The sequence below is a fragment of the Parasteatoda tepidariorum genome, chromosome 11 (genome assembly GCF_982258835.1).
Source record: "Parasteatoda tepidariorum strain Cologne lab strain chromosome 11, Ptep-v5.0, whole genome shotgun sequence".
Lineage (NCBI taxonomy): Eukaryota > Metazoa > Arthropoda > Arachnida > Araneae > Theridiidae > Parasteatoda > Parasteatoda tepidariorum.
This window is the reverse complement of record NC_141765.1, coordinates 68,997,707-69,141,885: the sequence shown is the minus strand read 5'-3', so window position 1 is coordinate 69,141,885 and position 144,179 is coordinate 68,997,707. Positions and strand designations below refer to the sequence as shown.

At 28.5% G+C, this 144,179-nt stretch overlaps 5 protein-coding genes across 10 annotated transcripts; 1 reads left to right on the top strand and 4 right to left on the bottom strand.

The window, feature by feature from the left end:
* Window positions 1-4,404: 4,404 nt before the first annotated feature.
* On the bottom strand, window positions 4,405-6,432 carry LOC139427021 (uncharacterized). The gene has a single exon (XM_071187334.2). It carries the CDS (start codon window positions 6,053-6,055, stop codon window positions 4,649-4,651), a length of 1,407 nt encoding a protein of 468 aa, XP_071043435.2. The 5' UTR covers window positions 6,056-6,432; the 3' UTR covers window positions 4,405-4,648.
* Window positions 6,433-24,367: 17,935 nt separating this feature from the next.
* On the bottom strand, window positions 24,368-78,436 carry LOC107456901 (GTP-binding protein 8). Of its 3 annotated transcripts, none has more exons than XM_016074875.5 (8): window positions 78,296-78,436; window positions 75,723-75,804; window positions 70,830-71,108; window positions 62,958-63,056; window positions 52,569-52,699; window positions 39,561-39,660; window positions 39,359-39,480; window positions 24,368-25,798 (listed from the first exon to the last, which is right to left on the bottom strand). In XM_016074875.5, exons 3-8 carry the CDS (start codon window positions 71,103-71,105, stop codon window positions 25,717-25,719), a joined length of 810 nt encoding a protein of 269 aa, XP_015930361.1. In that variant the 5' UTR covers window positions 71,106-71,108; window positions 75,723-75,804; window positions 78,296-78,436; the 3' UTR covers window positions 24,368-25,716. The 3 variants fall into 3 exon arrangements, with proteins under 3 accessions (XP_015930361.1, XP_015930363.1, XP_042896003.1); XM_016074877.5 differs by having other exon boundaries at window positions 25,643-25,798; window positions 78,290-78,422; XM_043040069.3 differs by lacking the exon at window positions 62,958-63,056 and having other exon boundaries at window positions 25,643-25,798; window positions 78,296-78,433.
* A 269-nt stretch (window positions 78,437-78,705) lies between these two features.
* Window positions 78,706-87,990, top strand: LOC107456900 (uncharacterized). Of its 2 annotated transcripts, none has more exons than XM_016074874.4 (2): window positions 78,706-79,193; window positions 85,274-87,990. In XM_016074874.4, the coding sequence occupies exons 1-2, from the start codon at window positions 78,988-78,990 to the stop codon at window positions 86,838-86,840; spliced, it is 1,773 nt and encodes a 590-aa protein (XP_015930360.1). In that variant the 5' UTR covers window positions 78,706-78,987; the 3' UTR covers window positions 86,841-87,990. The 2 variants fall into 2 exon arrangements, with proteins under 2 accessions (XP_015930360.1, XP_042896002.1); XM_043040068.3 differs by lacking the exon at window positions 78,706-79,193 and adding an exon at window positions 83,449-83,599.
* Window positions 87,991-90,404: 2,414 nt separating this feature from the next.
* On the bottom strand, window positions 90,405-107,908 carry LOC107456903 (major facilitator superfamily domain-containing protein 6-A). Its single transcript, XM_087154990.1, has 6 exons — window positions 107,507-107,908; window positions 103,901-103,979; window positions 102,431-103,151; window positions 98,896-99,530; window positions 96,914-97,111; window positions 90,405-92,118 (listed from the first exon to the last, which is right to left on the bottom strand). The coding sequence occupies exons 2-6, from the start codon at window positions 103,968-103,970 to the stop codon at window positions 92,033-92,035; spliced, it is 1,710 nt and encodes a 569-aa protein (XP_087011116.1). The 5' UTR covers window positions 103,971-103,979; window positions 107,507-107,908; the 3' UTR covers window positions 90,405-92,032.
* Window positions 107,909-114,435: 6,527 nt separating this feature from the next.
* LOC147801825 (major facilitator superfamily domain-containing protein 6-like) lies at window positions 114,436-140,340 on the bottom strand. 3 transcript variants are annotated; one of them, XM_087154345.1, is made up of 5 exons: window positions 140,156-140,340; window positions 131,447-131,542; window positions 125,283-126,782; window positions 118,621-118,839; window positions 114,436-115,746 (listed from the first exon to the last, which is right to left on the bottom strand). In XM_087154345.1, the coding sequence occupies exons 2-5, from the start codon at window positions 131,511-131,513 to the stop codon at window positions 115,616-115,618; spliced, it is 1,917 nt and encodes a 638-aa protein (XP_087010471.1). In that variant the 5' UTR covers window positions 131,514-131,542; window positions 140,156-140,340; the 3' UTR covers window positions 114,436-115,615. The 3 variants fall into 3 exon arrangements, with proteins under 3 accessions (XP_087010471.1, XP_087010470.1, XP_087010469.1); XM_087154344.1 differs by lacking the exon at window positions 140,156-140,340 and adding an exon at window positions 139,838-140,107; XM_087154343.1 differs by lacking the exon at window positions 140,156-140,340 and adding an exon at window positions 137,519-137,935.
* Window positions 140,341-144,179: the final 3,839 nt, after the last annotated feature.

The window sequence follows — 144,179 nt, the reverse complement described above, 5'->3', positions numbered from 1 at the left end:
CATTAACATCTGCACTAAGTAAGAAAAAGTTGGAAATGAAAGCTCTATTATTATAAATTTACTTTAGAATATGATAGATCATTGTACCCATACACAGGGAACTGCAGCTTATCGTATGATGTTATTGAAATATATTGAATATAGAATGAGGAAGAAGATCTGAAATTGATTAAAATACGTCAAAGATATATTTCCTTATCTTGAGTATGCACTGTTATATAACAGTGGGGGATATTTCCATATCATGATCTGTTGTGATAACTGGAACCGCAAAGGCGCCAAATAAATTTTAAAGTTTCGTTAAAAAAAATGTAGAGGCTTCCCTGGCTGAGCGGTATTGCCCGCCAAAAGCAGTGTGAAGAGTGGAGGTGGCGGGTTCGAATCCCGCCGCAACCCTGGGTGTATTCTTCGTGATGTCCTTTTACTTGACAAAAGTTTATAAGCCTAAATTGCGCAAACAAGCCTGCAAATGTATGTAATTTCAATAAAAGAAAATTAAAAAATGTAGAGATTTGCTCGTGACTAGCTACGAATTATATTCTTCGAGTTGATCCCTTTCTGTGAATCGTTTTTCTTCAGTTTCTCGCAGGCCACTACCCGAAAATTGCCAAACTGCGATTATTCTGCCACAAATCACGATATGGAAGTCTTTCCTAACTGTGCTAAGATCTATAAATATCACAGAAAAATACATTTCGGCATATTACAGAAACAAAGCGTAGCAAATTATAAAAACATAAAAAGAAAAATAGAAGTTTTCAATATTATAGAATATAGAAGTTTTCAATATTTCTTTACTTACAGCATAAATTGATTTAAAACAAAAAATAATTGAAATTGAGATCTTCGACCTTCATATGACTCTCTTAACCAACAAGTCCAGCAGTGGACTGATCGTTAAGACACGGTTCCCAGTAGAACACCGAAGTCAAGCATCACTGGCTGCAGTCAGTAAGTGGGTGGGTGACACTTTGATCACCCTGCGTAGGGACCGAGGTTGCGAGGTATCGGTTCTCGTTAAACTATTCTACCGTAAAGTTCTAGACTTCGCGCGTAGGTCGTCGGGCTACCAAAGCGGGAAGCCATTCCCTCTGCAGAGGATCAAAAATTGCGATGGCATGTCTTCGTATCATCCTCAGGGATGTTTCCTAGACAGTCGCCCGTAGCCCATTGTGCAGCTCTAGTGCAACGTAAAGTACCTACCTTAACCAACAAATGATTCTCCCTTGACCTACTTAAACTCGAACTTACATTCTTAATGTAAATATACTCAGTATTTTAGAAAATTGACTATTGATACTTTGAGTAAAAAATTATATTCATTCCTCATTGTAAGAAAGGCAGAATACTAATTGATATTCATCGAATCAAACATTTATATGCATCAAGAATTCCTAGTTTTTACTAATTCTTATTTAACAAAAAAATTCTATTCTCAACTATAAGATACATTTCTTACTTGTATATTTCAAAGCATTTATGCTTTCGGAAATATTTATTGTTATTTTCAGAAAAACAATTGATCCTTTTCATAGCAAAATACTTGAAACGTTTTCCTTTCACTTTTGAAAAGGAAAAATACACCGAGAAGACTAAGAAAAAGAACAATTCTTTTGCTTTCCTGTTTTATTTATATTTCCTCATTCGATATTCTGAACTGTGAGAAGAGATAAAATCTTTTCATTAATCATATGCTAAAAAAGGGAAGAAAGGAAACATTTATTCTCCACCTTTCCTTCTTTTCTTTCTTCACTCTTCTCTGATTTTATAAAGATGTAAATACTAAATTCAATTATCACTATGCTTTTTTTTAAGATATAGAGAAGAAACGACTTTTTTAACATTATTTTATTTCTCATTTGTTATGTACCGTATGTGTTAATTCCATTATCTCTATTTTTTTTTTACATTAAAAAAAATTGTCATCAGTTACAAACCATATGTGTGAATTTCATTATCACTGTGATTTTTAAGAAAAAAAATTAAACATTTTGACATTACATTTGCCATCATTTACGGACCATATGTGCACGATTCGCAGAAAATGAATCTCTTATGTTTAGGAGAAATTTTGTTTAAAGCTTCTTCAGCTTTGTTTTTTTCCCCAATTGCATCATTTTTTTTTTCTGGGTTAAATTCAAAATTGTAAGACTGTAGAATTCACTTAATTATTTGTCCCGTGAATTAATATAAAATTTTTGCACGCAAATATTACTCGCATAAGGTTAGGATGCTGACGATAAATACATTTTTTTTTACATTTTTGGTAGTTTTTTTTTTCTTTTATAAGGTATTATTCTTAATTTTTTTTTCTCATTTACTATTTTTTACATTTTGATTGCGGATTAATTTTTACAGTAAGTTTTTTATTAAATCTTGTTAATTCTCCCCAAAAAAAGTGTTGATGTCAGAGTTTTTCAAGTTATATGATACAAGTAAAAGGCGTTACTTCGATTTTAAGAACACCAAAATACATTTGGCATATATTAAGGAATTCTTAGAAATTATTTTTGAAAATTTAAAGGTCATTTTTCATTCATTTTGTGATAACTTTTAGGGGCTTTATTTTTGAGGGCTTTTTTTTTTTTTGCATTTAAGAATTATCAGGGCATTCACATCCTAGCCCTTACAATCAGCATAAATAACGTTTCTAAAAATAGAATGAATTGTGTTATCAAATTTGCATATGCATACTTTAGCGTGGTAATTAGAATTTCATTACAAAGATGAAATTCCAATTGACTGATCAAATTGCATTGATTGTTCAATACAAGGAATCCTCTAACTTTTAAAAAAATTTCACATGTCTTAACACTAAAAATGGTGTCAAATACTTTACACTAAAAGTGCTGTTACGAAACACCAGTAGGGTTCCTTTTTACTATTTCGAGTAAAGTAACAGCTACCCTTTTTTGGTATTCAGTCACACTAATAATTATAAATATATTTACAAGACAATATAAAATCAGTATCATTTAGGATGCATACATACATTAATTCTTTAAATAAAATTAGTTTGTAAAACAAACATACGCGTAGCGCAGAGAAAATATTAAGATAATTCGAACTTCGTTTTAGACTAGAACCTGATGGAAATTATATGTTATAAATTTATTAATGAAGTTTACAGCGGCTTAGAAACAAAAATATCCTTATTAGACAATTAAAACATACATACATTTTGTTCGGGAGAATTTCAAACTCAGTTGATAGATAGAAATTAAAACATCAACAACAACTCGCCAACTCTTAATCAATAGTAGACGAAATTTCAAAATATAAAACACGCCAACATTCGAGTTTTAGGAAACGAAATTATTTAAAGTTTGCTGCAAATATGCGTAATCTTACTGTAAGAAAATATACAATATAAATAGGTTTGGCTTTTATTATTCTATATTTTATAATAAAATATAAAATTCCATTTATATTATCTTTATACCTAATTCGGAAGATCGGAAAAGAGGTAATTATTTTTTTTCTAACATGTACTAAAAGAAAGAATAAATGAAAAAAATCTCAACTCCTTATTTTTATCCAATGAGCTATTTCGATTCGATGTTGTTTTTTTTTTTCGAAATATATGCTCTTTCTTTCATGACTATGTGTTTATAAATCAAAAAGGGAGAAGAAAGATTTACCTAACATTATTATATTTAGTAGCTCATGATAAGCTACAGATGGTATTGTGCAATTTTAAAAAAATATATAAGTACTATCAAGATTCGAGTAATAAAAAAATAACAAAATATATGCTTTTCGCAGTTTGTGATGCCCTCATTAATAAAATAAGCTTTGGTTACTTTTGAATGTCATTTTCCATATTCGCGACAATATAGCCCTAGAGTTTCATTCGATTTCTTAATTATTTTACAAGACTCATACGAATAATAAAGCTCCCAACGTCTCTTCCACGAAAGGCCAAAATCTCAAATAATCAAAAGTCAGAATCGTCAAAATAACTAAGTGAGAAGTCAAAATATTCTTCTTTTGCCAAAATTATGAAAAAAATAAAATTGTATTTAAAAACTAAGAATGCTTCCAAGTTTCTTTTACGTGATAAAATATGCAATGTTTATTAGTACAGCATCCTATTCTCACATTACGATTCTTCAACAAAATTAGCTAAATTCTTGTTATACTTGTTTTCTTGAATGGTTATCTATAAAATTTTCTCTAACATTAGTTACTTTGCAAACATATAGTGTGACTAAAAAAGAAAACTCCCCTAAAATAAAATAGATAGGAAGGAATGGATGCTTTACACAAATTATAAAAATTACATTATGCAAAATAGGTTGCTTATTTCCAAAGTTTGAACAATTTATGCACAGTATGGTTTTCGAGATATTCCTTATTTGGTTTTTCCTGGTCTTCAAGTAATATTATGACCAAAAAACAATATTTTTGATTATAAAAATTTATTAATGACATATTTAAAAAAGCTAGTGGTACAAATAGCTCATGTGAAAACATTAAAACTAATATTAATTCATTACTAAGCATAATTTTACTAATTGTATAATTTTATTAATTAAACCTTAAGTTTATCAAACTAAGAAAAACTTTCCTTTTTTCAGTTTCACTGGAAAATATCGTCAGTACTGTAAAAATTTAAACAAAGTTTGTTTCAACTTACGTGACATATTTACACTTGGTCGCAATTCGTGACATGGTTTTTATTTTTCTTCCGTTTTATTTTCCCTGTATTTTCCTTTACTTTATAGTCCGACGCTTTATCAATTTTTATTTTAGCTAATGAATCAGCCAGTTTGTTCATATTTGTTTGATTCTTACTTGTTTTTTCCAAACTTTTAAGAATGTTAGACTTGAGTGGCTCGACTCCAAGAGAAAAAAATAATTTGAGAGCTCCTTTGTTATCACTGTCTTTCTCAGCAGCACTTTTCTTGTTATTGGCTTTAAAAGACATTTCTGTGGATTCATCTCCTTTAAGCTTCACATCAATCACAGTGTCATGTATCATGGATTTTATCCGTTTTATTTGAATATCACTTACTGATCTTGAAACTTTAGACATTTGGCTTATATTACGAGCACAAAACATGCATTGATCACCAATACCATCCTGACCATGAGCTTGAAATAGACGAGCCAAAAACGAATTAGTATTTTGATCCTTATACCTGCAAAGTAATTCAAGACTTTCATCTGGTATTGTTTCATCACTCTTTTGCTTAATCTTAGTATTGAAATAACAATCAGCAATTTTTATTACTTTCTCCATTTGTTCAAATTTAGTACCTTGATGATGTTTTCCTTCTTCTAACAATTCTTGACGTGACAACATGCGCAAAATAAGTTGTAAATAACCTTCAATTAATTGAAATTCAGTAACAAATTCGCTTGTACAAGATAGCACTCTAATTATATGAAATAAAGGAAGACACTGAGGACAAGATGCTTTACTTTTTCTGTTACGACTTTTTTCTATAAAAGCCCTATTTACACGATCAAAGGAGTAATCAGTAAGTATTGCTTCATTATACGCAGTTCTAATACACAAAATACTTATCTTATTTATAGGATGAGTCAACACTCTTGATTTGTAAGTGCTTGCATAGCAATCTAACATACTCCACCCACCTTCACTGTAAAATTCTTCTTTATATTTTGTGTCAAAATACATTGCGAAACATAGTGGACTGTTGTACATATACATGTTATTAGATTTTGTGCTACTTGCATATCCCATTTCTAAAATCACGGCACAGACCATAAAGAGTTTGTCAAATATGTTTAATTCACTGTAAGGTAAAAACTTATCCATGTTATTTTCAAGATATAGATAAAAGTCAAGACTTGATTTTGAGTACTCCTCATAGTCAACGTAAATTTCTCCCCAAAGCAAAGATGAAAAGAATGTTTGACGACACTCAACAGCATGAAGAACTGCCTCACTGCATGTATTTTTATCAGTAGTAACATTATCATAATTTTTTAATCTGGGAATCACAAAATCTTTCAAACCGAATCTATACCACAAATTACGATAAAGGTCTACAGAAAATACTTCGATTCTCAAATCCACCGCCATTTAAATTAATACATAAACTTCTAAGTTAGTCTATGCAACCGAATTTGAAACGCTAATTATTAAGTACAGTAATTTGGATTAGGCTAAAATATAATGTGGGCGATGATATTTTGTGTTTTTCTGGAAGCAATGCGACCACTACGCACAAAAAAGTTTAAATCGGCTCTTGTTTGTAAAAAGTTTAAAACATATTTCAACCGGTTAATGAGCATAAATTAAACCCTATTGGCTAAAATAATGATAATAAAAAATGGCGTGCACCAATCACACTGCTTACTTGAAAACACTCATTCCGATGTTAATGTTTCAGCACGGTTGCAAATATTTATTTCCGTTGAATTTAACTACTAATCAGAGGGGTCCCACCGTTTTACCAAACTCACTGTAGCGTGGAGGTAACGGGATTGAATCCTGCCATAACTCTGGATGTATCTTTATGATAGCCTTCTTTCACTTATGGTATCTGTTTTTTAACTGGACATGAGCTTATAAACAGTACTTTGTGATGAGGACAGAAGCCTCCAGTGCTGGTACTTTTATTAACGTCTTACTAGAGCCGCACAATGGGCCATTGGTGACGGTCTGAGAAACATCCCGATGAATGATCCGGAGACAGCATACATTCACACCCCTCCAATTCCTCCATCAGCAGATCGTAATTTTGACCTGAACCAGAGCATGATTAATCTCCGATTCTATACACCCAGAGGTGTTGATTTACTATGGAAACTTGGAGGGTTTTGCGACCCCGACAGATTTAGCTTGCACCAATCACCATTTTCTCCATAAGGAGTTCTCGGCCGGTGGAGATCTAACTCTCGACTTCTTGCACATTTGCCCAACTCTCTACCAACTAGGCTATCCCAGCCTCAAATGAACAATTAATCAGCTAAGATTGGCTGATCAGCTAAGATTGGCTGATTAACTGCTGGGCCCGGAGGAGCCTCTCTGGCCCAGCAGTTTCGCCACACGCTCTGTTCTGTGAAGGTAGTGGGTTCGAATCTCGCCGTAACCTTTGTGATGTCTTTCTCCAAATTGTGCTATCTGTTCTACAACTTCACAAGAGTTCATAATCTGTATTTTTTTTATCACCGTTGTTGCCAATTTGACCAATCGACCCAGATTTTTTCGCTTTACTACAACTAACGTTCAACTCCGCAGCCTTGTGATTTTGAAGATAACGGAACTCCTGGACCAAATATTGGGAGAAATTCGCCTTCGTGGAGGACTTTTTGATGGAACTTACCCGAATTTGGGTTATGTGGAGAGGAAAACCACGAAAACCTCCAACGGTTGGCTTGAGGGCAAGGGACTCTAACCCATGATCCGTCTACCACTGAGGATATTTTACGTCATCACCGTTGTAGCTGCAAGTCTGATACGGACTTCGTATCGACCATTCATCGCTGGGATTCGAACCCAGTTCACCTCGTTCAAGGTAATCTGTACTTTGTAATGAATAACCAAACTTTCATATGAATACGTATAAATAAATAAAGTCACAAACTTCGATAGAGAAGATCACTGATTTGAGCTCCGTAATGTAATATAATGAGATGACATGATCCTAGCTAAAGTTGGAATTAACTTCTACAATTGATCACTTGCAGGCTATTTACTGTGCCATATTTACCGCTTCCTATAAACATGCGTAAGTGGTAATATAGCAGCGTGTTCAACTACCATGATAATTTTGAATGCATTTTGTATTTCTTTTTTGTGAGGTTTTGCCATAATTTTTGCTCTTTAAAATTTGCGAAAACTTGCAAGCTACTTTATGCAATAAGTAAACAGTCCAGGAGTGCACTGATCGTTAAGACACGGTTTCCAGAAGATCACCGAAGTCAAGCATCACTGGCTGCTGTCAGTGTGCGGGTGGGTGACCACTTGGATCAGTCTCCGTAGGGACCGAGGGTGTGCGGTATGGGTCCTCGTTAAACTGTTCTACCGTAAAGTGCTCGACTTTGCGTGCAGGTCGTCGGGCTACCGAGGCAGGGGTGCCATTCCCTCTGCAGTGGATCAAAATTGCGATGGCATGTCTTCGGACCATCCTAAGGGATGTTTCCCAGACAGTCGCCCCTAGCCCATTGTGCAGCTCTAGTGCACTACACTACGTAACTGAACTACAACAATCTTCTTTTATTATAGCGTAAATTTTCTAACTTGTTCATTTACGCCGTACTAGAGCCGCTATAATAAAAGAAGATTGTTGTAGTTGTAGTTCAGTTACGTAGTGTAGTGCACTAGAGCTGCACAATAGGCTATTGGCGACGGTCTGGGAAACATCCCGGAGGATGATCCGAAGACATGCCATCACAATTTTGATCCACTGCAGAGGGGATGGCATCCCCGCTTCGGTAGCCCGACGACCTGCACGCGAAATCGAGCACTTAACGGTTGAACAGTTTAACGAGAACCAATACCGCGCATCCTAGGTCCCTACGCAGACTGATCCAAGTGGTCACCCACCCGCACACTGACAGCAGCCAGTGATGCTTAACTTCGGTGATCTGCTGGGAGTCTTAACGATCAGTCCACTGCGAGACTAATAAAAGAAGAATAAAGTAAACTGTGGTGAGTGAAGGAATAACATCGTGGTCTGGAGCAGAAAAAGTCACTGTTTCGTGCTCCACAGTGAATAACGTGCGTATGGGGAACTGTATAAAGCTAGCACAGGTTGCGCTAATGGCTAAAGTTCTTGATAAAACTTCCGAGTAACTATTTGCGATTTAATTTTACGTCTAAGCTTAAAAAGTCGGCAATCATATAATGTAATTGAACATGTACTGTTTAAATATGACTTGCGTTATATATCATTCAATATGTAAATCCATTTGACTTTAGCCGAAGACAAAAAAAAACTGAAAATAGCACTCAAAACATGGCAATCATTACACTTAAGTTTTGTCGTTATATTAATTTCTTTGAATCGATTTATGGCTCACGACCTTTTAGAATTTCTAAAATACAGAAAATTTTCTCCCCTCTGCAGAGGATCACAATTGTGATGGCATGTTTTCGGATCATCCTCCGGGATGTTTCCCAGACCGTCGCCAATAGCCCATTGTGCAGCTCTAGTGCGACGTAAAATTAACAACAATAACAACAGAAAATTTTCATAAACGGAAAAACTGCTTTCAAATTTAAATACAAATCTCAATTATAAAACTTCCTAGATTATTAAGCCTGTACACGCATCGTCTCGGAAAATTAACCTTAGCAGAGGTAGTTGTAGTTCATTTACGTCGCACTAGAGTTGCACAATTGGCTGTTGGCGACAGTCTGAGAAACATCCCTGAGGATGATCTGAAGACATGTCATCACAATTTTGATCCTCTGCAGAGGGGATGGCACCCCAGCTTCGGTAGCCCGACGGCCTGCACGCAAAGTCGAGCACTTTACGGTAGAACATTTTAACGAGGGCCAATACCACATACCCTCGGTCCCTAGGCAGACTGATCCAAGTGGCCATCCACCCTCGCACTGACAGCAGACAGTGATGCTATACTTCAGTGATTTGCTGGGAACCGTATCTTAACGATTAGTCCACTGTGGGATAACCTTAGCAGAGGGGTTCACCGGAAGTTTTCACTATTCCGTTCCGGTTTTAGAATCTTAATAATAATTAAATTCTGTTTTCTATGGATGGTGTTTTCTATGCAAATACAAATGTAAACAAAAGCAAATCGCGAGCTCCTTTCTTTCATGATTTTCAGTTGGACAGTTTAAAACTGTTTACTATTTATTGTGCGAGGCCGTATTTTCAAAGAGATAATTTTGTTTCTAATAAAAAGTTAAACAATATAATATCTGAGCTCAAATCTGCTGAATTTCATAATGTATTAATGATATTAAGTAATTCTGGTGAGTTTGAAGTGTTGTTGTTGTAGTTCATTTACGTCGCACAAGAGAGTTTGAAGTGAATATTTGCTTTAGTTATTTATAGATATATTGTTGAAAAAGGCGATATGGTAGCTATACTTGGGAAGAACTCGCTCTTTTGGCAGTCCTGATTTGACTTCCTTTGACTTGTTTATTGCTATTGCAAGCAAAGCACCGTGAACCGCGATGGCTCAGGGGATAGAGTGTTCGCCTTCCAATGAGGTGAACCAGGTTCGATACCGGCGATGGCTGGTCGATACGAATTCCTCATCCGGCTTGCACCGACCACAGTGCTGATGTGAAATATCTTCAGTGGTTGACGGATCATGGGTTAGAGTCCCTTTGCCGTCAGGCTAACCGTGGAAGGTGCTAGTGGTCTTCCTTACCTTGTAACTCAAATGCGGGTTAGTTCATCAAAAAATCGCCCACGAAGGCAAATTTCTCCCAATACTTGATCCAGTAGTTTCCATGTCTTCTTGATTGGATTCAAAATTACAAGGATACGGAGTTGAAAATTGGGTCCGCAGTTCAACGACGGCTATAAAATTATAAAAGCAATGCACCATGAATATGTTAGTGTATTTAAAGTAGTGATACAAAGTTTATTTTTCAAATTATCATTTAGATTTAAATTCCGAAGTTAGTGTATTGTTGAAAAGGTAATAGGGGTTTTATAATGAATTTTTTTTCTAAATTTTTTATTATCTCTTAAACCACAGGTTTGCTATCTTTCAACCTTATATGATTATGGGAGGTTGCTGTACACTACATAATTGGTGTTAACATAAATTGGCGATTCTGGTTTCCACGGAGCTACTCTGATGAGTTTTTTTTTATCATAGACGATCGCAACGCTCGAATACACCATCTGGGGAGGGGACCGGTTCCATGCCTTTGGCCATTCTCCTTCCCTTTTCAGTTGTATAGAAATGCACTACGATATTTTTTCTTTTCTAAATACTTTTCATTCATAAAATTATTCTTTAAAATTTCAATGACGCTTTCTTTTAGAATTATGTTTAATGTAGTGTTCAGTTCCATATAGCTTCCCAACTTAAAAGATTTTAATATATATATATATATATATATATATATATATATATATATATATATATATATATATATATATATATATATATATATATATATATATATATATATATATATATATATATATATATATATATATGAAAATCAAGACAGAAACTAACGTTCCTTCTTCTATGACTGTCCACACTCTAATGGTGAAAGCATGTGAAGTGTTGCTATAGGTGGAGAGTTCTGCTCTGAGCCACTTGTAACCCATTTCGATTGCCAGTATTAAATATCCTAGAAAATTCAAATTATATATGACAAATTGTATCAAAAAAGCCTTTTTTTTTAAATACTTCTTTTACTCTAAAAGGTGATGCATAGGATTAAGGAAATATAACACTTGTTAAACATTAAAACTTATTTGAAAGCTTCATTTATTGGAATGAATTTTTTATGGAACAACGATCAATATAACTTTGTTAGACAGCTTTCGACGTTGATCGGACATGCGTGAACTCTCTATACATATGGAGGGATAACTCCGATTTCATGTCTACACACATCTCTCATTTCCGATGCATGACAATAAATTACAATGTTTCCCCCCTTTCACATTTAGATTGTTAAAAATACTTTAAAATTCCCATGATACTTACTTTAAGCGCCATGTTTAATGCAGTTATGAGTTTCATTCAAAGTATTACTTAAAAATATTTAATCAGTTTTGAAAATCCAAGGCAGAAGCTAACGCGCTCTTAACTCCTTTGATTATCCACACGCTAGTGCTAAAAGGGAGCGAAGTGCTACTATAGGGATATAGTCCTACTATACGTCACTTGTAGCCTATTTTGATCACCAATAACAAGTCAAAGTATTACTTAAAAATATTTAATCAGTTTTGAAAATCCAAGGCAGAAGCTAACGCGCTCTTAACTCCTTTGATTATCCACACGCTAGTGCTAAAAGGGAGCGAAGTGCTACTATAGGGATATAGTCCTACTATACGTCACTTGTAGCCTATTTTGATCACCAATAACAAGATTCTAGAACCAGAACAAGATTTTAAACCTACTTCCGGTGTATCCCTACGTACTTGTTTAAGAAACGATAGGTTGATATTCGGAAAATTTATCATTGAGAGAAATATTTAAATTTGTTCGTAAAGTTATTTTTGTATTTTAAAAGTTCTAAAATGCCGTAAGCCAAAACTTGGTTTAAGGTAATTAATATCACGAAAAATTATAAACTATAAGTGTTATTGCCATGATTTGAGTGTTGTCCTCGGCTTTTCATCCTTTAGCTAATGTTAAAAGGATCTAGAAATTAAATGGCGTATAAAGCAAGTCATATTGTAAACAATAAAAGTTCAAAAACAATATAGAATGCTTTTTTTTAAAACTTGCGCGTAAAAATACATCGGAAGTAGTAAGTCATAATTTTTATTACGAATTTTATTCGCTATTGCTGTGTTTAACGGTTATAATTCGATTTTCCATCAATATGACTGCTATTTCTAATTTCAGCAATTCATTTTGACAAAAGCTTTCAATTAGGCCCAGACCACAAGCCTGCAAATATATATGAATTAGAATAGTAGTGTAAGCGTTGAAAAAAAAAAGCTGTCATTTAATCTTTGTTTCACATACTCATGCAAGTACAATTTAAAAAAAATAAAGACAGGATAGAAAGATATAGATGCTCAAAGCAATACGAGAAAAATATAATATCAATTGGTTTATGAATCGTTTGGTTTGATTGTTGATAGTGCTAATCTTACGAGCTATTGGTGACGGTCTGAGATTAATCCTTAATGACATGAAAGGAATTCTAAATAATACCCTGGTGATCCTTAATGATGAAATGATGATCTGTACACACTCATTCCCACAATTCAAAACGGTGAGCAGATGGTGGTTTTCGAAACGCATTTAAGACATTGAAGCCACTATCATATATAATTTTCAATATAACGTCTAGTGGAAGTTTTATTTCTTAAATTTATTTTATATACTCAAACTAACTTAAGAGTATTCTTATGCAAAAATTCTTTATTTATATTCTAAAGTATCAGTGACACATAAACATCTAAAATATATGTTTTTGTACTTAAAGCGATGTTCTTTAATATCAAAACTGCCTCAGTCAGATATAAAAAAATTTAGAACATGAAATGGAAATTTCTCTTTCCATTGACAGCAACGAAAAAGAAGGTGGATGATTTATGAACAACATGGTTTAAAAATGTTTCAAGTTATCTAAAAACTGGCATTTGAATTTAAGGTAAATATTATATATTTGCATGACAAACTTTGCACAAAAAGGTAGAATTTAAATTCAAATACCAAAAGTAGACATTATTTTTCCTGTTTTGAAAGCAAAAGTAAAACTAAGTACCCGAGTTATAAAATAAAAGCTAACATCTTTTAGGGAGGGGAAGGAAAAAAAAAACGAGATTTTTCATACTATTCGTCGGTGAGTTTTTAAATCTAGAGTGGTGGGCTTGAAATGCGTGTTTATGAAAATGAACATACATCAAAATACGTGTTTAGAAAAATGGATACAGCTATTTACAACACTCAATTACAGCGAAGTGCAGCAAAACACAGGCTTTACAACTTCAGACAGGTCAATGGTCTAACTCATGTCAAAACCACTGCTACTCTGACGAGGTATACTATATTTATAGAGGTTATATACTACAGTCAAACCCTGCTATAGTGAACATGGTTTATAGTGAACTTCCGGATATAGTGAACGAAATGTTCGCTCCCATGCCTTGCTATACACATATATTATTTTTTGTGGATATAGTGAAACAAAAGAAAGAGGAAATTGGTTATTATGAACTTTTTTCTGTCTTCTACTGACTTTATTTCATCGTTTTTTGGTAATTTTGAAATTTTACATACAATACACATACCGATTTTTAAAACCATCTATTGAGTGGAATGTAGCTATAAGCAGTTTCCATCCCTAAATTTTTTGTTCGCAAGACGAAGAGTAACAAAATAAAAAGTTAACACATTTTTTGTTACTACATATTGTTTAATCATTTTTGCATATTATTGGTCATTTATTTAAAAAAAATTGTAATAAAAGGGAGCAGTTCGGAAAAATTAGTTAAAATTGTTTGCAGTACGGATATAGTGAGCTCCCAGTTATAGTGAACCGAAATTCCGGTCCCTTGAAGGTTCACTATAACGGGGTTTGACTGTATATTAATTTATAAAATGATGTAAAAAATTTGTAGACTTTACAATTTAAATTTTTTTCCAACTTTTATTAAATAATTATTTGAAACTTTTTTTTTTTTGCATAAACGAACTTTATAACTGGGTGCAAAAATTTTTGAGTTCGTTTAAAAAGTTCACGACATATAGTAGTGAAATACGCAATACGAAAAATTAACATTTAGGGGTTCAAACTTTCAATCGCTTTTCTGACCTAACTATTGGGACCACATTTCCAGATTGCAGCGCTACTCCTTCCTATTTTGATGGTTTAGGAATTAAAACCCTATGCAAAAACAACAACAAAAAAAGAAGGTATATGTTTCTCCACAGAAAGTACAATTGTGTGTTTGATTTTGTGAAGTATCGTCTGTAGAATTTTTATTGTAAGGGTCTTTTTGCCAAAAAAATACATGAATCTAAAATCTAGTTGAAAAAATACATGAATCTAAAAAAGTTAAACAATACATTTTAGAGCAAAACATTTACCTTAATGGTGCTGTTCAGGAACTAAAAGAAGCGTAACCGAGTAAAATACGTCTTTACATTTAATCGAATTGGTAATTAAAATAGACTTTAGCTTGCCAACCAGTTATATTAATTTTTTTTAAGCTTATACGACTGAATATTTGTTATTAAAATGTTTTCTTTTCTTAATATTGAGACACCAAAGTTGAGACTTATCAGATCTACGTCTTAAATGAGTGTACTCAAATATATTATTTATCCACAGAGTTAAAAAAAATAATAAATAAATAAATAAACTGGCTACCCTAAATAATTTTTGATCTAATGATCGAATCTTATAAGTTCTAGAACTGAATCTTACTAGTTCGAGATGGGAACCTCAATCAGGCCTATTAATTAGTGCAGACTATATTTTCAGTTACATCTGCTCTAATTAATTGCATATTTGAGGTCACCCCCTTGAACGTTCGATCATTAGATTAAAAGTTTTTCAGGGTGGTCTGCTTCTTTTCGTACATATTTAAATGAGATTTTACATTCAATATGTAGCAATTTGTTAAAAATTTTAACAAATTTAAAATTGTGGTCGCAAACTGTCGTTAACACAATTTTTAGGTTTAAAAATTTTTTATGTTCACTAATCTTAAATCAATGTTAATTTTAAAAGTGAAACTTAAGGAATTTCCCTTCACTCTTTGTTTGTTGAATGGTTTAGAGAAGACATCCTACTTAGAAAATGTGAAATTTAAATATCAAAAAAATTGCTTTTCTGCTGCACACTTTTCTTTCCATCTTTAGTAAAACTTTACATAAAGAACTCTTATTACAAAGAAAGTTAACCTCAGAATATATAATTGAAAAAATAAAAACTTTTAAACATGTTTTAAAATAAATAATGTTTTTAAAAAAGAATAAATAAATAATTTAGAAAACATTAAATCTGGGTCTCCGTTCGGCACCCTTTCAACCTGACGCTGCGAGCGATCACCTGGCCCTGAGTGGGTCATCTCCTAAAGATAACCATGCTTCATTTTCTCTTGACGCTCACCTGATAAAGAGTTTGTTACGTTTCTCACAGTAAGAGGTAGATTGAATTTCTTGCATGCTTGGGAAAAACTAAGTTTCAAAGGGAAAATTTATGTTGACAGAAGGACCAATGAATTAATTTTGAATACTGCCATTTCATCATTAGATTGCTTCATGAACAAGATGAATTCATATTGTGTCTTCGTAATTTTAAACTAATTTTAGATGTAAATAAAATTTCAATCATCCAATATATATACATACACAGTGAAACCTCATGTTATGGACACTGCACCAAAACGACGCCTCTCAATACGGACATATATTTAATTCCCCGGGTATCTTCTATGAATAAGCCATTATGTACATACTCCGCAAAGCGGACACTCCCGTAACTGGACTCGGACATTCATTTTGACCCTGAAACGTTATTTTCTTCAAATCGGACACTACTTTTTCTAAATTTGGAAGAAAAAAAAAAAAGCTTTCTGCTTTAAATCGCAAGGAAAAAAACGCAACTTCTCAGCATTTTTAAAATGTAAATTTTTTTTGCTTTATCGATAACGAAAAATATTGTTAAACTATTTCACTACTGAAGAATCAATCTTTCTCCTGTCACCTTGCCTTATCTTTGTAAAGAAAGAAGAGAAAAGGATACTGTTCTCCTGAAATAATTCGGACAGCGGTATCTTTTGATCTTTTCATCTTGACCACACAGAGTTACAGTTATGAGACCCCTCAAGTTGAAATGACATCTTAAATGCTTTCAATGCTTTGTATTCTCAATGCTCCCCATTGAAAATTTCTTTAATTTTCTTATCAATTTGGAAGACTGTATTTAACACAGCTAGGGTAAAAGAGAGAACAGAAGTATAATCTTTGAGATGGTTATATAAATGAAACATTTATTCAGACACTTGATAGCTGATCAATTGTGAATAATCAACTCCATAGGTCCTCATGACTTGCAGGTAGGCATAGCTTTTTTTTCCCTGTGAATCATGTGAGATTTACTTTCAAAAAAGTATTAACCACGTTCCCTATCAAATGACAAGTAGGTGTTAGGGGATGTAAAAGTAATCATTGAAAAAGACTGAGGATTGAAAGCTCCTATTCGGTATTATATGTCTAACTGGAGCATCTATGCTAATAGGAAAATTATATTCATTTATCTGTAACTTCATCTGGAATTATGTATTTATATCAAACTTCTTTATATATTCCTTATTATCTTTCTTAAAGTTTAAAAAAAACATACTCGTAGATAGTTATTGTAGATTATTTTTACATTTTCCAAAATATTTTAAAAACAATTTACGGGGTTAAACTTTGTTATTAGGGTACCCTTCCCATAAACGGACAATTTTTTCGGTCCCAAGAATGTCCGCTTTATAGAAGTTTTACTGTATATATATATATATATATATATAAAGAGAGAGAGAGCACATAATAAATAAATACAAAGAGGCCAAAAAGAAGAAAATTAAGAAAAATAATAAGCTGCAAGTAAATAGAACTCATAAAAAAACTTCAAAAGTAGATAAAATATGGAAAAAATTACAGAACAATGAAAAAAGAAAAATGATAATAATAAAATTCAGTGAAAAAATCCTAAAAAAAGGAAGAAAAAAAAAATCTGGAAAATAAAAGTATTAAACTTTTTATCAGCGCACACGATTATATCAGCAAAAAGGAGTGCTATTTAATATTGTATCAATATAGTCAAAGCAAAATATATCTATACAACAGTGTGAGGAGCAGTGAAAAAAAAGGTTTACAACAAATAAAATAGAACACATTAGGTAAAAATATAACGTAAAAGCAGAAAATAAAATGTAAAGAAAAAACAGAATAAATCATAATATGAGATTTATAAAGCGAGTAGTGAATTCAAATGATAAAGCGAGTATGTACGGGAAATTTTTCAAGAATGATTCAAAATATTTTCGTAAGAAAACAGAAGTTCAAATTGAGGTAAAAGCGGAAATAGAGGGATTTTGTTTATAATGCATTCTTACTGCAGTACTGAAGTGCGTTTGATTTGTTAGTTACCAAGGATGGGCCCAAAAATGGCTGCGCACAAGGTAATATTATACTGGATAATTTGTGACATGAAGTTGACAATTAATAATTTTAGAAAATTAACTTTTATTTAAGAAAAAAAATAAAATAAAAAAGAGAAAGAAACATGAATGGCCTGTTTTGCACATAATTTTAGCCACGGATTTGCACATGGTAAAAATTATACAAAGAAGTACATTTATTTACAATAATATACAATTAAGGATATTTTTAAAATCATAGTAATAATTCAAAAGGACATTCTTTAGTTTCAAAAGGGAAATGCTATTGAAAAGATCCTGAAAATCAAAAGTCACAATATAACTAATTTTATTGTGTTTAATAAATTCTAAAATCGGTTGATTATTATATTTTTTGAATATTTAGTCTGATATTCCCCCCCCCCCCGGATTTTTATTATTATCATTTTTCTTTTTCCCTTTTTTCATTGTTCTGTAATTTTTTCCATCTTGTCTCTACTTTTGAACTTATATATATATATATATATATATATATATATATATATATATATATATATATATATATATATATATATATATACACATAATGAAAATTGCAAAGACCTATAATAAAAATTGTAAAGAAAAAAAAAATCCCTCTGAAATCAGCAACGAAGGTTTTTTAGGTTTCTAGTGTTTTAAAATTCATAAAACTTGCTAAAAAAAGAAGAGGAATTATAAAAGGCGAATATTACGTCTAGTTACAAGGCAATCCAAAGAACAATATGAAGAAAAGACAGGTCACACTTACTTAAAAAAAAAACATGGTTTTTCACCAAGAAAGTTGTGTAAAAGTGATTTTTTAGTTATGCTAATTGAATCACTTAGTCATATTTATATGAGTAAAGAGTTGCCTTATACAATATAGTATATGTTTGAAACATTTCCAAACTTAAGTAGTCTTAATGTAACAATTAACAAGAATAAAATTAACAAATAAAACCTTCAACTTAATTTTTTAAAAACTGCATTCAAAATTGAGCAATAAATATACAGATCCAATACTTCACAACTTAAATTAAAAATTGAGCAATAATATTTCGAAAAATACAAAAATAGCTTGAAATGTTACTATTTTAAAGTAAATACAAAGCAAATAAATAAATAAAGCATTGTTCATAGAGAAAAGAAATATAAATCCCTGAATATATATTTATGCAAAGGATTTCAATATGGTGCAAGACATTTACAAAGATAAATATTGAAAAAAATAGAAAATGATGCCATTAAACAAATCATAAACTAAGACATAAAACACCAAGACACAGAGAAACATAACTTTTTTACAAATAAATTTAGAGCATCTAAGTTCAATTCGTAATCTTTTATATCAGCAATATAATACTATTTTGAGTCAATTGATGGACACTATGCTTATTTTCTCCATATAAATATTACAAAATTTTTTCTTTATTATTGTAAAATATTAAACTACTCGCAAAAGTTTTCAATGTTAAAAATTTGTAGTTAAGATTGCATAAATTTAACATATAACGAGGGTATCTAGCCCCATTAAATGTAAAACACACATAACACAATTAGACATCTGAATCGGTAAAATCTATGAATAATTATTATCCACAAAAATTAGATGGCATTCATAAATTAAACTTCTATAAAATAAATATAGTTTCCAACATTTAATTAAGAAAAGAAGAATTGTAAATATTTCAAATTTATTCATGAATGAATCTGGTATATATTTACATAGATAAATCTTCGCAATTAATGTAGTCTTTAGAGAAATGTTATGCTGAGTTATTTTTCTATAATTAATAGAACTGCAGCATTTATAAGTATCATAATTTTTTGCGTATAAACTGCGGATTATTTCTTAAAAAGTATGAAAGGTTGCCACAGCGGATAATCTACCATAATTACTTCCTGGTCATCAGAAATCCTGAATTTCCTATCCACTTTTGTCAGCTATAAAAGCGCAAGAGACCATTCTTACTGAATGCAAAAAATTTGTGTACACAAATTCAGAGGTGCTGACGAGAAATTTATTGGTGAAATATATTTACCCATTAAAAAATCATTCATCAGGTTCCCGTTTGCATGTAGTCTAAAAGTCTCATAAATATAATCACAAGTCTGCAGACCTATATATGGAGTTGATTCGGGCGGTGGGAGAAGCACATTTTTGTATTTATATTTACATTATTTTCATCATAGATAAAAGTAGATTGCTGTGCTAAGAAAACCACCTTTCTGCAAAATTTGTGAAATTTACGGTGTTGCAGATTGCTAGGCTATGCGGCCACAGATATTACGAAGAAAATTATGGTTCTTATTAAATGCATTTGAACAAAACAAAAGATTACAATAAATCCACATATAAAGGATGATAGTTACAAGATGCATTTTTTAAAATAACATTTCAGTTTATTAACGTTTAAATTTTTATGTTAACTCATTAAAAAAACTACAAGTGACTTTTTAAATAAAATTTTGGAACAAATAACATAAATGATGTAATCATGGAAGACTAATTTACACAATTACATATTTGATTGTTAGTCGATAGTAAGCTAAGCATTTAGTGGACGATTTCAAAAACCTGATCATAAAACTTGAAACAAAAATTTTAAACGCAATTAATGCTTAGAAAAATATTTTTCACTAAAATATGTGACGCTACAGTCATAACTTTTAAAAAAGGATTACATATATAACAGGTAAAAATAATACAGAATTAGTAATTACAGTGAACATTGATATATAATATATATTAAACTACACTACTGATGAATGCAAATGCTCTTGTACAATTTTATAATGAACAACTTTAGCCAAAATTAAAGGACTCAAAAAGTAAAGCATTTTTTAACTCTTGAAAAAATTGCTTTTTTTTCAGAGTTGAAAGCAGCTGAGTTTTATGAGCACTAAAACTCTTTTCTTATAGGCATTGAGAAAAAGGCCTTATTATATGTTTATTTGTTTCATTATAAATTAAATGGAAATACAAATTTAATAATAAAACTAATGTTCAATATTTCACAATTTATCAAAAACTAAATCTTTCATACAATTAATATTTTACTGTGCAAATATTAGAAAAGAAAAGCTACAAATGTATTCTGACGTTGTATTTTACATTCAGAAAAAAATAATTATATTTATGGTAGACTTCTTAGTTTGCTTGATTTTTACAAAGACTAGAAAACAACTGTTTAATTTAAATGCATCTGTTTTAAATTTGATGTATACATCTCGAATATAAAATAATTTGAATGAGAGGCATTATGGAATGCTCATAAACAAATCATAATTCCACCTCACACTTTAATTTTTACACAAAACTCATTTATTATTTACTCATTATTTAACTTGTGTATCTAATTTATCAGTAAGTTTCTATTTGAATTAAGTTTTTTGATGACAAAGTGCACGTAAAAATTCAGCAATATATAAAAATGGAAGCCAACAAGTGAACACATGGAGAAATTATATAACATGATGCAATTAATTATGCATCCATAGATGAATAAAATATGTAACAAGAAAGTAAAAGAACACTAGCAATAAAGAGAAAAAAAGTGAGAAATAATTTTATAAAACACTACATGAATATTTCTATGAAAACACATGGAACATTTTTTATAAGTACAATTAAAGAGATTTTTGAAAAAAAATATCCTGCTACAATGAAGTACGAATTTATTGAGAGTGCTTTAAAAATAAGTTAATTCTGATAATAAAAAGAAAACATTGGAAGATTAAATAACCAATACAAACTTCCTTGAGGATTAACAAAAAGTATAAAAAACTTTACTGTCAAAGTAAGTTAAACTCATGAAGCTTAAATGAACGTAATATGTATCTGTTTGTGTAAATATCTATCTATACATATATATATATATTCATAATATATATATATATAATATATTATATTATAATAAATATATAATATAGATAAATGTATGTATGTACCCTTAAAAAAGCCATATACACCCTTGTCAAAAATGAAGTTAAAAAAAAAAAAAACCCCTCTAATTATTAAAATGGGGAAGAAAAAAAATAGTGTAGAAATCTTATAACTAGTCAGAAAGGTAGGATGAAAAATGATAAAATCAGTTTGCTTGCTCTATAAAAATTGGTAGTTTTTCTAAGATTTCCCATTCTTTGTTTTTCTTTGTATTTGACTCGTTTAAATATTAATTAAAGGAACCTAATGCACACCTTTTTTGTTTTATTTTTTGACAAGGATTCAAATAACGTATATTAAGGACAATCACTACAGAACAAACTGTACATGTGTTCCACAGTTCTCAAATCTTCAACAAAATTTGAGTATCTAAATGTATCTGCAAGATTGAAATCAGTATGCAATTACAAACTTGATATACTAAATCAGGACAAGATCAAAACACATGAGTCAAAAACACATTATGATAATATTAGCATGTCACAATATGAAATAAAAATCAAAATACTTTGAATAAAATTTTGTAGTTTCAGAAGATGGTAAAACTATTGACCCAACTTGAGATCTTGGAAATGAAAACATAATATAGTTTTTATTATGATTAGAGGTAAAGCAATGGTATCAAGAGCGTTTATGGGTTGTTTAAAAAAAAAATTGGAAAAAATTTTCTGAAAAAATTCAATATTATTCACTATTTATAAAAATTTCAGCTGCAATTTAAATGCACAAAAAACTTAAAACAGCGGGACATTTTTTGAGTTGAAACATGGAATAAAATATCCCCTCTAACCTGCATAGTTCTCCTCTGTTACCAATGTTCAAAAATGCTTAAATAAATAAGTTACCTAAAACAATAAGATCACAATTTGATACCAACATAGTATCGATTATTTTTCTATGTAATTATCTTTATTATTATAAAAGATAAAAGTATATCTCTTTTAATACTATTTATAGAAAAAATGCAAACATTTATTACATTATTTATAACACTTATAACATTTATTACAATGCAAATATTATCTTCAAATTTATGTTTCAAGTTAATATTTAAAAAAAAAAAATTGCATACTTACACTCCATTTAAATTTACACAGTGAATTATTAAATTTATTTTATCATATATAGTGAAATAAATTTTAGTACATTGTAAGAAATTGAGGCGAAAAAAGGAACAGGGTAGTAGAGCTAAATTTTAAATGTTCTTGCATTGCCAATTACTGATTTTTAGACTTATGTATACCTATTAGACTTATATTAAATATTGATACCTATCAATATATTTCTTTTAATAAACTTATTATGTAATGAAATACTAAATTAAAAGTCAATAAATAAAAGTTGTAAGAAATCCTCCTCATATTACTATCTAATACTAAGCTTTAACCCACTGGCGGTTAAGGAAATGGGCAAAATTGGGAGAATGTTTCTCCCCTACACACAGTTCCCCTATCAGTTAACATGGGAAAACCGGTTTTGCTATGCAGAGAAGACTGCAGGTTAAAATGCGACTTTTTACGTGCAGAACCGTCAGTGGGTTAACCCCTTCCTTCTCGCTCCCGTGAAAATGACGGGGTGAGTTTTCGTCCGATATTTCTCGGTCCCATGATATTGATGGGCTGGAGTGTTCAATAGTAACGCGCCAGTAAGAATAAAACTAATTTATTTCTTTTGATGGAAAACATTTTATTTCTCATTTTACACACCTGATGGCAGTACCAGGATATTTTTAAGGTAATTGTAGATAGTTAGTTTATTTTAAACTAGTTGCAGCAGTAATCAAATACGTAATACAAATACAAAAGCCAAAAAATTGGCACTTTCATGACCGTTTTCTTGAAAATTAACCGATCCTTAAGGGGTTAAAAGAAAAACATAGAAAAATTTATTTTTAGTTTAAACTTAATCAGAATAATTAAGAATAATCCAATTACAAAACAAAAATCGATAAAATCAATTTTTAATTTAAAACAATCTACATTTACAATTAACTATAATGAGCATGGTAACAGAGTGGAAGACTAACAAAGAAGAAAAAAAAAACTGCAAGTTATTTTACTTCGACAGGTTGGATTGAAAAGAAGTGTTTACACAAAACTGAAAAGCATAATTTGATCTTAGCATTAAAAAAAATCAGATGAACATAAAAAATAAATTTAAAACAGTTTTGCTAGTAACCGAAGGGAAAGTAAATAAAATATCCTTACCTTGACAAAGCTTTATTTTCTTAGAATACAGCAAATATAATGACAGTTTTTAAAATGGCTACCTTATCTGAAAATAGTACTTCCAGGGATCTATGTATGCCAACACAACATAAATAATTTAATAAAATAATTATGGAAACAGTAGATAAAATCCTGGGACAACATTCTTGTGGCAGAATCATTGCAAGATTGTGGCAAAACATTCTGGCTTTCTATTCTGCAGAGTTTTTTGAAAAAGTTTTTATTCTTCTGCATTATTATGTACCAAGAATACTTTTCTCATGCAAAGGGGGAGAGAGAAATGCTCATGCTTCTTCGATTCTCATTTGAGAATAACAAAAATTTCAGTAATGACCTGGCTTCAGAATGGATTTCCAATTGATAATATAAAAAAAAATTCTGAAATCCCAAAAGTTTAAAAGATAGTTGTTTTAGAAATGGTGTTCTGTCTTTCGTTTTTAAAGAGCACCATATTTTATATTTTAATAAAATATGACTGAGTGTTGACTTTGTTACAAATTCAGATTTGTAGCAAAAGAATTAATTAATTTAAAAAAAGCAATAATGAAGCAATATTATGTATTAGGTTATAAAAAATTTTAAGCAATAAATTATTAAAAAAATCAATGAATAATTTATATAAAAGTACAATTAATATAACAAAATAATAAACTAAATGAAGAAACAGTATAATAGGCCAGTTATGACTTCATTTCACATGATGGCATTTACAACACTTTAAAAGAATTTTTAACATCATGCTAATACCATAAAGATTATTTCACTTAATATTACAGTAAACATGATTTTTTAGGAACCAGTGCTTTTATACTAAACACATGGAATACATTTACAAAAAAAAAACAAATTAGTTCTGTAATCTCAAAATATATAATCAATATAAATGTGTTTTTTTTTCAACCTAGATACCTAAACGCTTATCTATTAACACTTAATAAATGACATTGTTTCCATGGAATTCAAATCATACTAAAGTTTGTTTTTCCAGAAAGAAATATTTTTCACGCATTTTAACTTTAATTAATATTTAAGCATTTAATAGCTAATCTGCAATATTAGCTATTTTGATAACCTCATAAAAATATTATTAACAGCTATTTTGACAATTTCATAATTAGTTTAATAAATGATAACTATAATTGTTTCAATGAAGAAGTTAGAAAACTAAATTAGTGTCAATTTATTGTGAGAAAGCTATTGATTGTACCATGTTAGAATGACTAACAAATTACTATCAACAAGTGATAGTGTTAACAAATGACTATCTTAAAAATCCTTAATTCTTATGAATACTAAGGATTTGACATCTAAATGCAAAACTTTGATATAAAATAGAGAGCTGAATTGAGAATTCACATTTCTTTGAAAGCTATTGTTTACCATACTGATTAGTAACAGTTGCAGTGGTTTTGATTTAGCTATCTTATGAAGTAATAGTTAAATTAGAAAAAAGAAATATAAATAAATAGGAACTAAAGATCACATAAACATAGTTATAAAAATATAGAATATTTCGTTCTTGTATGATACATCTCTAATAAAAAGACTAAAGAGATGTTATGAGATACTTCGAGAAACAGTATAACTAAAGAATTTAGCAAATATGACTTACAACTTCTCAGTAATAAATTATTTACAATTTAGCAAATTATATACAACTTTATAAGAAATCTAACATTTTCTTCATTTTTTTGACTTGAGAAACTTCATTTTTTTCACCTATAAAGGTTTAATAGATCAGTTTGAGATCAATACAGTTCTCAAAAAATTTCTAAGATATTATTCAAACTCCTTTAATGAACAAATTTCCAGTAATATGAGCAATGTATGCTTGCAGATATGCAACTCCTTCTCCAGTCACAGAGCTAAAAAAAAGATTAAAAAAATATTTTAAAAAAAGTTGATAAGTATATAAGCAGTGAATTGATTGAACATTATGTCTTTAAGTAAAAAAACAGTTAAATTTTTGTACTTCAAAACTCACATCAAAGCACTCATTTTTCCTGAGGCAAAAGATCTCAAAGTACTTCTTGAAGTGGTATTTGATGTGTGGGTTATTGCTAAAATTTAAATATTGTACAATGGGGGGAAAAATCACAGATTAAATTTTGTTCTAATGATCGGATTTTCATGTACTAAGTGTCAATCTTAATGGTTTCTGGAGGTAACTTCAAATATGCTAATTAATTAGTGCTAACTATTAGTCAAGTTATGAAATTAGACACAAAAACGCACTTTCTTTGAATAAACGTATTTTTTTTTACATATTTCGATTCCTGACCTTCAAAATTGGAAGTGACGACAAAATTTCGAAAATTTGGATCATAAAGGGGGGCAAATAAGTAATATATATATCTGGTGATAATCCTTAAAAACAGCCAAGCAAAGTCACTGCCGCAAATGAATATTTTAAGGTAACTCATAGACTAATTCAAGAGAGGATACTTAACTTTACACCGTTGCTGGGCAAAAAAGTTCAGACTATTAAAAAAAATTTAAATAATGTTCTTGATTGCTCGGAGAGGTTTATATATTAATAGTTAATAGAAAATATCTCGAAGTTTCATGGCAATAGATAATTTTTCAGCTTATTTCTGTCCAAGAAGCAAAGATTTTTCTTTTTCATATACTTTGAAAAGAAAATTTAAATTAATTTATAATTTCTTATGATATTCTAAGTTTCTAGAATTTGAATACATGAGCTTTTAATCTGAAATTATTTGGGTTTTTATGTCATTTTAACTTCATTTATACAAGGAATTCATACTAAAATCAAATACATATACATAACTTATTATAGCTATATACAAAATTTTAGGGATAATCATTTCTACAGCTTTAATCGAGTCTTCTAGGCAAGAAAGTTTGAAGAAACAAAAGAAAGTACTTGGAAAATAAAATGCAGATTGTATAGTAATTCTAATGCACATTTACAAGGTTTTACATAATTTACGATGTTTCTTTTTTCTATAGGAATTGCTGAATGTTAAGTGGCATTTCAAAAACATTAAAATATGTTATGTTTAAGAATAACATATTAAAATAATATGTTGCATATAGTATGATTCATTATTTAAAAAATTGCGTCATTCTGCCAGATATTTAGGTTGCCTGGTTTACTTTGCATAAAGATGATTTGAAAATAGCATTCTGATATCGAAATATTCAGAAACTTATTTTCCTCCAATTCACCATAAAATGTCATACAACATGTTCTTCAATTACGATAATCTACACTTATCACCAAATACCGATACTGTGATTTCTTTGTTTTTTATATATATCTGATACGATACAGAGTTCATAAGATTCTTAAGATACTGAAATGGAGGCATAAAAACTTAAAAGATAAAATATTCAATTTCATTAATCCAAAATATCTGGTCTCAAAATTTCAATTTTAAAGTTAAAGATTACTTCATAATTACAATATTTATGCTATGGTTTTCTTGCTTTTTCTAAGACCACATGAATCCTGTTAAAATATTAAAATGCATATGTTTACTTTTACGAGCATAAAATCCTTTCACAATAGTAATCGAGACCCAAATGTAAAAAAATTATAATTGATGATAAAAACTTCACTGGTTTAAAAAAATATGAAGAGGGAAATAAAAGTAGACATGTCTACTTTTATTATGATCTATTTCTTCTTAAATTAATGGAAGTTTTTATCTTTTCGATTTAATTTCTTGGGATTATTTATTTAGTAACACAGTATATTAAATTGTTTCAGGCGATATTAAAATAAATTTTACGTAAGATAAAGGCATAGGTTCTTAGATTGAAAAAATAATAGTTAGTCGCAGCTTTCCAGAAAAATCAATGCAGTACATTTTTTTAATTGCTAGCCTTTGTAAAATTTTTAAGGGCATAAAAAGAAATTCAGTTTACAATTGAAATTTCAAAAGTGATAATGGAATGTCTCCTAACACCTGGAATCAAAATTAAGTAGTTACAAGGAGAGCTATTTCAAGGAAGTTAGCATTTTTGTCCTACTCGAAGTTGTTTGAAAATGTATTTTTTATTTATCAATTCCAAAGTTTATTCTATATATATTTAAGGTTATTTTTAGACGTACTTCGATCGAGTTTATTTTTAAAACCTTATTTGCAAGAAATTATTAAATAATTTGCTGAAAATAAATTATTCAAGCCATATGATTTAATGCATTTATAGTAAAATAGTAAACGGGGCTTCCATCACATATCCTTAAAATTGATACCGCTATCAATAAATTAACGAAATAAGCTTAAATAACTAATAATAGCTAAATTTTTCTTGTTTTAGTGTTCAAGGAACATTATGTTTCGTAAAAACAGATTTCAATTCTGGAAATAACAAAATTATTGAGCAGGTTCCTTTGAGCAATATTATTATTATCCTGTTATGCCGAAATATATCAAAAATTGGTATTCCCAGTTTCTGTAAAAAGTATGTTAACCGTCTCGCTGCGTATTTATTAATTTTTCCATATCAGTTAATGATTCTAAAATTGTGGCATGGCTTCAGAATCTTTTTACAAATTTCAATTTTTAGTATTTGCTGTTTTACAAAATAAGGTGTTTTTTTAATAACAAATTATGCTACAATAATATCCTGGGAATCATGCTTAAAGTGAAAAGTAATTTTAACAAAAGTAAATTTTTAAACATCTTTTTATAAAAGAGCAGCTTTCTTAAAATTAATGGAGCAAGATATAAGTTTAAACATCAAAATAAAATTGCAGTCTAAATTTGTTCATTTAAAAAACAAAGCAAACAGTTGTGGTTTCTTTGAGTTGCACTAATATGTATTTACTTTTCACAAACCAAACAAATACGAAACAATAAAGTAAATAAATAAATAATTTGTTGGTTCAATCTTAGAGAAAAGGGTTCATCTATTTACTGTGATCAGTCAGACGTTTCGCACTGAGTAATTTTAAGATGAAAACATTCCTAAAATTTTATCAGCGTATAGTTCTGAGACTCAGACTATAGTCTGAGTCTCAAAATATTCTCAGAAAACTTAAAATATTCTCAGACTCAGACTATAGCTCTGAGACTTGAAAAAAAATTACTAATGAGTGTTAAATTAAAGAAAAGCTTTAAGCAACAATAAAACTTAAACAAAAGAGTTTAGTATATTATTCGAAAAAAACCTATATGGTAGTATAAAGAAATAGCAAAAAATATAATGAAATAATTAGTTGAATAGTTCTTTTAATCACACATGGCCAAGTAATTAAAAATTTAATTTTTTAATTAAGATGTCAAGACGTCATTTAAGATTGAGATATTTTAAGACGCTTAAAAATTTTAGATACATATTCATCAGCTCTTTATGTTCTTCATACTCCTTGTAGTGACTTATAAAGCATCAACACTATTTTAGATAATCTATGCTGAGGTCACAAGAAACAATAAAAAAAACAGTATGTTAAATAATAGTCAGCATTGAATAATTTAAAGCAGCAGAGGGTACTTAAATTCTAAACAAGATTTTATTTTCAGCTAGCAGGCAATGACTCTTAAGTTTTCTAGCATATTAATAATAAAATAATATACATGATAGCGTAAGGAATAAGATTTTTAAAATTGCAAAAATTTAATCAAATAGTTGGTAAAAAAATTCTGTGAAATACACCCGGAACGATAATTAAAAAATTTATTTAAAGATTAAGACAACATATAAGGTGTTGAGAAATTTTACGATGCTTAAAAATGTTGATTATGTAATCATATTAACAATTATAAAATATATATTGAAGAAATTGATAAATATATTATTCCAAATCTATGCATACATATGTATATTATTAAAATTGTATTAATTATTGATAAAACCAACTAAAAAATAAAATATAATAACATTAAATATAATCACATTCTATCAGAAACATGCTTTTATAAAACTCGACATTCGTTGAAAAAAAAATGCTTTTTATTCAATAAAATGCTTCATTCAATTTTCCTAACTAATTACTTAAACGACTAAAAAGAAACATGGTATTTTATAATTAAAAAAAGCAAACAAAAAAGATTAGCACGCAGTTACTAGCGAAAAAAATATGAATGAAATTTCACTCTACATTTGCGTAAGTCCAGTTCCTCGTAAATTAACCACATTTCAATATTAATAGTCCCATTTCAATATTTCTTCATTATAGACAAATTATTTTTTTAAAAATAAATAATTTTAATTTTCTTCGGCTTCTACTAAATAAAAACAGTTTAAACTTTAGATTTTTCAATAGAAAAATATATAGATTAATATGGTATAAAAAAATTGTACCTCATAATTCAAAATTTTTTCATCAATTAAATTAAATGATTAAAAATAATAAATTATTATTAAAAATTATTTTCTGCATGAAATTATCTTTGGGTAAATGGATTTTATAAGTGGGTGCAATTTTTTTAAAATTAGTTTCAAAAATATGAATAAAAACGCAAAAAGTGAAATTAACATTAAGGGGTTCGAACTTTGGATCGCTCTCCTGACCAAACAATGGGGACCATAGTTCCCAGGTTACGGCAACCCCATATATTTTGAAGGTTAAGAATCCAAATATGTAAAAGAAATATGTTTATTCAGAGAAAGTACGTTTTTGTGTCTGATTTCGTAACTTCATTAACAGTTAGCACTAAATAATTTGCATATCTGAGGTCACCCCAGGAACCATTAAGATTGACATTGAGTACGTGAAAATCCACTCATTAGAACAAAAGTTATTCAGGGTGATACCTTTTTTTGTCCACTGTACTACTGCCATTTTCAAAACTTATTTTTCTTGACAGCCAACACAATATAACATCTGTAACATTTCTGCTTTTTAGTTTTAGTTTTCACATTTTGTACATAAGAGAACATTTTCATTTAAGTAGAAGTTGGAATTTTTATGAATGAACGCGACACAACAAATTCAGTATTGCTGAGTATAAGGCAAAATTCCATCCGAAATTAAATTTTTTTTTTCAAAAAAAATTCATATCATTTCAGATTTAGTATCCAATCCTATAACTATTTTAATCTGATATGTCATAAGAAACTACAGTTATACAATACTAATGGAGTTTCTTTTGATCCTAAGAACTTTTTATAGTTATTGTTCAATTAAAATAAATAATCAACAATTTTAAGGTGATTTTGGATACACCACCAATTTGTAGAAAATAAATATTTAAAAATACCTGGGATCTTTTTTCCTTTCAGTGGAAACTAGACCAATAATATACACATATATATATTGTTAAATCTTTTAGCGAGTTTGATAAAAACTAAAGTTGTTGAATGCCTAATAAGCAAATGCTTTCAAAAGGGTATACTTAAGCAATTAACTGCTGATGCTGCGTTTGTGCACCACTGTTTAAGTAAAACAAACAAACATGCAATCTACATTTTTTTTGTCAGTTTTTTCCCATTTTTCATTTGGATGTGTTATACATTAGGTTTCTCCTGTATGCGATTTTATGCTTGCATTCTTGAGAATAAGGAAGTCCCATAACTATACCCATTCTGTATAATTCAAAAGCCAAAAATCTTCAAAAAAGAAAAAGGATTTTTCAGAGCAAAATGAGAGGACTTACTGCTTTACAATTAATATGACTTGACTTCTTTGTAAGATGAAACCTGCTTCATACAAATTTAAGTACATTTCTTGATAAAATTTATTTGTTTAACATGTGACACTATTTTTAATAAAATTCATTACTGATTAACCTTGATTTCATAGTTTAAACCTAAAACTAAAGCATCAATAGAAAAATTGACTTGAATATATAATAAGACTTTGATAAATAGACGTTTATAGACCTGTGATTAATAGACCTTAGTTTATAGGCAGAAGTTCCAGTGTCATGTTGGGTGGATAGTAGACAAGCTGGATAGGTTGAAAACTTTAAGTCAATTTAGGATGGGATGGACAGCTGTCAATGAACATTTCTTTGTTCACAATTTTTGGGAAGAGTCTTATAGCCATTCTTCAAAAATCATACTAGTCAATTACGTTGTTAAGCTTTAATAAAGTTTTAAAGCATTGTTAAATTTATACCGCTTCACAAAATTCCTTTTATCAAAAGATTAGCAAACCAGAAGCTATGTAACTAAAGCAGAAACTATAATTTTCTAACTAAATACACTTTAGAATGATACAACTACACAATCTTTCAATATTTATAACTTTCTGCACCATTTCTTACATCTCAAACAAGAATTAGAGAATGAACATCAAAAATTTCAATTTACCACTCTTAAAAAACAATTGAATACTATCCTTACAATATCATAATACCACCAGGGGAAGAATAATGATAAGAAAGCAAAAAGGAATAAGTTACTGAAAGCTATTGCAACAATATCAAAAAAAGAAAGAACCTTTTGCATTCCTATATTCAGAACTTTTCAAGGTAGACAAAACTACAATTTAATCATATTGGACCTTATTTCTTTTTGGATAGAGTTCTTAGAATAATAATAATTAAGAGAAATTAAAATAAGTTTAGTTAGAAAATAACAAAGTTGTTGGTTTCCTTCTACCCCTGCGCTGTTAGCTGGGAATCATTTTATAGTTTCGAAAGTTTTGATTGGTTGGAAATGTTTTTTTCCATAAAAAAATTGACTTAGAGATAAGAATTGACATTTAAGGAAATAAACTTTTTTTGAATTATAAAGAAAGTAGACTTTTTCTGAACTTTGAGTAATGGAAAAAATTCAATGTTAATACTGGATTTTTGGCAGAGTTTAGAAATTACTTTGAACAATCAAAACTTCGAGTTAAAGGCATTAGAGTAATAGAAGTTTGATGGTAAAAAATTGCATAGCCTGTAAATATAAAAATTATTTTTTCAAGAAAAAGGAAAAATCAGATAGTAATAATGAAAAAGAAATAAATGTAGCTAAGCCATATAATGTCACTTGACTTTAATGTTTAATTTTTAAGAGCTTATTTATTACAAGTTTAATTTTTCACAAAAATACACATTCTAATTACAATAGGGAATACTCCTTTAATTATCAGAAGAGAAAGTGAAACTGATAATAAATCTTTCATTATCCTAAGAATATGTTTCAGAAATTTTTCAAAAAAAATAATAAATTCAATTTGATCATACATTTGTTTTCCTTTCATACAAGCAGTTGAGGAGTTGAATTTTGCCAATTTTTTTGGATACTTTTCATATAAGAAATAAATACTCATATAAAAAATAATGTAGTTAATTACAGAAACTGTGCTATATTTGTAAACAAAAGTATTTTGCCTTTCCTTCAGTGGAAAAGACTTCAGATAAAGTTAATTCAGTTCACAGATTGTTTCACAGACGTTCCATACCCTACTCATTTAAATCTTTTTTACAAATATCTTTTTAAACACAACAAAATGAATCCATAGAGAAAATTATTTTTAAATGTTTCCCTAAGAAATAGTAATCATTAAAATTCCCCACTTCTAATTTAATATAATTCCAACTGTTCAGATTTAAAGAATGAAAAACTGAATGTAAAAGTAAATCTAAATGTAAGCCCTCTCAATTATTATGGCTGATATCAAAAATTTTAAAAGCTGAAGAATTCAAAAAACAAATGAAAAATTTTGTATATAAAACAATTGTTGCTTGTCACACAGAGTGAGCCATACATTTGAATGGAATTTGATACATTTTAAACAAACTTTTGGTCGTTACATTGTTGCCACAACAGCAATAAAGTAAAAAATTCTCAAACAGATCTTTCAATTGAAACAAAAATGAAGTATGCTTCTTTTAAGATGTGTTTGATGACTACAGAGAACAAAAAATAAGAAAATGGTAAGAAAAACAAAATTATTCTCATTAACTAAAGATAACCCTTAAACAAATAGAAATGGCAGAGTTTATAAAATACAGTATAGGACCCCAAATCCAGCACTCATGGGACCGACGAAATTCCGTATTTCGGAATTTGACAAATTTTGGATCTCTTTCGGAAATTCCAATATGGCACCCATATATTACAATAATTCAATTATACTGCTAATTTCAGAAAATTAATTAATTCCAATAAATTTAGTTAAGTTTTGATCGTAGTATACAGTTAATTTAAAACTGTCCCATCTTAAGAAATCTCATTATTGAAAATATAATCTATAGAATAGAAATAACAATATATATTTTTTATAAGCTAACAACAAATAATGATAAAAAAAACAAGCTAACAACTAAATACGATTAAAGAAACAAGCTATCAATTAATAAAAAAAAAAAGAGCAGTTAATAACTAATAAAAAACAAAAGAGTATAATTTACATCAAATAAGAAAAGCAGCAAAAGGGGTAGAATTCAGTTTGTATCCCAAGTGGTAGCTTCATTATCAAAAGGGTGTGGCTAATTTATGGTCAAACTGGAGAGGGAAATGTGGGAACCAAGGAGTAAGAAGGGGGGGAAAACCAGTAGAGCACTTGCACAGCTGTCAAGATTGATTGATCAGTTTCTTCCAACTTGCTTTTCTTTATTTTGTTCATTGAAAATCCAGGTGTTTTTACTTTTCCCTTTCACTTTAGATATTTTAAACTGCTTTAGAAACAGATGTTTCCTTTGACAAAGATTTTTTTTTCATGCTTTTTTTTTAGAAAGATAAAATAAAGTTACTTACTTCAACAGAATAAAATTCCAAATAGAAAGAGAATATAACTGATTTTTTTTCTCTTATTAATAAAAATTTCTTAAAAAAAAATAGATTGGATTATGTGCCGAATTTCGGGATGCCGGATTAGGGGTCCCATACTGTACCATAATTTAATGAAAACTTTTACAATGTAACTTTAACTACATGTAAGACTATTCTGAAAGCAAAATTTCCAGCTAATTTACTTTAACCATTTACATTAATGTGATACACATTCTTAATTTATGTTCTAATTACATGTTAGTGATAAATATTCTTAATTTGAGAATTTTATGTTTCAACTATCATTAAAGTTTATTTTATTCCTAGTATTTAATACAGAGCTTACTTTGTTATAAATTTTTATGCATAATCATGCAAGAGGAAACAACCTTGGCTACAAAAATGTTACTAAAATACTTAGGGATTCAGAAGGAGATTTCAGAAGGAAAACTTCCAAAAAAAAATTTTTTTTTTTGTAACCTTGCACTTCAGGTCCTTTCTAGAGCCCTAAGTTAAATTTCTACATTTACACAATGTAATAACTAATCAAAATAACTTAAAATGTGTTTAATTGTTTAACTATAAGCATTGGAATGTATCAAAAACTCAAGAAATTGAACATACAATATAATAACACAAGAGCCAGAAAGTAAGTGACAAAATGTACTCAAAATCAAGAGATCAACAATACTACAAACTAAGTTAGACAAAAATAAATAAATAAAAAGGCAGAAAGATCACTGAGCTTCTTATGTTCATCTAAATAAGGTAAACCTCAGGAGAGAGTATTTTTAAAACAAATACTGAAAGCCAAAATAATATAGCCAAAAATAAAATTAATATAATATAGCCCAAAATTAATACTATAGCCAAAATAAACCACAGAAAGAAAGAAAAATAACGAATAACAATAAGATGTTAGATAAAAAAAGAAAAATATTACACATAAGAAAGAATTAATCTTAACATAAAAAGTTTCCTTTATGAGTATTTTAAATTTGAACAAATAAATCTAACATAGTAAAAATAGGGAAGTATTCAGGATTTTTTCTCCCACTAACTCCAATTTTAGGTGTTTCACTTTGTACCCAAAAACTACAAAACAGAATCTTTCAAATAAGAACTCAATCTAGCCACTAATCAGGGCCGGTCCGAGGCATAAGCCTAGTAAGCGGCTGCATAGGACGGCTATTAAGGGAGGGGTGGGGTTAAGTTATGTTAGATTTAAAAAAAAAAATTTGGCAGCCTTTTCCCCTTCTTCAAGTTTTTTGCTTGCCTGTTGCAAACTAAAAGTTGTAATGAACTTATTTTCCTATTTCAAAATGTTGAAATATATCTAATAGTTTGGTAACAAATTAGCCCTTCAAACTGTGTAGCAAGGCAGCATTCCTTGTCTTAGATCTTATCAACAGTGCCGATGACATTCGGCCTCGATAATTTACAATCTACAAATGCAGATGACAGTCACTCATAGAGACTATGTCCTGTTGAGTATATTTTAATATTTCTTTAAGAAAACCCTTCTGGACTTGCCTATAGTAACTTTGTCCCACAAAATGTTCTAAGAAAAATCTGTGTTGTGAAGGAAAGGGCATTTTCTGGAAAGAAAAACGAGAAGTTGGAAATATTGGCGCAACCTTGGTCATTGGTCTACTCATAAAAAACAATTAATACGAAATTTCTAAGGTACGCAAATAAGTGAAAGATGGTTCTGATTTGTCAAAAAAAATAACAATTGCTATGTTAGAGGAAGGATATAACAGACACATCTTGACTTTAATGCTGCACAGTGCTTTTATAGAAAATATTCATCTAAAATTTTTATTAGTTTTTCAAATTCTAAAATTATATCAACCATTTCAGATTCAAGTTACTTTTTGTTTCTTTCTAAAAGTAAAAATAAAATTTATTACTTTCCTTCAAGTTAAATAATACTTTTATAAATTTTCCCTTTTCATAACATAATGTTAAATTAAAAGCCTTTATAATCATTTTGTTTTATTTTATAGGTAAATAATTTGTTAACAATACTTTTATTTCAGTTAAAAAAAAAATCTAAAACATAAGATTGTTTTACTTTTAATTAGTATGAAATAATATGAGCTTGTTAGATAAGTATTGATTCTTTTAATTAATTATTCAATTAGTTCTTTTTTTCACTCATCTATTACGTTTTTGTTTATATTTTGTGATTGACAATATTTCCATTTTAAATTAAAATCATTAGTTGATTATTCCTTAATTTAATAATTTTATCCATGAGATTTGTTAAAGCAGACTTTAAAAAATAGTATATATTGCAATTTTATTAATTTTATGTGCTTCTATATTTAATGACTTAATTTTTTCTGTTTGTTACCACTCCTATCCATAAATTATAATCTAACACAAGATAATTTTTTTAAAAATAAAAACATATTATTCTTTTTCTAGTTTTAAAATTTAGTGATTACATTTATATTTTAGTTAGTTTATTTTTACTTTCTTACTGTATTTTTAAAAATTAATATTTTTAAAACTTCTTAAATATTAAACATTATATATCTGTATTTAGTTTTTTTTAATATCGTATAAAAAGTTTGAAATATTTTAAAAGCGTTAAATTTTGACTTAATTTTTAAGATATTTATTACATTAATTTAAAAGCTACTAAGTTTTTAAATAACTTTATTTTATTTTACTAAAGACAAATATTTTTTTAATATATTTTTTACCATCCTTAAATTGCTACGTGGAAAGGACAAGGTCATGGACTTGTACTAATTGATGGGCTGCCCAAATTTGCATTGAAAATCTAAGGTAAAAAGATTTTAAAATGCTAGGTAGTTGCTGATGAGACATTGATTTAATCTCTTGCTGTTTTGCTGTGTTTCATGCTGTTTATTGTTTGTTAAGAATTAGAACAGCAAAAGCTACCTTTGAAAATGAAAAATTTCTAGATACTTTTATTATTTACCTGTACTATAAGTTCAATCATTTTGATTTAGAAAGAAATTACATTATAAGAGGTTTTATATCCAATACTTACTGATTTTATTTTTAAAAAAATGAAAATAAAAATCAATATAGGATTTTTATTAATACTGTAAATGGATTTCTCATAAAACTATAACAAAGTATATCTTCTTCTTCTTCCTTATCCCCAAAATTAGCAGGGCTAAACTATGTCCATGAAATTCATCACCCGGAGGAAGTCGGCCACCATAAGTGTGTTATTAAGAATGTCCCTTTTGTCCAGACCTAGACAGTCCAGTATATGTTGGGGGGAAGCCTGCATGTTGTGGCACCTGGGGCAGTTAGGGTAGATTTTAATACTACCCTCAAAAGAAAGGGACTTAAGGTGGCCGCTGATAAGCCTGGTAAGTGCAGTCTGGTCCTTGCGGTTGCACCGAATGTTGAGTGCACCTCCTGGACTGGTGCTCTGGTACCAGTGATGCTTGGGGGGTACGAGCCAGGAAGCGAGGTCTTCTTTTTTCTTTTTTGATGCCAGCTCCATGAAGGTGAGGGAATTTGGACTTATCAGATTTTCTTTCGTCCCCTCCTTAGCCAGAGTGTCGGCGATGTCATTGCCCAGAACCCCAAAGTGAGAAGGGATCCATTGGAGGTGGACTTCACGCAATCGTGAGAGGATTTTAATTTTTTGTAGGATTGAAGCACCTGTTTTGTCTCTCACCTTCCTCCAATGCGTTAAGTATTGTATGGAGCTGAGGCTGTCAGAGAGGATCCAGATGTTATTTTGATCCTGTAGTGTTAGAAGAGAATCCAGGGCAGTAACAAAGTATATAATAACTATAAGAAAGGGGCATGATCTACAGAAGAACTATCAAAATAATGAAATTGATTTTCAGTAAGCACTATAGACACAGTCTATGTTTCTTAGTATGACCCACATTAAAATGACTTTTTAATTATAATAATTGATACATACAGTTCAGTTTGCTATTTTATTAACCAATGCTATTTTAATGCTCATTAGAACATCTACACTGAATGGCTGATTTTAATGACTGTAATTTCATTATTTTTTTTTAATTTCAAAAAAATCGATCAAAATGTAAAAGTTAAACATTTTTCCATTGATTATGAAACAATTAATAGCAAAAGTATCAAAGAAATTATTCAAACCAATATTTCATTTGATGTTACCGCTCAATAAATTTGAAACATTTTGAATTCTCTATGAATCAAGAAAAAGTGATGAGACCAGCTACTTTTCCTCCTAGGTGGACCTAAGCATATTTTATATTGAAAAATCAGTTGCTTTTCATTAGTGAGAATAAGAAGTGTATATAGAATTCTCATATGAAAATTGGAATCTCTAATATGCATTCATCAAAATTGTAAATTTCTATACAAAGAGTTCAATAAATTCATCAATCATAGTTTTCATGCTTGAAAATTGTATACACTCTTTATGTAAAATGTTATAATAGGTAGTTTACTTCAGAGTTAAAACATATGGTATTCATATTCCTTTTGATATTGTTTTAATTTAAGATATTGCAGTTCTCAGGAAGCATGTTATTTAGCAAAAACCAGCCTCATAACCAACATAATGCTATTGGTTTCAAATAGAAATTAATATATTTCTGAAGGGAGTGAATATTTGATAAAATTTTGTGTTACTATAGAGCGACCTCACATTATTATGTCCATTTTGGTTTGGACCACAAGGGTTGTTACATAGAGCATTGAATGTATAATTGAATCAGTATAAAATACTAGATTACAGAAATAGATTTATGCTTTGAATAGCTAAGTAAGAAAATTAAAAAAAAAAATTGAAATCAAGGAGATACCTGATCATGAATGGCTGAGCTAAACAGCAACCAGATGTGTATTTACTTCTTATTTGTTGCAAATGCAACATATTCCGAACTCTTTGAGATGGAATAGCCTTATCAATTTTAGTCATAATAAGCTATATAAAAGAAACAATATGTCAAATATGAGATGAAAATGAAATAATAGGAAAATCTTATTGATGAGAAAATAACTCACCCCATATGGAATTTTAAATTCTTCTAACATTGCCAGAGCAACCTCATCCCACTTTTGAAAGCCTACTTTGCCATCAACAAGAAGAAATGTTCTCTTTAAACTATCAAAAAATAAATAATCAAAAATGTATTTTTTGAATAAAAAAAATCGTGCTATTAAGTTTTATATGTACACCAAAATTAACATTCAAAAAAATTGTTTCAATACCACAAAAGTTTTATTTTTATAACACTTTTATCATCAATGGGGCTTGACAAAAAATCACTTATATTACAAAGTCGTCAACTAATCACTGCTTGTACTTAGTGGAAAACTTTATAGATTAGGCAAAAAATCATTAAACATAGTGCAACTGTCAACATTCTCAACTATTTTGTTTTATGAAATAATTATACAATAAAAGAATACCACTTGAATTACAATATGAGATGGGATTTGATAAACATAGTTTTTAACATAAAAAAGATCTAAAAAATACTAGAAATTCATAAAATTTTTTTTTGAGAAAAAACTATAAAGCTAGGCATTTTCCCAGAATTCATTGCAATTAAAAGTCCAAAAACTTTCGTCATACCAAGGCACATAAACAATATTTCGTTTATAAGAAATAGTAATAGGAATTGAGAAGCACTTCAGATTCATATTACATTAAAAATGACAAGTTTTATAGCTTTTCAAAATATTATGTTTTGTTCTAAAGATTGTTTCTAAAAATTTTGCCACATTGGGTTCAAAAGAAAGATATTTTTCTAAACAAAGTAAAAATGAAAATGTAAGAATTATCATTATTTTTACAAACAAATTGGAAATAATATACCAGTTCATTATTGTTTTAGTCAATTACACACAATTTTCATTATATCACACATTTTTGTCTTTTAACAGATGCAATATACCAAGAGGGCACACAAAGTAATTGAAAAGAGGGAACCCTTCAGTTTCAATGAGGGATGAATTACTTTATTTACATATACACTGAAGTGTCAGTGAATTACGAGCCGGCAATTTAATAGAAATAGTGTAGTGCTACGCATCATATCAGCATACAGAAGAGCAGTGCTGTAGTTGGGGGGGAACAGCATTCCCCAAAATATTTGTTTTCAGTAAAAAAGTTTTTTTAAATATTTGAAAAATATTCAAACCAATTTTTTTCCTTTTCATTCTTTTATTTCTTAATTTATTATTTTTTTTACAAAGTGAAACAAAAATTTCTGCTCAATTCAGGGAAATTCTTTTTTCTACTTTGACGGAAGTGTTGATTGCACTAGTCATATACAAAAGTGCAAATAAGGTTTCAAATCTGATTTGTGCAATTTTTGGAATTGTCTATAAACAAACACAATGAGAATATAAGAATAGTCCTGTTAAAATGTAATTTTGGAAATGTTTATCGTGCTTAAAATTTTTTAATGAAGTTGAAAAGCTAAAGAATCGGAGTAAATATTTAAATTGCATTTACCTGTATTTAATGAGAACAAAATCTTTATATAAAGTTGCTTTTATTTAATTTCAAGTGGTTTGTAAAATTTTGAATATTAAATGAGATATTTTGTTAAAACTGTTTCACATGTTTAATAATCTGGTAAATAAGGAAACCAATCTAAGAGCAAATAATTATGTTCAAGCAATACAAAAAAGAGGGGCTCATTTATAAGTGTCTTTATTCACTCATTTTTTATTTGAATAAAGACACTTTTAAAGTAAGTAACATAAGATATTGCAAATGTGAACTTCTCTTAAACTCTTACTGTAAACAAATCTGTATAGTACAGTACATACTACTTTTCAAGAGTGAATGAAGAATTGTGTATTCACTAATATTTAATAGAAAATTTATATAGTTTATTACATTATACAATTATTTTATAAAATAACTTAGATGGACATACCAAAGATAAAAATATTGTTTGTAGCCCAGGCGTTCGCAATTAATCCAATAATGGGTTGAAAATGGGGAGACATTCATGAAGAGCAAGACAATATGAGTCATGATTTATAGCTGCTCAACTACAAATGCAGGATGAAGTTCAAATTTTAATGAAAAGAACACGTCAAAGTAGTTTCGTTTCCTGGATGGTATTGTTACTATTCAAAACAATAATATTGATAACAAGTAATGAAACATAGCTTTTCTGTCTTCCTTTACATGATGAATGTAATGAATTATCAGGTTGGCCACTCAAATCAGATTTCAAATTTCCCAGAAAAATCATAAGATTTCCAGGTTAGTGTGTTAATTTTTTCTTATTAAGTAGAGGTGGGTACAAGAAAAGTGTCAATATTATAAAGTATTTTGCTTAAAATGTTATTTGTAATATATCATATTGAATAGATTGATAGATATATATTGCTTTTAATGAATAAAAAATGTTTTAAAGTGTTAGGTAGTTTTTGCACAAAATGTACCAAATAGAAATTACAGAGTGACCCAATAAAACTTTGGATAAGTACTGTTTAATATATTTTCCTTAAGCAAAAGAAAATAATTCCAGGTGATTATATATCAGTAAATTTTTATATTTATTTACATTTCAATATATAGTCATTTTATACTGTATTTTATCCAAGCAGTGCTCTTGATAAAGTTCATAAATATAATTTTCTTTAAACTAATATCTAAAGTAAAATGTTTAAGCAATGCTATTTGTTTTGAATTAGCACTAATATTTTAAGAGATATTCAATATTCGCTAAGGCAAAACTGTCAAATTTCTTGTTGCATATTCCATAGAAAAACACTAGATAAAATTCTTTAAATATTCTTTTTTTCATAGTAGAAAATTTAAAGAATTCCAATCTAACCACATGGTTTCTTTCATGGTTCACTAATATATTTTTGAAACTTATACCAGTTATAAAATTGATGATTAACAAATGAGGGTGGTCTCCACAAAACATTTATACCCTTGAAGGAAAAAGAATGAAGCAGGGCTTTGAATAATTTATGGATCATACGTATGGTTTCAAAATTGCTGTCAGTTGTTTATTTTTAGTTATGTTACTGATAAGTTTCTAAAAATGGTGCATGCACAGTAATTTTTTATAATTTACGTGTTTTGAACATTGTTTTATGCATTCTTTTTTCAACAGTGAACTCCCGAGTTAAAAGTCTGCTTGTGACTGTTTTATTTTAGCTTCCTGTCTTTCCAACACCAAGAAACAAAAACTGTTGACCAGACTTTATCATACAGAAATAAAACAAAATGTAAAAGAAGAAAACTGCTAATAATAGATAGTAAAATGTATCATTTATATTTAAAAAATTTAAGATGTGTGTCCCTTTTTTTAGTGTTTTGCTGGATTATCTAAAAATTTGCTTATCCGCACTTCATGGGCCACCAAGTTCTGCGGATAATGAGGAGTTTACTGCTATTATTCTACTTTTTGTAATTAGAATTTTCCGTTTCTTTAAATTGCAACTGCTTACAAAGTTCAGCAACATTAAAACTAGTTGATTGTATATTCAACAAATCTACTAGAAGCAATGAAATTTTAAAATTATGTGATTAAAAATATTATTACGTTTTCTGTAAAGTTAATGATAGTTAAATTAAAAAAAATTAGATTGCATCATTTTTAGTAATACATCCACTTAATTGCAGTTTTACCTCCTTTATTGTATTTCAGATAACTTGCTCATATGAATAAAATTTAATGAAAGCAAATTTATTTTAAATTAAATCATTGTTAAGTCTTACTGTTAAAAGAAATATTTATCATTGTCAGTTCTCGCTTTATTGCATAAAAAAATTTTAAGAAATATTTCCCCACAAGATAGAATCCTATTTCTTTTTTCAGTCAAGAATACAAGAGCTCTGTACTTCACAGTAAATTGTTTAACATTAAACAACATACTATGTAAGCATGGATGTAAAATTGAATATTTATTATTTTATTCATTTTACTTTTAAAAAAAAATGGACAGAGCGTATTCTAACATTTTTTTAATGAAAAAAAGTATAAATTATCAAACTATGCATTAGATTAGTTTAATTTAATTATCAATTTAAATGTTTCTCAAAAGGAAATTTTTATACATTGTAGTATATTTAGGGAGATCCAGCCATTACATAGTTTACTCACTGTTTTTTTTGCTCATACATAAAGATAGGTTGAAAATTTGCTAAAAAATTTTTTGTTCATACTATTTGTTTCTTTTAAATTTATTGATTTTTATTTTCGACATTCAGTGTACAATTAACTTCAAAGTTGATAATGCATGCTTTAATAATGTAATTTTTAACTAATCTGCAAAAGTCTGACCAATCTTTTGATAGCAAATAGCAATTTATTTTTATGTATTTCTGTTATACTGGGATCCATCTTAGATAATATAAGTTTGCAAGTGCATGATTCTTTTGATACTATTTGGTAACAAAAATATTCATGTAAAACTATCCTCTTCTATTTTCGCTTCAGATATTTAAAAACAAGTTATAGTTAATCAATAATTATGATATCTTATTATTTGCTAAACATTTTTCCATTTTTACTTCTGAAATTCTTTTTTTTCTCTGTATTATGAAGGTGAATCTTTTTAAAATCTATGGTCTAGAGCAATAGGCTTTAAAATTTATGCGCAGGCATAGATTTCAATTATTATAAACAGACATAAAAACATAGATATTCATAGTTTATATGTACAAGTTGTCTTTCTTGCCGAAAATAATTTTTACATAGTTTAAGAAAGCTTAATGAAAGTTTGTATAAATAATATGATAGTTTGAAAAACTTTCCGTAAGTCATTAAGTACTAATTGATATTTGTTTTCATAGTTTATTCATTATTCACTAGTCTGTTTTTATTTTTAAGTAGAAAGATAAAGGTAAAAACAGAAGAAAATTCTAGAATTCATTTTTCATCAAAAGGAGCTGATTTGTTGAAAATTCATTCAGTGTGAGTAGTATGTATTTATTCTAACAGTAATTAATTTTTTCTATATTTCAATATCAATGTTAGCTTTAAGATCTAATTTTTGTTTTTTGAAGAAGAAAAAATGTGTGGACGTAATTTAGATTTAATTTTTGTTTTAGATCATTTTTAATTGTCTTCCACACCTTTCCATGAAACAATATTTTATGTAAGAATGTCATATTGATCATGCAATTATTGATAATAAATCAATAAAGGCAATAAATCTATGTTGCATGCACGGTGGTCCACATATGATGTTTAAACTCGGAAGTCTAAGTAAATAGCTTTCATTTTTCTTGATATCTTAAACTCTTTTTCCAATCTAAGTAAAACTATTTAAAGAGGAATGTAAATTTTTATATTTATGAGTGACTCTTTTTTTTAATCCTTCAATATTTGAAATTAGCTGTATAACATGTGAAGTTAAAATGAAATGCAAGCAAAATTGTGCAAACAATAGATCCAAAAAGAAAGTAAAAGGTAATATTAGTATTGATTTTTTTATTGTTTCAGTGGAAATTTTTCAGAATTATTTTTTAAGTTTACTTTTTAAAACAATTATTACAACTCAAAACAAATTTCTGTACAGCTGCCCTATTTGTTCATCTACACTTCCCTAATATGTAAACAAGTTATAATTTTAAGTACATTAATAGGATTGTTTGATTGTTAACAATACAATTTAATAATGTTATTTGTTTCACTTATAATGCTAAATCAATGGCATGACTTTAACTAACTTGATTATAAAGACAAGTATTGATGATTTAATGTAGCATATTTACCCAAAATTGATATATTTATGTTGAAAATTTATTTTTTAGTTATTTTTTTTTAAATACACAGTTTAGACTTATGAGGTTGGGCAGCTCTGACGAGCAGGGCACATTAACCAGAGGTCTATTGTACCCAAACCCTAAAATCATGATTAGCATGAAAGCCCTATGGCTGAAATAAAATTCAGCAAGCACCTTACAGGAACATCTTGCAGTTCCCAGGCATTGACGCTATGCTGCCCTAAATGTTCAAATCTTTTAGCAGAATAGTCCTCACAATCACAGAGTATGTTTCATGATGTCTCTTTTTCAAGATGACAACCCCTAGAAAGAGAATTGGATTCTATTCCCATTATGCACAGGTGTCTTCTGAGGATGCAGTGTCCAGTAAGAAGACCAATGATCTTCCTTAAACTGTTTCTATTAAGCTTTAAGAGCTCTTTTTGGCGTACACTAGGACAGTCACGATTTAGCTCCTTAGCTTGTCTCTGACCGTCAGCAGCGCGCCATTGCTCATGGACAATTTTGCCATAGAGCTTGAGTATGGATGCCCTAAATGAGGTGGAAGAGATTCCCAGTGCAGGTTCAGGGCCCCAGAAAATTGCATTAGAGCCAGTCCGTGCCACTTCATCAGCTAGCTCATTACCACCGATACCCATATGTCCAGGTACCCAATGCAGGGATACCCTGTTGTGGGTGGATAGGTCACAGAAGAGGTGAATTTACACCTTGACAGTGATAGGAGAGCAGCCTGACTGTCGGAACAGAAGTGGATAGTCGCATTTTGATATCCCTTGTCTAAGCATATCTTGCAGCACAAGATAACGGCATAGACCTCAGCCTGAAAAACGGTGGCATAGTTTCCCAGGGGAAAGTGAAGTTTGGTACCATCATTGGAGCAGTAAATTCCTGCTCCCGATTTGGCACCAATCTTTGAACCATCACTGTATCATATTAGACATTTGCCTTTAAAAATACACACAATTTTTAAAGCTTGGTATCAACTGATTTGAGTTGTCAACATAACAAACAAATGGTTTACCAAGAACTGGCAATGTAAACATCATCGTTCTTGGAAAATTGCGAGCTCAAGTTACAAACAGTTTCAAATTTTTAACATCGCAAAATCGGAGGCTGGAAAGTCTGGTCGGTTGAAGAAGTTCTAGTTATCTTGGCCAGGAAGGTAGGTTATACTTTAAAAGTCTTATCAATTGAGATAACAAATCATGCATAATTTTTTGTATTTAATTATTATAATATTAGTAATTGAAAAAATGACAGTTTGCACAAAGTCACCCCATCTGACAATACATGCCAACTTCTTCCATTTAGATGAGAAAAAATTCTTGTATATTTAAAGTGGATATAAAATTAATGCTTTACTATTTTATTTATAAGACCAGCTCATTATGCAGTGTACACACAATGTCTTACACTAATACTTACTCTACATTACTTTTATATTTTATATAAAAATAGTAACATATTAGAAATTTACTAGATTAAGCTACAAAGAGATTTTTAAAATTTTTATGCTTCATGTTTACATCAAAACATTATAAAGTATTTGGTTTTAATGAAAGTATGTTTGTAATATAAAAGTTATGTTACCATAAAAATAATGACATTAATAATGAAAATAATTATGAAAAATAAAAATTAAAAAGAATAATAAATTATATAAAATTAATTAAAATATTATCATTTATCTATTATTATGGTTTGAAGCGTTTAATTAAGATATTTTAGTTAATTCATTCCAAACTTTAAATGTTCCAGGTGTTTTTTTAAATGTATTTTTAAACTACGTACTCTTACTCCAGTGTTGGTTATTTAATTAATTTTTTTATTCTTTTCATTAACTCTTAAATGAAAAATAAAGAGCCCCAATGATTTAATATGTAGGTACAAACTCGACATTTCTGATCCCAAATTATAAAACTTGAATACTCAAAGATAATTTCATTTGAAAAGGATTTTTACGTTCAGAATTTTTCTAAATTATAAGGCAGGCATAAGTTTGCATGATGTTAAAATTTGTATTTCAATGAGTCAAAATTAATAAATGAAATTACATGAACAAGAACTTTTCAAGATAGAAAGTTTAGTTTTAGAAGCAGAATTTCTTCACTTATGTTACTTAAAATCTATAATTTGCATAATTTTAATTTCCTCTTATACAGGATTTTGAATTATGTCAAGCATTATAATGAAAAGCAATATATTTTTATTAAAGTTCTTCAGAATGCTTCCAAGCGGTTGCATGTGGACAAAGACAATTAAATTAGGGGAAACCTAGAGATAATTCTCTGTTGACTTAATTTATGCTTTCAAAATCAAATTAGATCTATAAATAAAAAATTTGTTGTGTAATTTTTGTATTGTTAATGGATATATCCTTGCATTTAAATAAATTTATGCAAGATACAGTCTTGATTATATATTAATCTAACTTCCAAGTACATTCAATTATTAGACAATAAGAATTCATTCATTTTCATAGAATGCACTTATTTCTGGGAAAACTAACTGCAAGAATAAATATAATCACTAAAACATGAATTCATGGTCAATACCACAAAATAATCATCATCAGTAAGTAGCTTCTTTGCATTATCAACTGTAAGTTTTATTTATTTCTGTCTAAGATATTAAACTATCTCATAAATGCATAGCTTTTATTTGAGAACTAAATTTTTAACTTTATTTTATTTAATAAACTATACATATTATGACAACAAGTTAAAATTTCCACATTTAATTGTAAAGGAAATACAAAACTTTTATTAATCTGGAAAGTAGCTCTATTATTCTACTTCAAAATAATTAAGTTCTATATGGGAAAAACTATTTTATATTTATACCCAATTTTAAAATAAATGTATTATGAGAGTACATGTGGCTTATGCATGGCACATCTTCTGGGCTGTTCAATGGTACGAGAAATACTTTTTAAAAATTTTCTTCTTGGTTCATTTATTAATTAATTATTTAAATGACTATTAGGCTCATTATACCTAAATATTTACTTAGGTATTAGATTTGGGGTTATCAATTACCCTTCCAGATAGGTCAATGATCTCTAGCAACCCTGAATAAATAGGAGGGATGCTGCTGGATGTATACTGATTGTCAATCGTTAGCTGTTGATTCATTAATGATGATCTGCTTCAGCATCTCAAAAAGTGTTGCATAATAGTTTTAGCTGGGTTCATAGCTGCTGGCCAGTAAATGGCTCAAACTACGTTGTGCACAGTAGGTCAGTCATTCACTTTCATATAAGTGAAAGAGACAGAAAGTGTACACTGACCTATCGTTTTAGCTGCTGGCTTCGTGCAATTTTGTGATGCTGAACCAGCAGATTTGTCTTAGCAGGGATATAATGAATGGTATTGCTGGAACAATATATTTTTTTGCATCAGTCCAACATTCATTTTTTCATTCTTAGTTTCTGATAAAAATATAAAGCTTAAGAGATTATTCTACGTGATAATTAACTTAAGCAACTTAAATTGGAACTAAATTAACTTGAATTGGAAATATTTTAAATTTCACAAATATAAATGAAACACAATAGAATGAATAGAGAAAAAAAAGAACTAATTTAATAACTAATTAAAAAAATGAATACTACTCTAACATTATTTCATACTAATCAAAAAGAAAACAATTTTATGTTTTTGAAGTCTTTCTTTAACTAAAATACCACCTTTTGTTTCTTGTTTTCCTTAAAAACTTTTGTATTAATTGGTTTTTGTGAACGGACCACTGTTCAATATTGCACCAATATTTGCAACTTCCCATTTTTCTGTACAGAAAAAAAGTTACCTTCACATAAAAAATTTTTTAGATCATTTTGGGAGGTGAAATTTCTATACTCAAGTCACTCCCATTGTTTTGAAATGCTTTCTTGAAGAAACAATAAAAGAAACTCAGCAGGCCTTAGTCTCTTTTAAGTGACCGTTATCTCAGCATCAGCAGATCATAAATTATATGGGCAGAATACCATCAGCACTAGTGAAAAGATCTAAGGTTATTTTCTTATCACAGTTTTAGATATTTTCAATATTTATTTTAGGAGTTTTATTTGATTAAGTTATTTTTAATTTTCAGTTTTCAACAAGCAAGCGGAAAACTTTTAGATGGGGGAAAAAACAGCAAAAAGGTTTTTTTCTTCTTAAATCTAGCCTTACTTGACTCCAGCGACTTCCTTACTCAGCACCGTAAGCAGTCACTTACTAAGTTTATACCTCAAAAAAGCCCAGGTTTCACCAGCGATGAAATTAATAAGAGAAATAACATTTTATTTTGCTATTAGGGAATTTTTTTTTGGCTATGTTCAATCGGTCCCTACGATCAGTAAAATTTTGAGAATGACTTGCAAAATTCAGCAGAGTTGCAGATGAGAGTGCAAGAATCCTTCCAACTGATTCCCGCACAGTGCAAGCACATGCGGATAATCAAGTTTTTCCTCGAATATTCAAAATGATTGGAGATTTCATACGGTATGCCAAAATGAATTGTGGTTGAATGAATTGTAAAAATGATGAAGGGAACAATATGACAACCCCACTTTTTGTGTATTTCATGGCAAAAATGACATGGTAAAGAAAAAATCTCCTTTTTGGGAATGGGGAAATTACACACTTTTTAAAAATATCCAATGAAAAAAGAAGTATGTTTAAACACTTTTTAAAAACGCTATACACCCTGTTTTATTAACTTGCTTACATTTGATATATAATATAAAGCATAATGATAATATAAAGAAATAACTTGTTTAAAAACTTTTAATAAAGTTTATTTGCATGAATTTTATCTAAAATGTTAGTATTTAAGAAAAGTATTTAGGATTGAAGTTGATTAACTAATTTAAGTAATTTTTAATTTATTAGTATGCTAATGTAAAAATAAAAACTAAACAGCAAAAACATCAAAAATAAAGTGTTTTTTCCACTTATTTACCACTAAGTCAAAAATATGGTAGGTTCTATTATTTTAACTTACAAAAAATAAGCTGGTTCATTAATAATGTAAAAAATAATAAAATTTTAAAAAGTTTCACGAAATAAAAATTAAAAAACTATGAGAAAGTACACAAATTAAAAGTGTGTTCTGCAAGCATTTTTAGAAGAAAGCACAAACTTTTTGACCTTTAATATGACTTTTAGGTAACTAGAGAATAACCCTAAAAAGCAAACAATAAGAAAAACTCAGATCTCAATTTTCTTGCATTTTATTACTTATGGAGGAAACAATGCAGTACTCCAGCCTTTAATATGATGCACTATTTTTTGAAGTTAAAAATTTAACGATATAATGGAATAACTCTAAATATTTTAGCTCATAGGCCCACAAATTTTAGGACCATTTATGACAGGGCTCCCTAAAATTCAGGTTTTTAAGAAAAAGCCCAGACCACATGGTTTTTTTTTTAGGAGATTACCTAATTTCAATTAGAGATAAGTGGGTTTTTTTCTTATATTTTTCATGCATACTTAAATATATTAAATACAATAACAAGACATAGTGTACCTATACTAAAGAAATATTTTTTGATAATTACCACAGGGAAAAATAAAAGAAATTGCTATGAGAATAACTATTTCAGTCATTTTTGTGCCTTTTAAATGGATAATGAATTGCATAAAGATGAAGTTACAGAAATGACTCTTTATAAAATGTAAGCCATTTTAAGCTATGTGATTAGTTTTAAATTATAAATAAACACATAATTTGCTGTAAAGTTATGAATGGAAGTTTTAGAAGTATTGTATAGATTCATGAAATGAAATGCACACATCTTTTTATGGCACATGATGTGTTAATCTGTGTTTCTCAATGAATGAATTCCTTATATGTCATACAATGTACAAGATATCACAACTTTTATAATTTTTGCTTCGATATGAATAAAAAAAGATAATAAATTTCAAATATTCAATTTAAGATTTTAATGAACTCAACTTATTTGTTTATTTTTTGAAGTATTTAAACATAACAGAAAGTAAAATTTGCTTTTCAGTCTTTACATGATTTCACAGTTTCAACTGAACTAATCAAAAATTAAAGAATATTTTTTCAAGTCCAGTTGCCATAAGAGAAGCAGTGAATAATTGAGTAATTAGATGAGATGTTTTAGCTTTTCATTTTATATTCAAAATTATGATTTTCTGCACATTATGAGTTCAATATTCTTAACTTTACCTTTTTTTTTTTTTTTTGCAAAAGGTATAGTCTGTAATAGAAATTAAAATAAAATGGGAATATCTAGGTAATTTTTTAAAATCTCATTACAGACAATTTTTTAACTGAAAAACTTATTTCTGTATTCTTCTGTATTGTTCAAAAATATTAATTCATTTTGAGATATTGGATACATATATCGTTTGGTTTAGTGTATCAAACCATGAACCAATCTAAATAAATTATACATAGAGTGTATGCATATTATACATAATTTGTTTTTCAGATAAATAATGTATTTTATTTTGGTAATACATTTTTTAAATCATTTACATTATTTTTTCACATATTAAGTTCATTTATATTAAAATTTGTTTATAAATATCAGATAGCTGAAATATGTTTTACTTCTTAAAATCTTGTATATAAAGTTACAAAGTTAAACTAATAATAAGTTGATAGTTTGAAAGAACAATTTGATTTGATAATTGCAAAAAAATTGATTGGAACTGATACAATTTGAAAAAACCTACTTGGTGAACAAAAATGTTTTTTTATTATTTTTTATTTTATGTGGGTCTAATCTGAGAAAACCCATTGGGCTCTTCTGGGCTGAGCTCACTTTGGCAAACAATGATTATTAGCAAATAAAATAACTTGTCAAATTTTTAGATGGACTACATATAGAGTGTAACAACGTCAGGGCTAGAATAAGCTATGAAGTGTCAAAAATAAACAACACTGCATACTTTTGGTAAGCTAATCAAACAGTGTTATAAACCAAGTCTGGTGTAGAAAAGACTATTGGAAACATTAAAGGTCATGAGGCATGTGTTTATCAAAAGAAAGTTAATCTGTGAAAGGGTTTAAGACACAAGAATTAAGCACAGATCTATTTTGAATTTTTGAGCCTTAGTTCAAATTATTTTGAAATTGAAAGTAAACACATTACTGCAGAAGAACAATAGTTTTTCATTCTTTACTCTAAAAGAAAATTATATTGAAAAGAGAAAATGAAGAATATATTTTCACAGAGTTAAAGGAATAAGAAGATATGTTTTAATTGAATTTTAGAAATTATATTTCAATTAAAGCTTAAAACATTTTGAAAGATAGGCAGTAAAATGTATTACTTAGTTCTAGTTTTTAGATATCCTTCAACAGCTTTAAGAAAACCTTCTGGTTGACGAAAACCATAGCCAGGCATATCAACAAGAAAAAGGCTATTTCCAACTTGGAAAAAATTTACAATTTGTTCCTGACCCTAAAAAATTGATTACATTAAATACAATTTTATAAAAACATATCTATTTAATGTACCTTCTTTCTATAATTATTGTTTTTTAAATATAGAAAAAAGAAAAATCATCAAAAATAACATAATATTGGCAAAGAAATTTTCAAATTAGTTACACTAAAAAGAATCCGAAACACACTTTATACTAATAATAAATAATAAAATTAAAATGTTCGCATTATATAATACTTCAAATTACGTGTAACATCTTAATTTCAAATAAAGTTAGACATTGATTTTAATATTCAAATATTTTAACTAAAAAAAGTGGTGAACACTTTCAAATATTTATATAATAATAAATAAAAAAAATTTTTAAAAATGTTATAAACTTTAATTATATTTTACTGATTTCAGCAAGGTAATCATGCAACATAAAATTAAAACATTTTTTTTCCAAATTTAAATATAGTTCCTCTTTGTTCAGAAACATGAATGTTATAATTTTAAAATTTTCTATATGAAATTCAAAAGAGGAAATTGCTGTTAAGAGATTATTTAAAGAAGGACAATAATTAAATATACCAAAGCAATCTGGAATATAGTAGAAGAAAGAGTTTAAAACTAAAGTACAATATTTGTTTAAAAAGATAGGTAAAAAAATCAATGTATTATGGACTATTTTTGTGCCTCAAAGTGGTTTGGTACTTTTTAAAATTTATTCAAGTAGAAAAGTTTCCTGAAAGGGTCAAGATTTTCAAATTAGTTGCTTCCATAGAAATTGAATCATGCATTTATAAATGTCTCTTGTCCATAAAATTTTCAAATGAGAGTTAGAAGAATTTCAGCAGCAATTAATGCTATTTTGTATCTAAATAGCTTAAAAAAAGGACTCTCATGCTTTTTAACTGGAAGCACACCTATTTACAGAAAGTTGAAATTGAGAAATCAGAAGTTTTAAAATTCTTTAATAGGCAACAGAATAACTGCAAATAAAATGAAAAATAATAAAAATATATTGAAAAAGAAATATAGATACAAGAACAGGCAAGTTTAAAGGACAATATTTATAAATTTGCCAAAAATTTTTTACTTATAATGAATTTTCAACATACCCAATATTAAATTAAAAATAGAATGTTTATCATCATTTTGAATAAGACATAACTATCTTGGTTGCATACTTTTATAATAATTTATTTTAAGCTAAGTTGCTTTTTTTCTCCAAAACTTAAGTTTGGTGGGGACGAGTCACAAAATCAAATATTTTATCAATTGTTTAACAAAAAAATCTAATTAATTTTATCCAAAAATACAGGCTTGATTTATCATTATAATGATTATTCAAATTAGTGATAAAGCGTAATGAAATTTAATTCAAAACTAATAACTGAACAATAAAGCGTTTCAAAGATCAGCTACAACATTTGAAATCTGTTTTTAAAATTGAGAAGAAAAAAAAAATCAGTATTTTTTTTTATTCATAGTTCATATTTCATTTAGGTTTAATAACACTTCCTTAGTTTTTTTATCTTTAAGTTAGTATTTTTTGTAGTTTGGGAAATCAGCATTAAATGTCGACTGGGAGCTTAGGTATTAACACAACATCAGAAGTACGCATTTTACAATTTTTATAAAAGATATTAAAATTCCGTATGAAAGCAATATTTTAATGAGAAAAAAACTTAAAATGTTAAAGCATTAGTTTTTTTTCTCAAACTTCTAAACAGTAAAATTTAATGAAAAAAAAAGGAAAAAAATTTCAAATGATTACTTTAAAAGTTAGTTTAATTCAGAAAATATGCACAGAAATCTTAATATTAACAAGTCCAAACTAGCTGAATGGAATTATTTGTTCATTTAAGCCTATTATCAGTAAATTAAAAATAACTATTAAAACATGTGATAAGGTAATTTATGAAGAACATAGTATTTCCTACTATAATCTGCATCTATGACTTGCGAATGTTCCAGATATTAGCTTTTTATTTCAATCTTAGATATTTTTCAGGTATATGGTTTATTTAAACTTGATAAGACTTAATGTAACTTTCAATTTTATTGAGAATTGCAATTTACTTTACTTTGAAACATTAAAAAAAAAAATGCTTGCATTTTCTAATTGTTTATCAAGTGTTAAATTTTATTGCTTTATTAAGCAGTTAATAAATAAGTATGAAATAAATAGGATATAAAAACAAAGCAATATAATACTACGAATATTTTTTAATTAAGGAGAAAAAAAAAGAAATGTGTAAAATTTTCTCAACATAGAAATGTGAAACTTCAATATTTAATTTATTAAATTGATACAAAATTTAACAAATAAAGATATATAATAAATAGTATATATCATTAATATATATATATAATATTGGCAGTCGTGTGAGTAGGACAAACAGGCACAGGATTTTAAACAAGAGCAAATTAATTTTAATAACTTATTAGAATGAGAAAATGAATATCTAAGTGACTCAAAATTGTTGTGCTCCTCAATAAAAGTTAGGGAAAATCTTACAAAGTAAATTTGTAATCTGTCTCCTTTTAGGGAATAAGGAAAATCTTAGTAATTGTTATTGGTTCATTAAATAGGGCTAGAGAAATTTCGCCTAGCTTTCTTAGGAGTTAGCAAAGGGGGGAATGTTAATTAAAGCATACTTGAACTAAAAGTAGATTAAAAGACAGGATGTGAATTTTAAAGTGTGAGAAAGAACGATTCGTTTTGAATGAAAAATTAAGAAAAAGATTTACAGAAAAAGATTAGTTGAAGCTTTTTATGTTACATCCTCCCTCCCTAAAAATTTTAATCACCATCTAAAAAAAAATATTTTTTCTTAAATTTTCACCTAATTGCAAAATTTTCCCTATGATAGAAGAGCAATTAAAATGAAAAGAATAAAATTTGCAATATGAACAATATATAAAAGTAATATGAATTATAAAAAATACACATTTGTACACAGGGTAAAAATTTTAACACAATTAAAATATTCTAGAAAACAAATCAGTAGTAGTGCTACCAGCAAATTTAAAAGTTTGATTTTCATTTTTAACAGTTTTTTTCAGTTCAAAGTTATGTTTATATTTCTTAATGACAGTCCTTCATCAATAAATACTATTCTTACCTTTTCTTTCCTTTATAATTGTAAATTTCCATATGCATTTTAAAAATGCAAATATTCAAAAACATGATACATAAAAATATGAAAATATAAGTTGACATTCGTTTCTTTCTTTTATTTTTTCTTTTCTCTCTTTTATTTATTTTTGCTTTCTTTACATTTATTTTCTTTATTGGTATTTTGCTTGAAATCATTAACCAGGATTTCAGGAAAAGTGTGTAAGGACAAGTTGCTTTTATAATCAGAAACGGTGATCAGTTTTCTCAGATTTTGTATTACAACCTGTTTAACACAATCAATCACTAATTGAAATCCAATGCAAGCTTTCAAACTTAATATGGTATAAAGTAAATCAGTCTTTTAAATTTGACAGACCTAGTTATTTTTCATATTTTTTAATCTAAAGTGCAAGTGTGGTTGAGTTTCAAATTACCTTTAGTTTTTTTTTACATTCACAAAGATTTTTCTTCCATTTTGGACGTAAATTTTTTCAAAATTTTTAATTTGGATATATTTTTAAAGTACTTTTTGTGTCAAGATTTAAATTGGTAGTTTAATTACTCACAATTGGGTGTTAGGCAATTATAATATTTTCATTTCTACTTTGAACGTATTTTTTAATGTATACGGATACTAATTGTCAATTTGTGTTTGATCATTTTCTTATCTTTATGTTCGAAAAAAGTTCAGCAATAAAGAAACTTTGTTTATGGAAAATACTGAGACAGACTGTGTGAATTGAACACCAACGTTGGACTCAAGCATTAATATGTCTGGTTGATCTTCGGGTTTATCTTAATTAAATTTTAAAAACTAGAATTTTAACCATTTTCTAAATTATTTGTATTAATTTCAACATGTCTTGATACTTCCATATTTAATTTATAATTTTTGCCACACTGTAATGCCTTTGAAACATTAAAAATAAATTTCAATTATTAAATATTACTCATAGAAACACATAAAACAATAAAAACGAGAATAAATATCCTTAACATTTTTATGCTAATAAAATTAATCAATTTATTGACCCCCCAAAATAAAATTCCATAAGGGAAATTTTGTTTTTAATAATTGTAAGAAATTTTAAAAATATTTTCAAATTATTAAATATTAAAACTCAGTTTCACAATAAAAATAAGCTCCATACACAAAAAGTAAATATTATCAATTGAAATATCAATGATAAGAAAAATTAATAGCTTATAATCAAAATCAATAATCATTTTTGCTAATTAAACACTAATTACTTTTGTAATTATGAAATATTTCAAAATTAATTTTAGAACAAAAGTACAGATTTAAATCAACAAAATAATAAATCGTCAATATAAATATCATTTACCAAATAAATATTATTTCTTATTAAAACTTATTCAAATTATTTAAACAGGAAATCAGATTTAATAAAATTTTTATCCTCCAATGTAGTTCTCTATAATTATGATAATAATATCTATTAGTATTTCATTCATTAATTTAAATGGAAATCAAATTCAGTTAATGCTTCCATAGCTCACAAGATTTCACTCATATACATGATCATATTTTTCACTACAAATCACTTTTGAAGAGCACAGATTCCCAATAAATTTTGAATTAATTGCTATACCACAATCTTGCAGAAGAATCACTTTAGCTGTTATGCAGAAACATTGTCACATTGAAGTAGATTTTCAACAGCTGAGCTTTTTTTTTTTTTTCCTTTACTAGCGGAGCAAACAAAACTTCTTTTTTTTTTTTTTTTTTTTGCTTCGGTTTTTCCTTTATAACAGCTCCATTCTTCAGCTCAGTGGTCGGTGCTCCTATGTTATTTTTTTTAACTTATATATTTGCAAAGCAAGGAACATTTTATTAATTCTTCTCCCGATTTCATCAGGTTTTATCATCTTGCCGGATTCCACAGGATTTTTAAAAAGAGCAAATTAATTTTATTTACGCATCATTATGAGAGAATGAATATCCAAGTCACAAAGTCATTGGACTTATTCATAAAAGTTATGGAAAATCCTGCAAAGTAAATCCGTAATATGTCTCATTTTAGGGAATAAAGGATATTTTAGTAATTGTAATTGGTCTATTAAATAGGGCTAGGGATATTTAGCTTTCTCAGGAGCAAATGTTAATAAATTCATACTTGAACTAAAAATGGATTGAAACACAGGATGTAAATTTTAAAGTGCGAGAAAGGGCATTTCGTTTTTTATAATAAATTTTAAAAATGATATACAGAAAAGGAATAACAGAAAAAGATTAGTTGAAGCTATTTATGTTATACATATTACCCGGATACCCCCTTTGGGGGCGGGACGGGGTTTAGCAATAAATTATGCTATACACATATATATAGTATATGAATTTATGCTGTAAAGAGTTTAATGGAATTAGGTTGCAAAAATTAAACACCAATAACTAAATCAAATGTTCAATTAAGGGGTCAATAAACAAAGTGGTCTTACAGGAACAGAACTATTAAAAATTTGAAAATCTAATACGTTTTTTTAAATTTTGTTTTGGTAATTACACTAGTTTGCATTGATTATTTAAAAAAGGAGATCCTTTGTGAAAATAATAGGCAGCTAGTGTGTAATTATATTTTGAAAGAAGCTATCACAATAGTGATTTTTATTTTACTAATATTAATCTTATATTATCTAAACTTTTACTGAATCCAGTTTCAATAACAGCTCAACTCAAGCAAGCAGTATTTTTCATTTGTGTAGCTAGATCATATATACATTTTAAGATTAACTTTTTGTTGCAACCTAAAGGTACACACAAAAAAAATAATTCGTATGCCATTGAAAAAATTGTTGATAAGGAAACAAACAGATTATTTTTCTAACGATGTTGTTTCTAGAATTCAGTAAAAATAATTAAATTTTATAGCGGATCAAATTATTTTTGTCTTGTTCAGCTTCAAAAACAACCAAAGTGAAATTTAATATTATCTAGATTATTTGAAATTAGCTTCTTTTTAAGATAGCACAAGATTTTTAATTAGTGTGCCTTTTTCTGAAAAATAAACCAGGAGGACAAATAATGCTAATAAAAATTTATATAACATTCAAATCTAAACCAATTAAATGATTGACAAAAATTAAAAAAATGATAACATTTTATATAAGGAAATTAATTTTTATTGCATCAACACCAACAGCATTTGATGTGTTTTTCTCACCAACCACTTTTTGCTTATTTTTTAAGTGCTGCTTTCGTCATATGCCAAAAAAGGAATGAAATATTGCAAACTCAATTAAATTCAAAGCTCACTTGCGTTACAACCATTGTTTCACAACACAAAACATGCATTTCCCCAAGAAAAAACTGCAGATCTATATCAAATGCTATTTTCCAGGCATCAGTTTTGTTACCAGTATGTTGCAAATTTCATAAAAATATAGACAAAACTTTTACACAGTATGTGTATAAGTAAGACAAAAAGATAAATGCAAAACTGTTAGTTAATGATGCTAAACATATACTACAGTGTAAAGTCGCGTATCCGGAATCGGTGGGACTTCCAGAAGTCCGTATAATAGATTTTTCCGTATAATACACCCCAAAGGTAAACAAAGCTTAAAATTAATTAATAAACAATCTGAATCTAAGAAGCAAAAAATAAATAAACACTATTTTTAAGGGGAATAATGTTTTAGCATTAAAATATCTAATCAATAAAATATAAAATATTAGAAAAAAATATTATTGCTGAAAATATGGAAAACGAAAAAAATTTAACAGTTACGAAAATATTAATCCGCCATTTTGAACTAGAACGATTCAAGCAGGAAGGGGAAATTCTGGAACAAAGCTTAAAATTATCTAAATCTAAGAAGCAAAAAATAAATAAACATTATTTTTAAGGGGAATAATGTTTTAGTATTAGAATATCTAATCAATAAAACATGAAATATTAGAAAAAAAATATTATTGCTTAAAATATAGAAAACTAAAAAAAATTGACATATGAAAATAATAATCCGCCATTTTTAACTAGAATTATTCAAGCAAGAAAGGGAAATTCCCGTCATTCATTAAGGTGGGTAGATGGAGGAGAAAAATTCATTTCCTCCTTATTTGTAAAAGAAAATAAGTGTAAAGAGGAGATCATTTAAGTTGAGGGTGGGGAAGTAACAAATTATTGTTTTCTCTCCTATCATTGGCTATCAATCAAGCATAAAGGCGGGACACGCTGATTGGGTTCTCTTTATTTTTTCTTTTATGACTGAAAGAATCTGCTAAAGAAAGAATGTTACCCCCTTTTCCCCCGCCTCCTAAATATTACATGGTATGGGGAAGAACGAATGTTTTGTTTCTCAAGGACGTGTATCCTTTTAGACCTATTCAAATTTTCCATTCTGACTCCCCCCCACCTTAACGCTTGCCCCGTTTACCCTTTTCCACAGTATTTCTTCTTTCAATAAAAAGATTCCAGGAAATGCCTCTTTTACTAGCCACCTGCATGGGAAAGGAGGGGGGGAGGGGGACTCAGTTACAGTCTTTTGAAAACAAATCTCCCTCTTTTTCCTACATTCCAAGGGAGGAGCGTCACTAACGGTCACTCAATGGTCTTGGTAGATCTTCACTTCCCCTTTCTGGTGATTTATGGGTTCGATGCATGAATCAGAGGTTCAGTGCAAGCTAGAAAAAGAGAAAATGTGTCAAAAGATTTTTTTTTTTTTTTAAGGAAAGGGGAAGATGGATAGATGTTTGTTTATTTTGATTGTTAAAAAGTGTCCGGGAAATCGACCCTTCCGGGAAAGGGACGTCCGGATATGGGATCAATTAAGCATAAACACACAACTTTATTTAAATTTTATTTAAATTATATTTAAATTATTTTTAAGTAAATTTATATTATTACTAGTTTATATGATTTGAATTTGGTTTCAACTGCCTTGTGCGCTGTTCCAATTTGAATTTGAATTAATGTAGTTATGGTTATTTTTATTTTTCTACCTCCTGTTTAATTAATTTCACTTAAGAACTTGAATTAACGTTCGGATATGGGACGTTACACTGTATATATAAAAAATAATAAACACATTGAAGTGACTCATCCATAAAGCATGCATCAAATTTCTTTTCATCAAAATAGTTAAAAATTATTCATTGCTTTAGTAAATGCAGAGCAAAAAGAACTTGACCACACAGTCCTATTAATCTTTTCACATACAACATATTTACTTTTTAATGCATAATGCAGCAAAGTCAATATTCCCAGTTCTATTCAAAACGAAACTAAATGCTTTTAACTAAAAATTATTATCTCACATTTGGTTGAAGTGCCAAGATTCTGCACATCACTTCAAAAGTAATTTAAGCATTCTTAATTTATCCGGGCGGTGTAGATAGATTGAAATCTAAACCAATTGAATTGAATTTAAAAAATATAAGAGGAAATGGATTGGTTCTACACAAACCTGAAAAATTTAAAGTGATGCAAGTTTTTGATTGGAACCCTCAGGGCAATACACTAAAAAAGAAGAACAAAAAATTCTTGGCAAAGGACGATTGTTAATGATTTGAAAACAATAGGAAAAACAAGGCCACAGAGGCAAAATATCTGGCTACAAATAGAGTGAGATGAAAGCTATGATAGAAGCCTGAAGATGGAAAGATATGATGTAAGTAGATAGATTGAAAAAAAAAGGATAATTCTTTAAACTTAAAAAAAAAAAAAAAAAATCAGAAGTAGATTTTCGGGCAAATTCATAGTGGGCAATCATACTTGAAATAAAAACAGATGAAGATTTTGCACATGCGAATCTCTTCAAATTTAATATGAAAACACACCACTAATAAAAAATAAAAAAGTAAATCAGTTCCTAACTTTAAAAAAAACATCCTTGTAGTGAATTCTGAAGAAATTTATGCCCATCAACTAAAACATTGAAAGTATAAAGTCAAAACCTTTGCTCCTTCCACTATCCTGATTATTACACTTATCTGCAAGCAAAAATACAATCCAATTCCTACATTAGTAGATATTACTGGTAATGTTGCTGAAAAAAAAAACCCTGGAAAACAGGCACAGATGCATAACAAATTAGCAGCCATAATATATATTAACAAGTATTTATGTAAAAAAAAAAAAAAACTTGAAGAAATTGTAATCTCGTAATTTTATAGTTTAAATAAAAATTATATTTAATTTATTGTAGTTAGATGAAAACTTAAAAGAACAAGTAAAGTAACTTGCCTAAATATTGAAATTTTTTTCATAACCTAATAATAATAAAAAATCTTCATATTGCATAAATTTTTTTTAAAGGGCGTAAAAAAACAACTTTAAGCAATAAAAATTCGAAACATATAAATAAAATTAAAGAATTTACATAAATTGAATTGACTAACAAAACTGAACAGTGCTATTTTGAGCTTGATTAATTATATCATAAAATTTTTTTTTTTACTGAAAATAAAAAAGTTATGCTGAAAAGTATCAGTAAGCTATAAGTGAGAATAAAATTTTTTCAAAGTAAAAAGATAAATCAGGCTACATAAAATTTAATAATGGAATAAATATTCAGTGAGAGAGAGATAGTTAGTATGAGAAACAGTTTGCATGAATTACACATTTAAGCTAAAACTAGAATATTTGTGTTACACACATTATGAATAAAGAGATACTCATTTAAGTAGCATGAAAACTGAGAGTCGGCTCCCTAGAGGTAAATAGAGTCCATTGTTCACATTTTTTCACAATATGAAATTATGTATAAAGTTAAACTCTTTATATAACATTATTTGTCCTCTTTTTACATTGCTTGCCATCATACACAAGTAGCAAAAAGTTAAATGTTTTACTAGGATACAGTATTGTAATGTAGTCAATTAAAATTGCATAAATTTTTTTTAATATGGTTTTAATTAGGTATACTACATTAATAAAAGAATTTTACAACAGAAATTTGAATTTTTAATATGAAAGATATGCCATAAAACATGGTAAAAACTATTTAAAAGCAATAATTAATATAGATACACATTTAAACATTTAACAAAAAATTTTACTAGTAAATGAAAAGTTTCAGATAAGTGAAATAGACTGTGGTTGCTTTAAGATTTTGCTATTTTTGAAAGCTTAGACATTTTATAAAACAAAATTTTAAAGTATATAATTATAATCAAATTAACATATAAAAAACAAGTCTCACTGGTTTTTTAGTAGTTCTTAACACTAGGCCTGGAACTCTAACAAACAAAGCTCGTAGCAATGATGATTTACCAACATTACTTCTTCCAATAAAAGTCACCTATAATTTTAAATTTGCACAATAAGACAATTTGAAAAATGTTTGTTCTAACAACAAAATATAGCTTTTGCTCAATAAATGTATTTCATTGTATGTATGTTTTTATTTAAGAACAGAAATGAGAAAATATATTTTTATATATGGACAGAAATCAGATTATTTTCAAGGTATCTATAATGAGTCTGCTTTCAATTGTGATTTTTTACAGGTTTCTATACCAATAATAGAAAATTTAGAAGTTTTCAATATAAGAATTTATCAGGCATGAAAGTGGACAAAAATAAAAAAGCTGAAATTTTACAACACAGACACTGGAAGGTGGGAGGGAGCGTTCTATGTAATACTGTGATATCAATAAGATATATAAAAACACACATTCTAACTCTGCTGTGAGACTTTTATTTTATATTAAAAGTGGAAGAAACATTTAGACAGTGAAATTTAATCTTTCCTTAAGCGATATGTAATGCTTAATAATCATAATTTTAAATTAATTACCAGTCAAACATTTTAAATTAAAACAGTAGCTAACTTCCACCTCAATATCTTCTGATAGATTGTTTCTAACAGGTTTAGTCACTTTAATTATTTTATTTAACCAATCAAACTTGAATATATTTTTTTCAGCAGTATCAATAGTAAGCACTTTGTGTTCATCTATCAAATTGACTTCCATCATTAAAATACATTCATCCAACAATACACCATATGAAAAGAACACAAGTAAACGAAAAACAAATAAATGCATGGACAAACACAGGAAAAGTTAAAAACAAGAACTAGCGAAGTCAAGAGAACTATAATGCACCGCTACGCAAATTTAATACACTTCGCACCAATGAGGAAAACCTCAGATCAAACATCGACGGCATTTTAAATTAAAACAGTAGCTAACTTCCACCTCAATATCTTCTGATAGATTGTTTCTAACAGGTTCAATCACTTTAATTATTTTATTTAACCAATCAAACTTGAATATATTTTGTTCAGCAGTATCAATAGTAAGCACTTTGTGTTCATCTATCAAATTGACTTCCATCATTAAAGTACATTCATCATACAATACACCACATGAAAAGAACACAAGTAAATGAAAAACAAATAAATGCATGGACAAACACAGGAAAAGTTAAAAACAAGAACTAGCGAAGTTAAGAGAACTATAATGCACCCCAACGCAAATTTAATACACGTCGCACCAATGAGGAAAACCTCAGATCAAATATCGACGGTCGAAACTGCTTAAAACTTAACAACCAAGAACTACATTCTTTCTGCACTACAGAAGAAATTGCGGTCGTCAAGAGAACAGCACACCTGCCGAAGCTCCATCCATTTTCTCTTGAGGACCATTCTATCTCAGGAGGCTACTGCAGGGAAAACAAATCGTCCCACACGTGGCTATCATTACGAGGAAGATGTCTGTAATAATTGGACACCCCTAAAAGACTACATTTTTGGAACATTGTCAGAAATTTAAAAAAATTTGAGTAAAAAGCGGATTTTCATTTTTTATGGAAGTCTTTCATAACTGATTTATTCAATATTTCAAAGAATTAAATGAAACTACTTATCTACACTACAAAATATTAAACCATCTTGGGAAAAACCTGTTTTTCCCGTGGTTACCATCAATAATTTTTTTCTTCATCTTCAGAAACATTTCTTAAGGCAGTATTGAAATAAGAATTTGAAAAATTGCTAAAACAGTGCCAACCTAAACATTGTAGAACATTATATAATATCTTTTAGAAACCAATATTCTGCACATTTTTGTTAGGGTCAAAAATTTTTTAATATTTCTAAAAAAAATATTTTGCTCTGATTTGTCCTTCTTTTCGTGATATTTTTCTGTTATAGAGCATTTTTGACTTCTATAATACTCAATATAACAATATTAAATGCACTGCTAATATTAAATAAATTTTCCAATATTAAAATGTACAAAAACTGTATCTTTATAACAAATTAAAAAAAAAGTCTTGCAGCAAAATTATTAACCTTCTGCTATTGCAACATTTTTTTTTCATGTTTAAGTGAGCAATATTACTCAAAAAAGATATAAATAAAAGACATTTTTTTTAAATCCTGGTGTCAATATAGAAAAGTAAAAAAAAAAAATTTTTTTTGTTCTTACAAACTTAACCAGAAATGTTTGTTTTGTAAACATATGTAGGTAACCAACAGCTACGTTGTCTTAATTCCTAAAAGAAAAATACCTCTGCTATTTTTGGAAATTCTGTTGCTTATTTAAAAAGATTGTATCTTTACTTTTGTTGATCACAATCTATCATGCCACCTATTTTTCATCTTATAGCTAACAGACTTCATCTTATGTCCTTATGGCTAACTGAGATCAACATTCAGTGTTATCAGTGAAGTCAAAAAACCATTTCACATTACTTCATTTTTTCCTTGCATCTCGCAAAAACTTATTATGTTTTTGTAATTTTCGTTAGTTATTAACTTGTTTAGTTTTAATGATAGTTGAAGTGTAGTGCATGGAAGAGAATACAGGACTAAGGAGAAGAACAATAACATATAGCATTAAAAACGTGTAATTGCTTATTTGATTTATTATTCATTTTTTTTTCATCATCTAATCTTGTATTATAATTGTGGCAATAAATTTAATTCTTAAAAATTTTTAATAAATAATGTTACACAAAATGAATACCTATGTTAAGATCTAAAATTATGAAGGTTTAATGTATTTATTTAATTATTATTATTATTATTTTTTTTTTGTTAATCCTTTCTAAAATCTTTTTCTTAAATTATGCAGATGTTGAAACTATATTAAGTTAAATTATTTAAAGCATTAATTCTTATCAAGTTAAAGAAAAAAAAATTAAAAATTTGCACAAAATAATGTGCAAATTTTAGTTTATTAGTTTCGATTAAGTTAAGAAATTTTTTTCTCTCCTTAAGCAGACTATAAATTATAACTTTTCAGATAGGTGTTTAGTTTTGTAAATTATAACTAAGTTAATTTTTTTTCTTGCTTTATTTTTTAAAGAACATTCTATCCTAAATTTGTCTAGTCTTTTTTCATATTACTTTCCACTGATTTTATATTTGAACCACTCAGAGGCCTGCTTTGACCATAGATATTTTTTTTAATGTTTCACATATATTGATTTATAAATTAACCTAGCTTTCGGCCAATATAAAACATTTGCGCATTTATATATTGTCAGTGGTCTGGTCTTCGGACTTGATAATAAATTTTTATCTTAAATTCCAATGATATTTATTTTTGTAGATCTTTTGATTTTTGAAAACTTATTACAAGAAAAATTATTTCTTATACTTTTAATTCATTTGAACAATTGGAAAATTTTGATCTTAAAGACGCATATAGTGAAATAAGTAAAAACAGTTTTACCTAATCTAATTTTATAAACATAAATAACAAAAGATTGGTAAGATAAATCCTTTTTTACTCTTATCACTACTATATATTTTAAATGTTCAAATTATTCTTTTACAAAAAAAAAAAAAAAAATATTAAAATTATTTCTTAATAAAATTCCACAATTCTTAGTTGAGCTCTGGTTATTATCTGTATTTAAATAAAGCTGTAATAATGTTATGATATACAACAATATAATTTATAAACATGATTTTAATTTTTAATTAATGGTTATTGGTTCATATTGAAAATCTAATAGATATATTAGTTTTCTAAGTTTTTAACAGTGAAAAGATTTGCCTCACCTGGTTATGTGTATAATTAGTTTTAGAATTACAATTTAGGTGATAGCTTATATGATATCCCTTGTCCAATGGTTTGTTACTTGCTGATATGCAGAGACACTACCCTACAATAATGGAAGAGAAGCTGAGTTTTTGACATTTTTTTTAAATTGAAATTTCTCAAGAAATACTTAAAGGATTATTTTATAACTTTAGAGATGTTTAGTTCATGTGATTTTTCATACTTAGCAATAAGACTTGAAGTTTTCAGGGGTTTGGAAGTCCTACAATAAATTATGAAAGAAAACAAGTAGTTTTGAACTCCCTCAAGCAAAAATCTTGTATTTTTTTTAGCTTACTTCATTTGTTATTTTTAATAGCTGTAAAAAATGTCAAACATATTTATGGGGTTAAGAACATTTAAAAAAAAAAAAAAAGAAATTTTTTTTTTGCTATAAATTTATAAATATTCAATGAAATCAAACAATATTCTTGGAGCAATTTAAAATTAATTACAAAATTATTTATTAAAAATTTAAAAAAATCATTACAAATCACCATATAAGCAATTAAGGTATTTCTTTCAAAAAGTACAAAAACTACATAGAAAATTGCTTGAAACTTTTTATATTTTTAAGATATTCAATTCAAACTCTTTTCATTAGTTGCAAATACGATTCACTAAAAATGTAAGGAAAATTTTTTTAAATTTTTTTTTCTATGCATGCACACTATAAAAGAATTACCTTAATTACTTAAATCTTAAGCAGTTTTTAATGATTTTTTTAAATTTTAAATAAATAATTTTGTAATTAATTTTAAACTGCTCCATAAATATTGCTAGATTCCATTGAATATTTATAAAGTTATATATATATATATATATAAACGTAAGGCAAAAAAAAAAGTTTTCATAAAATTGTCCATATCTCCATAAATATTAAATCCAGGTTTACGAAATTTTATGCAATAATTTCAATTAACAACATAAGTAATCAATACAAGTTACAAGCTTATTGCTTGATTTTCTGGCAAACTTGTTTTCTAATATATTGTCTTTCCTAATATATTGTCGGACTCCCAAAGCTCTGAAAGCTTTAAATCTTATTGCTAAGTATGAAAACTTGTATGCAATTAATTAATACTTTAAGTATTTCTTCAGAAATTTTAAAAACTTAAAGCCTCTCCTCCATTATTGTAGGGTAGTGTAAATATAAATGTATATTATATTATAATTATTTGCTGTAATATGGAAATAATACATATTCTAATCTGTCATAAATAATAAACCATTATGTCTGTAAATAAATAAACATGTGTTAATAGTATTTACCAGGTTTTTTTCATGGTTTTAGCAGGAAAATCTCAACCCTAGTTGAGTGGAGGGAGTAATAATATATACAGAGATGAGAGCAGTCAGAAAGTAAAAAAGAGGAAATCCAAGAATGAATATATATATATATATATATATATACAAAAATTTGACAAAAAAAGTGCGATTTTCAAACTTGTAAGCCATGTGATAATAAATCTTGATGATTAATTTTAATATTGTATGAACATATGAATCGCATGCATGATTTTAAATTGAGAGAATATGAATCCCGATATGAGGCTTTTAAATCACATGAATATGAAACTCTATATCGAATTTTAAAAAATGCGAAAATACAAATCATGATGCGTAAATTTAGATCATGTAAATAGGAATCACAATGCATAATTTTTGAATCGCGCAAATACAAATCACAATGTCTAATTTTTAAAGCATGTATAAATACAAAAATCGATGTTTGACATTACATCGCTCGCTTGAATATGAATCGCTACTTAGGGCTTTAACAGTGCGTAAATACAAATTGTAATATTGGATTTTTAAATCTCGTAAATAAGAATCATAATGTACAATGCTTAAATAAAAATCGCAATGCGCAACTTTTAAATCAGATAAATACGAAAATTGATGATTAATATTAAAATCGCGTGAATAAGAATCGAGATATTTGCAGAGTCTGGACTTTGGATCTCTAAAAGGCTTGTTTGTATTGTTTTTGTTCAGACATATTAAATAAAAATTTACAAGATTAATTGAATGAGCAAATAAATATTTTCACTGCAAATCCATCTCTAATTTTTTTCGTTGTTTGCTTTCACGCCAGACAACAGGTTCACAACGTCTGAATTTCGAAAATACGAGCCATCAGGCAGATGAATAAAAAATCTTATTTTCTTTATCGCAAGGAAATGATTTTTAGAGAAGCTTCAGAGGGAGGAATGAGGACTTCAATAGCGAAAAATGCAGAAAAATCTCATCCCTGTATAAAGGTCAACCAGTTTTATCCCAAGGAAATGATTTTTAGAGAAGCTTCAGGGGGAGGAATGAGGACTTCAATACTTTTGCTCCACGGAAAATTAAATACCTCATAAAATATTTTACTAGCGGAAAAAATATGAAAAAAAGTGGAAATCCGTGAATGCGAGGAAGAATCAGATCCCCGTACATATAAATACGAAGTCTATATGGAAAAGAACTTTAAATTGTGATGAGTTTAATTAAAAAAAAATCTGCAAACAAGCACAGACCACAACACCATAAAATGCAACCCCAAAAATTTCTCTCTTTTTTTTTATTTGACCTCTATTTCACTGAACGATCATCTCTCCTTTTTATAAAATTTCCGAGTAGAGTTGTAGTATGTGCCCACAATAAGGTTGGATAGATGAGAATGGCACCATAAAATGCAACCCCAAAAATTTCTCTCTTTTTTTTTATTTGACCTCTATTTCACTGAACGATCATCTCTCCTTTTTATAAAATTTCCGAGTAGAGTTGTAGTATGTGCCCACAATAAGGTTGGATAGATGAGAATGGCACCTTAGAGTGACTAGAAAGAACATGGGACCAAAGAAAAAGCGCCCATTCTTAGTTCATAAAACTGATTAAATGAAGGATAACTGTAGCGAATTGCAATTAAAGATGCCTGAGGGCGCTGGGCTCATGTGCAAGAAGAGTTCATGGGTTCGATCCTCGGCGGCCAAAAACTCCCCATGTAGTAAAATGGTGACTGATGCACGCTAAATCTCTTGAGTCACAAAATCCTCCATGTTCCCATAACAAATCATATCTCTGGGGGCACTGATCAAGGAGTTTCCTTGTCTTCTGGATTGGTTCAAGACAACGGATATATATATATAAAAAACATATCTGCTTCCACTAAACAAACCCCTAACAAATCCACAAAACAAGCTGCCAAAGGATTGGCTAAGATCTAAATGGATGAATTGGATAGATGAAGACATCCCAAGTGAGGATGATGCATTACATCCAGACACTCCAATCACAGAATAGGAATTTACTAAACTTCATGGAAAATCTGATTTATACAGGTGCTTTATTTCGTTTGTTCTTGTATTGTCATTCACCTAAACATGGGTAAGCAAGAAGACTAAAAAATAATAGTATTTCTTTCCAATTGTCCTTTTTATATGTTTCTATTTTAATTGTTTAATTTAAGCATTTGGTTTTCAACTATTATTTTATGAATTTCTATGCTTTATATGTATGTTTCATAATATTTACTGATTATTGCTAATGTGCGACAAAGGGAGAAGTATTTCTGGAGTTTTCCAGGAAGTGGATCCAATTTAAAAGTAGACCCTCACTTAAGTTTTAGAAAAAAAATTTAAAAATTCTCAGCTTACATTTGGAAATATACAGTAACTTTTTGATACTACAATAACTTTAATTTGTTTAAATTTAAGATATTTTTATAATACTTATTTACAAACAATGGTATAGATTCCATTTTATTCAGTTTCGTCTGGGTTTTTTTCCTTCTAGTTTTTATAAATGCTTAGTAAGAAATAGGTTTTATCTGGCCAAAATACTAACCCCACTTGAAACCTAATCTTGACACAATTGGGTGTTTAATCTTGCTTAGATTTTTGTGAAGCGATAAAGCGGTGGGAGGGGATAGCATTATTTCTGGACTAATATAGCAAGAAACAAATTAAAACACAAAATAAAACTTTTGAAAGAGTTGTACAAAATTATTTATAACATAGAGAGCCTACCTCAGGTAAATTAGGCTGAGGGAATGTTTCAATTTGAGATGTAGAAGCAAAATGCTTGATTTCATGTCCTTTCTCTGGCATAAAAAGTTTCTGTGCGATTTTCATATCTTGAATACTTGGGTTGAAAGGAGTTTCATTTTCTTTAAATAAGGGAGTTTCAATAAACTGTTGTAATTCTATACAAGGATTTTTAAATCTAGGATCAATTTTTTTAGCACCAGCATATGTAGACATCCATTTCTTGTGAAAGGTGTGAAGGTAACGCAACTTCTGCATAATCTAAAAGTATAGATAATATCAAACAAAAGTTTATACAGTATCCATTATATCAGCAGCTTAAGTAAACTTTAACCTCAGCAAAAAAAAAAATGTTTTCTCACTAAACAAGTACAAAAAGTATGAAAACAAAATGCACTTTTCATAAAATTTTAGAATTAAAAAGACACATTTAAAATTTTCAACAAATAAAATGGTAAACCTTTCAAACAAAGTTTGTCAAAATGCACCCAGGCACATTGCTTATTTTACACATTAGATTTGAGTTTCACTCCTAAAAATTTTTTACAGAGAGTAAAAATACTCCCAGCAATTCTTTTTAAAAAATTATTATTTTTTACTAGCTGAGACATAAAATTCTTTCCTAAATCCCAATTATTTATTCTAAATCCCCCCCCCCCTAATATCCAAATTATTCATCCTAAATCTGTGAAGACAATACTTTTATATATGAAAACTCTTCATATATCCTAAATTCAGGACATTGATTGTCATTTCTCAAGAGTGTCAATAAGTGCAATTGTACAGGAAAGAGGGTTTGCAACACAGAATGAAATAAAATTTTAACAAAAACATGCTATGTTTGGGGATAAGCATTTGGATGATCTTTTCAGGTTGTCTTGGGATCGATCCTCCCTTACATGCCAGCAAGGTGTTAATTTTGGCAAGAATTTTGGGAACACTGTAAAGTTGTGAGAAAAAAAAAGTGCATAAAAAAGTTAATGCAAAATATTTTATGTAAATAAAGCCTCAATAATTCGGCATCACAGGACTTGCACATTACTGAATTACTGGTTTTTAAGGAATATGGATAAAATACGAAAAAAAAAAAAAAAAAACTACAGAAAATTTGAAAAAGTAAAAGTAAGAAATTATCGTTGGCAAATACATATAGTACAAGAAAATCATTCAAGCAAGAAATTATACCGTAAGTTTAATGTTGCTACTCTTTAACTGTACAATGTGCCAGAAAAAAATTTAGGAAAACATAAAATTTTTCTATAAATCCTAAAATAGGGCATAATTTTTTTAAAATAATTTTACTGAAAACATAAAAAATAGATGGAAAATGATACAACTGAAAATGAAAACAATACCTAGAAGCAGAAAAAAAATGAATAATCACATTTTTACCAATTTCAACTGCCACAAAAGTTTAGACACAAATGATTATATACATAATCAGAGAAGACAAAATTTAAATAATTGATTTGACATTCCTTTTTTCAAAATCAACTGAAATACACAATTTTCCATTAAAATGAAAAGATTTTGCAAATTTTTTAAATCAATATTAAACCATGTGGTTTTTCAAGGCTTTTTTCGATTCCAGCATTGATGAGTACTGCTTTCTGTTCTTATATACAGCTATTAATATACCACAAATGCTTTCTATGGATTTAGATCAGAAAACAATGATGGGGGTGGTATTTTATAACTGCTGTTAATATCTCTATGCCATTATTTTATAGATGTAGATTTATTTATGTTGGCATCGTCTGGCTGGAAAACTTCAACCCATTTAATATACATCTAAAAGGTAGCTAAATAGCTGAGAGTTTTGATTGTCAACTGAGTTTCAATAATGCTCAAAAATGTTAAACTGGTTTGGTCATGGAATTCAGAAGAGCTCCAAATCATAGGTAAAGTCTCATAATGTCTGCTAAATACATTTCTTCAGATCTTTCTTACGTTATGCCAAAAATAACTATTGCCACCCACCTGGAACAACTAATTTACATTTTTCTTTGTGCCAAACAGCACATTAATCCATTCAAAGCTATATAACATATACTTGAAGGCTCAATCTAATCTCGGTAGTTTATGATGTAAAGACAAGAAATTTGGGTCATCTTGCGCTTTTTGATGTATCCAGAGCTATTGCTATTTTCTGAGTTTGTCTATGAATAAGATCTTTTAAAATAATATGGCTTATTTGATTTTTTCTATATTCTAAGTCTTATTTCATAATTTTTCTCATCGTAATTATGGTTTGCAATCTTTACCATGGACTGAAATTCTTTATATACACTGCTATTGAAGTCTTAATTTCAAATTTTAACCTCAGAATTCCAGAAATTTATTTGTGTATGAATTGCTTTAACCTTGGCACTGTTAATGGAATTCAAACATAATCCAAAGGATTCATAATGGCAGCTAAAAATTTAAAAATCTTTTAAGTGTAACTTGTTGAGAATCTGCATCTATATAATCTTGTATCTAAACTTTTGGGGCAAGTAAAATTTGAATTTTATCATTTCCACCACCCTATAATTTTTTAGTTATTGCTTTTCTTTTACTTTGAATCTTCTAATATCTGTTTATTACACTTACAGTAAAATAATTAGGGAAAAATCTGCATTATTTTGAAAATAATAGAAGAATTCCAAATGTGCCTAAACTCTTGTGGCAAACTTTATATTTATCACTAATTGAGTGATACATAACTACTATCAAATTATATAATCTCCGTTTTGTCATCCCTGCCATTTGTCTGTCTGACATTATGTGTTTAGGTTCTAAGAAATTTTACTGTTTGTAATTTTATCACAAAGGATGTCTTTCATTTATAAAACTGTTTTAATGCTTAATAATTCGGAAAGATTTCGGAAAGTGCAAGTCCTTGGATTCAGGACATCCAAATTTCTGTATCGTTTTTACATTAAGTACATCCCAATTTAATATAGTATAAACCTCCCATATTGAAGATATGCAAAAAAAATTAATTATTTTGTGATTAGAAAAACAATAATTAGTGAGTAATTTAGAAATAATTCAACAATGAATTAAATCTAAAATTTCCGTATGAGTTGTCCCTAAAAGTCTAAAATGAAGTGATCTTTTCCAAAGTTAATAAAAGACAGAATCCTCCTTTTCACTTGCAAGCAGATATAATACCGATTTGTTCACTAAAAATAACAATGGGATAAGATAAAATAAGTATTATTAATATATTTTTGTTTTCTATGTAATTGTTGTTGTCTAGAAGCCAAATTTTGGATAAGTCCTCATAACAGGAGCTATTTAACATATGCTGTATTAATGTTAAAACATGTGTTAGAAAACTTTTAAGGTGTGTTGAAAGGGATACAAGCAAAGTGTTGAATGATCAATCACAAAATAATCAGGGTACTATTATATTTGAAAGATAAAAGAGGTTGTTGCAAACTTCAGGAATCCTGTTGGGTCAAAATTCAAATATTTACAAAATAACAAGCATTGAAGGAAGTTTACTTAAGATAAAAAAATTTTTTTGAAGTGATATTGATTTTAAAAAATAATTCTAATAGCAGTAATTTCTGGTAGATTCACTATAGATTTAATCAAAAATGAATGTTTACAAAAAATGTTCGAAAATAGCGGACCAATGTCAATTTGATCATAAAATGGTAAATTTTCTCATTTTTAACTAATATTTTTTAATAAAAAAAAGGGGGTAAGTCAAGCTTTTGATTGACGATAGACTGCATGGCGTCAAATCTGAGTGTATAACAAAATCCAATTTACAGCTTCAGAATAATTAAATATCAGTTTTATTCTGGGGATTCAAAAAAAAAATGTGCTCCTGGCTAAAAAAAAATCATGTGAAGCTAAAAAAAAGAAAAGACAATGAGGAAAAGACACAAAACTCGAATGGAAATTTAAACTATCATCAGCAAGAGATTGTTCTTGGGAGTGGATGAAGACTGTTTGTCAAGAGGAAAAGAAAAAAAAAAATTCTGGCTGTTCTCATTGATAAGGCCATCAAAGCCACAAGTTTAGCATATCATGTTTTTCTTCCATCTACATTTCGTGAGATTTGTTCTCAGGAGTGAATGAATAGGCAAACAACGCTAGTCGAGAAAAGAGCTCTTGCCATTCTTATTGATGAGGTCACCAGCATCACATGATCAACTTAAAGTGTTTTGCTTCTATTCCTATACTTTCAACTGTAGCCTTTTAGCAGTTTAAACTTTTCTTTTTACACTAAGATTTTAAAGCTTCTAAAGTTCTACGAGGGATTTTCAGCACACACATTTTATATTAGGAAATCTTTAAGTTCACTTTCAAATGTGATGCGCCACTACCAAAGTTTGTTCAGTTTTCTTTCTTTTTTGTGCTTAAAATGCCTGATTTCTCTTCAATAGTGACTAAAATTGAAAGAGCAGTGTGTATGGTGGAGTGGCCTATGCGATGATAATCGAAAATTTTAAATGTTTTTTACGGGTATGGCATGCACGACGGTGTAACCTTTTTACCAAAAATTACTGTATACAAAATCATGTTGACTTTTGTTTCAATGATAGACTGAATCTAAAAGTATGAAATGATAATTGAAAACTCTAGATTGAAATAACAACAGGGCATAATTTATAACATATTCAGTATTATTTAACACCATTAGAAAGTAAAAATGTAATAGGACTTGCCATTATAAAGCCAGCAACAAAGACAGTTTGTTACTATCTGAAACAGTATATCATTTTGTTACTTTATTCAATTGAGGTTAATAAAGTTAATTTTTTTGTTGGGAAAAGGAGCTATATTATTGATATTAAAAGTATTTAATTAGAGATCATTCAAATTAAACTATATTCAAATAAAGTAGACAAAAATATTACGCTTCTTCATACTTACTAATAATATTATGATATTTTCATCTATTAAGAATATCACAGAATGAATATCACAAGTTTTGTTTATATGATGCAGAAAAGATCTGAAAAAGACAAATTTTTAAAAAAAATTATAAGAATTTTTTTTTGTTCAATATTGCAGTTTGAAAAGTAAATTAAAGTGATAAAAAATAAAACAAATATTCCCAACTACTGAACTACTACTTCCAGAATATTTCACTGCAATTAAATTAGAGTAACTATGCTTTTCTGAAGTCAGGTAATTACTTATATGAAGTAACCAAGATAAACTCTTGCAGTAGAGTATTAATATTGATGTAAAATGTAATAAAAGTATAATAGTAATCCTATATTATAATGGCCATAAATGTTACTTGGTAATTTATGAGAAGTAAACTCATAAATTAGTTTAGGCTAGTTTTCTCTTTTCGAAACATGAATATGAAAGCTTAGTTGTTAATGCCAGAAACAACTGCATAAAATTTTTGCTCTCTTAATACAATTTTAGTAGTTCTGGGGCAACAGACCACCAATGATTTTTAATATTATTGATGCGAAATTAAGTTCTACATGAAGGTCAATAAACTTTTATACAGACTTTAACTTTCAAAACCGGCCTGTGCAGGGGCAGGGGAACTGGCCTTGCATCAGAAAGGTTCTGGGTTCGAATCTCGGGCAAGCATGGATGTTCTTTCCTTCTCTGTACTATTTTTCCTTACTGTGGGAGAAACATTGGCTCCCCTAATATGGTGTCGATAAAAGAGCGGCCAACAAATTTGCCCTTCAGATGCCTGTATGACGAAAGGTTATTCTACAGGTGGACATTGGGAAAAAATCTTTAGGAGATTTATGAGATTGACTGAATTACTCTAAAATTGAGGAAATTACTTTAAAAGTAAGCTTGAAAAGAAAACTTTTACAAAACAGAAATAAAAGAAATTATGCAAATTTTTTAAAAAAAATTATAACTGTAGCAATTGCATTTGAACAACAATCTTGAAACATTATAAAGTATCATATTAATTAATAAACAATATATATACTTCCCTTTTCCTTTAAACTCAAGTGGAACAAAATAAATATTAAATTTATTTCTGGTAAATTGTTTCAATTCATTTAAAGATCACTAAATTCAGCTCATTATTTTTATTTTTAGTTAAATGATATAATCAACAAGGTGATACAAAAAATTTATTTGAAGTTCGAAAGTTCAAGTTTAATGAGAGATAATTTACACTGAAAAACAAAAACTTAGAGCTTAAGAAAACAGTTATTCTATAAATGCAGCAATATCAGTTTGAAAATTTTTTAATTTTTCTGTGCATTTTACCCCTGTCCTCCAAAAAAACAAACTACATCTGAAGCATTAATCTAATAGGCATTAACCTTCTTGGTTTGAGATCATTGACTTCCATTTTTTAACAAACTAGACAATTTATAGATAAATGAATTTAAGTAAAAATAATAAAAATGCTACAAAATGAATTAAAAGTAAAAAATGAAATATATTTATGATTAAAACTTACTAATAACTGTCTATGATACAACAATATTGATAAGAAATTAAAATCCATAATAACATTGCAAGAAATGATGAAAGAACACTTTGTTTTCATTTTTCAAAATATTGGAGCTTCGTTTTTGAAAACAAATAGATTTCTATTCTACATATAACCCCTAATCCATTTTTTTCCAGTTTGAACATGGAATGGTTGCAATTTGTTCAAATTAGCATAATATTGTTTAGAAATATACAGCTGAATTTTCCAATCATTCAGAAATCTTTATTATGCATAGGTTAAGTACAGAAAGGGCATAGGTAAAAAAATTAAGCTCTACCTTTATATAAGTAAAAATTTAAATGTCAAAAACTTTGGCAGCTCTAGAGAAACAAAATATGGAATTACTTTCGAGGTCAGTATTCGTAAGGATCCATCATGTATGTAATAGAATTGCCAGATAAGAATCCCAATAATATAGAAATAACTTTTAGTTTAAGATAGTTTTTCCAAACATTTTTCAAAACATATTCCATCTGAGCATTTTTGAGTCTTTGTTGTTGTCTTTGTATCATATAATGAATTTTTTACAATTAAATAATGAAATATATATTGAAAGAAACCATGATGACTATCTTTTGAGAAGACAAGACATATGTTGAATTCCTTTTTAATTAACATGTAAATTTGTTCTTTGTGTAATCACATTGGAAATCTTGGCATGGCAAATACAGTTGAATTATATAAAATGTACGTTATTCTTATTTATTTAAACATTAAAAGAACTTAATTTAGTTAAAGGCAAAGATAGAAAATATGTGACTCTGATCAATTCAATAAAATAAGTTTTTAAAACATTTAAAAGCAGAACTATTTAATAAGATTTTAAAAAATCTATTTTAAATTTCGGGTAACTAAAACGTAGGCCTAATAATAATGTTCAGGTAAAATATAAACTTAATCTTAAAGGACAGTTAACATTTTTAAATTATTGAAGAGAAATTAAAATGTAATACATTAAAAATATACACAGATAAGAACATAATTCGAAAAAAGCTGTTATAATTACGCTTACTCAGAGCAATCAAGTATCTCAATAAAAAAATTCAAATTAATTTTGAAATATATATCTACTAGATATACAATTTTTCACTTATTCAAACTCACAACTGATGTAAAATAATTGTTCTTTAACTCGTTACTAAACATTTAATTCTGCCCGTTTTAGATCCACATAATTTTTCACAGTTACAGATTAATTTCAATTTTACTACTAATCTGTCACCTGAACTAAATGTAATATTTGTGAACAATTGATTATTCCGATTTCAACGCACACTAAGCTGATTTTCAGGCTGCAATTAATTATTAATTAAGCAAATGTCTCCTTATTTTTTAAAAGAAAATTGAGAGCAAAATAATATTACCAGCCGAAAATTTCGATTCTGCGTCACCATGAGAAAACGATAAAGGCAAATTCAAAACAACTACAGGGATTGAACTTGCTGATCGCACATAATCTTATTATTTTTGTTTTATTTTTTGATGGTTTATATTTATTTTGCATAATAATAATTTCTTTCTAACACAATTACTAATTTTAAACATAAATTATGACGTAAATAGTAACTGACCAATGGCATTCGCATTGTTTTTTATCCGCGTATTTTGTTTTTGTTTTCCAAAAGAAATATGAAATTAATAATTGTATTTTTCAAATAATGACAGGCTGTAATTTGTAAGCTTCATAATTCGTAATTATTGTAGATGATTATCAGTTCACTTTCTTTAATGGAGACTGTGACAGAATTAGAAACTTCATTGCAAACTACAATTAATTTGTCATCTAGCGAAGCAGACGATAAAGATGTAACATTTCAGCCTTTGAAAAAAAAAGCATCCGGTAAATCGAAATCGACGATCACTAAAGTTCCTAAAAAAGTTCAGAGGCGTGGGCGTAAGGGCTTTGATAGGTATTTTTGTTAACATTATGATGAAATTTTAGTGTTTCATTATTTTTAGTACTAATTAACTGCAAGAAAAAGCTTTATTAGTGTTGAGATAAGAGTTTGAAGAAGTAGTGCATATTATATATTTCTTTTTTTAGATAAATTAAAATTATTTTATGAAGGAGCTAATTTTGTAGTTATGAGTTACTTTAGTTAACTTTTGTTTTTATTTGTTATTAGTAATAATGTTTTGTAAAAAAATTATCATGTTTCATCTTTATATGAATTTTTTTTATAAGACTTGAGGTTTTTATAAGATTATTTTTTTCCTGACATGTCAACAGTTAGCTTTAATCTGTAGTTTTATAGGTTTTGTTACCTTTGAGGTGTTTGAATTGTTTTATTTTAATTCTTTAATGTTAATGAATGTAAAGTAAATTCAATGGGTTTGAAAGTTTTAAATTCCAATGGATGGAAAAATTCCTGTATGCAACCCTACATACAGGATCAATGGCTTTTTCTAAAAACAATCTCAGAATATTCAGAGTTGCTTATTAAAACTTCTTGACAAATATTTTGTGTTAATAGTAAAGTGTTAATTCAATAGAAAAATCTCTCTCCATATCTTGTTCCATCCTGCATTAAACAGTAATTGTTGTTGCCTTGAGTTTGTAAGAAAATTTATTCAAGAAATTTATCTAAGAAAGGTTTTGATTGTAAAAAAGGGAAAATGATAGTTATAATAGGAAGGAATGATATAAGAATATTAAGATAATAATAAATTGAAAAAAATTTAGCAATTTTTTTAATTTGGCAAAAATGTTTTTAAAAAATAAAAATCTTTAAAGTGGTTCCATTTAAAATTTATTTTAATCATTATTTAAAGTAAATTTTGATATAATATAATATCAACTGATCAAACATTTTTAAATGTTGTATGTATTTTGATTTCAATTATTTTATTTTAAAGCTACTGCTTAAAATAATTCTCTTACTCATATGAATATTTATAAATTTCTTAAAGGTGAAAAAAAAAGCTTCCTCATGCACATGCTTAAGAGTTGAACTGTTATTCAAAATTTTGTTCCATAACTACAATTGTAAGCAGTGTTAATTTGTAGTCAAAGAATCTTAAAATAAATTTTAATTTTTGAATTTAATTAAGTTTAAAATATATCTTTATTAACTCTATGTGCAGGCTTGAGTTGCTATTATTTTGAAAAATTTTTAAAACATTTGCAAATATGATGTAAACTTACTAGGTGTGCGTAAAATGTGAAATTGATTAAATATCTCAAGAAATATGTATGAAATCTGAAAATATAAATGGGAAATATTTTCAAAAGATATATTCAGTAATACCAAATTCAACCCACAAACTGTTCTAAAACTGAGGTGAATAATGAAGCATAAAGTTGTGTTAAGTGTGATTAAAAAAATTTTTTCAAAATGTCTTACTCATATATTTTTTTTATTAAATTTGTATTACTCAAGATATTTGGTAGTTTTTTTTTTCTTCCCTGTAAACTTTGACTCCTTCAGAGTTTATTCAATGGTTTAACTATTGTGCACTTGTTATTCATAAATTTATTTATCATTAATTGCTAAAATTTAGTAATTTTTATTTTATCTTTCACATTTTACTATTTTTACCTTGCAACTATGTAAAAGAAAATATAATTTAGAAAATTATATTAGATGATCATTTAGAGACAATACCCTTCATTTCTTAATAGACTTTACAGGTTTCAAACTTTTAGAAAGATTTTTGTTTTATTATTTTTTAATGATTTTTTCCTCAATAAGTATAAAAATTTCATGAGTTCCTGAGTTGGTACCCTCCTGAAGTCGTCAGCTTTGGTTGTCATATTTATCCAATTTTTTTCTTTTTTTCATTGTCTCATTTGTTTCAATTCCTTTTGGATTCACTGCTGCTGAGCACGTTTTTCCATTGAAAGTATTATTATTTTTAATTGCTTTAAATTTTTTAATTCTTTACTTAATAAGTATAAATTATCTTATGTTTTTGAGGAATCTTTTTGTTCTTATGGAAGGTTTAATTTAATCTACAACATAAGCCTCTTGATAAGTTGTTTTTGTAAGGTTTATATGTATTTTAAAAAATAATGGAAGTGACAGCAAAATGTTTTAATTTATTTTCGGTGCAGGAATATTTCAAAATATATATAAGGACACTAATTTGTATTTTTAAATGATTTAATGAAATTTTTATGATTATGAAACTGAAAACTTTTCTCGAAACTTATTTGCAATTTTGTTATGCTTGGACGCTTATGCTCCCTAGCTGTGCTCTGGCTGGCTTTGTTGGTTACCTCCACAGACATGACATATCGGTCACTACACATTACTAAAGTTTGCTGAAAGCTGAGGGCAATTTTACTGAAACGAAGTATAAACTTATCTTTAACATCTACAAAATGACTTATTTAGAAGATATTTACAAACTGTAATGTATTGCTGCCATTTTGAAGAATTTATTGATTATAATTAGAATTTATAATATTTTAAAGAATTATTTATGTCAATTTGAATATTATTGTATTTTTGTTTTTATCCACAAATATGACTTATTACATTTAGTTCAGGCATTTTATTTAAAGTTCAATATTTTCTTATTAGAATCTTTTAAATAAATTTTTAACCATCACAGACTTCTATTTATTTAAACTAGAAATGCCCTGTATGAGGATCTTCAAAGCTAGACTTGGATTCCCAAAGTTCTTAGTTTGGTGATTAGTCTCACATGAATCAACAATTAGTGTTTCTCTATTATTCAATTTCTCTGATATGTTCTACCCGAAGCGTGTGGCCAAAGTAACACTATTGACTTCTTGATGCACTACAAAATACCAAAACAGTTATGTATTTACTGTTTTGTGCTTCTGTGCAATTCCACAAAAAGTAGAACATAGTGGTTGATTTTTTTCTTCAAATTTGAACAAAATCAGTTTAATAGTTGAGAAAATGTATTTAAAAATTTTACTTTTTTAAAATTTAGCAGCTATGTAAACGTAGTGATTCATACAGGCAGAAATTGGAAATAGCCTAAAATTTGGGACAAAATACTTTATACATAAAGAGAGACGAAATTTAAAAAAATTGAGTTTTCAATCTGATATTAATTCTAAAAATCTTTTTTTGCTGAAAGAAATTAAATAAATGCACCAATATAAACTAAATTCTCTCATAATGTACTTTTTACATTATCATCCAATCTTTTTAAAGGGAATTTAATAAAAATAATAAATTTTTTTGTAACAGGAATAACCAGAAATTTTTCTTAATATAATAGTTTAGAATAATATATAATATAGTTCTTGAAATAGTTTAGAATAAGATTTTATTTTGTAGTTTAAATAAAATGGTTAATACAAATTTGTAAATGCCTCACCTCCTTTTCAGATACGAAGAATAACCATATTTTAAATTCACTATTCTATTAAACTATTACTAAATTTACTAAGTTTTTCTTGCATAAATATAAAAGGTAGACATTATTTTATGTTGTTCATAACAAAAGTTCAATTTAAAGTAAAAACTCATAAGTAAATTTATGTGTAGCAGGACAATACATGTAACATGAGTAACCATGAAATTGTCCTAGTAAATTATGTTCCCCTGGATATGCAGCATGTCATTGAGTCAGGTGCATTACTAACTTTACGACAGATTTATTTTTTCCTATTTTATTATTCTTCCTTTTCTCCTGTCATTTTACAATTTTCTCATTTTTTTTTAACCATATTTATGATTGTTTTATGTCATTAACTTTTCTAACTTTTTCTTCTTTACCAGACATCTCAGGAAGCAAAGTTGAGGAAGTGGTTCAGGGCAGAGTATTTTATTTTGAATTTTTCTGGATTTGGGGAATGCTTTGAGGTGGCAGAGAGCAGAGCATGAATTTCTTTATAGTTTTCATTTGAGTTTTCAATTTCCTATTTATGTCATTAATGTTTAGTTTATAAATATTTAGTTACATTTAAATTTTTTTTAAAAAATTTCATTTTTCGATTACTTTTTTGGTTGTTACTTTGCATTTTTATAATCATGAATTTTATCTGGTAATGGAAAAACTTTTATTTCTTTTTTTTGAAAATCCTAAATTTTGGCAAAAAATTTTCCTGCTAGAAATATTAGATTCGCTGTTAATTTAGCTGTTTTAAATTTTAAAATAAATTTTAAGATTTTATTAATTTTCTTTTTGTATTTATGAAGATTATCTTGCAATTCAAATTTTAACTACTTTCTGACTAGCTGGAGAATACTGTTATCAAGTTTCAGTGGTTGAAAGATTGTTACAAACTGAATTCATTGCGATATTATCACCAAAAGAAGTTTAAAAGCTGACAAATTTCAATTGGAGCTATACGTTGAATGACAATGCCAATTTTAATAATTTCCTCACTCCTGTAAGAATTTATCTCAAAATACAGTTTCATCAATCAAAATTTTGCTAATTTCCCACTAGGTAGAATTAAAGTTAAACTGGAATTTGTGCCTACCATGTTGGAAGTAATATTTATCACCCTTTTTTTGCCAATTAAAATTTCAGCACTTGTCTTTAATAAACTGCCAAACACAACTGAAAATAATAAATTGTAAAAATAGTTTTTTTTTAAGTGGATTGAGACAGTGAAATAATTTTATTTTTATCACACTTGAAGCAAAAAGCATTTGTAAGCAGAAAAGGGAAAGGACTTTAATCTGTGAATAGCTTCAATGATGATTGCTGAAAGCATAGCAAAAAATAAAAGTTCTGAAGAACAAGTGCATAACAAAAGCTCAAACCTTTCAATTTAAGTGATAACTGGTTGCTAAAATTCTAAAATAATATTTGGAATTAGACAATATACTTGGCCCAATGCTAATTACATACAATATTCTGCAAAGTGTATGCTTTTATGTTGCATGAATTATTTCTAATAAGACTATCATTTAGGTTATGTCTTGTTCTAATGCAGGGGTGCACAACCTTATGACCCATGGGTGACTCACAAAGCCTTCTATCTTGTCCCCTGAGCTGTCTTAAATATTTAAAAAATATGAAAGGAATGTGGAAGATTTTTTTTTTCAGACATGAAGGTACTGTTTTAATTTACCAATTTAGAATGTGACCATTTCATTATAAAAATTCTATTTATGGAATGGGCTGAAAATTTGCAGTGAGTTTTATCTGTATTAGAGCCAAAGATTCAATATACATTTGAAACTCATTTATATCAATTTATCCAATCTAAATGTTCTATGCATGTTTCTTAATTACAACATTATATCAGTGTTGGCTCCCTGAATGTGTATATAATGTAGTTTTTGTGGCCCACTTCCCAGAAATAGATGTGCCTCTCTGTTCTAAGTCACAAATAATTTTACATAATTTTCTAAATGAATATTTTGTAGATTTAAAATAATTTTTAATTTTTTTGATTAAAATGATTTTTTTTCCTAACACTTCTACTTTATCTTATTTTTGTTAGACACACTTATTTTTTCTCGCTATTCTCTCACAAATCTAAATGTATTTTGCTATTTTTTTTTCTTTTGCCATTTTCTTAAATTTAAATATAAGCATGGGAGTTTGGGGAATCAGTTCACACACATGACTAATCATGATCCGTGGACAAATTAACTATAAATTATTTATTCTTAACAAATTTAAATATAATCTATAAACTTTTTAAGATTAATCATCCATTTATATTAATTATCATCTTTCTTAATTTTTACTATAAATATCAGGTGACAATTGTTCCTACTTTTCCTGAGAATTATAATTAATGCAGATGTTTTCCATGCATTCTATGTTTTTTTTTTTTTTTAATTTAAGGTAAGTAGTACATAATCTTAGTTTTAAAACTAGACTTTAAATCATATCTTACCTGACCCACATTGATATTAAAACTTTTCCGAACAGAATGCACAGAAATCATTTAAATACTGTAATTCATTCTCTCTCTAGAAACTAAAACTGATTTTGCATTTGGTGTACAGTTCACTGGTTTAGAGTTTTTATTTATTGAAAATTTTTTTACAGTTGAAATTTTGAAAACATAATTACTACTTAAGAATATATTAATTTATTTCAGAATTTCAAAAAATCTTGCAAAGCGGTATGATGATTTATATGGAGTTGATGAGTTCACTGAAGATGATGAACCAAAATTTTCAACTAATACAAATGAAGCAACACATCTTTTGCCAGTGGTGGAAGTATTAGACAAGTACAATTTCCAATATGAAATTAAGCCTGATGTAAGTAAACAACATGATGATATTTATTTACAAGACCAATACATGAATAAATTTTTCAAATATTATCCAGAATTCATTTGTGTGGACTTACTTTGCGAGATAGTAAATTTAGAATTGAACTTGTATCTGATTTTAAGTGCAGATTCCAATGGCCATTGTGAAATAATTGCTGCTGGTTTATTTAAATCATGTGAATCTGGTTTAGAATGGTTTTGTGATGTTTTCAAGAAACATAACTTGAATTGGCGGAAAATAAGAGTTATTATGTCCGATAAAAAAGCTAGAAATAATGAAATTTTGAAAGGCCTTTTCCCAGAAAAATTAGTTTTTATATCGTTTTTTCATTCAATGAAAGCATTGAAAAAAGATCTCTTAAATCTTGATTGTAAAATGACCGACGAAGATATTAATAAAGTTGTTAAAATTTTTGAACAAATGATATTTTCATATGATGAATCAAATTATTCAGAGTTGCTGAAACAGCTGAAATCCATGCCACCTGCTGTCAGCACTTATTTTCGGAAAACTTGGCATCAGAAAAAAGATTCATGGGTATTAAATAATCAACTGTACTCTAAAATATTTTTGAAATCTTTTAACTTTTATTTGAATGTGATGAGAAAGGTTATTAGACCTGTTATTAGCACTCTCAATTCTGTTGAAAGCGTCATAAAATCTCTTTGTTTTAGCATTGAAAAAATGAGATTGAAAAGATTCAAAAACTTCACAGCAATATTTTCTCAACCTTCAGCCCATCAACAAGCTATTACCTATAAATATTTAAAAGTGTTAACTGCCTATGCAGTTGAACTTGTTTCTGAACAAATTAATTTTTCTTTAGAAGTGAAAAACCTTAAAAAGTTGGGCTCTGGTAAATACATTTGTTCATCCGAAGATATTGTTACAATTAATACATGTTCTTGCAGCTTTTTTCAGTTGCTCCTTTTGCCATGCTCTCATATTTTCAGCTTAAGAAGATTACTTTCATTACCATTGTATGTTGAATCTATATGCTCAATACGTTGGATTTCTTCAACTTATCAAAGAACATACTGTGATCTGCAAAATATTTTTTCAATAAATTTTGAAAAAACCTATCCTGAAAAACCACTTCATTTTGACAGTTTCCAAAGATGCTTTAAAATTAGTGCTGATTTGTGGCCATTGCTGGTATTGTGTCCTGAAAATGTTTCTCGAGATCATATCTTAATGTTTCAAACTATCTTAAGAGCCTGGAAGAATGGTTTAAAAGTTAGTATTAAAACAGATGTACAAAAAGAAACCACAAATAATTCCATCATTGATTCATCGAATGATAATTGGAAGGAATTGTATGGTATTTCTTTAAAAGATATTTTGGATTCTGATAATGATTTTTCTGTTTTACCATTAAATTTATAGTAAAGTCAATGTTTATTTTAGAAAATTTCAAATTTCGTGGAGATTTTTGTTATACTTTGTTCCTCTTTAATTTTGCCGCACTATAAAATGTACAGTCTTCATCCTCAGCCATTGTTATGAAAATCTGTAGTGTGCCTATTTAACATAGTTCACAACCAAAAAAAAAATTTAAATGATGTTTTGTCTTTAAGTTTGTTTCATTTTACATATTTATAAATTAAAAATATATTTATTGCAGAAAAGCTTGTAAATTTAATTAATAAAATTTTTAATTCTTTTGATGTACATTTACAACTTTATGCACATTTAGATATTTTAAATTTATAAATAACCTAGAACTGTTTCTGAAAGCGTGCTGTTAAATTTCTTGTCTTTTACAATGCTGCGAAGTTTAGTTGGAACAAAGTACAATTGCATTTACTGTTATAAATTAAATTTTTATGATATTTGATATGAATTTATTATATATTATAAATGTATGTAATATATATTTAAGTATTTACAAAAATATTATATAACTTGTTACTATAGTTTATTTTTACATTTTTATTAAACGTTAGAGCAAGTAACTCTGAGTAGTTATTTCCTTGCAAAAAGACAACTATTATTTCTGTAAGGGAATTTTTTTAAATGCCTTACAAAAGGGCTGTAAAATATTTTTGTTAATTATGAAAAGCAAATTACATATACTTTTGAATTTTGAATCTGGACAGAATAAAATTTTTATTTTGAATGACTACATTAGAATTGTTTTTGTTTGAAAACAAATTATCAGTGTTAGGTTTGAGTACTAATTGTTGAGATTAATGTCTTATTTAAATTAAGCTTAGTTTCTGTTTAGGATAATGTAAGATTTTCATTCTTTATTATTTTTTTAATTCATTCAGAATTCATAATTTTTTATGTAATTCTGGATTATAAGCTAAAATTTATTATTTGTGATATTTAAGTATTGAAATTGTCTTGTAACAAAATGTGTGTTTATTTTCTAGAATTTATTATGTTAAATATATTTCTAATGATCTTTTTTAATTATTTTATGAAGACTTAATCTAAGTATTGATTTTTTGATTGAATGATTGAAAATGTTAGTTTCTTTTTGATATAGTTTCACTAAAACAACAGATTAAATTTTATATTTATGATGTAATTTTTTATTTATTTTTAATTTCACTGCCTTTAAATAAGTTCTCTAGAGCAAAAGCATTTTTTAATAAAGAAAGGTTATGTATATATATTATATTATGTATATATATAATATTATGTAAAATGATTAATTAAAGATACACTTAGTTGTTACTTTTAATTAAAAAAAATTACCATCTTTTATGTTTTATTGACTTTGATAATGTGACATGTATATTCTATTAAATAGTACTATGCCAACTTACAGGTTTCTTTAAAATGTTTGATGAAAATATACTTAGCAATAATTTTTCTCATGCTATTTTTATAGATTTCAGTGTTTTTTTATTAGAAAAAAAAGCTTTTGATTTCATTTTTTAGTTAATTAACATATTTTTGATAGAGGGATTATTTTGGCAATCAACGCATTTAATTGATTTTTTCCAATTTTTTTATCAATGTTTTTGTGTTAAATCAAGATTTTTGCTGCACATTGTGCTTGACTTTTTAAACCTTTATTTTTGAAGAATAGGGAAATCCCATTTATAATCTCACAATTGTATAATATGACACATACCTCAATGACACTGAAGTGTATCGAGGCAAAGTTTGTTTTTTTTAATCTGTAGAACTTTAATTTCTTGAAAATAGGAAAAGCAATGATCTTATTCAAGCCTTTCAGAACTTTACCATTATATTAATTATAAATTTGAAAATTTCAGAAATAAATTCTGATGCTTTTAAACCTGCTAGTATGTTTAATTTAAAATGTTATCATTATCAACATGGTTTTTAAACAGTTCAAGTTGTTTTTGTTTTTTTTTGTAAATTATTCATGAAAAGAATAATGCATTGGAGAATAATTCAAACTGGCTAGAGAGAGGTTATTTAAAATTACTCTTCATTAAAAAACAAAAGTTCCTACATTTTCCACAAGTTATATTTTATGTAATGTCCTCTAAAGATATATATAAATCTATAATTGCAAATAATTTTTAACATCATTTCAGTGTTTACAGCAGCTATTAAAGTCCCTGTATTTTGAAGCTGAAATCCATTTTAGTAAATTGTCATTTTTGCACTAAATGCCATTTTTAAAAAGTCTCTTTTTTTCTGAGAGGTCCATTCTTTTTTAATTACCTTTATTAAAAAAGACTTATGACTTTTAATTAGGAAGAGAAATTACAATAAATGTATTATAATTCCTAAATATATGACAAGTGCCCTCAAAATCTCATACAATAGCCTTTACCTTATTTTACTCATTAAATGGGCAGTGCAAACTTTAATCCAAAACGTATATGGTATACTTTGCTGTGTAGACAAAAGAAAAAAAAAACATGAATAAAGCTCAAATGAAAGTATAGAAAAAGACAATATAGTTTGTTTTATGAACAAAAACCTTCCTCAGTGTCTAAATAATTGTAGAGAAGTAAAGAGGCAAACATGTGCAAAGTGTTTTAATCAATGGGGAAACCTCTGTCCCTATTGGTTAAATCACTTTGCATAGGTTATTTCTTTACCATCATTTTGAGTTTAGACACTGAAGATTTTTGTTTATAGAACTATAGTATGTCCATTTCTGGACTTTAATTTGTGCTTTTTTCACATTGCTCTTTTGCTTTAAACAAGCTTTAATGTTAAATCAACTAAATTAGTAATTTTGAAAAAAAAAACAAGATTGAGTAAGATGTCCATGATTTTTTTTTATTATTTTAAACTTCGTCTAAAGTTATGGTTTTTTGACCAAATTTATCAGTGCTATTTACATACTGCTTTTATGTTGTAGAACTTGAAGGATATTAAGTTCAACAACTCTAAAAAGCAGTAGGTAATTCTGATTTTTGCAATTAAGATATGTGGTATGCATTCTATCTTTGTATATTGCCAACTAGTATAAGAATCTTCAACTTTAATAGAATAATTTTGTACAATTGAACAACTGAAAAATATCAGATTTGAATTGTTTTTGAAGTACCAATAATGATATTGCTATAGTTATTACTTAGGGTCTTAGTATTCAGACAGTTAATTATAATTTTCTTGTAAAATCATTTTAAAGTGCAACCAAAAAATACAAATTGTTTTATTCACAAATTCAAAGACAATTTAATGAGCTTCATAAAATATAAAATTTTTTTCTGATTCTATTGAAAACTATTTAAACTGAAATTTTATAGGATTCCATTATGACAGAAAACCTCAATATCTTAAATATATAATAAAAATATTAATTTAATAGTTGATATCACAATTTTAAGCTTTAAAGCTAACTTCTGTGATTGAATAAAAGTTCAAAGAAACCTCTTTCATTCTAACCTTATTGCTCTATTCAGGTTGCCAACCATTTAAATTAAATAAGTAAAATTGATAATTTTACCTCTTTTTTTAAAAAAATCTATGAGACAAAAATTAACATTTAAAATATAAAAATAACCATTAAAAAATTTAGCATTCTTTATTAGCATATAGTTCAGAACAAATGATTTTTCTAAAGTGTATAATAAAATATTTTCAGTTTTTTAATAAATTATTTATAATTTCATAACATAAAAACACATTACAATATGTCAATTTTATACACAAATAACAAAGACCGTCAATGGACTGTAAGTACTGTGCAATATTCGGAAAAAAAACGTAACACATAATCCGCATAAACTTGTTTTTTATTATTATCGAAGAAATTATTTTGAGATCAATCGTAGATATTTGTTAAGCTTTAAATCGGAACTTCTGGCTTTTAATTTGAGACTTGAATACAGTTTTAATTCTTAGTATGCCAGTAAAATCAAGTCTTCTTGTAAAAACAATGTGATTACTACAGAAAATATTTTCTACTCAGTTTCAAAATTTAGTGTGCGATTGGGAGGGAAAAGTAACTAGCCACTGTTATTTATAAAAATTCTTTATGCTATATTTATTATTAAGTGGGCCGAGTGGTTAATGTGCCTTTTGTGAAGCCGATGGCTGTATGTTTGAATCCTGCTCAGGGCATGGATAATTCTCTCTGTGTGTTATCTTCTGGTGTATGTAAATGCGGCCCACCCTGTGAGCGGGGTATTTATGGCGTGGGTAATGTTGCTTGCCTCCGTGTCGCAAGGTGGGGCTCACCAGGAATCGCAAAATGAGCAACACTTCTGACACCTTCCATAGCTAAGAACGATAAGTTATGTGCCTGCAGTTAAAAAATATATATATTTATTTTCATTATTTACTAAAGTCTGAGTTTTATTCGCAACTATTTCTTTACAACTTATGCGAAACAGATACATGTTAAGTTTTGTTGTATATCAATTTTTACATCTGCATTGTGTTTGTACATCTCGTTGCCAGTAATGTGGATGTAGGATGCCTTTGACAGCGTCTGTTCGTTTGATAGCTCTTACGGAATTTCTGGAACTCTTTTGCAGTAAATAAGTTGTACCTTCCTCTTAAGAATAAGTCAGTCATAAGAACTCAAGTCCAGAATGTGTGGTTATTGTACATTTCCCAGTTCTATTGATCTATTTCTTTTTTACTGACACTGAAACGATATGATTGACTCAAGTTTTCCAGTTATCGGTGTTCCTCGCTAAAAACTTTTACCTGCCCTACCATGTTGCCACTGTTTTGAAAGGCAGACTCCACCCCGCTTCGCCAGCCTATTGAAAACTTTTATTTCGTTATTCCTGTTTCAAGAACATCGAGATACCATAACATTTGATCGCTAGCTAACACAAAACTTTGTTCTTCTCGTCTGTGTGATTACCCATTTGCTTTGATTTAAGCAATGCATGTAACTAATATGCAATATAAAGTGACATTATTAGATTCCGTTAATCCGTTTCATCGCATCTCTACAGCTATATTACCATTGGTCAAGTTCCAACCCTAGTATATTGAATATAGACCCCTTTCACAGAAATACTTACATTTCATTAAACAAGAGCATGCTGTCTTTCAAAACGTTGAAAAACATTTCCCTACTTTCAAGTATTAAGGTTTATGCTTATTATTGTCTCTAATAAGTCTACTATCAGTTCTAAAATTTACGAAGAATTTTAATTTTGCCAAGTGCGTTATATTCATGCTGATGTTTCCTGGACTGAGATACTCTGCTGCAACACTGATCCATTTGCTTCAGGAGAAGAGAGGGTTGAAGTTTTCCTATCTGTAACATAAAATACCACCTGAGGTTAATTTTAACATTGTATGCCAGTGATGAATGCAGATTTAAAAAAAAAAAAATTCTACGAATTTAAGTGACTGGAATTTATGATCAAATTTTTTAAAAATTAACATGTAGCAGGTACTGTGATGTAATGTAAGTAGGAAGAAATTAAATTTTAATACTGCTGGCATCTGAATTTAACATTTGGTTACTACAGCTAATACTATGAAATTGAAATTATTCACACCCAGTTAAACTTCTGCACATAAATGTGGAAAAAATAATTCTGTATGTCTATATTTTACAGACATGAAAATTAAAAAAAAAATAATTAAAGCCATGTCGTATGCTTCGTTAACTTGCATGAATTTTTCACTTAAAATAGAATGTTTCACTTGTATGAATGTTTTCATCCATAAATGATGTCACGCTTGAAGTGGGTTCTTAAAATTGTGAGAAGGGGGTACCAAGAAGTCCGGTATCAAACATTTTGGTTAAAATGAGATAGTAAAGCAATTGGAATAAAATTAATAATGAGCAATATCCAACCACAAATTCAAAGTAAGAATTTCATGACCCTGTAATATTACTATTACAATTAAATCATTAAAAAAAATTACCAAAAAACAAAGATCACTTTGTAACGAAACATTCGTTTTTCTAAGAGTTATTTTTTAAATCCTAAAAATTGTAAAAATTCAAGGCTTTCTGTTCTATTGCCAGTTTTCACTGTACACAATAACTGGTATAATAGTCGAGTAGGATATAAAAATATTGGAAGAGCAAAAGAGTTGGATATTTTTAGAAATTTACAGATTTAATCATGTTTCTATGAGAAGTTAATCTATTTCTGACTATTGTAAAGCTGTAATGGTTTACAAAGCATACCTGAATTAATAAATATTTAAAGCTAAAGGTTTTAATAAGCTGGAAACTAAACTACTTTCAACTTTTTCAAGGTGTGGGGCATCTTTTGTAGCAATAAACATGTTACTTTCTAAGTCGAACATTTTTTTCCTTTAGAAAAAGGGCAATAAATAAAATACCATAATGAATGTTGGAAAGAAAATTAAGACAATAACTAGGTAAATAACAAGAATCGTGCTAAATATAGCGTTAATGTAATTATTTTTAAGAAATAATTACATAATGTCTAGGTTAGGGATTCACTAACTTTTAACCCTTTGACATAGAATTTTTATTAAACATATTTTTCATGCTTTTTTTTTTCTTCATTATTTTGTATTATTTCGGTCAAAATAAGTGAAAAAATATATTTAGCATTTTAATAATTTATAGTTATGAAATGCAGCAAAAACGCCAGTGTCTTCTTCTGTGTTAAAGGTAAACTCTGTCAAGGGTTGTGCTTCTCTTTGTGACCTACCATAAATTTACACTTGACCCATTGCACAGGGGGCCAGAAGACCATGATCTTTGTCCAAAAGTCAAAAATCGAATTTCAACTAAAATATGTTTAGGCAGCTTTAATTTCGCCCAAATTAAGTATTTATAATCATTCCAAACATTATAATTTACTTTTAGGACCTACGAGAGTAGAATGTAGTGAAAAATATGTTTAAAAAAATTTTTTTTTTGAATGTAACTTTTAAATTTATATTTCAGAAATATATATAGGAATTTCACCTTTCTGTTACATTTTTATCAAAGTAATTAGTCTGAAATTATAGTACAATTTTTCAATTCGTTGAATTAGTTAATACTCTTGACAAACTTATAGTTTATATCTTATTATTTGACATTTTACAATATTTGAATCACTTTCGAAACTTTTCTCCAAAAAGTTCCACGAGGTAATTAGCTAAACTTTTTTTTTGTTGTCTTCTTTGATATTTCTTCTTTCGAAAAAACCTGCCAATTTTTCCCATATTACAAAGGTGGACTAAATATACCGAAAAACAAAAATTATGTTTTTTTTCTTCATGTTTTCACGTTATTTTGTAATATTACTTCGGAAATATAATTTGCTTTTTATTTTTAATATAAAATTACGAAAATTATTATAATTTTATTGCTATGTTTAATTATTTGAACGTACTATATATATTTGCTCGCCATATTTCAGTCGCCATCTTGTTTTTTTTGTTGTTGGTATTTTTAGTGTATTTCAAAATTTCAACTATGAATTCAATTTATCTGCACATGAAAACCCTAAATAGAAACCCCCAAATTTTGAAACAAATTTTATTGAAATACTTATTTTGGCCACGAAACTTGGGATGCTGGCCCACTGTGCATTGGCGAGTCGCGACTCACAGTTTGAGAAACATTTGTCTAGTCTAAGTGATAATCAAAAAATTTTGCCTTCTGTGTAAGGTGTTCCATAATGATAGTTATGGATATTTGTTTTTAGAATTCTTTCAAATATGAAGTAAAAAAGGTTTAGACATTGAAATCATAAATTGATATTAATGTTTTTTTTTAAAAAAAAAGAACTCTAACGAAAACCGATTAATCACTCCTAAGGAATGCATGTCTGAAAACATCAAAATCGGTTGATGGCTGGAGAAAAAAGAGGAGTTAGAAACTGATTATAAGAAACCTCCAGGTATCATTCAGCTATCAAATCATGTTTTGATGTTTTTAATCCCCTCTTCCATTAGATAGTGATAGATTTAGACAGAGATTTTTTTCCTGCTTAAATATTAATTTGTGATCCCTAATCGGCATACTCATTACTTTTTACTTCATTTTCATCATGAATTTTAAAAATATTTAAATAAAGATGAATATAAAATACCCAGTATACACTACCCTACAATAATGGAAAAGACTCTCTGCTTTTGGCATTTTTTTAAATTTCTCAGTCCCGCAGTGGACTGATCGATAAGACACGGCTCCCAGCAGATCACCGAAGTCAAGCATCACTGGCTGCGGTCAGTGTGCGGGTGGGTGACCATTTGGATCAGTCTGCGTGGGGACCGAGGGTGTGCGGTATGGGTCCTCGTTAAACTGTTCTACCGTAAAGTGCTCGACTTCGCGCGCAGGTCGTCGGGCTACCGAAGCGGGGGTGCCATCCCCTCCGCAGAGGATCAAAATTGTGATGGCATGTCTTCGGATCATCCTCAGGGATGTTTCCCAGACCGTCGCCAATAGCCCATTGTGCAGCTCTAGTGCGACGTAAATTAACAACAATAACAATTAAATTTCTCAAGAAATACTTAAATGATTATTGTGTAACTTTAGAAATGTTTAGTTTTGCATGTTTTCTTTCTCTATACTATCAAAGTTTAGTTTCCGGACGATTATTGTAAGGTATTATTTGTAATAAATTTTTTCTTATAATGCAAAATAAATTTGTGAAAACCCCCTGATCGTTTGGAGCTTTCTTTTGAAAAATACAAAAACTACTTAGAAAATTGCTTGAAACTTTTTAAATTTTTCAGGTATTCATATCATTTTTTTTTATTAGTTGCCAGATACGATTCACTACAAAATTGTGAAAAATCTTTCTAAAAATTTTTTCAGTGCATGCGCAGTATAAAAGAACTAGCTTAAATACTCAATCAAAAATCAGTTTTTAACGAAATTTAATAAATCGGCAATTTTGTAATTAATTTTAAATTGCTCCAAAAATTTTGTTTGATTCCATTGAATATCTGTCCCGCAGTGAACTGATCGTAAAGACAGTTCCCAGTAGAGCACCGAAGTCAAGCATCACTGGCTGCGGTCGGTAAGCGGGTGGGTGACCACTTTGATCAGCATGCGTAGGGACCGAGGGTGCGTGGTATCGGTCCTCATTAAACTGTTCCACAGTAAAGTGCTCGACTTCACACGCAGGTCGTCAGGCTACCAGAGCAGGGGAGCCATCCTCTCTGCTAATGATCAAAATTGCGATGGCATATGTCTTCAGATCATCCTCAGGGATGTTTCCCAGACCGACGCCAATAGCCCATTGTGCAGCTCTAGTGAGACGTAAATAAAGTATTGATCTACCATTGAATATCTATAAAGTAATGGCGAAATTTTTTTTTTATTTATAAAAATGCCTTTATCTCCATAAATATTTACTCTAGGTTTACGAAACTTTATGCAGTTATTAAAAATAACTAAAGTAGTCGATATAAGTTACAAGCTTATTTCTGGCATAGGGTGTTCAAAAATACTTGTTTTCTTTCTTAATTTATAGGGGGCCTCCCTGGCCGAGCGGTATCGCCGGTCCAAACGCTCTGTTAAGCGTGGAGGTAGCGGGTTCGAATCCCGCCGTAACCCTGGATGTATTCTTTGTGATGTCTTTCTCTGAATTGTTCTATCTGTATTTTCTACTTGACAATGACTTATAAGCCTATATATTGAGCACACAAGTCAGCAAATGTATGTAATTTCAATAAATCAATAATTAATTTATAGTAGGTCTCTCAAACCTCTGAAAGCTTTAAATTTTATTACTAAGTATGAAAAATCTCATGAATACACTTCTAAAGTTACAAAATAATCCTTTTAGTATTTCTTGAGAAATTTTTAAAAAAAATGTCAGAAACTGATGGTGTCTCTTCCATTATTGTAGGCTAATGTATTTATGAAATTAACATAAGCGACCAAATTTCAAAGATAGAGATTTTTATGTGTTTGACATCTTTGTGTAATGAGCTACTTATTGGAGGAAGAAAACAGAAATAAATTTTGTTTTAAAATTTTGTTGAAATTCAATTTTAGCTTCATAGCATTATCAATAGAAAAAAAAATCATTGTCAAGCCAAGACACTTTTCTCTAAATTTATCGTGAAGCATTTACGTTGTTTTTTCAATTGCACGACATAATACTAGCTTTACTTACCAGTCTTTTGACTACCAAAGCTTTTGATTGATGCTTTTCTTGTGATGGGTCGTACTTTCCTCTTTCTAAGCCAGAGAAAATAAAGAGTGGAATATATCACAGCAACTATTCCAGATATTAAGCCAATAACTTGAAATGCTGCACGTGGACCCCAATTGCTCATTAAAAAACCACCAATAAGGCTTCCTGAACCTACGCCTGAAAAATGTTGTCTCACATGTAATGTTCAACAATTAAAACTATTTTCTTTTTAATAAATAAATTGGAAAAAAATATCCATATTAAATTAAAGACACCACAGTTTAAGTTACATTTTTTAAAAATAGTTTTCTGACTTTTGGTTTTGAACTTTTTTTATTTTCATAGTAATAAAATATGGCATTCCAGGAAACTTATTAGGATTAATATTGTCATACGTTGCGCAGTTTTCTGTAAGAAAAATGCTCATATTAGCTTTCTAATTAGGCATTACAAATAAAATATTACTAGTGTACCGTGCGAAAAAAAAATTAACCACCCTGAATAACTTTTAATCTAATGATCGGATTTTCACTCATAGAACTTGATGTTAAATATCTGCATTTTTTAAAATTCGATTTTTCAGGAACTATTGGACTGAATTTCGTCCAAATTTTGTATTTTGCCTTATAAAATTATATTCTTTAAAATGAGGCAAAAAATTGTATATTTTACAATTCAAAATTTTTATGACTATTATAAAATAAATAATGATTAAAATTTATTAATGAGTTTTCCAACAGTGCGCAAAAAATTTTCGACTCGCTTAAAAAGTTCGAAATATAGTGAAATATGCAAAAAGCAAAATTAAGGAGTTCAAACTTTCGACTATTCTCCTGAACAAACTATTGGGACCATATTTCCCTGATTGTGGCTACTCCCCATGTTTTCTTAAAGTCAGCAATCCAAATCCATCGATAAAAGGTAGGTTTTTTTCAGAGAAAGTACGTTTTTGTGTCTGGTTTCATAATTAAAAATATCCCATGCACTAATTAATTAGCATATTTTAGGTCACCCTGTCGTCGAACCATTATAGAGGTGGTATGTTAGGACAAGTTAGCATAGCTGATCATCAGCGTGGCAACTGAGGAGTTGTTAGCATACGTCATCAGACGCCAAGCTTCAGTGGCAGTTGTCTCCCAAGTCTGTTTGGCCGAAGTCAAGCTGGATGTTACAATGCAAAATATGCTAGAAAATGTTGTATTGTCAAATTTAATGAGAAAAAATTGCATTTGTAATTGAAGTTAACTCGTATATTTGCTCATTGAAGCTTGTATGTGTGTGTTATTATTGAGCTCTTTAAACTAAATATGCAAATATTTAATATTAATAAAAGTTTAATGTTAGAATTTGTAGTTCTTATAAAGGTCAACTGATGGCTTCATTCTTCATTTTAAATTATCTCTTTTCTGTGATTTTGGGTTTAAGGAATAAATTTAGTTTTTCTTTATTTTTTGTATTTTTTCAAATATAATCAAGAACTATATTAAAAAAAAAAGTCTACGAAAATCTACTAGGTGGATGGCAGAGATAAACAGAGAGGGGAGCAAAGTCTTTCTAATTTACGCTCCTCTTTGACGTCTTAACTAGATCAATATTGCATCAGCTTGAAGTACTTGATGGTTCGAAAGTCTCTCCCTGATTAAAAGTAATATTTTAAATTGATTTCTAGCTAAAAAGATTATGCTGAAATAAGCAAACAAAAGAAGGATTGAATTAAAATTCAAAAATAGTCTATTATTAATTAACGCTCCTTGAAATTTAAAAATGGCTATTGTTTTATGAAAAACTATTTATATCTCTTGATATAAATAGTTTTGCTGTTTAAAATTTACTATTAGAGAATTTTATTTTCTACTCATTTTAACTCAAATTTTATTTATAAATTTTTTTAGTTTAAATCTTAAAATTTAAACTTATGAATCCATTTTTAATATGCAATTTGAAGCAGTAGTAATACTTACCTACACCATAATGAACTCCTTCTATAAAACCTTGAATTGTAGCTAAAAGACCTGGAGGAGATAAATGAGCAGCGTAGGTAGCTGCTGCTACCCACATTAGGTGATAAGTAAAAATTTCTAATATTTCACAAGGCATTATCCACCATGGATCCACAAGAACAGAGTATCCAATGCATCGGATTAAATATATAAATGCAGCAATCGATAGTATGTTTGCATGTCCTATTTTTGACACTATATATCTGGCATAGTATAGGAATGGCACTCCTACTAGGGAACCAACCGTAACTGTAAGTCCCATGAGATAAGTTGGGCTATTCAGTTCAATCATAAACCAAAATAAAAAAGATTCTAGGAATCCCCATACAGTTCCTAACCAGAAGATAACAATCAATAAGAATGATATTGCTGGATTTTTCATTATTTTCCAGAATGTTTTGAATGTATCAACATAGCCACTTGGTGCTTCTTCCATTTCAAAATCTAAGCGCCATACTGCGATGCACGTTAGAAGAGATAAAATATTGTGTGCATAGAATGCTGGTGCATAATTGATATCTTCGTTTGTGCTGTACAAGTCTATAAATATTCCAGCAATTGGTGAGAAAATAGACATTGATATCATGGCCCATAACCTGAAAATAATACAAACGATCAAAATGAATTGGTGAAAAAATATTTAAAATTAAAACAAAAAGCTAGATTGTGAATAATTTTGTCGCATGAAGCTTAATCAGAGAAAAATAACTTTTTAAATTTTTCATTTCTTATTTTCCCCCCAATTCTATAATGGTGAGATTTTTTAAAACTGACTTGTTACCTTCGTTCTTAAACTTTCAATTCAAATTTTAAGTCCAGTACTACAATGTGTTGAAAAATTAATAAAAGATAAACTTTTAAAAGAATTAATAAAAAAGATTTTTTTCTTTTTGCTGAAAAATTAATGGAAGCTATTTATTTATTTAATAGAACCTTTTTAGCTTTATATTATACTTATTATTTATTTATTTTATTGTAAGAAAATAAAAGTTGATCTAAGAATTATGGTTTTTAATTTGTTTGAAAATATTTGTTTGGCAAAAGCCTATTGAAGAAATTTCTTAAGTAAACTACAAAACCACCAGAAAAAGCTGTCATTTTAAAAAATCAGAAATGCATCAAATGAAAAGTGTCTCGGTTTTTTTTTTAAGTGTAAGATCAGATAAAGGCAGTTGATCTTTGTTTTATCAATCATCTATCATAGGGAAAGAGATCATCAGAAAAAATTTAAATAATTTTGATTTTGCATAGTTGAAAACAAGTCTAAATGAGAAGTAAATATTTATGCTATTAATATGTTAGAAATTCGTGTAAGGTACATTTTTGTTTTATTTTATATTGAAGATAATTATATAGTCTTTTTCTCAACAATAGCTATAAGTTTCAAATAAAAGGATTTTTATAACTAAATGTTTATTTAACCTTAAAGCAGATACACGTTTTGAACTCTTCTTATATTTTTAAAGTAACATTTTAATTCGGTTTGACATTATTGTGGTTGGTTTAGCTGAAATCAAATCTCTTCTTTAAGATGATTGAGGAAACTGGTGCAGATACCTTCAGCTAAGTTAGCATTACATTACAAAAAAAATAACTACATATAATAAAAATTTTGGTATTTATCATAGCAAAACAGAGTGTTGTTTTATTTGTATATTATTTTGATTTCTAGGAAAAGCATGTAGAAATACATAACGAGATGGTAATAATACAGATTTCACATCTCATGCCAGAAACTATAAACGAAAGAATATCTTCCGTTTTCCAAAATGCCACGAAAAGACATAGAATATATATATTTTATTTTATAACAGACGTTGAGCAGCCGACACTATTCTGAGTTTACGACTATCGATGTTCAACTCTGTAGTCTTGTAATTTTGAACCCAACCCAGAAGATAAGGGAATTTCTGGACAAAGCATTGGGAAAAACTAGCCTTCGGGGAGAATTTTCCGATGGAACTAGCCAGCATTTGCGTTACTTGGAGAGGAAAACTACGAAAACGTCCCATGGCATCCGGCAAGAGGATTTTAATTCATGATCCGTCTACCACTGAGTATATTTTACGTCAGTACTGCTGTTGGCCGAATTCGTATCAACCAGCCACCGCTGGTGTTCGAACCTAGGTCACTTAGTTGTGAGGCGAATGCTCAATCTCCTGAGTCATCACGTCTCATAGAACAAATTCAGTTGAATCAAAGGCATCGAGATTAAGCGTCCTTTTACAAATAAATGTATTACAGGACAAAATGACATTTCCCTCCTTTTTAAACAGCTAAATGATAGACATTACACTATTATTTAATCAATTTTATTTGTGTTTAACATCTGACTCTCTTTAACTTAAGTCTTCGTAGCATATTTTAAGTAATCTGACATCAAAAATTCCTTAATGAAAAGAAGCAATTTTTAAATTTATTTTTTTAAAAACTCATACTACTTAATTTATTATGTTTCTAAATGTCCAAGTAACCATTATGAAATGGTTGGTAAAACTGCTGATTTAGTTTAAAGAAAATTTTTACTGAAAAATTAGTTAATGTAGGGGAGAGTGGGATCAATTGTAACAGGGTACGATTGTAACAGAGCAAAAATTTCAAGTGTCGGGTTCTAGATTTGGTTCCTAGGTGGCGCACAAGGTGCATTTAATAAATCTACATGCACACTCCTGCTGGCAACCATTTTTATGTACTTTTGAAAGAGTTACATCACAAAAGATATTTTCACGCCACGTAAGTACTTTTTTTGGTATTAGAATATTATATTGTAGCAAAGTAATTTTGTTTAAACAAATAAAAATTATTAACCGAATATGTAAGTGGACACCTTAATTAACATTTCAAAAAAAAGATTAGATTTGTTAATTAACTAGCTTTGTTTTTAACAAGTGAAGCTGAAATGGCGTCTTGGGGATGATTGTAACAATAAGTAAAGGGACGATTGTAACAGCTGAAAATAAATAATCTTATGTTTACATACCATTACTTAACTCTTTAAGAACCACCAATAGTTTCCTATATCATTTATGTTATGTTACATGTGTATTATTTTATTTGTCACCTTTCGCAGCATAAATTAAAATTTTTAACCCCTTAAAGTTAAAAGTTTAACCCTTTAGGTATCTGCTCATTATTATTTTTACTCCTAAAATATTACTACTATTTTGATCAATAAAAAAATATATCACAACTATGATAATATGTATAATTAACTATGTTTTAGTTGAATTTATGAACTGTTACAATTGACCCCGTAAGTGGGGACAATTGTAACAAGTGCACGACTGTCAGAAATTGCTAATAACTAATATAATAACATTTAAAATAAGGTATTTATTTTTTTTTCTAGTAGAGGATAGTCTACTTTACTCGTCTGTCAATTAATACTAATAATATATTGGATTTTTTGTTAGTTAAAAATAGTTAAGTAAAAAGTGTTGCAATTGCCCCACTCTCCCCTATGTATCTTAGTTAAAGAAATGTATCTTATACAAACCTTTGACGACCATATTCTCCCATATCCTCCGTTGTTTCAGTAAGGGCAATCGCACTTGAATTTACAAGAGTGAAACCAATGGCTGAGAATATATTGTAAATAATGCGAATTGCTGTATACAAATAAAATGTTACTAGACGGTCTCCTTTCAATTTATTTGATGGGATGGCAAATGTGGAATTACTATCAACACATGTAATACTGCAATTTGAACTTCTTACTTGTGAATTACACATGGAAAATGACACATTTAAGCTAGAATTTATGATTGATGAATGAAATGCACAAACATCAGGATTTGTTGTTCTGGATACTTGAACATCCATATTCCAACTGATTTCACTCAATACAGATTCGGCACAGTTTGAATAATGGCACGAACCTAAATGTAAAGTCAATGAAGTATTGCTAATTTGAGAGATGTTACATGTCCTTGTTATTACATTCATATTGCTACATGATATAGATATTGGCGATGTTTCACTTTGAATGTCAATTATTGGAGGAACATATAAAAGTGCAGTTGCTAAAATAATTATCATTACTAGAGACAGAAGAAGAACATCTCTGTATTTTCCCAATCTGTCTGCTATAAAACCTGCTATTGGAGAAGATAAGAATTGTGTAATTGGTAACAAAGTATACACAATTGCTGTTTCTTCAACTGTTAGTCCTAGTTCTTTCATATGAATTGACATATAGGGTTGTGCACAAGCATATGCTGAAAAGTAAAGAAAATGAAATTAATTAAATCTGAATTTAAGTAATAAATTATGCATGGATAAAACCTTATGAAAAGTGTTAACTAAACTTTTTTTTTCTTAAAGTATACTATCAACTTAAAAATAATTCATTAGACAAATTTACATGAAATTAATTTCAGATGTGGGATCAAGACAAAACACCCATTATATTTTCGATTAAATAATGCAAGGCCTAGAGTAATAATTTGACACCCTTTTTTACATAAATATGGATAAATTATTTTTATGTATTCCCATTTGCTATTCAGATGTTTCGTGTATCGATACTTATTTCTAAAACATTTTTTTTGACAGTCATATTAGTTACATGCACTACGTGTGGATCAAAACCGTGGAATCGTCCAGTATTACTTACAAGAGCAGCAATCACCAAAGCAACCTTGGACAAGCAATGAACTAAAGGTTTGTGGAAATGTGTTAATATTGTTAGGAAAATTAAACAGTGAAATATTTAATCATTAAAATTCTTATGTTTTTCTTTGAACATGTTACTTCATATAAATAGAATATTGAAAACAGGACAGCTCCAAGAAAATGCATTCAGTTTAGTGCTGGGAAAATAGATGAAGTCTCGAGCAAAATTTCTTTAAATCTTCTTCAATTTTTCAAAAGTATTATTGTAATATTATATATTAGATAGTCCTTATTTATCTGTAAATAGTTAAATTGAAAAGAGTTAATAATGATTATAAATTTAAAAATGTACCTCCAAACCAACCAAACATCACTATTTTCATTGGTAATAATCTCTGGTCGATGCATTTGGAAGGTTGCATTTTTCAGTCCTGTAAGTAAATAACAATAAACATGTTATCCAGTTTGCACATCATGTCATATTAAAATTATATATTATAACCATAAGGAAAGAAAAGTGATTTAGAGACATTTAATGAATAAGAAAACATTTAGTTTTTATGGGGTTACAAGTTCATCAAAATTAAAATGTTTGAAATTTTTTAGTTCAAACTAGTCATAGGTTCAATAAAGATAGTTTAATATTGATTTAACTTCATTTTTAAATTTACTAAAGGGTAGAAAATGGGGTTAGCATTGCAGTTAACGTAGGGCAAACGCTATGCAAAATTTCTCTAATAAAAATTTTGCCCTTTTTTGTAAAAGTATGAGTTCCAAATGCTACTCAAAGCCTCGTGAAAAAATTTTGTGATGGTTATTTCAACGCGTCTGCAAATTCTATTTATAGTTTCTTAAAATTATCATGTTTGCGAAGTTTTCTATTGTCAGGAATAGAAATGGATTATAATGAGAATATTTTGTAGATTCCATAAAAAATATTTAAAGGTAACACCTTCAGGACAAGGTTAGATTCTCCGAAAATAACAATAAGATTAATAAATGAAAAATTCAATATAATATAAAAGTAAACTGAAAGGGTTAATGAACCAACTCCATCCAATATTTAATCAATCATATATGCTATAACATTCATATAGTACAAAAATATGAATATATTGTTATAATTTTTTTCTATTTATTTTATATTATCAAATTTTTTTCTCCAATTTCTCAAGGATTTTTTTAAAATATTTACGCAATGTTATCATATGAAGAGAACTTATTTCCGGATGAGTTCGAAAAAATGCAAATGAATCAAAATTTAAAAAACTAAAAAAAAAAACTTTTTATTTGGCTCCATGCAGTAATTACGTTAAGTATACTAATAAAATTGTTGATATAAATTTACTTGTTTGGTATTCACAGTTACGCGGAGAAGAAAGTTAATCTATTTCTCATATATACACTGGTTATCATAAATTAAGGAAAAATCACAAAAATAGCGATAACTCTTTCAAAAGTAAGCCAAACCGTGCAAAATTTGCATATGTTGTCCACTAAGAGTAGCTGAGTAAAATTGCAATATGCAAATTAGTGGCGCTGCACTCGGCTTACGTCATCTGCCTGGAGCATAAAAGTCCAAGTTTGAGAGAAAGCACACAAATTTTACTGTGATTGCGACATTGAAAATCTGAGATAGCCAATTCGTAATAATGACCTCTAGGCATCATTTGCCTGAAGAACTACGATGGAGAGCCATCGGGAGACTAGAGGCAGGGCAGAGTCAATCAGAAGTGGCCAGATGGCTAAATGTGAGTCCATCTGTGGTTCATAGACTTTGGAGGCAATTTCAAACCACAGATTCGGCATCTAGGAGGTTCAGTCAAGGACGGCCAACTGTTACGACCAGTGCCGATGACCGATATTTGACATTAAGTGCACGCAGGAATAGAACCGCTACTCCGACACATCTTAGATCCTCTCTTGCTGCAGCCACCGGAAGGTTGGTGTCAACGTCAACTGTGCGCAGAAGGCTCCACGAAGGTGGTCTGTATGCGAGACGACCAGCCATTTGCGTGCCGCTCACATCACGCCATAGGAGAGACCGTTTGCAGTGGGCCCGACAACATGTCCACTGGACGTCAGATCAATGGAGGCCTGTTCTCTTTACGGATGAGTCCAGGTTTAGTCTAGAAAGTGACAGTAGACGTTATTTGATATGGAGAGAACCTGGGACCCGTTATCATCCATCAAACATCCGTGAAAGAGATGCATACGGAAGAGGCAGTGTCTGTGTTTGGGGAGGCATATCCTTAGGAGGGCGCACATACCTCCGTGTCTTTCCAAGGGGAACCGTGAATGCTCAGGTTTATCGAGACAACATCCTTGATGCTTATGTGCGCCCATATGCCGGGGCAATTGGTGATTGCTTCCTGTTACAGGACGATAATGCAAGACCACACAGAGCTCGCATTGTTGATGATTATCTTCAACAGGAAACAATTACTCGCATGGAGTGGCCAGCTCGATCCCCGGACTTGAATCCTATCGAGCACGTTTGGGATGCTCTAGGGAGGCGTGTATCTGCCATCAATCCGCCCCCTCAGACCCTTGCCACGCTTGCAACTGCTTTACAAGAGCAATGGCTCTCACTTCCTATTGAACTGATAGACCGCATAATTGAAAGCATCACACATCGCTGTTTGTGCTGTATTGCTTCTAGAGGCAATCATATTCCATATTAAAGGTACTTTTTCTATTGCAAACCGATACTTCCAATTTGTTTATTTTATACATGTGCTAATTTCTATACTACTATTAATGTCTGATAATTTCTTTTTATGTTGTTTAATACCTTACTATGTGTTGTATATTGTGGGTAAGTTTCATAAAATTCCATGTGTAATTTCTTGAGTTATCGCGATTTTTGTGAATTTTCCTTAATTTATGATAACCAGTGTATTTAAATATAGTTCATGCAAAAATTCTATTTTTATTAATATAAATATCTATGAAATTAACATTTGTAAAATGTTTGAGAATTATTTGTCCAAAAGTTTTGCATTGCATTTTTTTCATTTCATTTCGGAAACATTTCAGCTACATCCCTGATGGTTCAAACATTTTATCATTACCATGTTTTGTAAATACACTGTTGTCCTTGATAAATACATTATTTTTTCCCTCTTTTTCTTCCCCTTTCTCAGAAAAGTAGTTTTTCAGATGTTATATGAGTAGACTTCAAAAAATTTCATGATCATATTTAATTTTTTTTGATTTAATGATCAGATTTTAAAACACTAAGATACATATTAATGGTTCAACAAGCAAATACTCAAAATGCCAAGTAAACGACATGTCTGATTTAGCATAAAGCCTGAGAGGCTCAGGTACAAAGTCCTTAAAAATCTCGTGACCTCTTAAATTTTGCAAATGGTTTTTTTTTCCTTCTTAACCAAATTTTACTAGAATTCTTAGTTAGAAGGATGGATTTTTACCTTAGTACTTGTCTCTTTTATGTTAAGAATTATTTTGTTTTTGTCACCATTTTGTCTTAAGTATTGTAAATAAAATAAGCCGAATTGGCCATTTGTTTAAATACACAGAATTTTAATCAAATTTTCGCATTCATTCTTTCTAATTTGCGAGTATTTGAATTGAAAGCATGAGAATTTTATCTGAATCAGTCTCTCCAAGTCTATCAGTCTATCAAATTAAAGCCTGCATATTAGTTTATACTGCAGTTATACGGAAACTTAATGTGAATTTTAATGAAATTTTGAGAAAAAAATAGACAAACAGATTTGTGATCAAAATATAAAGTGTCATTGTGATAATTAGACAAAGAAAAATAGTATTTAGCAAAAAAATCTATAATTTTTAGAATAAGCAACCTTAATTCAGTTCTTATACCCACATCTATTTGAAAATAATAAAAGTACCTGAATAAATCAAGCTAAAACAATAATTAAGCATTATCTTACGTAATACTAATAAAAAACTATACATAAGAACTTACCGTTTTGTCAGAAATTTATCCAGTAGTCAAAAAACTAACATTTCTCAATAATTATCTTCAAATTTACTTCTGCGTAGGACACTTGTATGCAAATAAGAGAGGCAAAATTGAATTCATTATCACGTTCAAAGATTTGTGTTTTATTTTGAAAATTCCAGAAATTTCAAAGATGGGATGATGACATGCTAAAGAAGAATTTGAGACCACTCGACCATAAGAATGAAGTAAAAGAAAATGAATGAACTTTAACCTTCATGAAGCTAATCAGTGATGAGTGTTGCCGAAATACAGTTTTGAGTATTAGAGATCAGCGGCCAAATAATCTGATCAATTTTGCTTTTATCTGTTATCTAGGATGTTACAGTTTTACTTCATCACTTTATTACCACGGTTTATTGAATGAATGAAGTAAAGCTAAGTGTAGCATTTCGTTACAGATATAAACTTCAATCATATAAATATTCACTCGTGTACTTATTCTTAAATCCTTTTCATCTGATATTGGGATTAAAGTTTCAAAAAGAAAAAGAAAATTCAAAAGTTGCTCATAAAAAGCTTAGAAAGTTATCTCCAAAGTTTAAAAAATGTGTGGATGTTCCAGATGGCTTAAAAAGCCCCAAAAGACTGTAGGGTATGCCTTGTGTTCCATACACTAGAGCAAAAAAGCACAAAGAAGTATTGAAATACACATACAAAATAAAAATGAACATACTTTTTAGTATTTGGATCCCGAGTTAGATTCTTGTTTATAAAACAGAAACTATAGTATTATGTCGATTTCTGTACTTTATTGGTGATTTATTAAGTTTTTTGCTTTAGCCCTAGAATGCGTTTGTCATAAGATTGAAAATTATTTAGAAATAGTTTAATGTTTGAAATTTTTGTTTATGTTTGCGAAGAGAGTCTCTTTAATATTAAATTTTAAAATCTTAGTTTTTAAATCTTAGTTTAAAATCTTAGTTCAGTTGTATTTTAAGCGTCTTAGATTTTATTGGAATTTTTTTCTGTGTGTATAGTTATATTTTAAGAACTCTTTTGTTTATTTTAAAAACCAATCAAGTAAAACATTACAATCATATTTCAATGTTAAATTTTCTTCCAGTTTACATAAGTTTCTGATGCTTCTCTACTAATTAACTGTCGTACCTAATCATAGTTGAGAAAGGTGGCTGTAAAACCAAACCAATATCCCATATGATTGTGGAAGAAAACGCAATAGAGTTGAAAGGCAAATTATTAAAAAAAAACTTAAGATTCTAACTTCTATTAAGCAGGTTTTGATGTTTTATGCACCTACCTTCTTGAATAGTGACGATTTGTTAGGTTTTTATAGAGTTTTTGTATCTTCTTAAATTAAATTTTAGTTATAGTGTCTAAGAATGGGTTTTCTTTTTTGTCTTCATTTTTGATATGGGGACTTCAATTGCCTAGATCATAAATTTTCATAAAATTTCAGACTCCCCACAGCAGAAGAAAGTATTTTTACAAGCTTTTTTTTTAAATTAGTACATACACTGTAAAGAGTCAGGCCATAATCTGAAGAGTTATGAAAAAATTACAAAAACATCATTCCTTTAACCATTCTAATGGTAATTTTAAGATTTCGATGACTATGCTTTTTATCAAATAGAATGATAGTATACATCATAACCTGTTTAGTCTACTATGATTTATTAAAAGTGGCGGCCTACTTAAATGTTTGTTTGGAGTTAGATAATGGTTAATTATTTCTTATCCCTTTCTATTTCTAAATTATAACAGAGGGGAAAAGTGGAATGGATGATGCATTCATGCGTTATAAAGATGCTAAACTCGGACAGCTGAAGCTATGTTGTCTGTTTTCTAAATCTTTTCTGTAGGTAGGGAGATTTATTTATTCGCATAAATGAGCGGATTTGTGTGCTCTATACAAGTACGGTTAATTAACACTTCTCAATTCAAAGAACATATAGCACAAGTTAGAGAAGTTCGACGAAGATACATTCAGGGTTATGGAGAGGACTTCCACGCTTCAGACCGTTTAGCGGAACGATGATATCGTTCGGCCAGGGAGGCTCCTGGGATTAATTGCAAGAAAAACAAACATTATTCTTTATTGAGTTATACTCTTCATGTTAGCGTATGAAGTACATCGTATCAACATTGAATATCGTTGGAGCATTTACTACATAACTTGTCAATTGCTAAATAGGACAAATCAGTTAAATTTAGATTAGAAAGATGATAGAAATGTCCTCCATAAGAATTCGATAAATCATCAACTATCGAGCATTGTCAGAATCTTTAGCATAAATTCAGCTCATCTTGATGCTCTGGAATCTTATTTTCTCCATATTAATGCTGATTCCTTAGTTAGCGACATTAGTTCCTCACTAACTCCGCCTAGCACATGGAATTGCAACTTGCCCTGATTTTTTGTTTTGTTTTGTTTTAAAACCGGTGTTGCGCTTACAGGTCAGTGTTCAACTCTGTAGCCTAGTAATTTTGAACCCAACCCAGAAGACAGTGGAACTTCTGAATCAAGCGTTAGGACTTACTAGCCCTGGTAATGGACTTTTTGAGGGAGCTAATTTGAATTTGTGTTACTTGGAGAGCAGAACCACGAAAATATCCGATGATTAGCTCGATGGTAAGGGGATTTTGAGCCATGATTTCATGATATTTTACCTTGCCCTGAATTGCTTCTCACAACCGTGATTTTTCTAATTATGGTATTCACCTTCATTTTAAGTTAAAAAGCATTCTCGCAACAGCTCATTGGGGGCCAGGGAGCTAGGGTGGTAAAAGCTTCATCATTTCATGACCAATGGCATGATTGGTGCAATGTGGGCGGCATTGCTCACCGGTTGCCTTTACTTTCCAGGAAAGCCGGTAACCATCGATCTGAAGCTGAATGGGCTTCAAGCCGCCACTTGGGATCAAACCTCAGTTCATCGCACTGACAGTTCAGTTCGCTTTAAACACCAAACCATCGAGTCCATTTTTTCCATTTTTTTCGTTAGCAAATTAACGTTTTCTGTTTTCAGTCTGTTTTGGTTTTCTCATTCACATCTGACAAGTCTTGAGAAATAGCGCCTGTTTTTGAGAGCTTCTAACTTAGTAATTTTTAAAGCAAATTAAATTTTTACATAATCAAGTGTATCTTTCCGCTTTTGTTTTTTGGGATTATCCTTTTAACTAAGATCGCATTTTTCTTCCTAGTCCTCGAAAATCCGATCACTAGATCAAAAATTTACTTGATGTTACGTTTTTTTTCTCTTCTTTTTTTCTTCTTCTATGAAAGTCTTAGAGCAGTGTTTCCCAAACTTATGACTTTTGTGTACCCTTTCTAAATTTTTCGTAAAGCTGAGTACCCCTAATAAAAAAATGAATGAATTTTTTACTATAAAAAATCGCACAAAAAGTGAAAATCACAACTGGCTTTTGACACTACTAATTATTAACTGTTAACTCTGCAAAAAATATCCAATAGAAAAATACGTAATCGTAAATTTTCATGGCTAGCTTTGTTCTTAAATAAAAAATTTTGTAATTTTCGTTTGTTGCAAGATATTTCGCATAAGAACGCGTACCCCTGCTAAACTGTTCCCGTACCCCTGGGGGTACGCGTACCACACTTTGGGAAACACTGTCTTAGAGGAATGATTTACACAGAGAGAACCAATCCTCCTACTCTAGTTACAAAGCTCGTTGTCACGTGATTCAGGGACGATTTTTCCTCAAGTAAACCACATCCCCAGTCTTTTATTATGGAGGTGGATTACTGAGATGTGTTTTGAACTGTAAAATTCAATTAAAAAGGATCGCATACTCCTGTGCATACGGATGTGAAGAAAAATTCATAAAAGGAGGACCTTTTACATTCATAAATAAGATTTTTATTCCTTTATATTCGTTTTTAGACATTTATTTGCAGTTTATATGTTAGCACGGAAGTTCATAGAATGGATTTAATTAGTTTGTAACTTGTAAAATAGCTTCTATTCTTAAACATATTTATTTAAATTGATAGATTATAATGTAGTTAACATATAGGTATTTTCATTACAATTAAATTTCATATTGATATAAAATTTCGGATATTTTTACTGCTTTTTTCGATGAAGCACGTTCATCGGATTTAGCTCATTATTTTCTCATAGATGAATCGATTTTTATTTTCGCTCCGTAATTTATATTAAGGCTTTGAAATTATTTTTTTTAAATTTCAAGAGAATTTAATTGGATATTTATTAAATAAAATTAATAATAATTAAAATTTATAAGCAGAAGAGAATAAATAAAATTTTTAAGAAAATTTATAAGTAGAAGTAAAATTTATAAGCAGAAGAATATTAATTAAATGAAACTTATAAGCAGAATACTTATTTTTGTATTACTTAGAAAATTATTTTACTATAGAGGAAAAATTATTTGAATATTCATATTTATTTCCGTACATTTATTATTCAGGTATTAACTGACTAAAACTTAGTTTACACTACTGTGTTTTCTTAAAAATATGTCAAAGATGTGGTTATTTATTATAGATCCATACATTTTATTTTCAGTTCTGAACATAAAAAGGAAATATTTCTCTTTGTGATTATTAAATCTTTATTTAATTTTAAGTGTTTATTAAGTCAAGAACTATCAATATGTCAACGTACAGTAGATTCTTATATGGAATTTTGTAATACTAATTTAAATAAAGAGACAAATAACAAAACTAAAATTTGTTATTTTAGTTTAAATACTTTTATCATTTTATTTCATTATATTTACTTTTATCATATTATCAAAAGAGGGGTTTTTCAAAGTAAGTGTTCGCCACCAAATATTTATGTAATCATTTGTTTAATTTTTTATGAAATACATTGGGATAAACAAACATTCGTGGAGGACTTTATGATGGAAATAACCTGTATTTGCTTTTCATGAAGAGGAAAACATCACACGGTTGTCCGACGGCAATGGGATTTTAACCCATAACTGTCACTGAAGATATTTTACATCAGCACTGTGGTCAGTGTTAGCCGGGAGCATAATTTGTATCAACCAGTCACCACCAGGGTCACTTCTTTGGAAAGCGAACGCTCTATCCCCTGAGCCATCATGACTCTACTTTGGAGGTATGGAATGAAGTATAAAGTTTTACACTATTATATCTGAAACTTCCTAAAAAATTGATACTTTGAGTTTGTAACATCATTTAAGTTTGGCGTACTATAAAAATTTGCATAGTGAGTCGACAATGAACTTTCAATTCATAATCAAAAAAATTTTGAGTTGAAAAATTTCAAAATACGAGAATATATGCGTAATTATTTTCAGATCTGATTTTTCTCATGTAAAAAAATAAGGTTAATAAAATCATTAATGTCATTAAATTTTTTTATTTGAAAAAATATCAAACAAATATTTATTTTTAGGTTTTCACCTTGAGTAAAAGTTTCGTCCCTGATTTCGCCACGATCTCTCAATTATATTTTCCAAAGATATCGAAATTGTTTATTGTTCACGGTATCTTAATGTACGTGGTACGGTTATCTTAAGTTTCAGTTACATCATTCTTATGGATAGTATATAGAATGAAGGAATACAGATAAAAGTGTACATATATTAAGATCAGAACTGCTTTCGAGAATGTTCTTTTATGTGGAAAGCGTGTTTTAAACAAATTTGGTTTAAAATTTCAATAAAAGTTTCAATAAATAGGTAAATAAATGAATAGTAAAAAACTGGATCTTTCAACAGTTAATAAATTTATTTTGTTGTTAAGATTAAAAAGACATAAAGTCCGCTAAAATATTAAGATTTTATCCTTCATTGCTGTAAACAAAAATTAAAAAAAACAAAAATTTGCAAATAAATAGGGTCTAGATTTGTTACTGAAAACGAAATTTTATTAGAAACTCCAGCTTTCAAAATATTTTTTTAACTTGTTTATGGGAAAAATATTTAGGTTTATTCAACGTTCATTACAATTGGATGAAAAAAATTCTTTTATTTACTTTTTCCTAGCTTTTTAAATTTTTATTTTAAACTTTTACTTTATCCTAAAAGTAGATTTATTTTTATTTTTGGATGCTTAAATAACTATTTTGTGTCAGCTATTACAACTTTTATTAGAAATAATAACTCTTTATGTTAACAATTGTTGAATTGTTTAGTAGATATTAATTAAAAAATACCTTTTTATTTACTTTGAATATATTATATAACTGAATATGACTTTGAATACATTGTATGACTTTTTCACTGAAGTTTTCAGAAAAATGATTTCTACTGGTCTACAATGCGTTATTAAGGGATAAGAAATTTTTTTAAATTTATTATGATAGGCGACAGATAAAAAAAAATAAAGTATTTATATTTTTCAATGAAAGGGAAAAATCTTTATAATTTATTTGCAATTTCAAAATTATTACAAACTCTGCGTTTTATCTTTAGCACACTACGGTTTAGACTAGCAGACCAATTGAATCATTTTGTTTTGACTTTTAAACCTTTTATTTATTAATTTTTTGTGTAGACGGTTTTCCTAATATTATTAAAATTCAAGAGATAAGGAATTCAAAGTAGCAAAGACAAAATTTGTAATATGGCAATAAAATTTAGAAAGCAGTAGTTTGTATTTCGTGTCCACAAAAAGATAAATAAATAAAATAAAAAAAATAAAGCTATCATTGACACGATGCAAAATTTTCAAACGTAACATGTAGTTATTTACAATACAATAAATACAATTTATGGTCATTAAAAAGCTTTTCATCATCGACAACTTTTGCGAGACCTCTTGCGCTTACTTTTTTATTTGTTTCAATTTGTATTTTGACTGTTATAATGTATTTTTGATTCACAATTTGTGACTGAACAATAAATTTTCATTATTCAAATCTAGGTATTTAAATATGATGTTTGTTGTTAGTGTGAATATAAAATTTCTCTTTCTTTTCATTCTGTTTTTTTATTAATCTTCATCAGACATCTTACAATTTCTAAATCTTATATTTTATTCTTAATTACTATAAGTTTTCCTTTAGATTTGTGTTTGCTCGTAAAGTAATTTTTTATGCAGCATGCATTGTATATTAAATACGAATTCAATATGAATTAAAAAACATACATTTTTCTTTCCTTATAATATATTCTTAGTTGAATAAATTAATATCAATAACATTTGGAAAAAAGAAAACATTTCCTTCAGTAAATAAATTAACTCAAACTGAATTCGAAACTCATTTAAATAGAACAAAAAATCTACTATATGATATAGTTTTTGAAAGTAATTAAATGAACTAAGCAAATATTAAATAAATATAATCAACAAAAAATCTGGCCATGCATCAACAAAATGAAATATGCAATGAAGATCATAACAAATTATTCAACTTTTTCTAAATGCGAGAGAATATTTACAAAAAACAATAAAGCTTTCGTTGTTATAATAATGACATGCGTACAATTTTATACAAGATTTTACTTTCACAATAGATTATAAGCAATTTTAATGAAGCTTGTTACAAGTGAAGAAAGTTCTAACCCTTGAAGTTTGGCCTTCTTTGATAAAACGTTTTAGACTGTCTATTTATAAACATACACTATCACTTTTGATAAATCAATAAATTGTTTTTGATTTTTATAGTATATACAGTGTCTCTTGTGGTCAGTAGCACACAAATATGCGTAAAAAGTATCAAAATACATAATGATGAGAGACTTTTTCCAGGTCTGCATAGATTATTGCAATTCTATGCAGAAAATTACAGCTGCACTGCGTACAATTTGTAATACAAAGTTAGTTCATCAAAATCATGCGTATTCTTAAATCAATTTGCTTCAGTTTTTATGCACAGTTTATACTGGTCATTTTCATGAAACAATACGATTATATATTCGACGAATAAGGGACAAAAATATATTTTTGTATGATACCTAAAATAAAAGCAAAAAATAAAACCATTCACTTTTGCAGCAACTTTTCTTTTTCTTAGGAAATGAGAAACTTAAGAACTTCCTTTAAGGCACTAAAAACTTCCTTTAAGGCACTAAAAACTTCCTTTAAGGCACTAAATGTAGTTAAAACAAATACAGGGTTTTAAATTAACAACAATATGCTGATGCTATTCAATGACTAGCATCATTACTGTCTTGTAAGTTCTTCACTTCATTAAAATTAAGATGACTTCCATTTTTAATAGATTCCCCACCATGGTCAATATCTGGTGCCAAAGCTACAGTGGTAATGCTGGGTCGAGCTAAAAGAAAGAAATAACTTATTTAAAACATGTAAATAAAAGCAGCATCAATGATTAGTGTTTTACATTGATTTGTAAGCAATTTCGGCTAGAATTTTTTTATTAACCATTCTATTAAGTTTGCGACAATTTAAAATTGGAAAATTTTCCAATTGCATATGTACTGCGTATTAGGGATATTTATTGAAAGTTTAAGGATTTTTAAACTGTTCATAATTTTAATGTTTTGAGGAATTCTCAACTGTGAGTTTCTCTAAGCATTAAAATTTTTATTTTTGTAAAATAGTTATCTCAAAAACGACCTATTTGAAAAATCAATTAACGAGAAGTGGAAGATGATAGAAATGCTCGGTTTAATGTTCTGTGCGTAGAAAACAAGTAATTTATTTTCACCAAATTTCAAAATTAGTTATTTTATCCTCAGATTCAGAATAATCGTCACTTTAAGATGTTGCTTAAAATGATGAAATTCTGAAAACATCATTTTGTAGTTTTTAAAATTTAAGAGCTCCACCTGTTGATGATCTTTATAAAAAATTAGGATACTTAGTAAAAAGAATAGCTGATTTCCTAAACAGAAAGCAGCAAACAGCGCATTTCTATTTCCTTCCATTTTTCTTATCTTTTTTGGGACGCACGATAGTTTGAATGCCTTCACATTTGATAATATTGGGATCATTTTCAAATTAAAGAAGATTTAGAAATTTTTTTTCTTAACAAATATAATTGAATTACTTGTCCGTAAAACTTAAAACAACAGAGAACTTTAATATTTGGATCATATATAAAAAATAAAAAAATAAAATAAATAAAATATTAATTTGAATCTGCATTATGCAATCCCCTTTATTACCAATGTTCAAAGCTGTTTAAATAAAAAAGTTTTCGGAAATAATAAACAATTTACTCCTTAGTAAAATTTACACTGTAAATCACTAAAAATGCTTTTTTTAAAATTATATAGGAAAACTAAAGCTTGATAAATGGCAGGCAACCGAGTAGAAAAAGGTTACAGGTGTGAAATCTGACTATAGGACTAGATTTTTTAATGTTCTTGCATTGCAAATTACTGAATTTTAGTCATACAAATATTGATACCTACCTATATTTCTTTTAATAAACTTAATATTTAATGAAATGCAAAATTAGGAGTCAATAAAAAAATTCAATAAATAAAGTTACACTAAACTAATATTAAAATCCTTGAAGATCATTTAATATAGTTTAAGAAAAAAAAACATTTTTAATTATATTTAACAATTTAAAAATAAATAATGTCAAATTTATTCCATGAAATGGAGTTCAGATAAGTGACTTATAACGATAAATTCTGTTAGAGCTAATGCAAAGTGATTACTTAGAAGTAAATAACACAACTCTTCGTATCTATACAAAGGGGTAAAGTTTTTAAAACTTGATCTTTAAAATGAAATGGGAGTGAGAAATTATCATTTGTCTAATGTTTTTAATCAAATAACTCTCTCTCTCAAATATCACAAGAGCAAGAGGTGATTATTTTTGATAAAAAATATTAAAACATTTATAATTAATTGTTCCTGCTTACTTTTATAAATACAAGCTCGGTATAATTTCATCACTATACACTATTACCATTAGCACATATTTTTGTAATTTAGTTCATTTTTATCTGTTCTTGATATTATGCATACAGGGTGTTCCGTTAAGATCGCTCTTAATAAATATTTTTAGAATCATTTTTTTAAAAAATGTCATGCTGTTAGGGGTTGTAAATAAGCATTTCATTGATGAAAGAAACCAAAACGTTATCGTAATCTGAGGAATCACATTACAGGAAGACGAATATAATTAACAGCAAGATCAGTGAGAATAGCGGGTGGAAACGGAGAGGACGATTATTAGAAGTACCATGAAGAAGCACGTTTAAACCTGCTTTGATGTTTGCAACATTCGCCTGTACTGTGACTTGTCATATTTCGATAGTGCTTCTGTTTTTTTATCGGTCAAATATCAATTTGTGACCCTGATTGTGCATACTTGTTAGTTTTTGCAAAGGATTTTAAAAAATCATATCAAGTGCACCGACCAAGAGAGAAATAAATCGATGTAATAATAACTTCCCTAGCCAAAATTCTTGATGGTCACATTAAAAATTTTTGATAGCTTATGTTAGCTTCATTGTGATTGATGATAGACCAACATCATTTGATGGTCACCATCATCCCACATTTTCCATTATGCGTTCATGGTGTTTGATGTGCCAATAATTCCATGTTGGAAAGTGTTACTTTAATACTATGATGGTTTACCATCAAGAGAAGTTTGATTCTCATGAATCAACCGTCCGTGATGATCCTTGATGGTCCATGATGGTTCCAACTGTTCATTTCCACGATGGTTTGATGGAAATTCTTGTAAGTTCTCACTCAGGAATATAACATCAAAAAATTTTTTTTTATGTTGGACCATTATAAATCCGTCCGAATTCCTACATTGGGATGATGGTTGCTCATGATCGTTCCAACATTAGATTTCTAGTATACTATGGCAATTCGTGATGGTCCATAATGGTACAACAATACATTTCCATGATGATTTAATGGAAAGTCATGTTGGTTCATCAGGAGTATACCATCAAAACCATTTTTTTATGTTTCTTTTATAGACTATGGAAATTTCTGATAGTTAAAAATGAACACACCAACAAAATAAGTAGCTATTCTTATGTTGGATCCTCTTTGGGGGGATGGCTATTTATGTTGGTTACCATCAGAAAATATAATGCTTCATGATGGAATTATTGATGTTTACCATCAAGATTATGTTGGTCTGTCAAATGCAAACCGTCAAAAATTTTGATTTGGGTTGTCAAAAATGATTTAATGAACTTTTTACCTTCTGATGCATTATTTGTAACCATATTGCTAGTATTTAATTCCATTTCAGCTGTTGATATCTTTTTCCCTCTTCTTTCCCGTTTTCGAAGCCATCCGTAGTAGAAAACTCCATAAGCAATAAACATAGCTCCTGAGGCGATACCCATAACGCGAAAAGCAAGTCGAGCTCCAAATTTACTCATCATTGTACCACCAGCAAAACTTCCCGATCCACGACCTACATTAAATGAAAATAAGCAATCCTTAATGAAAATGAAATGAAAATAAGCAATATTAGACTAGTGGCACATTAATTTAATAAAAATATTTAAACTGATCAGTTTCATTTATATGCTTATTAACTTATATATTTTGCAACAAAATACACAAATTTGTTACAAAAAAATTAGAAATATTGATTTAAAATTTTTGACGAACAAAAAATATATTTCAAACTAACAAAGTTTGCAAAAGTAACAATGTCTTATTTTTCAGAAGCGTTGAGCTAAATACATCAAAAATATGTTGCTTTGATTTCGTTTTTTATACAAATTTATACGAAATTGGATTCACTTGGAATGTCGTAAAAATATTGTGTGTTCCATATTCAACGACCTTTTGCAATCCCTATTAAAAACAAATACACATAAGGGAGCACGATTCAGTACTAAAGTGAAAAAATAAAAAGCTTTTGTGATCTTACGGATCACTATTGGGGAAGGTGGGACTTAAAATAATTAAAGCCTATTTTATTGCTAAATGAAACAAGTTGAGAATAAGAGACAATTTTTTGGAAGTTCATCAGGTTGTTGAGTTGTTGAAGTTTCATCAGGCAATCAAATTGGTTTTAATGTGTATAATGACACTCTCCTAATCACTGATTTGAAAGATTTCAATTGTTCCTTCATGCGAAACTGTAAATAAGTATAATAACACTTTGCTTAAATATAAATTTCTTATTTCATGTGCCTACTTTTTTGAAAAGTTTTTGAAGTGATCGTTAAGGGAACCTGTATAACATTCATAAATAAAAGTACACAATCTTATAAATTCTTTAATTCTGAAAGTTTCAATTAAACTCTAAAATTTATATGATTTTGATTAAAAATTAGATTTATTTTAATTCTACTCAGTTACTACTAATTATTTTTAAATCGAAGTTGCTAAAAAAACGGATCCCCAATATATTACAAGCATTTTAACTTCACTGCAAATGTATCCATAAAATAATTTAAAAAATATTCTTTATCTCAAGCCTTATGTGAATACTTCATAATAAGTTTTTAAAATAACTTAAGCAAACTTTTTGTTCTATACTATAAACTATATTGTTCATGCGTTTCTATGTAAAAGTACATAACTTTTAATAAGTAATACATAAGTCAGATTTACGAGACAAAATATGCGATCGCATTTTTATAATGTTTGGAAATATGAAGTTAAATAAATAAACAAAATACTACCGCATAATTTAGTATGTAGGTTAAGTGAAAAAAGGTGTTTCATTTTTGTGAAGAAAACCTATACAGCTTCTCTGAAGGAAAAAAAAATCTTCGCTCGTTTGAATTTAGAAATTTTATACACCATTAACTGGGCCAAATTTTAAATGTTTGGTGAAAAAAGCGAGTACTTCATTTTCAGTTAGCGAAAAAAAAATTTTTTTTGGGCTTGGGAAAAGGAGTAAACAATTAATTGACGATGTTTAAATAGCGTTTTTTTTCTTTTTAAAATTAGACAGTTTTGAATACTAGACACTATTGTTCTAGTTGAAACTTTCCGGATACATGTAAAATTATTAGAACTGGGGATTTTATATTTTTAAAATAAAGTATTTTAACATTTTGGGGAATCAAAATTGAATGTCGCTTAGTATTTTTAAAGAAAATAAAACTTTGATTCTCCAAAGGAAAACCTTTTTTGTCGAGAGAGAGCCATGGTATTGAGACTTAATTTGTGTCGTACAAAATCCACACTAACTATCAGGATGTAAATGCTTGTAATTGATTCTAGGCGCGAAAGTTAATGGCTATACAAAATTCTATGTAATGAGGCTTGTTATCTAGCATTTAACCGTCAAAATCTACTTGTCCCAAAAGTGAACCACAAGGCATATATTTCAGTGACTAGTTAAGTAGTACATAAAAAACAAAGAAATGGCGTAATCTTAAGATTGACGTTAATGTTGCTAAAAATTGAAACCTTCGACACAAGTTTCTAGGTTTCAAAAGTGATCAAAGTTTTATATATATATATATGTTCAACTCTGCAGCCATGTAATTTTTACCCCAATCCAGAGGATGAAGTAATTCCTGGATCAAGTATTAGGAGAACTTTGCCTTCGTGAGGACTTTTTGATGGAACAAACCCTCATTTTCGTTACATGGCGAGGAAAACCACGGAAACCTCCCACTGTTAGCCTGACGGTAAGGTGACTCTAACCCATTACCCGTCTACCACTGAGAATATTTGTGAGGATCGAAAGTTAATGGCTATACAAAATTCTATGTAATGAGGCTTTTTATCTAGATTTTAACCGTCAAAATCTACTTGTGCCAAAAGTGAACAACAAGGCATATATTTCAGTGACTAGTTAAGTAGTACATAAAAAACAAAGAAATGGCGTAATCTTAAGATTGACGTTAATGTTGCTAAAAATTGAAACTTTCGACACAAGTTTCTAGGTTTCAAAAGTGATCAAAGTTTTATATATATATATGTTCAACTCTGTAGCCATGTAATTTTTACCCCAATCCAGCGGATGAAGCAATTCCTGGATCAAGTATTAGGAGAACTTTGCCTTCGTGAGGAATTTTTGATGGAACAAACCCTCATTTTCGTTACATGGCGAGGAAAACCACGAAAACCTCCCACTGTTAGCCTGACGGTAAGGTGACTCTAACCCATTACCCGTCTACCACTGAGGATATATGCGTCAATACTGTGGTTGGTGCGACCCGCGTGCGGAATTCGCATCGACTAGCTATCGCAGGGATTCGAGCATGGTTTAACTCATTGGAAGGTGAACGTTCTTTCCCCTGAGCCACCTCGGCTCCCAGCGATCAAGTTTGAAATTTTTTGGAAAAGAAGTCGAATGTATAAGTTGAATAAAAATCAATTCGCAGATCTACGTTATTTAATTTAATAAGACATGGTCCTCAACTTTAAAGCCCGTTCTTAAGTAGATGGGTAAGAAAACAATTAGCGGAAAGTTGCAAGCTGTTTTGAAACAACTGGTACCAGGTCTACTATTACTAACTGATGTTTGACTCCTCTCTCGGGGTTAATTTCCTAATCCAGGAGCTTTTAACGACCCTCCATTCTGTTTGGCATTTTATTAAATGAAAAAAAAAACTTGATTTTTTTTCTCTTTTTTTTATAATTCCGGTAACAAGTTTTAAAAGAAGTAAATGATATAATAATAATAATGACCATTATAATAACGACCAACTGCAACCAAGAGGAAAATCTCCAGAAAATAGATCAAGTCGTTAAAGGCCCCCCATTGTAAGTAAGATTCCCGGGGTGAATATTAGTCGCCATCTTGATGGAAATCAGAGGAGGGGGGGGGGCGAAATTCACTTACTTTTATCTAGACAACTGAAGCAATATTCCCGATTTAATTTATTAATTTCGTTTTTTTTAAATGCTGAATCGGTTAAAATTAAATCCAAAAAGATAGAACTAAAAACTCAAAATCAATATGTATGCAATGCAGAGTTTTGTACTCAGATTACTATAGCAGATGAGCGATATTTTTGAACCAATGTAATGTTGAACGCAGAAGCAAATCAGAGCAAAGCCAAGTCGGTAGGACTGATGAAAGTTTTATTAATGAAAAATGTAATATTTGACTTACACACTTTCACACAAAGGAGATTATTAGATCTAACGGTTTAATTTTGATTTTGTTGGACTCTGCGGAAACAATTTATAGAAACCGATGAAAAATGCATAGAATAGTTGGTCTATATAGCAATGACAGACTTACAAATTTGTATAAGTACAAAACTGTACTTTTTATACATTAAGAAGTTTTTATTTATTGAACTATTTGTGCTATCAACCCTTATTTGGTTCCATTCGATTCAACGTAAAATATACATCGAAAAGAATATCTCATTTGTTTAAATTGAAATAAATAAATCACATTCTCTTGATCTCCTCTCCTGCAATTAACTCAAGATAGCAACTTACGCTCCCCTCGGGTGAGAAATTAAACATTAGTAAACTATAATATGCCTGAATCAGAAGTTTCAAAACACTTTCCTGCTTTTCTTTTATCAACTACTTAGAAGCAGGCTTCAAATTTTAGGGCCATATTATATAAAAGTTGAATAAGGGCCAAAGATCTTTTAATTGATTTTGCTCTTACTTCACTTTTTTCCTGTCAATTTCATACTTGTTAACTTTTGGTGGAGGTAGTTGATAATCTTGTACCCTAGGGGCCGGGATAGCCTGGTCGGTAGGGCGCTGGGCCCATATCCAAGAGGTCGTGGGTTCGATTCTCGCCGGCCGAAGACTCCCCGTGTAGTAAATGGTGACTGATGCACGTTAAATCTGTCGAGTCTCAAAGTCCTCCATGTTCCCACAACAAATCAATACCTCTGGGGGTACTGATCCAGGAGTTTCCTTGCCTTCTGGATTAGTTCAAAATTACAAGGCTACGGAGTTGAACGTCAGTAGTCGTAAACCCATGAAGTTGGGTCGGCTGTTCAACGACGGTTATAAAATAAAATAAAATCTTGTACCCTATACGAAATTTCTTTTTTAGTAATTTTGAAGGCACACTCAATGTACAACATGCATATGCTCTTTTATAGGTAGGGGAGAGTGGAGTCAATTGTAAAATTTTTTACTTAATTATTTTTAACTAACAAAAAATGCAATATATTATTAGTATTAATTGACAGACGAGTAAAGTAGACTATCCTCTACCAGAAAAAAAAAATAAATACCTTATTTTAAATGTTATTATATTAAGTTATTAACAATTTTTGACAGCCGAGCACTTGTTACAATTGTCCCCACTTACGGGGTCAATTGTAACAGTTCATAAATTCAACTAAAACATAGTTAATTATACATATTATCATAGTTGCGATATATTTTTTTATTGGTCAAAATAGTAGTGATATTTTAGGAGTAAAAATAATAATGAGCAGATACCTAAAGGGTTAAACTTTTAACTTTAAGGGGTCATTTATTACACACATTGCTAGTTAATTAACAAAACTAATTCTTTCTTATTGAAATGTTAATGAAGGTGTTCACTTACATATTTGGTTAATAATTTTAATTTGTTTAAACAAAATTACTTTGTTACAATATAATATTCTAATACCAAAAAAAGTACTTACGTAGCGTGAAAATATCTTTTGTGATGTAACTCTTTCAAAAGTGCATAAAAATAGTTGCCAGCAAGGGTGTACATGTAGATTTATTAAATACGCCTTGTGCGCCACCTAGGAACCAAATCTAGAATCCGACACTCGAAATTTTTGCTCTGTTACAATCGTACCCTGTTACAATTGACCCCACTTTCCCCTACTGATCTTTAGTATGCGTTCACTGAAATCTATACCTTAGTTGTTTGTTATTGGAAAAAGAAGATTTTGACCGACAAATCTAATGAGAAAGCTTCATTTAATGTTTTGTAGGACCACTGATCGTTGCGCAAAATGTCAACCGTAAGTATGTCTTAATAGTATTATGGAATAAAATAAGAATGAATGCCATGGCTTATTCTTGGAACATGTGTAAATCTATGTGTAAATTTTGCCATGTGTAAATCTATATTTTTTCTTAAAATACTAGATCTCCAAGTTTTACACCAATGCTAGATCCATTCACTTTTTCATGAAACGCGAATGACTTCTCTCTGCCTTTAGTTTTCAGAAAATGAATTTCCAAGTCACCATTGTCACGTGTGTTAAAAACTATTTTGTTTGAAATGATTCAAATCTTCTTTAGCGAAAAATTTCAAAATTGCAAATTCTCTTGCTTGTAAGCTCAGGGATGTTTCATCACTATGAATGCTATGTTTCATATCACTCGTTCCTTCTGATCTGGTTAAGTTATGAGGAGAAATGACTGAATCTTTTTCACTACTCCAGTCAGAATCGCATTCTAATTGTTTTGATACTCTGTTATAGTTAGTGAACTTTGAGCAAAGTAACCAAAATTTTGTGAATTACTAATCATGAACAATATTTATGATTTCTAATTAGTTAAATAATACACTCTTAATTTTAAGGATTTTTTGAAATTTAATATGCAATTTATTTGTGAAACGATGATTTTATGAAATAATTATAATGTTTAACGGAAACATCGAAACTTCAATAGTATGGTATTAAATTAATAAATATATTTTGATGGATATCGTTGAAGTTATCGAGTTTGCTACTTCAAAAATCTTATGATTGAATATTTTAATTTCGTAAAAAATGTATATAAAATATTTTATTTCTATAGGCCTATTAAACTTATTAAGAAAAAAACTTTTTTAGACCCACGCAAACGCTTGTTGGATTTATATACTTAGTTCATGAACTTTAGTTCATGAGCAATATAATTTTAAAATTGTTATTTTTTATGAAACATTTATCAAGAATTAATTTCATCGAACACATAATGTTACAACACAGTTATCAATAAAAATATGAAAAGGTTCATATTTACCAACTCCATAGTGAAATCCACCAACACAACCTTGAATGGTTGCTAAAAGTCCTCTTGGAGCTAGTTCAGCCCCGTATGTTGCTGCTGCAACCCACATGAGATGATAAGTAAAGGCTTCCATCGCTTCAAAAGGAATGCACCACCAAGGGTTATGTATATAGGAGTAACCAAAAAAACGAACAAAATAAAAAAAGAGGGCTAACAGTAGAAGATTTACTTGCCCAGCTTTTCGGACAAACCAATCAGATTCATAGAGAAAGGGCAATCCTACGATAGCCCCAGTTGTTAGAGTTAGACCAAGTAAATAGTTTGGACTTCCCAAGTCTAATAAATACCAGAAAAGGAAGGACTCAACAAAGCCCCACATGGCCCCAAGCCAAAATACAACTATCATTAATACTATAACTGGTGGTACTTTCAAAAGTCGACGGAAGTTTTTGATAACATTCTCCGCTGGTGGTGGTACATCAACGTCCATCATCCATACAGCAATCGCAGTGCAAACAGCTAAAACATTGTAGAAATGAAATGCTGGTGAATAATCCGCGTAACCTTTTTGTTCAGTTAATAAATCAACAAGAAAACCGGTAACTGGTGAAAATAAAGCTTGCGCCAGAATAGCCCAAAATCTTTGCCTTCCATATTGACCACCATGGGCTCCTACCATGGCAAGTGCTGTTGCGTCCAAAAGTGTGAGACATATCGATGCAAATATATTAAATAATATACGAAGAACAAAATATACCCAAAATGTTAGTACTCGGTTTCCAACAGTTCGTACACATTGATTAATATGAGGAAACGTTCCATTATCATCATCTGGTAATTGTTGAAAAGCACATTTAATTGTACAGTTTCTTCTAGCTTTATGAATAACTATGGGACATATGCTAGGTATAAAATTTTCTTCGGTATCTGAATCATTAACTTGAATTGGTACAACACCTGCAACTGGATAAGAACAAGTCGATCTTTCGGGATACGGTTGTTTAAATGCTATGCGCAAAGTAAAATTGTTTTCAATTAATGGATATCTAGTATCGTCTCCAATAAAACAATATGCATCTTTTGAGTTACACAAAGACGCGGCAGATTTATATTCTGAATCAAAAACTTTTGGGCAGAAGGCACTACAACCAACCAAACGCATTGGGTTGGTTCGATTAGTGTAAAACACATCGCAAGGTCCTCCCCAGCATTTTTCTACAACAACATGAGGTAAAATGACTGGACCACAATTAAGATTTATGGATGGGCGTTCAACTTTTGGATCAGGAGCTGGAGGAACAAATAAAATCGCAGTTGCAAATGCGACAGAAAATAATACTGATAACATTAGAACATCTTTATAACGTCCAAGTTTATCGGCTATCATACCAGCTAAAGGAGTACACACGAGTTGCGTGACAGGTAGCAAAGTGTAGATTATAGCTGTTTCTTCTACTGTGATTCCTAACTCTTTCATGTGAATGGTCATGTAAGGTATCAGAGAAGATGAAGCTGAAAAAGAGAAATACGAAGCATGTAGTTATCAAGAAAAAACAAGAACATGCATGTCTACAATAAATTCAAATAGAGATCTACTGCCCTTGCTTGTGGTCATTCACCAACAGCTAACGTAGTACCTTCTGGATCTCGAATTCGCTTACGAGATACTAAAATATAGTAGACTAATATTGTTGCTCAAGAAATATGCTCGGGCATAGACCAAAATTACCTGGAATTTCAATAATAGTTGGGGAGCAGTTTAATATGTTCTAAGTTATTAAAAAAAGCAGCGCATACAGTAGTTTAGTCTTAAAACATATATTTATTTTATTTTTTAAATATAAAAATGGACTAAATTTATCAAGGGAAAAAATATAACCTCTATACTTTTTCCTTAAGAAGGAATATAATTTCGATCAAGAAAATTTATTTCTATTATAAATCATGTCATACTGATGTCATGTTACTTAAGACTAATATATATTAGAAATAAAAATTTAGCATAACATGTCATGTCATGATGTATTAAACAAATTTTTCCTATTTGTTTCTCAATAAAAAAATAAATAATAAAAATTTGACATTTATCATTTATGCTCAAGCAATATTTTTTTATTTATATATTTATTTATTTTTTATTTGGAAATTTTTTTTCTTTGTAAACGTCACGCGCTAAATGTACAGAAAGTTTCACGTTCTGAATGAGTAACGGCAGTAAATTGCCCTTTTTTATTATAATTACAGTCAAACCCCGTTATACTGAATCTTCAAGGGACCGAAATTTCGGTTCACTTTAAACGGGAGTTCACTATATCCGTACTGTAAACAATTTTAACAAATTTTTTTTCCGCACTGCTCCCTTTTATTACACATTATTTAAATAAATGACCGATAAAAAGAAATACAAAAATGATTAAACAATATGTAGCAATAAAAAATGTGTTAACTTTTATTTTTATTACTCTTCATTTGGTGTACAGAAAATTTAGGTATGGTTTTTATTTAGGGTTGGGAAAATGAGATGGAAGAAGCAAACAAGAAAAAATGCTTATAGCTATATTCTACTCAATAGATGGTTTTAAAAATCGGTATATGTATTTTATGTAGAAATTTCAAAATTACCAAAAAATGAAGAAAACAAATCAGTCGAAGACAGAAAAAATGTAATAATAACAAATTTTCTCTCTTCTTTTGGCTCACTATATCCATAATAAATAATATTATATGTGTATGGAAAGGCACGTGAGTAATCATTTCGTTCACTGTATCCGGGAGTTCACTATAAATCATGTTCACTATAGCGGAGTTTGATTGTATTATTTTCTTAAACATATACAACGAATATAAAAATTGAAAATTATTATTGCAAGTGATAAGAAACATGTTTTGTTTATTCATTTCCTTAAGAACTCAGAATTCAATCATCATTTTATTAATTGTTTTTTCAATTAATGAAAATGATAACTATTCTAAACGTAAGAACTACTTCTTTCAGTTTCAACAAATTATCAAAATATTGTCACTTCTTTTAATTGTCAGCGAGAAGCGAAGCGACGTAAAATGAATTATTCCGTCACCTTGTAACTTAATATTGAATTACATTTATTGGATCACTGTGTAATATACTTCATACATTTTAGGAGTTATTTAAATTTTTGTGTCTAAATATACTTGAGCCAATATTATTAAGGCAAAGGAAATAAACAATCCACTATTTTTTACTTGAGCTACGAAAGACTATTATATGTATACAGCTGAATCTAATTTTGAACTAGGTCATATTTTCAGACAAGAAATTTGTTACGGTTTTTTATACATTAAATATTAAAAACTATTATTTTTTAAAAAAATTAAAAAATACCATTGAATATTATGACGCATTCAGAAGCCCATTCATAATTTTTAAGAAACTAAATGTTGTAGGTAAAAATATACGTTTTCTAAAAATACACAGATGTTTGTAAAAATTGCAACCCCATGAAAAAAGGAATTATCCGAAATTAATTAAACTTATTCCACGTATTACTGATAGTGGTACAAATAAACTAAACGATCAAATTTAAAAGATAAAGAAAGAACTTTCATAAGGCTTCGACTTGATCTTACTGTCTTTGACTAGATCTTGATATTACTTCTACTTGATCTTACCAATTTTAAATCTTACTGTGTGACCCAGCAGTAGTACGAGCGAGTTGTTGACTGATTAAATCCCGTATATAGGAGACATTACTGGGAAATAAACAAACCATGGAAAAAGTGAGAACTATTGTGCTCCGAAGAAGACTTTTGCAACGTGTGCATGAGCTCCTATTGAAATACAGCTCCTGAAAGAATTGAGAGGAATTCTAGCTCCAGAATTTCCCTTATGAAGATATCACTGTTAAAGTTGTTCACAATCTGCCTTAGATGGGATCGACAATTTTACCCAATACCTGCCCACATTATGACATCTGGCGTTTGTGCGGTATGACGCTAGGGAAGCAGACATTTTCCTCTGTAGCATACGGCGCGAACTCTTCCTTCATTGTACTTTAGATTGTAGTTAAACTCTTCGGAGAAAACAAATTGTTGCCTCAGGGCTCGAAATGCACGTTGCTGCTGAGTCCGTTGCACGTTGCTGCTTTGAAGTTCGAGGCATTTGTGATTCAGTGATAGAGGAAGTCTGCGTAAAGGAACTATTGCACGCAGTAGACGCTGCAGTAAACAGCAACGAACCGCGGAGCTGGACAACAAAACACCTGTAGCCGTGCTCCAATATTGTGCAAATACACGGGAAGATGACGTACTGTTCGTCACAGCCATGCAAATGAGGTGTCTCTCGTTCCGTGATGTTGCGCTATTGCGTGCCCCATTGTCTTGTTTGTTTGCCTGTGTCCATTTCTTCAAAAGACGTATCACTGTTGTTGTATTACTCAACGTACGGGCTGATATATCTTGATACGAAAATCTCTCCTCTAGTATACCGACGTTGCGTCCTCGTACAAACTCCGTTAGTTGTTGATATGCACCCTTAAGGAACTGAAACGAGCTTCTTCGATTCCATCTCTTCGAACCCACTCCATCGCTATTCGATAGGGACCGGTTTCCTAATTCAGTCTCAAGATTAGATCACTATAGTAGTAAAAGGGTTGCCCATCGAATGAACTTATCTCTTTCGGCAGGTCATGAGTGCTATATTCTCTCTCCAATATCTCTCTCAAATTAACGTATGTTCGTAAAGTTATGACCTTATCAAGATTTGCATCTATAATCATCTGAAATATTACTTAAATTCCTTAAATAGTTCAGAGTATTGGATAGTTTAGAGAATTGAATAGTTAGTTTGATTTAGAATAACTATTTTAAGCAATGATGATAAGTTTTTCCTTTTTAAGATTCTCTTTATTAACCATTTTAAGCTCTCATGATTTCACATTGCAAGGTTTTAAAATATGATAAAATTATTTTTTAACATTCATTTTAGATAATAATTTGTAATTTCCAATCTTTTTACCATTTCAAAAAACTTAAGCATCAAAAAACACATACATTTAAGCAGATCAGAAAACGTAAGTCCGTATCAAGAACTGAAATTAGATAATATGATTGCAGTTACTTTGTAGGAAATAATAACTAATCAAATATTGGCTATTTATTTTTATAAATAAAAATAAAAACATGAACTAAAAGCGGCTACTGACTGATAAGGATCGAGTCATGGTTTTGGATTTCAATCCAGAAATTTATAAATGCAAATAAATATCTCGAAATCTGTATATCTTAATTAAAAACTAGCATATGATTATTCAACCAGCGTATTATTTATATAAAATTGTCACTGAAGTATTTTTAACTTATAACTAAGTTTCTATCTTCCTGTCCCCCATCACAGCCATTAAACAGAAAATATCTGCTTTATGACAGGTCAAAAAAAATTCTATCAAACTTAGCCTTCAAAGTTAAACTATCGTACAGGTTACGTGACAAGAAACGTTCATAACGTATCAATTGAATCAGGAAACAGAGAGCGGTAACCAGTAGTTCGATCGAATTTTGTTTTGGTTGCATTAGGCTCTTCACGTTTAACGAGGCATATTGATCACTAATTAAACTGCAGAGAGAAGACTGATTTCCATGGTTTTTTTTATAGTTTTCTATATACACGAAACTAGGCTGATACAAAACTGATAAGAAGCCTGTTCTCGTCCTCCCTGCTTCGTAATTCAAATCATTTGCTTGTCTTTACATTGCATGTAGCTTTGGTACTAGTAGCATAGTTCTTTGATAGTGGTGTAATATTCACTGACGTGAGTTTTTATGAGATGAGAGATGGAATTATTTTATCCGAGACGAATATTGAAAAGTGAGTAAAAAATCATTTAGAAACAAAAAAGTGTTAAGAAGAACATAATGTTTTTCTACAAACTCACATACAGATTTATATATTTTTGTCATCAAGTGTTTATATTTTAGACAAATAATGGATGTAGAATAAGTAATGAAATACATAAAAATAACGAAATCTTATTAATAAACTAATTAAAAACCACTTTCATTGAAGATTGCTTGAATAATTTTAAAACTAACAATTGTAAGTAGATAAATTTTTTTAACTTGAAATAAAAAAGTATAATTTTATTATGAGGAAATAATAAGACACAATAGGAAATAATAAGAAGAACAAATCAGAAACCTACCTCCATACCAACAAAATAATACTATTTTTAGAGGGAAAAGGGCTCTTTTTATTTTGGGACATTTCATAGCTGTCTTTCCTAAGTTTTCTGTTATGCCTGAAAGAGAATAGATATCCGATTAAAGTTACAAGTGAATAAAATGATGTTATTGGTTATTACGTTATCAAACAAAAGAAGATAGACAGAAATTTGAATTGTAAAGAAAAAAAATAAGTTTTTATTATTTTTAGGATACTTCGATTAGATCTTTTATCATTTATAACAATAAAGTGTTTTTAATTTACGTGTGGTTGCTCGAAAAAAAAGTTATGGTTATTAAAAATGTTTTAGTTAGTTAGTTTCCATTATTTGTACACTGAAAAGTTATAGATAATTTTGAATTAGTAAGTCGGTAACTTGTGCAATAAAAATTTGCTGGCATATTAATAAATCGTTAAATTTAATCATTTTTCAGATTAAAGGAAATTGCATCTCGTAATTAAGTTTAAAAAGGGTGATAGAGCTGTTCAATTAAATGATAAAGTTTCATTTTCAAGTTAATTCAAAGTTAATTCATATTAAAGTTTCAGAAATTTGAATCAGATTATGGTCCAATACATTCCGAAATTACTCAAATGATACAAGAATTTTTTAGCATTAGTAAAATGCTAATATCTTAGCCAATATCTTTAATTTAAAATGCTAATATCTTTGAAAGTGACTTCACGATAATGAAAGCGTCATCATGTGGGAAAGAAAGTAAAATTCATTCCTGTCTTAGAATTCTGAAGATAAGAACTATTAAATACTCAGAAATAGTTCTATATACATGTAATAGGAGCAATACATGTAGTAACATGTTATACATGTAATAGGAGCAATACCCCTATGGTTCTTGCAGTAAATAATTAAGAAATCATCTTTAACAAATAATCATTTCTTGGATATTCAATTATCTTTATTTATCATTTCTTTTTGTTTCAATTTATAACAAGCATTTTTGATTTTCTAGATCAAATCTCCAAAGAAATGATTTACCGTATGCGGTAATGAATAAACAGGAATATTAAAAAGTACTTCAAAAGAATTACAACTTATCCAAAAGCTTAATTTTCCTTATCTGACATTCTCTGGAAGCTCATAGTGTACAAAAATAATGGGTTAAAACGATTTTAGAATTCAAATTTTTAAACTATTATGTTGCAAACCAAAAACCAAAAAAATATTTTACAGAATACAGTAAAGTATTATGTAGTAAATTTTGAATTTCAATAGCGCTTTCAATGAAATCACATATTCTACAAACTATTTATCGTATTTCCAGTATACACTTTCTTCCGGCATGCATTTTTCTTTTAAGAGATTATAGCTAATGTTATGTACACTCCAAAGAATTTCGGATCAAGTTACGGTGAAAAGTATTGGTATCCTGAACGCAGCATCCGAAAAATTCATTTTGTCATAAAACCTATTTTACCGTTAAAGTTTATACCGTGAATTTTACATTAATATTTATTTAATTACAGTGATTTTACAATAAATATGACATTATATAAAAACAACGGTGTATCAAGTGCAATGTATACGATATTAAGGGGAAAAGTAATGGCATCCTGAACGCCAGTACTTTTTCCTGTAATTTGATTCGAGATTATTTTTTTCAGTATATATATATATAAATAAGTTCAAAATGAAGAATAAAACAAAGAAAAATTATAGACATATGAAGAAAAAAAAGGGGGGGGGAAATAATAAGTAAAAAAATAACAAAAAGGATGAAATTTTATTTAAAAAAACGGAAAAAAAAAGATATAATCTTTTCTTCAGCCCACACGATTATATCCGCAAAACAGAGTGCTTTCTGATATTGTATCATATATATATATATATATATATATATATATATTGTATCATATATATATATATATATATATATATATATATATATATATATATATATATATATATATATATATATATATATATATATATATATATATATATATATATATATATATATATATATATATATATATATATATATATATATATATATATATATATATATATATATATATATATATAAATATATATATATAAATATATATATATATATGTATGTATATATATATATTAATTTCTGCTGACGGTATTTACGTTACGAAATCAGACACAAAGACGTACTTTCTCTCAATAAACGGATTTGGATTTCTGATCACTAAAATAAAGGGAGTAGCCTCAATCTGGGAAATATGTAGGAGAGCTCTTCAAAGTTTGGACCCCTTAATGTTAAGTTTAATTTTTGCGTACTTCGCTATATCTCGAGAACTTTTAAGCCGAAAAAATTTTGCACACAGTCACACAATTAATTTATCCAAAGATAAATCCATGCAAAAAGTAACTTTTGAAATATATTTATTATTTTTTAATATTTTATTTAATAATGGTCGAAAAAAATTTGATTTGAATTGTAAGGTATAAAAATTTTTTCCATCTTTTTAAAGAATGTAGATTTACATAGCAAAATACAAAATTTGAGCAAAATTGGTTGAATAGTTCATGAGAAATTAAATCTAAAAAATTTCAGACATCTAAAATTTGATTTCTTATGAATTGTTCGACCGATTTAGCTAAAATTTTGTATTTTGTCTTGTAATATTATATTCTTTAAAATGATGTAAGGAATTGTGTATCCTACAATTCAAAATTTTTCCACTATTATTAAATTAAATAATAATAAATATTTAAAAAAGGTTTTGTTTTGCATGTAATTATCTTAGGATAAACGAATTTTATAATTGTGTGCAAAAAATTTTCAATTCGGTCCAAAGGTTCTCGAGATATAGGGAAATACGCAAAAAAAAAATTAGCATTAAGGGGTCCTAACTTTTGAGAGCTCTCTTGACCAAACTATTGAAACCATATTTTCCAGATTGCGGCTACTCCCCATATTTAGAGAGTCAGAAATCTGAATCCGTCGAAGAAAGGGTATATTTACTCAGAGAAAGTACACGTTTTTGTGTCTGATTTCGTAACTTCAAAAATCGTCCACACGTGTTGATTAGCATATTTGAGATTACCAATCCTGGAACGTGAAGATCCGATCATTCGATCAAAAATTATTTTGGGTGGTCCTTTTCTCTCACTGTACATACATACATATATATATATATATATATATATATATATATATATATATATATATATATATATATATATATATATATATATATATATATATATATATATATATATATATATATATATATATATATATATATATATATATATATATATATATATATATATAAGGCGCCCCATCAATCTAAATTAGCGTAAATGAATTAAATGTGTTTTAGTAATGTATCCTTGAAAACTTGTAATCTTGCAGTAGCTTACTTTTTCGATTTAGCAATTCTTTTGCATCCTTCTTTGTCCCATTTTATATATTATAACACATTTATACAAAATTTTATACCAAATTTGATAAGTAATCTAAAGACTCTTAATATAATGAAAATGTATCTAACATAAATTTAATTTCAACACTTTCTATTTTTAAATATTGTTTATTTATTTAAAGCGCCGAGTACTGCAAAAAAAAGTTGATTACCGCAATCATAAATTTAATGTAATGATTAACTTGTTTGGTGGTTTTTTTTTATCTCGTAAGCTCTTGATATCCGAAATTTGACACCCATATTTATCTTAACGGGAAATCTGTTTGAAAGAAAGGAAGCGTGATACCTTTCAAAAATAAAAAACTATAAATTCAAGTAAAATTTTTTAAGTATTTCAAATTTTTTTTTGTTGATAAACACCATTTTAATTACTTTCAAATTGTTAATTAAATATTTTTTGCAATTCATTCTCCGTTTCGGTCTATAACATATTTTTGCGAAAAATTTATCTTTGCTTTTTAAAGAGAAATAATTGCTCAAAGAAGGGATTTTTAAAATATTTAAGATATTTGGACTCAGTTATATGATAAAAAAAATTCAAATGCTCTTATAGTATTAAAAAAATCCATTGAAGAGTGCGCTAAAAAATTCTGGATCAAATTGCGGTATAAAGTACCGGAAGTTTGGATGCATTATCCGTAAATCCATTTTATCGTAAAATCCCTTTTTATCGTAAAATCCACATTAAACTCTATTTTTATTGTAATATTTATTTATATAGAGTTATTCAGTGAATTTGGGGTAATTATCACTCCAAAAATTATGGTGAATCTGATTTTTTGTTCCATAACAGTACCGTTATGGAACAGTTCCATAACGGTAAAAATAGATTTTAAAGTAAGAAATACAGGTAGCCTGAATGCCAGTATTTTTAATCGTAATTGGTTCCGGAATTTTTTTACCATTTGGAAGGCTACTTACCTCCTTCCTGACATAAATTTCAATGTTCAAAATTTTCAAAACAGCTAAAATTCTTAAGTTTTGATAGAATTCTCTCTCACGGATTTAAAATGTGCCAACGACAGCAGAAAGACTTCAGATCAAATTTATTTTCATTATAATTCATTTTTATACCATATGCAATAGATTGGACACTTATTCAAATGATAGTTTAGCTTCTTGCGGATAAACCAACAGACTAATTTACGCAATTTCAATTGCACAGTACAAACGCAAAGTAACTGTGCAACAGAAATTTTCATTAATGTATATATCGTTTAACACACGCTCAGTGCTTATGTGTGTTAAATATTTAATAAATTGTTAAATTATATTATTTACTTAAACATTTGTAATTACAACTAAGTATGAAATACATTACCTAGAATTTATCAGAACGAATTGACAGAATTATTGCTATATCAGTCCTTAAAAGTGTTAGAATAAAATTTTACAAATAATGCAGTGTTAGCTCCTTTAAGCGAGCAGAAACTTGAATAAAATTATAATAAAGTTTTACTGACAAGAAAATCCTCAATATAAAATATATCATTCAATCCTCCTAGGTGTTTATTGTTACTGAATTATTAAACTGCTTTATTTTTTAAACATTTTTTATTAATTTTCAACTAGTTATAAAACAAATAAAACATACTATGTTATAAAAAATAAAAAGATCTATTACTATGGCAGTCTTCAGAAAAGGAGGTATAAAAGCTAACATTTTTGTAGTCTAAGTTCATTGAGGAGAGTATCTACTTAAAAATAAAATTATAATAATTTTAAATTGAGAAAACTTTAAAAAAAGTAAAAATTCATAACGTTTCATATAAATAACTAACACCGTAGGTGTTACTATTCAATACTAATAGGTGTTAATTATTTATTAAATTTTTTAATTATTTTACTTTTTTAAATATTTATAATTAAGCTTCAACTAATTATAAAGCAAATATTATAGATTTTATCATGAAGAATTAACAGAATTATTATTATAGCAGTTCTCTAAGAACGGGGACACAAAATTTCACATTTATGCAATGTTAGTGGCTTGAGCGGGTGGTTACTTAAGAATGAAATTATAATGGTGTAGTAATGAATTAAAATATATAAAACATTAAATAAACACTATATTTAAAATTTATAAGACATTAAAAAAACACTGTAATAAAAATTTATAAAGTATAAAATAAATACTAAATTAAAAAATTCAAAACACATTAAAGTAACACAATATTTAAAAATCATAAAACATTAAATAAACATTATAACTTAAAATTTATAAAACGTAGATTAACTTTTTCTATTTTCATCCGTAAACCTTGATTTATTTGTTTCGAGTATTTTTTAATTTCATGTACAAGGAAAATCTAAAAATTAAAATTTAACAAAGTTAGTTTTAACACATTTTTATTATAATGAACAAAACGGCAGTAATGTTTTTAAGAAATTTTATTTTAAGATTAAGTTTTATGTTTTGAAAATTTCAGTTTTAGAAAAGACTATTAATAAATTTTCAGCCATTGCGGAAAAAAATATTATATTTTTTCTTTAAAATGCATTTTATTTTAAGAACAGTCATACATACAGTTTGATTAATTTATTTTCCTCTTATAATTTTTAGTATGCTTAACAATTGAAATATATAGTAAAAATTATTTTAAAAAATTAAAATAAATATTCCATTATTCACCTGAATCTAATTCTTTCATTTTTCCAGCAAATTTTTTGTTTTATTCTTGCCACGCAGATTTCACAATTCTCCGATAACCTTTACTGGGAAGCTGGGAAAATCACGTTGCGATATGTATAAGTTTTCATTAATAAAGTTAAAATATTTTTTTAAATATTCTAAACATATAGTGATGCAAGAGAACGAAATAGTTTTTTTTCACTCTACAGTGCAACCTGACAGTAAATACAATGTCTCTAAATAGGTGCGACCTTTGTGTCCGAATATCTGTTATAGTTTATACAATTTGAGCCAAATCTGGCCAATTTCTGATAATAATAAACTAAGAGCATTAAACTGTGCTTTCAGAAAGAAGTAGAATCATACGATATCATGAAGTGATAGATGCGGAATGCTATTATTTAATGTATTTATCGCGATTTTATGCTAGTTGACACATCTTATTTAGTGAATTTATCGCTTCTTTAAACTAAGCGATTACACCTTCTCAATTTGATTACAGCAAATTGTTTAGGGTAGTAGATAAACATTGGCACTAAGTTGTTAACATGCGTATAAATGAGTTGATTTATTTTATTTGCCTCTAACTTGGGAAAAATCTGCTATTTTTTTCAAAATATAGCAAATTCTAATATTGTTTTAAAACATTTACAAACTTTTTAAGATAAAACTATGTATAGTAAAGAATAGAAATAGCAATTTATAACAATAAATGATAATAATAACATACAAAAGCAGCGAAACCCTATTTTTAAAGCAGTAACAGAAAAAAAACTCAAAATTTCCTCATTTTTTATTCACAACAAAGTCACAAACTCAAATTACAACGTCAGAAAAGTTATGTGTTTAAACCCTTATAAATGTTTTTATAGTTTATAAATATTACTTTTCATAATACTGTACTTTTCGATTTGATATTTTAGCACTTTTTCTATATGTCATTTCCAGATGACTTACGTATGAAAACCCATGAAATCGTAATTTATCGCAATGATTAAAAACAAAATATTTTATTTCCCTTTTTCTAGAAGAACAAGAGGAACGAACGAAATATAGTTAGGTAATTACTGAGGGATAAATGATATAGAGTATTTCAAGTTATAAATGGCTATGCTTTTTTTACTGCTCAAATCGAAAACTGCTTTTTTTATGTTTCTTCAGTTTTGGTTATATTTGTCTACAGTTACAGTTTGTAAAATGCTAAAAATTATGAGTATATATGTTTATGTAAAATTCTGTTGATGTTAAGTGCGCTTGAAAAGTTCCATTTACTCCTATAAGCTAAAGTTTCTTGCTTACACCTTGCGAATAAAAACAGCACATTTTTTGCGAATTTTTCTTGGTTAAAAAATCATTGCCTTAAATATCAGTCAACACTTCTCCTATTTTTGGAAATGTTGGTTAGACTAATACAATTCTAAGGGTCTAAACATTTTCTAATTAACATGTGAGATTGCTTTATCTAAGTAAACAAAAGAAATATTTTAGATAAACGGAATCGTAATTTAATTGAACGTCGTAAAATTGTTATTATTATTATTATTCTTTTTCGAACCATAATTTTCAGTAAATGATGATCTTTATTTCCACAAAAAGTTGGAATTTTTAAGTTTCGCTGTAATGACAGTTTTTCCTTCATATTTAGTTTTCTTGTTTCACTTGCATTCCTAATTGCAAAATGTATTCATCAAGCATAATATATCAAGCGTAATAAGCATTTTGTTTCATATGATGTTCCTTACCATTTGATTGAGGATTAATTCCATAAAATTTAAAAGAAAATTAATAAGTAAATAAAAAGAATAAATAAATAAAATGAATTAAATTTCAATAAAATTATTATTTGTTTCTTTAAAATTCTGATTTAAATAAAGTCAAAATATTCACTCAAATTTCCAGAGTTATTGTAATATATATTCATATAGACTGAATAGGAAAATTATTTAACTTCTACTTTGTTTTAATTTATTTTACTTATATTTATTTAATCTATTTTAATCTCAAAAATATTAAATTCATAGTTAAGCTAAATATTAGAAATTTTTTTTTTAGAATTAGAATTTTAATTTTTTTGGAATTATAACTTCATTTTCGGCTTCGCTTGTGTTCGTATTGCAATATTTATTTATTGAAATATTTAAAATTTTTATCCATTTTGTTTTATGCATTATTAAGTATCATTTGATTAAGTATTAGTTCTGTGAAGTTGAAAAAAAGTAAATAAATGAAAAAAATTAAATAAATTTGTAATAATATTAAAATTTGTTTATTTCAAATTCTAACACAAGCAAAATCAAAATATCCACTTCAAATTCTTACCTTATTGTATATATTCCTGTAAATAAAAAATGAAAAATAGTTAAATTTAAACAATATTTTTCATATTCACTTAAGTTTTCCGAATGAGTTTTAGAGCAAAGCACGTCTTAATCATTCAGTTACTAAAAAGTTGCGTGTAGGCTTTCTAATTTAGAAAACTACTTTGTTTCTTAAAAATTGGTTAATCGAATACAAAGATTACGAAGCACTCTACCACTCTTCCTATCAGAAATCTGGATTTGCTTAATCAAAATAAACAAAAGAGAATGCCACTTTAGCTGAACATAATTTAGTTATAAAACATAGACTTTTTTTAACCTTGGTCTCACTTTATCAAGATTGGCGCCAGACATTCTTGCATTCAATTGGTCAAAAAAAGCAACCATTCAGTGTTTAGCTGTTCACTAAAAATGTTTTATTTAATAATATTTTGAATAGAAAAATAGCAACTTCATTCTTTGATAGAGACGGTCAGAACAACGCTAAGTCGCTACTCGCTCTTTGTCGTTGAGTAACAATATTTGATGTTATTTACGCTGATCTTGATAAGATCAGAATTGATGAATGATTAGTTTAACAAGGACTTCCTATTTATTGAATACAGATCAGAATTGTCTTCTGGACAGGGTCTTGACCTCGAACATTCAACGCGTGTTAGTAATTGTTTGATTAAATATAAATTTTAATAATTACATTTTTTGTAAAGCAATAATTTTATATTTAAATAATTCTTTTTTAATTGCACCACCTGCAACTTAAAATTACGCAGATTGAATAGTAAGTGGTTGAATTTCTGTACATCATATGCTGTATAAAAATGTGCAACGTTACGAACCATAGTATTGTTTACATTTGATGAAACTTTTCCAAGCTGTTGTCGTACAAAGCTGCGGTGCCGAAAAGAACTATATTATCATGCAATCTAACCCTTTTCGAAATAAATCACTTGGTGCTACAGTTTAACTTAAACGGAAACACTTTGTAACTGTGAATTATATTGAACCATAATATGCTAATGTATGAATTTGCTAAAATATTTCTAGGCTGCTATAGTGCAAAGTTGTTGTGACAAGTAGAACTTTATTAACATACAATTGATGAAACAGTTAAACTTAACGGAAACACGTTTCGGTTTAACACCTTTTTAATATTGCAGCAAACTCGCATGGTATGTTTCAAGGCTCGGATGTTATGATTTAACGTTAAACTGATTTTCCCGAGACTGTACTTTTCAATGGTTAAATATGCTTTGATAATTACTAGCATATAGTTGCACGGATATAGCAGTTAATGATTGCATTTTAACTTATTATATACTGCTTAATATTGTGAAGCGCGTTGTACCATAATTTTCTTCCAATTTTTTGAAACTTCTTTGTATTGCGAAATTGAACTATATTATCACAAAAATTAAACATTCTTTAATTTCATTGCAATGGTTCAACTTGATTTCATTTCATTGCTATCGTTCAACTTGAATAAATGCTTTAAAGTATTTATAGTTAGTTATTATATATTATAAATTTAAATCAATAATAAATTTTTGATGAAAAATTGAAAAATTCTATTCTAACTGAAGGTGAGTCGTTAATTTCATTAATTTTGCAATGTGCTTTTTTCAAAAAAAATATTTAAAAATCTTATTAAGTTTAATGAAAAAACTGCCTATTTGTTGAGACCTAAAAATAAATTCAAATTTATGGATACAATTATTAGTTTTAAAAGTAAATTATTATTTTTACTGACATATAATTGTTAAGTTTATAAATAAACCATTAATTTTATAGCTTTAATTTAAAACTGAATTTTTAGACAAGATTTTCTAGAAACACAGAAGAAAACAAGAAAAAAAAATGGATCAAGGAATTTCAAGTAAAAGAAGAAAAAATATTAAAATTTATTAAAAACTTTTCTATTAAAAATTTAATATCAAATTTCTGAATAATTTAAAAATAATAATATTAAAAATTTGAAAAATTCACGATGAAACAATCTACTCTCTTCATGAGCTCACAAGTGTATATCCGCAAAGTAAAATGCGCTCTAATAATGGATTAATATTACCAAATCAAAATATATCAATACAATAACGTGAGGATACATGATACATACATGATATATATATATATATATATATATATATATATATATATATATATATATATATATATATATATATATATATATATATATATATATATATATATATATATATATATATATATATATATATATATATATATATATATATATATATATATATATATATATATATATATATATATATATATATATATATATATATATATATGGGGAAAAATACAGATTATCCTGTGTTATAAAATATGATCCAACAAAAATAAAGTAAAAAGTAATAAGTGCAAAACGTCTCTTGACGTCAAATGTGTCCTTGTTAATACACATGATCTTGAGACATTACATTCCTTATGGTATAAAAGGATACAAAACTGCGACATTTTAATGATTAACAGCTGAATTAACTACGTAAATGGAATAAATTTTAAGCTTAATTTTAAAATAGATGTCATTGAGAAATATGAAGGTCACCTTATTTAAGTTTTAGTTACCAATTAATTGTTTAAAAATACTACTTAATTTACAAAACGCAGTCATTCCTCATAATATCTTTCACTATGTTTAATAATTAATTGATATTAATCAATGATGAATAATTTCCTATTTATTCCATTTTTTTCCAGAAATAATTCTAATTTAGTAACTGTTATGACTCAAATAATCAACTCGCTTTTAACTATTATTTCTTTAATTCGAACGGTTCGTTATATGCTTCCAATTGGGAGCATGAAATTTTTACGACTATTTATCATTTTTAATTTTCGCGACTATGTTATCATCACACCAAGAAGTAATTCTTCCTCACATTATTTCAATGAATATTTTTGGGCTTTCTTATGTCAAAGAAAAGGAACTGTGCGTAAATATTTGTTCCGCAATTACCTTAGTTTTTTTAATTGAAGCACTTGTTGCAAAAAGAAATTCTGGTTTTCTAAAGTTCAAATAATGAGAATATGCAAAATAACATGCTTCACTTATGTTGAAGTTTCAAATTGTATCGAATCTAATATGTAATTTTATTATTGTAGAACCTGTTATCATACTTTTTAAACTTGATTTAATGATATTATAGATCAATTTGAAGGGAAATATTGCTTAATTTTACACCTTATTAAGCGCGCTGCAAATTTATACACTATAAATTGGCATGATTTGCATAAATTTTCAATGTGTTTTCTGAGAGTCAAGGCAAATTTCTACGAGTGTAAAATTAGAAGAAAATGCAATTCAAAATTGATTTCTTTTCAAAATATGTTCTTCTATCTGTGTTCGATGTTTTAACAGCTGAGATGTTACTTAAAAACCATTATTAAATTACAGGACTGAAGGATAACAAAGAATTTACTTTTTCCTAATTTCAACCTCATTTTTTTGAACTAATATAATTCCTATAACTAAATAGACATTAAGGTTTTCTATGTACCTAAATAACGAAAAAAATGAGTCGAGTCTTGTGTATAAAGCGTGAGTTTACCAGATTTATTTAATCAGAGATCATCTCTAAGTTTTGAACCAGTTTCCACTTTTACATTAACAAATTACCTTTCTAGTATTCAGCACAGAATGCAAACAATAAATTTTATAGCTAATATTCGCAGTATAAAACTATAATGCTCAGGGATTCTGTATGTATTATTAATGCTGCATTTTTAACGTGTTAAACAGCTTTGAAGTTCAATAAGTATTGCAAATGTTTTGGAGGTTTCTTTCACGCCATCATATTTTATCTTAAATTAAACTGCTGTATATACAAGGCACATTTTTTTACACACTATCCTGTGAAGAAACTTATCACTACTTTTTAAAAAAATTTCGATCAATGTACCGCAACATTCGTAAAATCCATTTTTTTTCGCAAAATTTTATACCGTAATTTTGATTGCAATATTTATTTAATTACAGTGATTCAGTGATTGCTGCAAATATGTTATTGAAAAATTATGGCATATCAGATGTTTATTTGTTCCCTAGAAATATACAATTAAAATAGACTTTACAGTAAAAAGTGCCGGCACTCATGGTGTCAATACTTTTAAGTATAATTTGATATAGAATGTTTTAGAGTGCTTTCCCAAGAAGAAGCGACTCTCACGTAAATCCACAGTTAAGTTAAATGGAGAGAGAATTTCTGTTCAAACTACAATAGACTATCTTGGTTTCAAGATTAATGGTCAGTTGTCCAGGTTTGGTGACCACAGGTGGCCAGCCGACCAGCGAAGCGGGTTTACGACTTTTCACGGCCACT

Excerpts from the sequence above, each read along its gene's own strand:
- LOC107456900 (XM_016074874.4), top strand. The coding sequence starts at position 78,988 with ATGATTATCAGTTCACTTTCTTTAATGGAGACTGTGACAGAATTAGAA. Across the intron at positions 79,194-85,273 it reads GGGCGTAAGGGCTTTGATAG|AATTTCAAAAAATCTTGCAA; the intron begins GTATTTTTGTTA and ends AATTTATTTCAG.
- LOC147801825 (XM_087154343.1), bottom strand. Across the intron at positions 118,840-125,282 it reads TGGATTTCACTATGGAGTTG|GTCGTGGATCGGGAAGTTTT; the intron begins GTAAATATGAAC and ends CATTTAATGTAG. Across the intron at positions 115,747-118,620 it reads TACAAATAATGCATCAGAAG|CTCGACCCAGCATTACCACT; the intron begins GTAAAAAGTTCA and ends TCTTTCTTTTAG.
- LOC107456903 (XM_087154990.1), bottom strand. The coding sequence starts at position 103,970 with ATGCAACCTTCCAAATGCATCGACCAGAGATTATTACCAATGAAAATA. Across the intron at positions 103,152-103,900 it reads GATGTTTGGTTGGTTTGGAG|CATATGCTTGTGCACAACCC; the intron begins GTACATTTTTAA and ends TTTACTTTTCAG. Across the intron at positions 99,531-102,430 it reads GGAGAATATGGTCGTCAAAG|GTTATGGGCCATGATATCAA; the intron begins GTTTGTATAAGA and ends TATTATTTTCAG.
- LOC139427021 (XM_071187334.2), bottom strand. The coding sequence starts at position 6,055 with ATGGCGGTGGATTTGAGAATCGAAGTATTTTCTGTAGACCTTTATCGT.
- LOC107456901 (XM_016074875.5), bottom strand. The coding sequence starts at position 71,105 with ATGCAGAAGTTGCGTTACCTTCACACCTTTCACAAGAAATGGATGTCT. Across the intron at positions 39,661-52,568 it reads TATCTAAAAACTAGAACTAA|TTTAAAGAGAACATTTCTTC; the intron begins GTAATACATTTT and ends ATTTTTTGATAG. Across the intron at positions 39,481-39,560 it reads AATTTAAAATTCCATATGGG|CTTATTATGACTAAAATTGA; the intron begins GTGAGTTATTTT and ends TCTTTTATATAG.